Source organism: Protomyctophum bolini (assembly GCF_963924005.1).
Source record: "Protomyctophum bolini genome assembly, chromosome: 8".
In the NCBI taxonomy this organism is placed as follows: Eukaryota; Metazoa; Chordata; class Actinopteri; order Myctophiformes; family Myctophidae; genus Protomyctophum; species Protomyctophum bolini.
In genome coordinates this window covers 6,575,080-6,719,258 of record NC_137869.1, presented here as the reverse complement: position 1 = coordinate 6,719,258, position 144,179 = coordinate 6,575,080, and the positions used below count along the sequence as shown (strand labels likewise).

The following is a 144,179-nucleotide window of genomic DNA, read 5'->3' as shown; positions in this document are numbered from 1 at the left end:
CTACTATTTTTACATGCTTTGTGCGTCAATCCACACATGTATTTCTAGCTTCTCCATAATTACCTTCATTGTTACCGTTAACGCTCGGCTTAACTTCATGGTTCACTACAGTTTTCATTTTTTCTCTTACAATTTCTTACATAAAATGTTATATTAAAATGAGTAAAAAAAGGGGATTTATACATTTTCAGGTATAATCTCGGTTTCCGACTAAAAAGCTTAAAATGGCCTTGCCTGCATGGTCTAAAATGGTCTCTGAAGAATGAATTGTTAGCATACTTTTTTGTACTTTCCTTATATGCACTGTGCTGACTTCTTTGGGAAGCTGTAGTGGCATCAAATGCAGGGCTTATATCTCTCTCCAAAACAAAAACCTGGATATTATCTTTCCTCAAGCTGTGAATGTTCCTTCAGGTAACGTTTCTGTTTTGAAGATGCACTGAGGCTAGTTCAGGAAGTCTCAGCTCTGTGTTCATTTCTATACTTGGAGTTAAAAAAAAACCTGGAGGGAGAATGAGCCATCGAGCCATCCCTGATTTTTTCCCTTTTCATATCACGCCTACGCTTTTAACATTGATGTGTGGGTGAAGGCAACAGAGATTCCCATCAAGAAGACAGGTCTATCTCATCATTTTCTCTTTAACTTTGAAGGTTGTTCTGAAGCATCAAACTACTATAGTGTTAGCTACACAATGTTACTCTTTAACTTTGAAGGTTGTTCTGAAGCATCAAACTACTATAGTGTTAGCTACACAATGTTACTCTTTAAGAAAGAATCCAGGTTATATTTCCATGAGGAAAGACCTTATACTGTATCAGGCATGGATAGGTGTGGGGTGTCACACTAGATTCAGGGGCAACGAAACAGTGGATCTCTTAACCCATTTAGACCTGAAAAATGGCTTCTGAATCCTAATAGTTTTCTGAAAAACGTCTGTTTCTATGTCAGTGGTGCTCAACCTTTTTCATGTCAAGGACCCCCAGAATTGTCTGAATTTGGCTGCGGACCCCCATCTGAAAATATGTTGTTCCAGGGACCCCCCAGAAGCAAAGATTTGAGTTTAAAACGTTCGCTCTGAAAGAATATATTTAAAGATTTGCGCCACACTTTAACGATTTTTCAAAAATAGCAGACCTACAAGCTAGTAGCGTGCCACTTGGTGGCGCGCTATGAGCTTGTAGATCTGCTATTTTTCCAATAGCTAAATTATAACATAATGTTTAAAACACCAAAAGGGGTTCCCACCCAGAATGGGTTAATAAGGTACGGCAGCTACAGACATTGTAAACTTAATATCCCTTCATCTGCCACGTTGTTCTGTCGGGCAGAACACAGTGATTCATCAGCGGGCTAGATTTATATGTCAGCACATTCTCTGACTGAGAAATTGAAAAATAAGCCAGTGCCGGTTCTGAGGACAGTCATTTTCCAGATTGCCAGTGTTCATCACTTCACCACCCACGCCCCTCTTTTTGGTGTCGGGGTGCGCAGTCATCACCATTAGCACATAGCATCATGCAGCATCTGCTCTGGATATTCCCTAAAGTGAACCAGTGCGTGTCATTAAAGTCATAGAACACAGCCCCTGTTTCTATACATGTAACTCTAGCTGTGCTCAACACCAGCGGAAATACAGCACATCGGACGGTAACACGGATACAGTGCCAGGGCATTCAACCTGCTCCATGGAGGGGTGACCCCTGAAATGAACACGGAGACAAAAAGTGACAAAGATGATCCAATCAAACTAAAAGGGACCAACCATGCATTAGAGGACGCTTGTCCGTGAGACAGAGGACATCAAAGTGTCAGTCAGTCAGTCATGCAGGGCAGTGGGTGGAATCAAGAGACAAGACCTCCGTCCATGGTTTGAGGTTTGCAGCAAAATGAGACAAGGACGGCTCAGTGAAGCCAACTAACTGGTGCGGTGGAAATGTGAAAGACTGGAGAGTGATTGCACGTCTCCAGGGAGACTCTTCTCCGCACACTGGCACCTGACTGTGTCAAACTGTCTCATGCGATCCGTGTTGAAATATAGGATGTTGAAATATAATGCCCCTATATGTAACAATTCTCATATATACTGTATACCAGCACAGCAGCGCAATGGAAACTATAGCCTAACCAACGGCATTCTCTCTACTAAGCTACAAACCTATTTCTTCTGGAGCTTTTATGGCTGAATGCTAACTAGCTTGGAGCTGTAATCCTCCTTTTCATATGCTTCCCTGGGAATAACAAGTAAACAGGAATAGAGGCTTCCATCACAATGAGCCGCCCTGAGCTGACGTTATTCATATGCTGTTGCATGGATGTAATGGGGCTGAACCAGTCCATTCAAAATGTCCCTAGTAAAGTGATGCTTCGTCTAATCTAATTGCAGAGCATTTGGATTTGTATTATTTTGTACCTTTTGGTAACGTGCGGCTTATATCGCTGCTGCCAAGAGAAACATAATCTTCTACATCATACAAAACAAGTAATAACTAAGCCATTCATCTTGCCATGCGTGTATTCAAGTGCTAAGTAGACTCAAGGTTACAATTAGGATACTCCTCCTCAGCAAATGAACTCTAACTGACCCTGTGGAGATATAACCTGTTAATTAACGATACTGCTGCACTGTTACCGTTATACCAGAGTGTGCATGTTACATAACCACAAGATGTGTTGATTCTGTGGCATTTGTACAGTGCAGGAAAGACAAGATGCTGCCTTGTTTCATGATGCCAGATTAGCTTTTCCAGATTAGCTTTTCTAATATATACTATATCATATTGTGAATGGAATCGGTTGCACGTCACCAATACTTGCTCACAGTGAGACCGCTATTAAGAGTCAATTCACTTCAGAGATGTAAAATGTGCTCAACTATAAGACATGAGTCAAATCCCTGAAACTGGAAACATCTATTCTGTAATAAGAGGAAAACATCACAGAGATCCATGTCTAAAGTGTGGTGAACCTGGCCTGGCTAACAACCCAGACTCAAATCAACGGCTGATTCGGTCTGGCTTATTAGCCAGGCTATAGTGAACCTGGACATAACCCAGTGAAAGGTATTTTCTCTATTATAGTATGATTGTTTGCAGCAGCATGGCACTCGTTCCCAAAACCTTTTAGCTTGAGACCCAAATGCGATGTCTCCATGGGACCCAAACTAGTTCAAATAAGACGATATAAGCTCTTCTACTTTCACTGCTTCTTAAAAGTATTCTTTTCTCTCTATCCATGAATGGAATTGTTAGTGAAGTGGTCATTTAGGAGAGTACAATAGAACAGTGGAATGCGTGTACAGAGATGAGTGAACACTCCAGACATGTATGCGGACGGTGTTCGATGGAGAGCATTTGCCTCAGTTTCCCTGCCCTTGTCTAAGAATGGAAGGAAAATGACAGAGACAGGCAGAAAGACAAAGAAAGATGGAGTGAATAGGGAGAGCGCAAAGCCAGCCCCGAGTCTAAAATTAGAATGCTAATGACCTCACAGATCACTTGATGTATTCAATGTTGAACATTAACTGTGGCTGACTTATAAATTCCCCTAACATGGTTTGGCTGGACCACAGTGTTGTGTTCCGTTACTGTAGTGTACAGATAGTGAGGTAACTGAGGTTTTGACCAAAAATGCAGGTACGATTTCCATAATAAAGATTATTATTATTATTATTATTAGACATAAACAACCTAGACTAGAGCACAGCCATACGTGTCCTCATTGCGCATGTAAGGCCTCCTGCATGAATACATTTAGAAGCAAACCCATGTTTCCGAAAGCCTTTTAGCCTAGACACATGTCGACCTGTGGTAGTAGTAACACCCATTGCATTCACAGATATGTGTGATGCGAGTGGTGATTTCATCTCAATTAAATATAAAAATGTCTTAATTAAATTAATATTTTTTATCTCGGCACCATCTAGAGAATTTCAGCCATCTTGCCATATTTTTCATTTATATTTTTTAGGATTCTTTGATTACCCGTGACAGCCCATTTAGGAAGATTCGGCTATTAAATTGGACTAACTCCATGCCACACTTCATTTCAGCGCCTTATAAGGGAAGTTGTTGGAAAAGGGACGTGTTATTGAAGACTGCGCCTAAGAACCACACGCCTACTCGCTACGCATGTACGTATGAAGGTCCGTTTGGGAAACCCAGCCATCTGTAAATCCGTAGCCTATTGCATCCATATTATCACACATACACATACATAATGCATGCACATAAATCCTGACGCCAGCTTTAGAGCTAATAAACCAGTTCTGTGTTCCGAGTTAATATTGATTTGCTCCAGTGCGTCATCATCACCTATTTCTAATAATTACTAATGCAGTCTCTCCAACTGCACGTTTACGTCACTGTGCAATCCTAATGCTGATGAGGAAAGACGGAGAAAACAAACCAAACAAAGTGAGTGTGGCCTGATCTTGAACCTGTGAGAACTCTCGCTGCCTCAATAACTTTGCATTACTGTACCTAGTATCACATAATACAGACGATCAGAGATTTCAGCCCAGTACCGATACGTGACATCTACATTGATCAAGGCAGAAAGAGCCTGCTGGTTAGTCAGTCAGAAGTCTGACAAAAGGGTGAATTGGCAGAAATCAGCTACTGAACAAGGCAATGATTAATGCACACAATGATTAATGCATTAATTTCCTTCATTCATTTTAGCTTGTCAAGAACTCTAGGGATATAAATTTGCCCCTTTTATTCAAACAATAGAACAACACTCGACAGACTTTCTGATTTAAATATAGATGGTCTTCACTGCTAAGTGCTCTCCACAGCAAAGTCTGAATAATTAAGATGAATAAATAAACCAGAGTTAATTATTTTTAACCCATTCATGGGCGGGAAACCCTTTTGGTGTTTGAACTAAGCATTATGTTATACTTTGGCTATTGAAAAATAGCAGATCTACAAGCTCATAGCGCGCCACCGAGTGGCGCTCTACGAGCTTGTAGATCTGCTATTTTTTTTTAAATCGTGAAAATATTTAGGATTTAGAATATATTTTCTTTAATTTCGAGGTCAGGCCTAAATGGGTTAAGCTCAACGCTATGGCCTCCCTCACTAACCCAGTACTGGAGTAACAACAACATAAACAGTATATGGTGAGGTAAACATACATCAAGCTCTCTGTAATGCAACAGGAGAGGAGAGAGAGAGGCTGGTCATTTGTCTCTTTCAAAATGTTCAACTCTTATTAGATCACTGACCTCGTTTCAGCCCGTGGCCCTGAGGCATCAGTTTTATGGAAGAACTGAAAGAAGGTTCAGTGCGTCCCTATACTCCCAAGATCTTTTGAATTATTTTCTTACCTTCTATTCTAACATTGTTCAATGATGTCATGAGTTCAGCTCCATTGAATTACAAAAGTTATTTTTGTGAAGAGCGGTAGAAAAGATAAACGTGGTGGCTGCTCCTTTTCTTGGAAACCCACACGCTCTCCTAATAGTGCCGGGCTGGTGATTTGTGGCTGAGTTCTATTATTATTATATTCAATTCTTTCATTCCAGAGAAAGGTGCTCATACTCAAGGGCATATTTGTGGAGACAAGGGTTTGCGTTCCATTCAGGAGTTATGTAATGGATTAAATTTACCATGTTCCTCCCTTTTCTTTTATTTAGAATTTAGGAGGCTCTTCAGGCTAATACAGTTCCATGGTTAAATTCCCCTCGCAACAGATCAATTTCATCCACTTCTGCACAATACTGACGTGCACTCCAGAGTGCTATGGAATGCTATATTGAGGCACCTGTAGGCCTTTATTGGACCAATGTGTGATCTATTCTAACTGATATACTGACCTCCAGAAATCCTGATCACCATTTTACATATAATAACAAACAATATAATTTTAGACATATTTGACAATGAAGAAGCTGTCAAATATGACACCCCCCCCCCCCCTCCCATATTTGAGAACTTGAGCACTTGGAATTGAAGTAGAATTTGTTTCGGTCGACAAGCTCTACAAGCTATTTTCAATTGTTTTGCCCGTTTCTTGTATAATTTGACTCTGTTTCTGTGATTTCTGTTTCTTGGGGCGGCATTGGCTCAGGAGCGGCCAATTCCCCCGGGCTCCACCAGAGTTAGTGCCGAAATACCGTATCCTTGAGCAAGACAGTGAACCCCTTTTGCTACTGATGAGCAGGTTGGTGCCTTGCATGGTTTCCCTCTCCGTCAGCGTATGAATGCGTGTGAATGGGTGAACGTAATAATGCACATTGTAAAGCCTTGGAAGGCTCTATATGTATTATGTATCATGACCATTTACCAGGCAATTAAACGTTTCTGCTCAAGCTGAAAAACTTCCACACTGACTGCATGTTGTTTTCATGACATTTGTATGATTGGATTTATTTTCTATCGCTCATTTGGTCTAGACTGCCATCGAAGCTAGATCCAGCCCTGAAGGATATCGCCTTCAGGACTCTCCTGTGTGTCACTTTGGGTCTCTGTGCGCGTGCGTGCGTGCGTGTGAGAGAGATGAGACAGAGAGAGCGACAGAGAACATGGAAGGGGAAAGGGGTGATGGAGGGACGGTGTTATGAATGGAGAAGCTCTAGTCGTGTAGCGGTCTATAACCCTGCTCGCCTTCACAGTTCACAGTGCTAGAGACTATAATTCCCCCATCACTCTTATTATCCCATCTGGATCAAATAGAATTTGCAAATAAGTCTCACCTGGGACTTCAATCAAGGTGAACATTGGCTGAGGAGACAACCATTCAGATAATGGCAACTATGTCAGTTAGACATTTTATACCTTATTGACTTGCTTGTTAAATAAAATCAGACGCGTCTGAAGTGACTGGTACTGTACTGTACTGTACTGTACAAGCCCAAAAAGAAGAAGAAATTTAACTAGAAACATTTGCTTGGAAAGTTAGCTTATTGTGGGCAATGTTTGTCACAGATGAGGCAGATTTGAAAAAAATCGGCCTCATCTGTGACTTCTGTGACATTTCATCCTTGGCTAAGTGGGAATGTGCGTGCGAAGTGTCATGGCAATCAGCTGCTGCTTTCAGAATGTGAGGCATTTTGTTCCAAACAGGCCACTCCTGCCAACATTGTATGCCAATCTTAGCCGGGATGGAATACGAACAGACCTGACCACATGACTATAGAGATAAGGTGTACAAATTTGCGTGAGGTTGGGACAAATTCTGTATTATAAAAAATACTTTGTTTAGCAAAATGAATTGCATTTTTATAGTGCTTTTCCAAGTGCCAAATTTTGCACACACTCCCTGGATGCCAACGATGAACCACTGCCCCAAATTTTCCAGAACGGCCTGTTATAGCACCATCATAATTGGCTAATCACATTGGCTTTCAAAGTTTGCAGGATTGGCCTCAAATCATGAACGCATACTACTAGGCTGAGGAATATATCCCACCCTTTTCACTTTGGCCTGCTATAGCGCCACCAACAGGTGGATTTTTGCAAAACACATTTTTGGAACAAAATGCCTCAAAGCATCCAATTGCCATCCAACTTGGCGTAAGAAGAAATGGCACCCTTTTCACATTGGCCTATTATAGCGCCACCAGGAGGCCACATCCTGACCTGCCCTGGTGGAGACCTGTGCCCTGAGGGGCACTTTATCTAGTTGGGAGGTGAAGCGGCAAACAGTCGACGCCAGCATCCTCACTTCGGGATTCGAACAGCCTACCCACTACTCTATATAACATTCAGAGATTGTGGAATAGTTGTCTGGCTAAACGAGACTACCTACCCACGGATCATTGGGCGACCTGCTCTACCTCCTGAGCCACAGACCCAGGGATCATTGGACGACCTGCTCTACCTCCTGAGCCAAAGCCGGCCCCAAAAATGGCCTCCTGGTGAATTGATATAACAGGATGATGTGAACAAGGTTCTCAATCTGCTCTGGCCTCCAGGGAGCCTGCACTGAGGTCGAATGATCAGGATTTACTGTGTGAACAAAATATTAACATTGAAAAATACAATTCCCCCCACTCGCCCCGGCATTGTACAGCTAAGTTAGACAATCACAAACATCCCTTATCAGCCCATTCATCTCCTCTTTCCCAGAACATTTTAGGGTTGCATAGCCAAACAATCAATGATGATTCTGAATGAATGAATGCCCCTCTGGGCACAGGTCTCCATCAGGATAATAGCGTTTGTGATGTTTGGACAAAATGTGTAGGAGTAATATAAAAAGTTCTGTGTATACATAATGTTTAGAAGTGCACATACACAAAGTTGTACACAGATCACAGATTGCAGTTATAGGTGAAAACATGAATTGGCCTGTTGTAGCGCCACCATGAGGCTGATTTGAATTGTTTTAAGTGGCACTTCTTCCTCTGCCTAGTGGGAATGTGCATGCATAATCTTATGGAAATTGCATGATGCTGTGTTCAAGATTTGAGGCATTTTGTTCAAAATGGACCAATCCTGCAAACTTGGGATGGAATCAGGATGGAATATGGGGAAAGCGGACAGATCCATGTCGATCACATGACTATAGAGATAGTGTATAAGAAGGATTTGTGTGATGTATGGATAAAATGTGTACGAGTAATGTACAGAAATGTGTTTTGCCCAAATCTGCCTCATGGTGGCGCTAAAACCAGCGGATGTGAAAAATGCAGGGCAAAAGTGCGTCTACAAAGTTGTACACAGATCGTTGCAGTTATAGGTAAGAACATGAATTGGCCTGTTATAGCGCCACCTTGAGGCCGATTTGAAACGGAAGGACGCACACAGACGAACGGACAGACACAAACACACGCAAAGCACACAGTGCAAAACATACTGAATTAATTAATTAATTATTAATTAATTAATTAGCAAAAACTGGATGGAAACAATTTAGAGACCATGCATCACTACAACGACTGGGATATATAGTATAGTATAGTATAATAGTATCAATATTTTTTCAAGAGGACATACAGTAAGTCTGTATACAGTGCTGGTTTCTCCGCCTGTTCTGGGCCATACATTTGAATATTAGATTTCCCCCACATGTACAGTATCAAGAACTCTGATCATGTGGTTATGGTTATACGCACGACAAGAGACCATCCAACACTGGCCCAGTGGGGGGCCGTGTGCGCGAGACCAGCGCGGACACAGCACTTTCCCCGAATAGCTCTGCTCCCTCACCTCTCATTGAAAATGAAACATCTGAATTAATGGAGACGTTAATGCTGAGTAGCCCACCAAGGCCTCCCTTATTAAAAGCAGCAGTATGCTGTTCAGCAAACCTTGGCTGAAGTAACAATCACTGCTTTTCAGTGACCAATGCAAAGCTTAGACTTCCAGCCTGCAGACTTCAAAATTACAGCTCAATATGTAGGTTGATGAAAATATGTGACATTGTCTAATGTAATCCTATTAATAATTTAGCGGACTGTCTGTCTGTCAGTCAGTCAGAGTACTTCCTTAGCAAGACAGCTGCTCGCTTTCTCCGCCATCTCACAACGCCACGACGCACCGACCGCCTCACGGAACCTAGCGCCGCACAGCCCTGTCCTCCAACCTCAATCTGCCCTGCATTACACACAGGCCAAACCTTCTAACAATCATCCTAATTAAATTAATTTGCGTAAAAAAAGAAACATCTCCGGGCCGCAAATCACGTGTCACCAGTGTCACCAGTGAAATGCATGTTGGGATGGACACAGATTAATACTGGGACACACTTTTCCGCACAACAGACCCACACGGGTAAACAATTCCCCCCACACTGAACATCATTTGCTGTTCATATTCAGAACGGGTAAGGACTAGTTAAAACAATGTCATTGTTCTATGATCATAATATTTGATATTTCTTCTATTCCCAGGTGTTGCACTCACAGTCACAGATGGATCATTGCTGAGCAGATACTGTACGTCTCCAGATGAGGGAGAGCTGTGGGTTAAGTTACTTCTTTAGATAACTGATCACATTGACCCGAGTACATTATGGCAGGATGTGACTTCTTCAATATCACTGGATAGCACAAGTTAGTGTGCATGTAGGTGAGTGAGAGCTAAAAATCCTTCCGGATCATATTTAATTCACAGCAGAGAGAAAGAAAGGGCATTGTAGAGATATGGCTGTACTGTGTCAACAACACGTTGTGATATATTATTCCCCCAGGATCTGATTCTGGACCAGTGTTTACCTGTGGCCCCCGAGGCCAGAACCCCATGTGTGTACAGGCTGCATATGCCCTCCCATATCCCAGGAGAACATCTCCCACCAAGACAGCAATGCACGTCCAGCCGCTCCTATGTTACGAATACCAGAACAAGCAGGAACAGATGCAAACTTGTGTATTTGACCTGAGATCAGATTCTAAAAATGTCTTCTACATCCTGACAGTTTTCTGAAAAAGCTATGTTTCTATGTCAGTGGTTCTTCGATTTTTCATTAATAGCAGATCTACAAGCTCGTAGCGCGCCACTCGGTGGCGCGCTATGAGCTTGTAGATCTGCTATTTTTCAATAGCTAAAGCATAACGTAATGCTAACACCAAAAGGGGTTCACCGCCCAAAATGGGTTTAAGGGAGATCTTTTTATTTATTTGATCAATCCTTCACCGATTTGAGTGACCTTTTAAGCACTCAGGGTGTCCATGCCAAATGAATTGACTTGGAATCAGCATGAATTGGATTTCAAGCTGATTAACACCATTTTTTTGGACTAAGAAAGACAACACATGCATAGCTTGTCCACCAAGCAGAAATATATGTCATTATTATGCAATGTTGTCAGATTGTAGCATGACTAATTATCACGAAACACTAGTAGAGGCTGACAGATTGATTAAAGATTACACTTGAGGGGCACGCACGGAATCAATCGGGCCGTCGTTTTGTGATAAGAGCTGCAGGATCAAGTGGGAACATATCAGTGTTGGGCCATTTGTGTAATCATCGGTAAAAAAGCTAATAACACATTAGCCTATAGTTGTTTTGTTTTGAGGGGGAATTGCTGTCACTGTGTTGTGTTCATCATTTGAAGACTATACAGACAATCTACCAGGACATTAAGCAAAGAAATCTATATTAAAAGGGATAGTTCAGATTTTTTTCTTAAGCTGTATGAAATACTTGCCATTCATATAGTGGTTACTTGCAACTGTATTCATTGATTGCCCGAGTCCCATGGTGGGAGTTCTGCTGTTTCACCTGTTTTGGTGAAATATTAAGTAGTTCCGGTCATTTTGTGGGGGGGGCACAGGGGGCCACGCAGTGAAAGTAAAATGAATCCACAAAACTAACGTCATTTGTATTGTTGACCTATTTCTAAAATATTAGTGCAACTTTCGTTCATTTTTGACCCCTCTATCACATAGAACTATGTTTTTGTGTCCATATCACTCTACGCCCAAAGAATTGTTCCATGGAATAGAAGTTGAACGAAAGTTGTGCTAATATTTTAGAAATAGGTCAACAATACAAATGACGTTAGTTTTGTGAATTAATTTACTTTTACTGCGTGGCCCCCTGTGCCCCCCACAAAATGACTACTTAATATTCACCAAAACCAGAGCAGAACTCCACCCATGGGACTCGGGAAATCAATGAATACAGTTGCAACCACTATATGAATGGCAAGTATTTCATACAGCTTAAATTAAAAAGAAATCTGAACTATCCCTTTAAGCATTAGTTCTCATAAAGCGGAAGATTACAGCACATTTACTGTATCTGCTTAAATCACGCCTTGTTGAAGCAGCATTCCGACGGTCTCTTTGACGGAGCCATTCACACACCAATACAATGAATAGCCTAGTTTTATATGTTCAATTTAAAAACTGTAATTTCAAGGCCAACCTTTTTAGAGACCTCTGAATGAGCTTTTGCAAAAAGGAGCTGTCAACTTTGAAAGTTCCAACTTCAATTAAACACTGCCTCGTATTGTTATAAACCTGTTATTTCCACAGCAATCATTCTCTTTAGAGTTTAATGTGGTGGTTTATAGAATTTGTCTGAAAACACACAGAAAAAAAAACGTTCAATATTTTACTCATCGTTGCAATTATGTGGATGCTCTCACAGCTGGGAACCAGTAAAACGTTATTTCTTTCTCTCTACGCAGCATTATAATAGGAATGATAATAAGCATATTAAAATGATGTTCCCAAAACCAAAGCATAGCATCCATTTCCTTTAACCCATTCTGACCTGAGATCAGATTCATACGAGGTTTCCACTGGACACACACTGGTCTGATTAACCCATTCTGACCTGAGATCAGATTCTATCGTTCTTCGATTTTTCAAAAATAGCAGACCTACAAGCTCGTAGCGCGCCACTTGGTGGCGCGCTATGAGCTTGTAGATCTGCTATTTTTCAATAGCTAAAGCATAACATGATGCTAACACTAAAATGTGTTCCCGTTCAGAATGGGTTAAGGGATTTATATTATGGGAGCTTTTCTATTTAGGGCTTTAATTCACCGGTGCACTCAATCACTTTTATAGCACTAATTGAAATACATTAGAGATAGAAATACTTAATTTTTGTCAAAAGAAATATAGGCTATTAAAATGAACAAAAATAAGAGATTGGATCGACTAATGAATGATGACAGTGGAAGTCATTTTTGAAATAGTTCACAGCATGCAACTTCATGTCTTAATGGGTTTTATAATCAGTATTATAACACAAGAACTATAGCTGCACATCTGCAGCTAAAGGCCCTCACAGAAGCCTAGTTACTTGCATATGTCGGTGATTACCTCGGCCAATCAGGGATTGTGAATTGTTGGTGGTCCCCTCGGCCAATCAGGGATTGTGTATTTTACTATTTTTGGTGGCTGATAAACTATACATATATACTATACTATGCTATACATACTGTGTGTACTATGAAGTGCTATGACTACACACAATGCAATTATTGTGCTGTCTACATGACATGCTATAAGTCTGTTTCAAATGCTATCCAAGTCTAAAAAGTGCTATCTAAGGGGGGTAGGGTAAGTGCTATGGCCTATGGGCCATGATGGAGTCTGAAAAGGTGGGTTTTCTGACTACGGCGGAAGATTGGGAGTGATGCTGCAGTTCTGACTGCAACGGGGAAGTGCATTCCACAGTTTTGGGGCCAGAAGGGAGAAGAGTTTGGGACGTGTGGAGCGTTGTCCCGTCGTTTTTAGTGACTTTTTTTGTGACTCTTTCATGTCTGTCTGTCTGTCAGTCATTCTCCCTTTTATGCCCATATATCAAGATCTCTCTGTCAGTCCATGGCCCTATGAACTGGAACTAGAAGAAACAGACTAGTGTGGCCTGGAGTAGCTCTCTACTTGATGATGATGTATTGATCCCTTAGAGTAGACGGCACCGGGTTTCTCCTCCCATCCACTTGCAACCCATTTTGACCTGAGATCAGATTCTTAAAAATGTCTTCCACACTTCCTCACTGGCTATTATTTATCTTTAAATGCATATACTTTAATTACCCGGAATATCTAAAACAATATCTACGTCCCTTCAGCTCACCTTACAACCTGAGGCACACAGACCATCTTTACCTTACAGTCCCCACCAACATCAGAAAAGTAATTGGTCGGCGTGCTTTTAAATTTAAAGCTCCTGTCGACTGGAACAATCTCCCCAGTTCCCTCAGATCCATTAACTCCTTCAATATTTTTAAAGTGTCTATCATTACTCATCTCCAAACACCATGCTCCTGTTTCTAAATGCCTCCCATTGTTCTGATTGTTCTCTCTTTCCTTACATCATGCGGCAAATTTACTATCTACTACCTACTATCTACTATCTACTATCTATTTACTATTTTCAAGTGCAAGTTTGTACTTGGTCATGATGTATTGACAATGTTGCTAATGTCTGTCATGATGCTCGGCCTGTGTTCTTCCGGTGTATGCTCATCATCTTGTATACTTGTATCATTACTATATTGACTTATTTATATTATATTTAGTTGTGGGTGAATAGGTGGGATGGGAGCGGCTAGTTTTGGGAGAGCTTTGAGAGCTTGTATTTGCTGTATGTTGCTGGACCCCCTCGAAAACGAGATGATGCATCTCAAGGGGATATCCTTTCTCAATAAAGGTTCTCATATATATCATGAACGTGCGCAATGATAGTCAACGGACCAGCGCGTTCATGAGTTTGGCCCAGCGATGCAATACCAAATTCGGCCACTATGTCCATTTCGCCTCAGGGTTTCCTCCGGGTGCCGTCTCTATTAATATATACTCTAAGATTGATCCACCTGACCCCCCCCCACACACACACACACACACACACACACACACACACACACACAAAAAAGTGAATAGACAATAGAGTTGCAATTGGTTAGACCTACAACTAATCTCAAACCCTCACCCTAAACCTAACCTCCCACGAGGCAGCACACCTAAACCTAACCTTAACCCATGTCTAACCAATGACTAGTCTAAACTAAGTACCGGTATGCACCCCAGTCCAGTTAAATGTCACATTCCCCCCTCCTTTCTGTCTTCCTATTGGTTGACCCACATAACGTCACAGCCCAGACGTGAAAAAACGGCCCCGGGAATAATCACAACCACCCAGTTATAGTTCACTGAAGGAAAGGATGCATTTAAGTTAAATTATGCTTCAAGTACCTTGACTTTTCCTTTCATCAGCGATAGCTACAAGTACATGGCTCATCAAACGCTCATCTGAAGGAGGTTATGGCAGCTTTTAACATCGTGCCAAGTGGCAATCGAAGAGGATACAGGTTAAAGACTCTGGACAATGGACATAAAATCTGAAGAAGAACCTGTGATATATTGAGGAGGCAGTCCAATCGGCATGAATGCCTCCTTGGCTACCACACTTGCCTGTCACCTTGTGAGCTGAATTGCATAAATAGTAGTAATGCACATTGCAAATGGATGCCAGTATAATGAATCTGATGAATTCTTTAAGAGCTAGCTTCCCCGGGGCAATAGCCAAGCTGGCCCATGATAGTGTGCATTCCTCCTGGAGCTCAGGAGAGCTACCTACAACACTGGTCTAGGAATTGTCTTTGAAAAACAAACTACAACATATTTCAACTATACTTGACATTGTTGTTGTACTTGCATATATTATCTAAATAGGCCAAATGTCCTAATTATTGCGACCATAGGTCGCAGATTACTATGAAAACCTGCAAAACATGTCAGTCGACTGACTGACTGTCCGTGACATGTCTCCCTTTTGACTGATACCTGTCCATTTAAACTCTAGACGGGCCCTCCCCAAAGTTATTAGTGCAGCAATGCCCGGCTGCCGGCGAAATCTGGGCCCAGAAATGAAGGCCCGGTCCTACCTGGGCCCTAACTGGTCTGGTATTATTATATGTATTTTGTTGAAGATATTTTTGGGGCTTTTTCTGCCTTTGTTGATAGTATATCAACAGGAAATGGGGAGAGAGAGAGAGAGAGAGACGGCGAGTGACCAGTGTCCAGGCCAGCAGGAACAAACACTGTTTGACAGGCATCATCACAAATAAACCAAAATATCTGCCCCAGACGACCAGTGATGTGTTCCAAGGACAAGCAGAAACCGACCTCAAAAACTCAATAACAGAAATAACAAAATAAAATATGCTCTTGATCCCGCATGTCATGTTTCAGAATTTTGCAAGGACATTGTGTTGTGCACGAGCACTGTGAAATACAGCGACATTGCTCTCTGACAAGCGACATTGATCGCATTAAACCTGCGTCGGGGATAACACACAAGAGGACGTTGGCGTTTAATCAGCAGTGACAGATTCAGGTGAGTCCCCAGATGTGTCATGCGGGGTGAAAACTGGGTTTTCTCCAAGCAAACACATGAGGCTGCAGATATGTGGCAGCTGTATGACAAATTCATAGCAAACTCATATCCGACACTACTAAGAAATGAGAGCTCTTCCTGGCTTAGTCTTGACTATATTGGCTGTATAGTGTAGCAAAAAGCAACTGTGCTGCTGAATTGCAGGAAATGAATCTTGAGTCTTTCCAGCCACGTCTCTTGTTTATAGTCTGTGTAAAGTAGATAAAGAGCACACTTTGTTACTTTAATCATGTCCCATGGAGTTTCTAGAGTCCCTTAATATTTGCAAACTTCTTGCCTAACCTATACAGTAGCATTTGTGCTGAGGTGTACGTCGAGTACGAGTGCCAATGGAAAATGTCAAGACCTTTTGCAGAGAGTCATAATAACAATACAACATCAAAAAGGTGATACATCACAGCTCCTCTCTGGCCCCGGCTCCGATGGCGAAAACAGCCAACCAAGCGTAATTGTGCTGGAGCAGAAAAGGATTTTCATCAACTGGTGTGTTGTCATGAGGCTAAGGTGTTCCATTTATACGAATTTCTCAGACTTTGAAAATAGTGACAGGTCAATTTTGCACCATTATGGGATATAAGGTCTCTGGTGCGGCCCCTGATATTGCTGCTGAGGGCGAACTGTCAAAGGAAATAACGAAAATACACCTGGATCTTTGTCTTACTCTGAGACATGGCCTTGACACTATTGTCTACTATTTAGTACGAGTGCTGCTTCTATTTTGTACACCCCCCCCCCCCCCTCCGTGTGTGTGTGTGTGTGTGTGTGTGTGTGTGTGTGTGTGTGTGGGTGTAGCCATTTGAGTCAGTAGGCATAATTTTCAGTCGACTAACTCTGCATTGTTGATTAACCCATTTTGACCCGAGATCAGATTCAAAAAATGTCTTCTACATCATGACAGTTTTTCTGAAAAAGCTATGTTTCTATGTCAGTCGTTCTACGATTTTTCAAAGATTAGCAGACCTACAAGCTCGTAACGCGCCACTCGGTGGCGCGCTATGAGCTTATAGATCTGCTATTTTTCAATATCTAAAAAAGCATAACATAATGCTAACAACAAAAGGGGTTACCGCCCAAAATAGGTTAAGGCTGCTTATCCATATGGAAGGGGCTTGCTAGAGATACCTATATATTACCTTGTGTTTCCTGACAGGCCATTCTCAAATGGCACTATTAAATTCATGGCCAGATGAGCCTTTCATTTACTGGGGAAATGTCAAGGATTTCTACCTGGTTGAATGGAGATGACACCACACATCACAGCATAACGTTAGGATAATGAAGGCCCAAGGAACAGTTTGGATGCATTTTTAACACATTTCTCTGCACCTTGTACTAATAACATGCATGGAAAAGATGTGCAGTGTTCACTCATGCAAGGCATTCCAGATAGAAAGCCCCTTGTTAACACCCCAATCGCCCAGGGTTATTTAACCCATTCTGAACGGGAACCCATTGTGGTATTGGCATCATGTTATGCTTTAGCTATTTAAAAATAGCAGATCTACAAGCTCATAGCGCGCCACCGAGTGGCGCGCTACGAGCTTGTAGGTCTGCTATTTTTGAAAACTCGAAGAACGACTGACATTTTTAGAATCTGATATCAGGTCAGAATGGGTTATAATCAGACCAGTGTGTGTCCAGTGGAAACCTCGTATGAATCTGATCTCAGGTCAGAATGGGTTAATACATTAAATCATAGCGCCCGGCGATTTATAGTACTTTTACCGACGGACCGGATGTTATCCCGGATGTGGCTGTAGCAGCTAGATGTAGCCAAAACACTCTAGAGGATGTGGCTGTAGCAGCTAGATGGAGCCAAAACACTCTAGAGGATGTGACTGTAGTAGCTAGATGTATCCAAAACACTCTAGAGGATGTGACTGTAGTAGCTAGATGTAGCCAAAACACTCTAGAGGATGTGACTGTAGTAGCTAGATGTAGCCAAAACACTCTAGAGGATGTGACTGTAGTAGCTAGATGTAGCCAAAACACTCTAGAGGCGATCGACAACAACGGGAGGTATGATTTAAAAAACCGCGGTTGGGCCGTCTAATACATGAGAATTAGACGTTATGATTTAGATCAAGAGTTATTAACGTTTTAAGATTTTCGGTCTCATCGGCTAGGCCTAGGGAACATTTTCTATGACGTCCCACTGTTGCGCAAAACATTGAGTGTTGCGCAACAGGCACTCCCAGGCTGTGGAGCGATGCGATCGGTTTTGATATCAATAACCTCCGTCTTTGTGATCAATCTTCGTCCTGGGCGCTGGGTGTTACTAATTCAAAAGGACGGTGAACTTCGTCCTGGGAGATCGGGGTGTTAATGGCTAAAAATGACCCCCATTGGGAGAATGTCCAAGCTCTTAGGTCATTAAAAAAGATTAAACTAAAGATGATACACACGTGTAAGCCATTCCTCTCTAGCTACAAACGTTCAAGCTGTATGAACAGTATACAGTATGCTATGATAATGATATGGATGGACCCATTGACCAGAATAAATCAAGGCAGCAGGAGGAACACACAGTCACGCAGCCTTAAGAAGGAATTAAGAGGAGGAAGCATATATAATGAACACATGACAGTATAGACGTGGCTCTCAGGACCCGTTCCATAATCCAAAGGCAGTGCCTGCCATGCTAATTGCATGATCCTGGGTTTGTCACCATTTGAGTGTGCTCACATTTTCCGCCCACATACAATCATCTTTTCAGGGCATGGCAGAAAAATTGCTTTCTGATCATCTGCTTCTGCAGCAGTACTGATAATATAGCCTAAGAAATAAAACAAGCACAGACTGCTGTTTTTTGTCTTGCTATATAAAGGAAAGGTTATGAGTCTTAGTTCAAACTAAATGGCCCCTTTTGCTGTGTAAAAACCTGCTACAGTACAGCCCATGATGGACAAACGCATACAATGCAAATTCAAACATCTCGCAAATTACAGTATGGTGACAGCGATGTGCTGCAAATTGATGCAGGGCAGAGAGATGCAAGTGGTGCAGCTTCAGAGCTTTCCAATATGCATCAGGTCAACAGCGGTGAACGTACTGTAGATAACTTCACAGTGGCTGCCTTTCACACGGACTGAACCCATCCAGTTTCAACACAGACAAACTGGCAAATAGCTGTCGCTGAATTGCCTCCTTAATTGGCTTTGAGGACCTGTACTGCAATGAATGAATGAATGAATGCATTTCCCCTCAATTTCCAGTTGCCAGTGTTCACTGAGGCAATGACCCGGTTATCTGGAGAGTGGCGCTCGTTTTGAGAGCACACAGAAGTGTGTGTGTGTGTGTGTGTGTGTGTGTGTGTGTGTGTGTGTGTGTGTGTGTGTGTGTGCGTGCGTGCGTGCGTGCAAGGGGAGGGGATATGTGACGTGTGTACACATGCCTGTGGGTAGGTTGGGGGGGTTACACAGTTGTTTGTTGAACTGCTTCACTGAAGAGGGATAATCTCTGGCCCAATGAACCATCAGGATTCAAGCACTGCTTCTGTCACTGATCACAGCAAACCCAGACTGACGCCAAGGAATTAAGACCGTCTCTCCGGAGAGACCGTCACAAACATAACATACGGCAGTTTGATGGGACAGCCACTGCAGGGCACAGAGGGATTATATTTGCAGTATATGGTGAAATGGTAATCTAAGGTAATTCAGTGATGAGCACCATCACATGAGCGACGTCATGACAAAGCATGTGATACTTTGGTCCTTAGGGTCACAGCAGGATGCCAGACACTATTCTGTGTTCCCACAGTGGTTATACAGTAACAGGACATAAGCCTGTGACAACACACATACATACTGTAACTGTACAAGCCCATATATAGCTGATTCAAAGTTGAGGTATAGCTGCTCTGAATTCAAGTCCACACCCAGTGTTTCCCTGAGTCGACAACCCTGAGGATTCGTATTCAAATGGGGCAGGCATGCCCCCCTCAGCATTTCCTCAGAATTATCAAAGAAGAGGAATATCGTTTTATATAACTGAAGAAAACCTGCCATGCTGACAAAACAAGAATTATACAGTAACCACTCACATACTACAGTAGTACAGTACAGTATAGCCTAGTTTTACAATTATATCATATACTCCCTACTCCCTCCAGAATTCTGCAGGATTCAGATTTGAATAACTAAGGCTACATTTCTGTCTGAAAAATACAGTGAAAACAGAGATGCCTAGAAGTCTGATTATGTTGGCTTTGATACTTAAAACGCACTCTTCTGATTTCAAGAAATAATGAAAACTGTGAGTTGCACGAACTCCTAAAGGAATTGACACAAAGGGGGCCCTTGACAGTTTCATTTCATATCCTAAACAGGTGCCTTGTATGCAAATGAGAGGAACGCAGACTCCGGCTTAAAACACTACTGGATCTGATCCGCAGCTCTGACATTCTTCGATGACATCGCATTTTGAGCCAAGGCGAACTTGTATTATAGCTCGAAATAACGGAATATAGTGTTCTCTGTGAATAGTGGACCCGACTGGTCTTGTTCTGAATGTATACAAGGTTACCAATACTCCCCGTAATCTAAAAGCCAGCGGACGAAACATCGTCCATGAAGCGGACAGCGAGAGAGAGTCAAGTTGGGGAGGAGAAGCCCACTATAGCGGTACACACACCAACCAAAACAGACCCGGCCGGAGATAGAATATCAATACTAAGATGTAAAAACACTTTGCACGTTCTTATGTCGAGAGAAACTACTCTAGAAACTTCGTAATGGTGGTCCTTGGCGAACTACGTATGATCTCATAATGATTACCCAGCGTCCTGCACCTGCTGCCTGCCTGCATGGTGCACCACCGACTATTATACCCCCCTGCAGACGAAAACAACGAGACTGAGTAGGATGGAGGGACAATTATACCCCCCTGCAGACGAAAACAACGAGACTGGGTAGGATGGAGGGACTCGGAAGGAGGGGGGGGGGACAATAGCACCACACACACACACGGTATTGACGGTATCATTAGTACTAGTGTGTGTCTATAATGGTGCCGCCGTTTTTTTACACTGTCTCAAATACGCAAATGATGCGAAACAAAGCATGACACGGTGTTGTATTTGGCCATTTGGGTTGTTTGTGTTTGTGTCGCTTCTCTGTTACTTTTAACTCTCGCCTCCTCCGCGCGGCGCGACGGAGCTGCAAGGATGGAGCTCCATGTATGTATGTGTATGCAGCCAGCCAGGAGCGGAGAGAGAGAGAGAGAGAGGGGAAAGAAAGTGAAGTAGTTTTTGTGCGCGTGTTGTGGTTGTGTTGTATATGTTTCCTACCTCAGTAGAGCCGTGTCGCCTTGCCTGCTGACCACACTTTCAACCGAGGAATAGTCCACAGTTTGTCCGGCGGGCAAGCAGGACGGGAGAAAGCAGCACAGGCTGAGAATGATCGCAGTGAGCCACTGACCAGAGACACACGCATCCTGCACCGCTCTCATGATGTCCATCGCAGCGGTGTTATGTTTCCTTTCCCCCTGGCAAGTCTTCTCCTGGCAAAGAAAGAAAAGAAAAGAAAAATACAAAACCTTAATGTCCCTCCGAAAAGCCAGCCGCTATTTCCAACACTTGGCTCCGCGAGAAATGGCCCACCGCCGCCGTATAGTTTCCCAGGTTTGTTGTCGTTGGATGTGTAGCCCCACTGTGCGAGGGAGTGTGTGTGTGTACCGTGTAGTAGAGTCTCCAGTGGCTCTCTACACCATCTAGTGAGGAGATGTGATGTAAAATGGGAGCGGACGTAGAGGCAGCAGCAGACAACCCCCAGGCTGTGATCCTGTTGCCATGCGGCCGTTTCCCAGGCAACCTGTTCCCAGTGGCTCTCTTGGGTGATGGAGCGGTTAAATCTGGTGCGTATTGATACGACAACAGAAACACCCGCGAAAGAGCAATTAAATATATCGATTGGGAGATGTTCGGAAATGAGCACGCTGGGCTTTTGAGGAGGGAGGCAGTGTGGAAGAAGTTACTATAGTGGTGGTGATGACGCAAGTCCCCATATATATGAGTCAGTGTAGGAAAGTAACTAAAGTAACTTTACTTAAAGTAATATTATTATCATCATGTTTCTGGAAACACTGGAGGCAATGTTTATATGTTTTTAATTGACAAGGTGAAGGACTGCCTGGAGTGAAAATAGCCTGATACATAGGCTATTTCTGTGTTGGTTGTTTTTGTATTTACTGTTGTGTTTTTACATGTTGTTTGTATATGGACCCATTGTGTCTGAAATAAAGTTTTCAATCAATTGGGGCGCCCGCTGGCCTAGCGGTCCAGGACTCCTGGTGCACGCGGCATGCCACATGAGTCATGACAGTGTTCGAGTCCCGTCCACTTGCCTCGCCCTGGTTGACGACGTTAGCATTAGCATCAGTGCTAGTCCCAGCAGCATCACCTGTCTCGTCGGACTCGCTGTCTGCGTCTTCAGAAAGGTTTAAGAAAGAAGTTTGAAATCAATTCAATGGAACCTTTTTCAGTAATTTAGCCGTCTTCGCAAGTTCGCATCCTTAATCTTTTTAGCTTACCTCTTGGAAGAACCGCTCGCCGGCATATTGTCTATGTCTCAAATCTCACAAAACAAACGTAAACCAAATTAAAAAACGCCCGCCTCAATCAGTCACAAATCTGATTGGACAAAACAGCCTGTCAGCCGGATGCAGGGGTCACATGAGGGAGTGTAGACGGTAGTACTATAGGTAGCAGGCAGTTATATCAAAATAAAAGTTAACCGTGACAACCGTCCACACTTTATTTATAATATAAACAGCTTGATTTTGAGCTTCTACTGCATTAATGATAACAAATACATTTCATTTCATTTCACTAAGGCCCAAGGACAATAAGGGTAACAAAATACAATTACAAAATATGTAAATTTCTCACAATTATGACAACATTTATTTAAAGTAATAAGTGATAGCCTATAAAGTTTTTGGTGCTGCACAAAAAAATCACAATATTTAATTATTCATAATATATTTGAGCATTTTGAGGCAACAACATATTAATATTTGCAAATCTGCCTGAAACAAGTAATCAACATAATAATCCATTATATTTCTAGGTGGCTCTATTCAGAAATATATATATATACCTATAACTCCTGGTGGTCAGGGACGGGGTGGGAGTGACTCCCATTAACTTACAGCCTTCAAGGCCCCCGGCGGCCCGAGGCCCCTCCTCAATGGGACCTCCAAAGTGGGCCCCTTGAGGACCACTGCTTCACAGTACGGTGGAGCAGTGGTCCGCAAAGGGCCCACTTTGACGCCCAGCCTGTAGGGCCCCAGCCCCCAGGAGCCTGTGCTGCATTTCAGGCTCAGACCGAGGGAGAATACAGAGCAGAGGAGGGGCCCACACACATTTGAAATTGGTCCTTAAAGGGCCCACTTGCCTGGGGGGTGGTAGAGGCCGGGCTCCAGGGGCCCTTGTCAGGGCCTCAAACCCAGTACTGCACGATGCGGTCCAGTTTCCCGCGAAGGACCCCTGAGAGCCAAGGGCCCCTGTAAAGGTCCTTGCAGACTGGACGTGTTTTTCGGAAAACCAGTGGAAATACGCTGCTAAAAATCCGAAAAACTCAGCAGTGTGCAGGGACATATAGGGATATACCGGTAGGTAATATATTACCGTTTTTGAGTAACTCAGTGCATGAGAGAGAGAGAGAGATGGAGCCCACCCGTCCTTCCTGTTCTGACATTCCATAATGTTGATCTGACCTAATCAAACCCTGTACACTCAAGACACGCTCCATATATGGCCAGTACATAATTCGTTCCATATGTTAATCTGACCCTGCATGCCAAAGCGCCAGCGTTCACACAGCAGTCTGCCGTCTGCCGTCACTCAGCTCTGCTGTCTGCTGTCACTCTGGATAAGCGACCTTCTCGCCCTCAGGGTGTCTTACTGGTACATTTTAAACAGTAGATACAGAAAAACACTGTGACGAAAGCTAAATAAATTCCACACATATAGTTATACTGTAGGTCACACACAATGGTCTTTCGAGGTTTGCTCTACATTGGAACCATGGGAGACTAGCCCCCTCCCTTGCATTGTACCCTGAGCCCCTGACTTACCCTACATAAACATGCTTAGTATAGTCAGTGCATGAGTTGGCACAGCCATCACCATGGAAATGACACACATTGCTCCGAGGTGACATGTTAATATTGGCATCATCCCGTTCAGTTGATGCCGATGATGTGTCTCGGTTACCCTCATTAGCATAATGTCAGGAGTGAATCCCCCAGGGATTTACATACAGTAATAGCTCCGAGAAAAAGACATGAAGTGCAGATTCAAGTTCAACAAGGAGAAAGCGTTCTTAAAGTGGAATAACAGATTTTGACTTTGTTCTTGAACACTTCAGTCAGTATACTGCTGTGAATAATGAGAAACTTACTTACTCAAGCTGCAGGAGAAAAAAAGAACCAAGTCTCTTCTGCAATGAAATCTTAATCATTCTTCTTGGAATCATTCCTTTCGCGCGTAGGCAAGTTTTCATAACTACTGCTAAACATTCTCAGAATATTCAACCATAATAATTGCAATAAACTGAACTGAACTGAACTGAATGTAAAAAAAAAAATGCCACTTAAGCCCTGTACTGTATTATACTTTGTTACAGCCTATGCCAAATAGCCTTTATTTTCTCCTTAGTCTCTCAAGTCAGACAATTCTACTACAATCTTCAAATGCTATACAGGGTCTAAATATGCCCCCTGAAAGTCTTGAACAGAAGCTGTGATCTGTTTGGGGCGGCAGTGGCTCAGGGGTAGAGTGCCTGGATGGGAACCGCAAGGTTGCCAGTTCGAACCCGGGCTCCCCCAGAGTTACTGTCGAAGTGTCCTTGAGCAAGACACTGAACCCCTAATTGCTCCCGATGTGCTAGTTGGTGCCTTGCATGGTTTCCGCTGCCATCGGTGTATGAATGGGTGAATGTAATGCACAATCTATGTAAAGCGCCTTGGATAAAGGCGCTATATAAATGCACCATTTACCATTTACCATTTATTTGTCATATAAAGTCACAAAATATATTTTAAAATATCTTTAAAACATATCGTTATATTTCCATTTAGGCTAAAGTAGCAACCTAGATACGCTTCAACTAATTGTTATTTACATGACTGCAAAGACGAAACCTGCGTAGGCAACGCTCGGCTCGTTGTATTTGACCTCACACATTGACCCGGCACTATGTAACTGTTTAATGAATACATTGTAATTTTGTCCAATCTGTATGGTAGAGTATAGTTGTATTGTGCCTCCCTGCTCTTCTACTGAAACCTTAGATCCTGTGTCTAGATGAGACATGACCTTTGACATGACCCTGTTTCTGGATTGACACGAATGTTGACCTGAAGATAAAGATACAATTCATCCCCCTGAGCAAGCATTAGCTCAATGTGCAACCTGCGTATTCCTCTGTATTTATGTACTCACATTTTCAGCGCTTCCATTGTAGGCTACAGACTGTGGAAGCATTTGAACATTGTGTCAGCCAATCCCTATCAGACAACATCACACTGATGAGAACCAGTATGCATTGGTGTGACATCCAGAGGAGTTGTGACTATAGTTGCATTGGTTTGGGCCTATAGACGCCATGGAAAAGTGGTTACAGCTCTAACGAGTGAAAATGCATTTCGTCAAACCTTCAGACGCTGTTTTCTTTCCAGTGTGGAGGAAAGAAGGCTTACGACTCTCCCTCTTGAGATCTATACTCTGTGTTGTTATGTGTAAACAGTAGCGATTCTCAAAGCAGGTGTCCTCCAAACCCCACCCTCAATAATCTCTGTCATTAGAATGGAAGGAGCTCTCCCTGCGATCACGGCAGCAGAGCCTCTGCTTGGCCCCTCAAGCCTAATTTATCCTCCATCGCCCACAGAGAACGGCCAAGGATAGCACAGACCTTCAAGATCACAACGGTTGCATCTGCAACCCGTTGTGAGCTTGTATGTCAGATATTCTCAGCGCACAACACTGTTACCTGACGATATATTATATATACAGTATGTCTTGCCAGGGAGCATCTCACCAGTTATACACACAGGAAGACGTTGAATGAACTGAAGCTATAGCGCTCCCCGAAACAACAGGTTTGTTTGGGCATCTGTTGGGAATTGATTTCATGAAACCGCCACCTGTGCTTTGAAGTCTCAGACTCAGTGTTTGTGAACTTTGGTCTATGATCTATTTTCACCTATAATGACATGCCCGAAATAGGTATATGCCAGGTTGCAAGTGGTTATACATATTTAAGTGGACCCAATAGCTGAGGGGTTAGGTCGCATACCACATGAGCTCAAACGCCTGGTTTGATTCTGACCGCTGCATGTCATTCCCCATACTGTCCCATGTTTGCTTTCTCGCTCCATTGATATATCAAATAAAGGCTGAGGGCATAGTGGTTAATCTGCTGGCCTCATGAACAATGTGTCCCCCTATACTATAGTCAAGCATCCCACCGGCATCCTAGCCATAAGCTTCCCCCACACTCCCTCCCTCTTCCTCCTGTCTATCTCAAAAAAGCAAACGTAGGAGTCACCCAGACTCAGCATTACAGTATACCCTGTAAAATGCCTCAACTGCAGCATTATTTCCATATCTGAGGCTCCCTCTGCAGTTAATAGCGTAAAAACAACACTCACACCACTGTTCTTTCTGGTATTCTGGTAGAGAGATGTGTTCCATCTCTCTCTAGTCAATCTCTGGGGTTTTTCCCCTCCACTGAGCCCTTCAAATTATAGAGAAAATGTAGTATGTATAGCTATAATTATAATGATTCTATTTAGTGGCACAGGAGGGGTGCGTGTGTGTGTGTGTGTGTGTGTGTGTGTGTGTGTGTGTGTGTGTGTGTGTGTGTGTGTGTGTGTATGCAAGTGCGTGTATGCATGTGTGCATGCGTGTTGGGGAAGAGAAGAGTGACAGGGTTTAATATTCTACTCATAATAACCCTTGGAATTATGAACAAGATGAAAGAGATGAGGCAGTGAACTGTCGTAAAGAGAGTAATGGATGCTTTAGACCTTTCTTGTGAGCTCTCATAACCGGCCATCTTTTAAAATCTAGAGTAGATTTAATGTGAGCTGCCGGGTTCCTTTGATGGCAAGTTAATGAAGTGACACATCTCAAGAGTGACCGTTTTACACTGAGTGACAAGTTCCCCTCATTTAGATACAGTATACGTTCTACTGTGCAATGTCAGACTCATCAACATATATATTTTTAATGGCGTAGCAGTAGCTGGGCTCTGCCTGTCTGTCTGTCTGTCTGTCTGTCTGTCTGTCTGTCTGTCTGTCTGAGAAGCCACGCGATTATTGTGGGCTTGCTACTCAAGCCCACGATGTTATTTCTTGTTATTTCACTATAGTATAAAAGACCACACGTCTACTTAACAGTTTTATTGAAACGTAATGAGATGAATGTGAAACGTAATGAGGAAGGCCTTCGTTGCTCTACTCGTTGTCTCTGCTACTGTACATCATCATCGAGTAGTGGGATTTATTCATTCTTTATTATTATTATTATTACCAAATTATCTATAGATAGATTATATGATATATCTGCACCTATTTGCTATGTGTTGTAGTGTACAACAATGGGCTACCAGGGAGAGTGAACTATAATCACAGAACAATGGACTTTTGTCTACTGGATTAATCAAGGGCTTTAAAAGTAACGGCATGATAATAATGTTGTCCACACTGATCACGCATCAGCAACCCTCTACCATTTTCAATTAAATCATTGAGAACCATCCAAAAACAACCTACACTGTCACTATCATTCCTTCCTGATTCTGCAACCTCACTGTCCTTTAAGTTATGCCTCTTGCACACTTTGCACAGAATTAATACAGCCTTGACCAAATTCTGGCTGCCATGAGAGTGTGGTTTAAATACCCCCTTCACAGCTCCAGTTACAAGTAGAGTGATGCAGCATTTTTGAAAGCTTTTCTTTCCTGTAGTGGTTTAGCACACAGTCATGTTTTTGTGATAGTGATTTGTTCATCCATTATGATAATGGATGGTATTTACGAGGAAAGTGTGACAATCGATCACGGCAAACTCTCAAATGGGGATGCTGCATGAGTATTTGTACTAAATAGACCCCATAGTGCCGTTTCAGGGATTTAAGCTTACAATAACAGAGAAGGGGAAACGGTAATCTCCCTCAGAACATAAAACATGGTGTAAAGGCAATTGATTTCACATTCAAAGATTCTGCACTTTCACAGTATGTAATGGATTCTTCTGAGTGTTAATTTCACTTGACGAGTAGTATTATGGCTTTTCCGTTGCGTGGTTGCTCGTCATCTCAACTCAAATCTATTATTTTTCTGGTAATATTTCCTGGTAAGCCTACCTGGTATTTCTTTGGTATCACCTCCGTTGAGGTTCCAAGCGAGCTGAAACAATACCAAAAGATTACGGGGGGGAAGAAATAATACATAATGATGGTATAGTATGACTGAAACTAAATCAAATATCACAATATTTATGTCCAAAATATCTTGATGTGCATATCGTGAGGATAAAATATATTTTTTGTACAGTGGAATATCTATATAATGAAACTATGTATATTATATAGTGCTATGTCTACATAAAATGCTATCTAAGTTACATAGGCCTTTGCATACGCCTGTAAGGTCGTCGGCAAGTGCTACGGGCTAAGATGGAGTCTGAAGGTGGGGTTTCAGACTACGGTGGTAGATTGGGAGTGAATCTGCAGTTCTGATTGCAATGGGAAGTGCATTCCATATAGTTTTGGAGCCAGAAGGGAGAAGAGTTTGGGACGTGTGGAGCGTTGTCCCAGTGTTTTTAGTGAAGGCACTTCCAGCTTCCCTGTGTTGGCTGAGCGGGAGGCGCGGGAGGGTTTGTAGGGTTCGATCAGACTTGCAACTTTTGCAAGATATGGGGGTGCCATTGTTTGCTTTGAATGCCAGCATCAGAGTTTTGTACTGCCAGCGACCAGGCAGCGACTGGGAGCCAATGGAGGGAGCGGAGAAGAGGGGAGACATGTGAGAATTTTGGCTGGTTGAAGACGAAGCGAGCTGTGGCATTTTGGATCAATTGGAGAGGCTTAAGTGCGCATGCCAATAGTCAAGTTTTGACATGACTGATGTCTGGAATGTCGCTGAATGTTATAGAGTGTAAACCTACAGGATGGAGTGACGGCTGTAATGTGTGCTTTGAACGAGAGCTGACAACACCAAGGTTCTGTTGGGACCGAGGTTACCAAGGCAAGGCGTTGTCTATGGAATTAGTTGGCTCCCGCATGGGGCAGGACTTAGCTGGGAAGAAGAGAAGCGAGCAAGATCTGCGAGTATAGATCTGCTATTGTCGCTATTGAATTGATTGAATGAATAGTTTATTTCAGTCTTAAATCATGCACAGGATTAATTACAGCAAAGTTTACAACCACACCAAAACCTGCATGTCTAACCTCACCATACTAACCTTAACTATATGTGTTAAAACAAAGTCATGTCTCTGCAGGAAATATGTATACTTAGATGTCCTGTGCGGCGTGCACAAACACATGCACACGCGCAGTCGCGCACACGCACGCGCATGCACGTGTGCGTGTGTGTAGATCATAGATCAAATAGATCATAGACCAAAGTTCACAAACACTGAGACTTCAAAAATGTATTCATGTCCACAGCATAGCATACTCTGCCATATATGGCAGTTGCCAATTATATAGCAGAGCCAGCACGCAATACTTTGCCAGTCTTTTCGCCTCCTTTTTGGGCATCCGAAGTAACGTGACACACTCACAATGTGAGGGGGAGTTTGTTTCTATATCAAAGAACAATGGTGCGCTAGCTTCTGTGTGCAAGATAAAGACAACCTTTGCACGGATAAGCTGGAACTGCTGTCCATTTCCCTGTGACCATTTGACCTACGTAGCATGCAGGAAATTCAGGCAGGTGATTGTGACAGCTCTTCATGTGACAGCTCTTTATATTCCAGCTAACAACTAGGGGCTTCTCAGTCTACCATGAAGAGATGCTAGAAACCTCCTCCCCCGGCATCTTCATCCTGGGGGATTTACCTGCAAATTGGACTCTGTGCTGCCGCGGTATGAGCAGTATATGTCCATGTAGAACAAGAGTGGAGAAGCAGATAGACTTGTGTTATGCAACATCAAAGGTACAGCTAGAGCTCTACAGAAATCACCCGTTGGCACCTCAGACCATTTTTCTGTTCAGATGCTGCCCACATACGTACAAAAGCTGATGCAAGGTGTGAAACAGAGCCCAACCTTGGGCATATAGGCCACGAACAAGACCTTTCCAGGCATCCTGGTCCTGGGCCATTTTCTCCAGCTGTCATCATGTATGGCCAGATCTCTTCACATCTGCATCAAAGGTGTTTCTTGGTCTGCCCCTCTTCCTTCTCCCTTGTGGGTTCCATAACAGGGCGTATCTTGTGATACTAGATGCAGGCTTGCGAAGCGTGTGGCCAATCCATCCAAGGTGTCCACTGTATGAAACAGAGAACAGTATTTAAGTGTATTGTCCAGTGAGGCTGTTTCGCCTGCACAGACTGGCAGGTTTTCACCCATGACAACTCCATTGAAGTCTGTCAATGGATTTCAAATGACTGGTCCGTCATAGCGGTCCGTCACAGCGGTGACAGGTGACATCCCCAACATGCTGCTAACACTGAGCTATAGGCTATACTCCTGTGGGGCCGTTCATGTAGCTTTGCAGTTAGGTGCATAAGCTATGGTCAGTGCCTGGGCCGTGTGCAAATTCATATCAATTGCTCCAGGCACTGAGGAGATGCAGGCAGTAAGGACAGGAAATTCATCAGATGACAAAATCTCTAAAGTTATAGTTTGATTAAGAAAGGGGACATTAAACCAACCATCAATGTTATATTGTGCTTCAATATGAACAAATCTGTGCCAAAATCATATTCAATTAAATATTTTCAATTCAAAGGCGATGCATTGGCATGAGTAAACCTACGTTTACATATTGCCAAAGCAAAGTGTCAAAAGTAACAAAGGTTTACATAACATTCCGGTTTTCATTGACGACACGGGCACAGGTTTAAAGACTATAGATTTTCCAGCAGTAGTGATAATCTTGTGTTGATGTTGTGGTCTAGTATGGTTAAAAGCCTACAATAATGTTAAAAGCGGGGGAGTTGGGGAGTAGCGCACACTGCTAATAAGCCAGACCGAATCAGCCGTTATATTGTTTTGGATTCTTTAATAATAACTGGACAACACATTTTTTGTAAACTTAGCAGCTTCACTTTTACGGAAAAGAGGAATCATTTGTTTATTCAGTGATGATATGAATTATTCATCCTTTTCTTTTCTACATTTGTTGGTTCAAAATAACATCATTTGCATGTTTAAGTTGGTCAGGATCAGAGCGATAACAGAATATCAAAGGTTTAACATCAACATATACACTGAAAATAAATACACTGTTTTGTCCTCCGAGCCGACGGCTTATCAGCAGTCGTTGCTGGTCCTTAAGTCACAATGCATGGATTGCTTCTCTGCTCTAATGTCCCAGGAGATAAAGGCTTAAAGACTCCAGTGGGAGACGGTCGTTTCACAGGAAAATTAAAACCAGCACTTGGTGCCATGCTGGTGTAAATAGATCTTACTGATGTCCATTTTATTATTAGCAGCAGAAAATTGCATAAGTGTAAGATAGGCACATCATGATGAGAAGACACAGCCTAGTAGTAAGGATGAAGTGGTTTAATGAGCTATGGTCGCATATTAACGCACATCTCCCATTTAACCTATTGATCACAAACGAAGGTTCTTTCAGTTCTTTGGAAATGGGGAGAGGTCAACATGTTGTGAATGTGACAGTCGTGGTAAGGCCATAAAGGAAGGAGCGTAATTTCATGAACATTGAAAGACAACAGTCTTGATAATGTTCGACTTTCAAAACATTCTGACATGATGACACAACAGGGTACATAAAATAGGATAAACCCCCATGCCCTTATCTTTGTCCTGAATCAAGACCTTCCATTATGGCATAGCTCCAAGACAGTCACTTATCTGAGTGGGGGTGTAATGTAATACACTTTTCACACTGCTACTTACCGTCCAATTGAAATAAATGTAATGGGAAAAACACAATTTGAAGGAACAACAACAAAATGCACATCCCCTCCCAGCAGATATGCATGTTGGGCCGCCCCTTGCCTCTGCACTGCCTGTGTGCTACTGAAGCTATTCATGACTCATGAGTCATAGCTGATCGGTAAATGGTGCATTTATATAGCACCTTTATCCAAGGCGCTTTACATAGATTGTGCATTACATTCACCCATTCAGACACACATTCATACACTGAATCACTGATGACAGCGGAAACCATGCAAGGCACCGACCTGCACATCAGGAGCAATTATGGGGTTCAGTGTCTTGCTCAAGGACACTTCGACACTAACTCTGGGGGAGCCCGGGTTCGAGCTGGCAACATTGAGGTTACCATCCAGCCACTCTACCCCTGAGCCACCATCGCCCCGTCGGTACATCCCAGGAGACTCTACACTTCATAATATATGGTTGCTCAGCAAGAAAGCCATCCTGATTTATAACAAATGAAATAAGACGAAGCAGCACATATCCGAGACATAGTGTGAGAATTCCACATTCCTCTGGATGTGCTATACAGAAATATATGGAAATGAAAGAGCGGTGATCGGAGTGAATAGTTCAGTCTGCATAATTCAGTATGTGGTATGTCAACAGGATATAGAAAGGTTTACTCTAAAGGTTAAAGGTTGAAACTGCAGTTTCAAGTATAGAAGAAAAAACTGAGAAGAAAACACGAAAACGGGTCAGATATGTGAGAGAGCAATGCAAGAATATACATATGGTTAAAAATACTTGCTTGTTCAACAGCCTGAGGTGGAGACTTAGAAAAAGAGCCACACACAGTGCAACACTCTGGCTCCGTCTGTATCTAAGGGCGTTCTGGCCTAATATAGGCCTTCACTATAGGTGTCACATGGACGGACCGCATCAGAAATGTGGACCTCTATGGGGACCTACCACACGTCACGGACAAAGTCAGAGAGAGAAGGATGAGGCTGGCAGGGCACCCAGAACTTGAGGCAAGTAAATTGACCCTATGGGAGCCAACCACAGGGCAAAGCCAGGAGGGGAAAGAAGCGTACCACCTACAGTATGTAGACGTGCTGCAGCGCGACCGCTTGGCTGACAACACTGCAGAGCTCAAGAACCTGATGTTGGAGAGGAATATGTGGAGGGCAGCGATCCAGGAATCCCGAGTTGGTGTTGGCTAGACCTCACTCTCGCAGCAACTACTGTAGCAACTAGGCCTTCTTCATTATCCAAAGCTTTTTTGGCTGTATATAGCAGTGGCATGAGCAGATTGCGGCTGGCATGGTGAGTGTCCTTGGTGGTCTGCTAAAGCTTGTTCTCCTGACACCAAAGTGTCAGTGATCATCTGACCTCGTCCCACTAGGACAGTGGTGTCCAAACAATGGGTTGTGACCCATTTTGGGGTCACAGTAAATAGTAAATAGGCCTATACCCCTTTTTCATTACCTACAATTTGTTTAACCCATTTTGGGGCGGGAACCCCTTTTAGTGTTAGCATTATGTTATGCTTTAGCTATTGAAAAATAGCAGATCTACAAGCTCATAGCGCGCCACTGAGTGGCGCGCTATGAGCTTGTAGGTCTGCTATTTTTGAAAAATCGAAGGACCACTGACATAGAAACATAGCTTTTTCAGAAAACTGTCAGGATGTAGAAGACATTTTTAGAATCTGATCTCAGGTCATGGGTCAGGCGAGGCAGGTAGAACGGAGCAGATGTTCTCTCAGTAACATCCCAAAGCATTTATTGACAACAGAGGTGAGGAGGGCCGGGCAACAGGTGTCCAGCAATTCAGACATGATGCCTTGTGTTGTGGTACTTTGGGCACCAGCACAATGGTGGACATATCCAGGCCTGTGTGTGGGTGGGCCACATCTTGGGAAAGGGAGACGTTGGAAATATCTCAAAACACTGCCGCTATTTGGCCACACATGCTCTGAGGTTGCAGGGTGTGCACACGATATGATTAGTGGCCTGACCTCCTCAGATGGTGTTGAGGCTGGCTGGCTGTGGTAGGTGTTTTTAATTATCAGCACCAGGCATAAAAGATTTTCTGTGTATGTGTGTGTGTCTGTGTGTGATGTGTGTGTGTGTGTGTGTGTGTGTGTGTGTGTGTGTGTGTGTGTGTGTGTGTGCGTGCGTGTGTGCGTGCGTGCGTGCGTGCGTTGCGTGTGCTTTTTTAATTCTCATTACTTAAATGCAGAACATCTGTCCAGAACAGTTGCGTGCCCAATTTGGAATGATGCAGAGCTGTCCATGGTGTACCTACAATGCTTTAGGCACCATAATAACGAGACAGGTCTCTTTTTTTCTCTGTCTCTCCTTACATCTCAAGTGAGCATTTCCGTTGGGTATTTTGAAGTGAATTGAATATTTTTTCACACTTAATGTACAAATTGAGTGGACTGTAGTCCACTCAACAACAAGACAAAATTAAATAAATTAAACGTATTACCGGTAGTTCAATCCGCAGATTGAAGAAGGCTGTTTGCCGAAACGGCGTCAGCGTTCTCAAATAAACATGAGAAATGGCATCTGAGCCAGTCTTGCATGTTTTATTTTGGAGTACCTACGTAGCCATGAGGCTCATATACTGTAGGACAGGAGCCTGTCTTGATGTACAAGTACAGTACACCCCCTGGACATGATGCTAGTACTGTGTGTCGCAGGGATTTATCCCCAATCCAACCCTTGCAATAACAAAATATAATGTGAAAATACTGGAAATATTTAACGGCTGAAATTTTCAGCCGTTAAAAATGCAATTTGAACAGAAAAACGTGTGCCTGCAGACTCTGAATTCTTGCTTACGCACACTTTTATTCTACCTCTGAGGGCAGATTCTGCCAATGCACTTCAATGAGAATGGAGCGGTTTGTGGATTTCTGCAATGCATTCCCATTGGAATAAAAGTTCTGTGTGACCATGCCCTATGTAGTGGCCATTTAAACCTCTTTTGATGAGATCATGTAGGAGTTTGTACTTAAGCAGAGCTCTATACCGTAGGTTGGAAATGCTTAATCTTGTCCTCTGATTCAGTGATTCTTCACTCCTTTTAGCTTAAGTTATTACTGCTTACTATAGTATAAGGGTTTCTCTTAGAAGGCCATCATATCTCAAGTGTAAAAAAGTGTAGGACATAAAAACTGAGATTTACTGTCTATGAATACTGTCTATTAAGACCTTCTCAATCCACAATGTTCACATAAAGTGCTAATTCAATGACATCTTTATGGAGTTGGAACAACAGATGTTCAGGAGGCGGAGAAATGCACATTGACCCTGCCCTTCACGCCACTCTCCGCCCTCCACGTCAATCTACCTGCCCCTATTTATACCTGCCCAGTACCATGACCCAGAATGCTCCATGCTTCGCCTGCCTCGCTGCGTCGCATGCTAGCGAATCGTTACATTCATTGACAACAGGAAAGACACAGCCGTCACAGCCCATACTTGCCCTTTATGCCGGCTGGCATCATGTACATGTAGGGCAGCAACAAAGGATCTCCACTTCAGTCTGTCCTGGGCCTGCAGCGTCTTTATAGAACCCCAGGTGTGATGCAGGGTCTTCAACTCTCCCTCCACTGTCCTACGCCAGGTGTTCTTGGGTCGGCCTCTTTTGCGTTTGCCCTCTGGTGTCCAGTGAAGTGCAGTTTTGGTGATGTTGTCCTGTTCTCTACGTATTACATGCCCAATCCATTTCCACCGCCTACCATGGATGGTATCCATGTTTTCTTGTTTACACAGATCAATAAGATTTTGGTTGGAGATGGTTTTGGGCCAGAATATTCGTTGGATCACAGCCCACAGTCCATATCCGCCCCCCACAGCTAAATACTCTATCCATTTCTCCCATCTTTTTTCACCCAGCTCTTTTTGCAGTCTTAAAGAATACTAGAATAGGTCATCTGTTCTAGGAGATGCAGTTGTTTCACAATGTTGAGAAATAGTAGGACAATTATTTTGTAACCTGCAGTGTCTTGTAATAGCTTTTTTGCTTTTGCTACAAGTACAATCTTAAGTAAGTAGGAATCATCCTGATTTAGCGCATCTGGGAGTTGTCCTATACGTAGGTACAAAGATGTAAATGTATCATCTATTCCAAAACCCAGAATGTTTGAGATAAGTGTTGTCACTTTATTCCTTCCAAAATGGTTGAATTACAGGACAAGACCAAAACATGTGCATGATCAATCACTGTATCTCCTCATTCTCTCCAACAATATGGGTAATGTTCATGTCACGGGGCAACCCGTGCCCTATAGACACTATAAAGACTCCACAATATAAGACTGATCATGACAAACACACACTGCACAGCTACTTGCTTCCATTAATTGACGGTCATCAAGCTCCTTGGAGGTGTGGCTATGTGTATCATCATATACTGTAGTACGCTTATCTATGTTGCCTAATTCTATTGTAATTGTTTTGTGATTTATTTGATGCCTTGAAATACATTCAGAGTCTGTTAAGGAAATGTGTGATTGTATAGTTGGTCTATCTCATGGCTTATGTTTTACCTTGTTTGAGTAGATGGTCCAATTACTAATCATTGTGGGTGGGTCTCACCTGGTATATAAGGGAGGCTGGAAATGTTGAGGAGAGATTGCTCAGTTGGCTTGAGACAGAAAAGAGACAACACCAAGGGAGAGCTGCCAGGGTCTTCAGGGAAGGCATAGCCTGATTTCAGTGTCCACAGTTTGTTTGTACCTGGTCAGCAGTATACATATGAACTATTGAAGTGATCAAGAGCATGATATTTATATTATGCAGTAACATAGTATATGATGTGTTACGTACAGTACAGTACAGCATACAATAAAGTCAGACTAAAGAGGTCCTTTGTCCACCATTCGACCTCGAGGCTTAATCAGGAGTTGTAGTAGCCACAGGATAATCTAAGCGGTGGATATTGCTCTTGTCTTCATGTCTTTATGTATGTAAATTGTCTTGTTCTTTGTGTTTATGTCAAATGTGTGTATATGTGTTCTGCATACTTGGCTGCTGTGTCGCAAGACACATTTCAGTGTGAACTGACAAAGTACTATATCATGTGCTTAAGTGATGTGTTAAGTACAGCATTACAGAACCTCAAACTCCCATCTTCCAAAATGCCATCAAGCACCAGCAGTTTTATTTGTTTAAGAAACTGTGAGTTATGGTCATGGCTATACACTCAAATCTTGTGTGGTTTAGGATAGGGTACATTTCATCAGATTTTATTAGGGATGCGCCAGGATACAAATGATCTATATCATGAATCATGATCTAGATCAAGGTGCCGCCGCTACGCGGTGTCGCTGCCTAATCAACGTGTCGGGTGTTATTTATCAACGATGACGACTGGCCGACGGCCGTCAGGCGTCAATTATCCCTCGCATAACGTTTAGAAGGTCAAAAAGCAGATTGGACACTTTGATGCACCACCATCTTTATTGTATTTTTGACATCGTTGCAATTACCTCTCTCGTTCAGGAGAGGTAGACAAAGGTCATATAATGTTTTGGATTGATTCTTATACTGCTACAATTATGGTGGAGCCACACACCATTTCATAATGGATGCAATGTCAACATGTACAATCACTGCCATGACCAACCCGTGTCACCGTGGCCTACAAATGAAATGCCTCTATTAGGCATGTCTTGTCCTTTAATATTGAAAGAATTCTTTGCTACTGCATATTTAATAATTTGCATGCAAGTGTGCCCATTATTTATCCAGGGAAGGTTCAATACAAGAGTGCTTTTGTGTGCTATTTTCAACAATTTCCCTGCTATAAACGCATGCAGCTATTCCAAATTTCCAATGTTTACTTTGGAATTGCAACAACAACAACATCTCAACCATAGTTGTTGAGACAAAAAGGAAAATGTCTTATTCATACAGATTTTCTTGTGTGCGTGTGCAGCATTTGAACGGGTAACCTAACCTTCTAATACACTGGCTCGTATTGAAACCTTTGGAGAAAATACATAATATTAGTTGTACCCGACTGTATCTCTCAGAGGAAGCGGTAACTTTCAGTATGTTTTTGAAGGACAGCGCTGCCTGACAGCACATTAACAAAGACCATTAGTGGACGGGCCCACTGTGCCTCCCCTTCCATCCTGAAGGACACAGGCCTGTCTCCTATTTTTCCCCCACTAAATGGGTGGCATTTGAACTGAAAATTGTATGCTGAATTTAAGAGGCACTTTGGAATATAAATTGAGGTTGCTCTCAGTGACTGACAGCCTTGCTCTTCAAGTAGACTATATATTATACAAAAACATTTTTTAAGTTTAGTCTTTGTTTTCAGTAAAGCACTAAAAGCCTGGAATCTGGATAGTGTTAGTATAAGTGACAGTAAAAGGTGCATTTTATTTAACACAAATAGAAAGTGCAACAGTGAAGTGAGATCTCTGTGTATAGGCCCAATTATGCAAGAGCTTCTGACATTATGGATTTAATTGGAACCATCAGCCATTAGATTGGTTCCTACTAGAACTAGATAGTCACTTCTAATGCCATGAAAAGGCAAATTTAATGGATTTGGCATCAACTTGCTATTTATATTTATGGTAAGATTCATCCAGTTTGGCTTTAAATGCAAGTTTTTCTATCCACAATTAATCTTAACAAGACAGCTGACCTTTTAAAGTGGGCTATTCCAAATGACGACATTTAAGGTCTTAACATAGCCTAATCTTCAGTGCAATCCTAAAAATGAAAGAAAAAAGGCATCCAATTTAAAATGACTGACCTGCTGCTACCTCTGTGATATCTGTAATGTTGTTGCAAACTAGATACAGCTTTCTTTATTATATGCAAGCCTGTAGTCGTAGGTCAAAACATAAACTATTAAATAAAACTGACAGCTTGAAGTGGTCCAGCATACCGGTATCATTTCTAAAAATCAAGAGTCCATAGAGAGCTAGCGAAGAAGCCAGGATAGTTTCTGCATGTAGGAAGGAAAACATACTTTGCTGTTAGTGTTTATACATTGTTGATAGACCATGTCATGTGACAATATTATATATTATTGTGTTGCTGCGCAGCAAAACACTCATTCTGTCCAACAAATTATAAATCAGTTCATTTAAGAAGGAACAACCTCTGGTGTCTAATTCATGACCTTCACACCGGTACACAGTAATAAGTTAATTTTACATCTCATTGAGAGTTCTCTTTTAGAGCTGCTCAGCTCCCCCACAGACAGCTGTCATGGAAAGCTGGGATCTTCATAGCAGGGTTTAATCTGTCTGACCTTCTGGCATATGAGGAAATAGATTACCTAGCGCACCTCTGGAGCCGGTGCTTCTAACTACCTGCACCACCTTATGCATATCAAGAAGGGACATCGGAATATGCTGCTCATTAGCAGATTCATGTCAGTTCTGTTACAGGTGTTTTGTATTTCATTGACATGCATGACATACAACTGCTGCAGAGATTTTTTTTGCATCTGGTTTTGAGAGGAGTTTTGATGCTAATAGGCTCTCCAATTAATTTAACTAATACCTGTTACCTGACACATCTCTAAGGAATGTTTGACTAATTAGTATTCCCCGCTGGGTTACATAGACAGCTTCCACAAACACGTATGAATAAATAAAACTCGTGATAGCTTCCCAATCGATCTATTGTGTGATGATCATTATAACTAGAGGTTCGGGCAGCTTCGATGCCCTCACATGTAGAGATGGTGCCGCGTTGCGGCCCTCACTGATTGTGACAGTGTGACCCCACCCTGTCACTGTCTGTTTGCTCAATTACGTCCCTTTCAGTAGCGCACACTGTTTAGGTAGGGTATGGACAAACTATAAGCAAGCAGCAAACAGATCACACAGCGCTCTCATCATATTTCTGCAATATGGGTCCTGTCACTTTAAATAGGGACAGCTCAGCTGAACACTAATCGGGCCAATTCGGGCCAAACCAACTCCTGTCTAGGGATGGGGAGGATTACTTGTCGCCGAGGGACATTGGTTTCTAAAAGGACTTTGGAAAACTAAAGACTTTGTGAAAGAAAAGAGCTACAAGCTCAAAGGAACTGAAATATATATATATATAACTGTGTTTTGAGTAACTGTAACATGTTGTGGATCATGTTGACCCCTTTTTCATTTGGTCCTGTGTTGTGGGAGGAGCCAGGGGGTATATAGCTCTGAGAAAGGACATTGTCAGTCAGCACTCAGCACTCAGTCTGCTGTCTGATGCTGCCTGGAGCTGGTCAAGGAAGTGGCTGTCGCTGAGGAGAAGTATATGGTCTCCTTTGTTTTTGTCACATAAGCTGCACTTGGGGGTTAAACTCTGCCCAACTGTGTTGCCTCGCCATCGTTGTGTTCATATTGCCCTCGTCTGAGAGGGGTGTGACACTGATCCAACTGATATGGCCATATCTGGAGATGTCTATCTGTCCCTTATATGGGCATATACTGTACGTATGGAGATGGCTGTATCTGTCGGTCCTTGTCCATTTTATGGCCATACTGTACATACAAACACAGTCCATATTTGGCCGTGCCCACATGTCCCTAGTGCCCAGTTGGTTTTGGTGCCCAGTTGTCTCTAGTGCCCCCTTGATTTAGGGATGAACTCCCCTCTCGCGATTCGCTGTGTGCGTGTGAGTGCGTGCGTGTGCATTTGAATATGGAAATTGATGTATTTTGCATCACAGCACTCCTGGTGAAATGTTGCGCTGTTGTTGTTACATAATATCAGACAAATGAAAACTGTACGGTAAATATGAAATTTGAAAGCATGAAATGCAAGAAATGTATTGCGTTGGATTTAATATGCAATGCATTGTGCATACTAGTGAGGAAGCCGTTCCAGACACACGGATAAACGGCAGACTCTTTCTCTATTAGTGTGGCTCAATAGGGGTGGGGGCCGGGGGGGGGGCATATTATACACTTTCAGATAGCAAGACATAATATTAATGCTCATTAAAAGATGAAAGAAAAGGAAGGCAAATTATGAGAATAAATACCTGGTAATGTCTTGACTTTCTCCTTCAGGCCAAGTGTATGCTTCCACATCAACCTCAGCAGAGCTGTGGATGGATGTGGTATTCCTCCGTGGATTGAATTGCTAGATTGGAAGATTCAGTGTAGAATAATGAGAAGTGATGCCTTTGGTGGGGAACGAGGGGCCCGTGGGCACGGTGATCGCTCTAAAAAGTTCAGGGCAGCCTCCAGATTGGACGAGGCAAGCATACAAATCTAATTTGTCTGGCCCTTCCCTTCGACCAGGCCTTGCAATGCTGACTCCTCGGCATGGCTGAAGAAACACAAAGTGACTCTGCTATATCTCATTCACCCCATGATTTCGAATACCGAGGGGATTTACTGTTAATTACTGCAGTTTCCATTCCTCTTAAAATTCTGCGCTGGTCCTTTTTCTCGAGGGGGTGATGTTATACTCCTCTGGCTATTTTATTTTTACCATGAAACTGAGAGAAAGAAAAAAACACAGGGAAAAACAACATGAAATTTCCCTGACCTGTGGAGAGCTGTGGTGTTTTGTTACAAGCCTTTCTCTGTGGTCACAAATGTACTTTTCACTTTATTTTGACTGCGGGGAAGCTCGCATTCCTCTTTCATTTCCACACACGGTTGACAACCCCCTCGGAGGGACTGTGAGGACAGAGGTGAACATGTCCATGCAAAATGAAATGCTTTTCTATCTCCCGAGGGAGGTCCCCTGCTCTACGCGACCCGCCACTCAAGGACAGAATAACACTGGGGAGAACATGGATTTGGGATGCACTCGTATTTAAAAAATGGGAGCGTTTGACTGCAAAGTGATAAGTCTGCACACCAGGACCCACTGAGACCTGTTAACAATACATGTTGTCACTATAGTAACCAATCTATCCATCTGTCTTTGTTTGTAATGGGGTGACAGATTAGATCGCTAATCTGCGATCATTGATAGCGGGGATGAGGCCTAATCCGGGGGAGAAAGTGATTGGTGCATCCTATGCACACATTTGCCTGGCACGGCGCCCGGATGGCGTCTGACAATCAGTGTCAGACTGCACAAAAAGAAGACACCGTAGAACTTAATGAGGTTCCTAAGTGACTGAGATCATTGCTCCTGGTGAGGCACACGGTAATAGGTTTTCTCCGGAACACATCAGGCACATTCATAGAGAGACTTTGATCCTCTTCTTTCCTCAAAGAGGCTGGAGGTTGTTTTTGAGTTAAGTAATAATCATTATGGCGTGCAGATGTCAGCGTAGGGCCTACAGATGTTGATGATGGAGCGAAGGATGCCATTTTGTGCACATCACAGTGATGATGTAATCACATTATATTGTTATGTAATGACATCAGTGTTTGTTGCCCATCTTTATTTCAAAATGCAGTATATTGTTGCGAACGCAGTGTATTATATGCCTGTAGGTCTATCATTTGGCCACCATCCTTTAAAGAAGCATATCTTGTACTAGTACTGCAAGAACAGGCATAACCTTCAACTAAAAGTAACCTTCAACTTGTCAAAATGCTCCCCATTTGCATCTTACAGTATAACACTGAAGCAATTAACTCAATCAGACATTCTGGGTAGAAATGCGCTAGTGCAGTTGGACAAGTACAGCACACATTACTAGCAGCTCTCTAAACGCATGCTGTGATTCTTGATACCACTATTTGAGGGCTTTTTTCTTATTAGCGTCAGCCCTTCTTCATTGCCTGAGGCCAATCTATCTTTAATTGAACCTGTGCAATGTTTAATAGGACACCTTTTCCTCATCATATAACGTAATTCACAATTTAATAGATATTTTTTGAACTCTTTCAGGTGCATGAAGGCACTTTAAAAAATATCTTGTCTGTCTGGCTGACACGTACTGTCTGGCTGTGTGTGCACGTGAGGGCATATAATCACACTCTGGTAAAGGGTATACAATTACAAAAAAACGTGTTATGGAAGTGTTTCTTATGGTTTAATGAGGACAAATTCTAAGGCCATGGTATTTCATCGACCTCGTTTGTAGCTATGAATCTTTGAGAGAAAGTAATAGGAGTTTAGCTTTTAAACAATTCTTTTCAGTACTACAAAGAGAACAATTCACCATTCCAGTCCAAGAAATGACATGCACAATCCAACACATTTCAACAGATGCTGGACAAACCTGCATTTTAATCATTATTGGTATAGTTTACTTACCAGTAAGACGCCTGAGGGCGGCACTGGCCATATATGGAGCGTGTCTTGAGTGTACAGGGTGCGATGAGGTCAGATCAACATACGGAATGTCAGAACAGGTCAGCTCCATATATGGAGATCTAAGAGTGGCAGTCTTGAGTTTAAGCAAGTGATGTTATACTTACACTTCGCCCATGCCCTCATTCCAGAGATAAAGGTTCATGGTTATTTTATTAGTGTCTCCGAAGGGCAAATGGTTTTACAGCAGGTCATAAGGCATTGAAACATGTGAATACATCAGTCAAACCAAAATTATTGCTGCTGGTCGCAAGCATGAGCTGCGCCCGGCCTACTTGCATCTTCAGAAGAGCGACCGCCTTCTTCAGATAGCAAGTAGAATATCCAACCTACTAACTATACACACCTGCTCCTCATTAGTCCACACCTATTTATAATCACCCCCTCTGCCACTCCACTTCAGTCAGTATTGTTTGCCTGCACTAGACACTAGCCACTCTACACGGCCCCATCCGTTTATAAAGTTTACGGTATGTCAGTGTCTGTTGCTTTCTAACTTTGCCTTTCACTACGAGTTTTGCCTATTCCCTTGTACCTTTGCCTGGATATATTAAACATCCTTGAAACCTGCGCCTGCATCCAAGAATGTCATTACACACTTTTAATGTGAAAATAGTACTTATGTTATCATTTGGCATTCTCATAAACAATAAATGTTTGAACGAAAGTGTTTGAATGGCTAAAAATGCCCCGTTCCTAACATTTAATCACAAATTGAGCAGTATATATTAAGAGGTGGAAATGATGCTTATGATCAGCAAATTAGTTTTTTACTTGAAAAGGCACATGCACTCGAATCGAATGGAATGGCTGGAATCAGTTCTGCCTGCAGTCTATTCTTCAGACACAAAAGCAATTTGACCTAAGCAAGCAGCTAATGAATAATTGCATTGTGGCCTCTTCGGAGGCTATATCCCAACAACGCGAGTGCAATTTATATACTGGTGGATTTCAGGACTGGGGGGGCGGGGGGGGCAGAGCAAATCGATGAGAAGGGAAAGTGTAATGATAGAAGTCTGATAAACTGTAACATTGGGCACCGCCTGGCTCAATCCATCTAGACTGCACGTGACCCTGGCACGTTAATTGAAAAGGTCCGTCTCCATTTTGTCAAAGGGCCACAGTGCTTTGTCCTCTCACGGTCTCACCTTAGCTCCAATCACTTTGGACTGTACCCGTTATTAATGGTGCCACAGTGGAAGAGTAGGCCCATACATTACATGCCACTGTTCCTGATTGTGGAGTGTGTGCGTGCGTGCGTGCATGCGTGCGTGCGTGCGTGCGTGCGTGCGTGCGTGCGTGCGTGCGTGCGTGCGTGCGTGTCCATATGTTTATATCTGTGTTATGTATCCAGGGCAACTCTGACCGATGATTTCTTCGCAGGCAGAGAGCAGGTTCAATTCATCCACTAACATCACCAGAGCTGTCGACTGCAGTGCGAGGCGATATGACAGCAGGAGGAACAATTTAAGATAGATCAGAAACCAGAGTATATATATATCATGCATGCCTGCAGAAGACATATCAATACTTGTGTATACAGTAGAGGCTATGCTGCATGTATATGTAAACGTATACTATATGTATGTATACTTACAACACACACAAAAATATACAGTGCTGATGGATCACTGCAATTGTACAGTTTGACACCACTGCTTCTCCTTTTTCCGGGACGACCCCCGCACTGCACGAGAGAATCTCCAGTGGTGAAGTCATGCGTGCCCCTGATGAAGTGTGCTCATATACGGCAGTTCAGAGCCCCTCACCGGGGGGGGGGAGGTGGGTGGGTGGAGGAGGGAGGGAGGGAGGGAGCTCCCTGCACTGAACATGCGCCCATGCAGAGACACACACGGAGGCGATGGCTGATAGGAGAGAGGCCGCGGGTAGGAGGACATGGAGAGTATGGGACCCTCCCTTTGCAGTTTCAGGGTGACAAGGCTCTTCTCCACACCGTCACATCTTCTCTAATGAGGTGATAAAGTGAATGAATGAGGCATGAAAGGAAAGGGAACATGCTGCCGAAGCCAGCGTGTTCCCATGACGCCGCGTCCTCCATTACTATAGCCATCCTCCTCGCCATCCCCAGGCCTATAACACCCTCCCCCCCCCCCCCCCCCTCCCCCCACACACCCCTCCCTTTCTGGTTCTGGCCAGTCCGAGGACAGTGGGAGAAAAGCGCACATAGGAGAGAATGAGGCAATTTCGGCAATGTGTCTGCAACACATTTATCAACTGTTTGTGACATCCACGCGGCCCACATTGTGATGTGTGCCTGTTCTGGGACGCCTCTGGATGAAACGGCGGGAGGACGAAACGTGCTGTTGATCTGAGTCATGATGAGTGATTACAAGTCGCAGTAACCCTGAATAGCTCACTATGATAATGGATGTGGTTTGGTTGAAAACCAACTGGCTATATAAAGCATCGCATTGTGTTCATCCCTGCAGCCCACTCTAATACCAGTTAGCTCTAATACCAGTTTATACAATGTAAGAAAATGAATTCACTTCTCTTTTTGTCTGCGAGGAAACAAAAGACACCCATTCACGTTAACTATTCAGCCATGTGAATGTTTCCATATCGGCCTGTTCTTTGTCATGCAAAGGAACATAATCAAGGTCTCTCCTCAGAGTTGCATGTGCAATCATTCTCAGAGATACCGGCTGAGCTGCGCACCTGGCAGGTGGATTTATTAGATGAAGTTTCATTCAGACAGGTTATTTTATTTCATATAAATTTCATTCAGACAGGTTATTTTATTTAATATAAATTTCATTCAGACAGGTTATTTTAGGAAACACACTGAGACAAGATTTAGTTCTCTCAAAGGAGCAGAAAAAGGAAATGTAACTTAATGTTTTGAAAGTATTTGTAACGCATTTGCGATACTATTGTTAATCTGCGTTGAGATCTGACGATAGTCAATTAATCTTTAAAACTCAAGCGTATACCATTATTGTCAATGCAAAACAAATGTGTTTTTGCCTCCCATCCCAGTGGGGAAGGAGTGCCCTTCTGGGCACAGGTCTCCACCAGGGGGATAGGAGTGTGTGTGTGTGTGTGTGTGTGTGTGTGTGTGTGTGTGTGTGTGTGTGTGTGTGTGTGTGTGTGTGTGTGTGTGTGTGTGTGTGTGTGTGCGTGTGTGTGTGTGTGTGTGTGTGTGTGATGTTTGACAAAATGTTTTTTTGCAACAATTGTCTTCATTTTGTTGAGGAAATGCAGTGCCAGATAGCATCTCTGAGGATATAATTCTGGGTGAGCAGGACATTGCAGCCTGCCTTCATCTGGTGGTTGTATAACAGGGTGCCATTTCTTCATAAGCCTTAATTTGATGGCAATTTGTTCCAAAAATGTGTTTTGCGAAAATCCACCCGTTGGTGGCGCTATAACAGGCCAATGTGAAAAGGGTGGGATATATTCCTAGTAGGAAACGCTGCGTTCATGATTTGAGGCTTTTTGTTCTAAACGGGTCACTCCTGCAAACTTTGAAAGCCATTTATAGCCAATTAGCATGGAATATGAAATATGAGACAAATCCGTCTTGAGCACATGACTATAGAGATACTGTGTAACAATTTGCGAGATTTTTGGACGGAATCTGGAGGAGTAATATAAAAAAATGTGTTTTACAAAAGTCTGCCTCCTGGTGGCGCTATAAGAGGCAAATGTGAAAAATGCAGGTCAAAGGTTTGTCCTTGGCCTCGAGGGAGTGTGCATGCAACGTTTCACGCAGATTGGTGCAGTTATAGGTAAATTCTTTTGAAAAGCTGCCTCATGGTGGCGCTATAACAGGCCGTTCTGGAAAATGTGGGGCAGAGGTTCATCGTTGTCATCGAGGGAGTGTGTGTGCAAAGTTTGGCATTGACTGGGGAGATTAGCTGGTAATGGACGGATGGACGGATGGACACAGACGGACACACACACGGACGGAGTACAAAACACACTCTCTCCCCATGCCTTCGGCCTGGTGGAGACAATAATGGAAGCAGGAACAGTTGTCGCTTATTTACTAGTACAATGTAACGAAATAAGTTAAGGGATTTGCGCTTTAGTAGATAATGCCGGATAGGCTTCTGATTTAGTTTCAATTTGTCATTAATAATGTCTGAGGTTTCCGTTTTATTGGACAGTCAGATTAGTTTGCTCTCCAGAAATAATGAGTCTATGACTCTCCACTAACATGCTAATCTGCCAAAATAAACAAGCAGCGAAGCGCAGTATTCCACATCCCAGAGAGCAGATCGGTGGATTGTCTGTAGACCACGAACCGTATCCTTGTGCTGCCGCAGGGGGACTGCAGCAGGGGCTTAGACGTATTAGCTAAATCCTCCAACTCATGCAAACAAACCACAGAATTGTCAGACCTGAGACACTCTCAAACACAAACATCAAGTTTATGGTTTGTTTCCCTTCTGAGTTTACAAAACATGGGGCTTTCGAAAGACAAATGGGCACCTGCGGTGTGTGCGGAATGGCTATTTACATGGTTTGTAATGATACGAAACAAAACGTTACGTTCAGGCTAGAGATAACAGGGAATACAAGCACTTAGCCCAGAAGGCAGGCCTGTCTGGAAGCTATAGGACAGCAGGAGAGAGCTCAATTGGCATTCTTGCTTGAGTTGCATCTGAGAAGGCTGGCCCTCATAAATAATATGATAACAGTGTGTTTCCACAGCGCTGCTGAGGTTAGCAGCGTGGCAAGGCAGGAATAAAAGTGCCACACTATGAGTGTGACCCGAGGTGAGTGGTGAGGGGTCACCAGCCGTGGGTGCATCCAGAGGTGATTGCATTTTCCCCAGCAGTCGGACAGACGCCTGGGAGGACGGAGAGCGTTGACAAGTTTAATCAAGCTGTGTCAAGGCTGACAAGTGCAAGAAGGGGGTGTACAAAATGGCTAGCAAGTGCCCGTATCTATGCAGAAAGCACAGGGCCGGAACACAGTGATCATTTACCTGGGGATAGGGGCTCTGTGTGAGGCGTGGGCCTACTTTAAAGAGAGGGATCTTAAACCTCTTGTTCTGGCCATATTCTTAAAGGAACATTTTCAATCCGCTCCTACCGAGGCAATGAACGAGAGCAGAAACATTACATTTAACACTGACAAAACGAGAAAGTACATTAATGGCTGAAGAATATTCTTGCTGTCACGTCTTTGGAAATGGAGCAATCTCGAGTACAAATGAAGACGGAGGCATTTGGAGATACGTGACGTGTTGGTGTTATCTGCCTGTTTTCTCAGGGAACAACCTGTACTGAACAGCATATTTTGTTGTTTATGCACAAGTCAAACCTCTGCTGTTTGCCATTTTATCTCCAAAATCCTCGTGAGGATGACATGTACCGCTATGTCAAAAATTATCATCCCAGAGACATCTGGGATGCTGTCTGTCTCTCTCTCCCCCTCTCCTCTTTCTGCCTATCAATGTCAGTCTCTCTCCCCTCTTTTCTTCTCTTCTCGTTCTGATTCCCATGCTCTCGTTGTGTCTGCCTTTCCCCCTCTCTCTCCCTCCCATATGTTTATATGAACGTCACATGAAGTACTGTTTCATTCATGCAGTATATAATTAGCACTGCACATTTCAATCAAAGGATTGAGGTCCATATGTTTGGGTCCATATGGCCTAATATGGCAGACCTTTATTAATCCTGCATGGGAATTTCAGTTTCAGCTTCATCATCCAGTTGATGGCTGTTCTGATGGTCATGGTGAGCACTCGGGTGGAGCTGTTACCAGACAACCTCTCTACCCACTAAGCTATACGGTGGAGCTGTTACCAGACAACCTCTCTACCCACTAAGCTACGGTGGAGCTGTTACCAGACAACCTCTCTATACCCACTAAGCTACGGTGGAGCTGTTACCAGACAACCTCGATCTCTACCCACTAAGCTATACGGTGGAGCTGTTACCAGACAACCTCGATCTCTACCCACTAAGCTATACGGTGGAGCTGTTACCAGACAACCTCTCTACCCACTAAGCTATACGGTGGAGCTGTTACCAGACAACCTCTCTACCCACTAAGCTATACGGTGGAGCTGTTACCAGACAACCTCTCTACCCACTAAGCTACGGTGGAGCTGTTACCAGACAACCTCTCTACCCACTAAGCTATACGGTGGAGCTGTTACCAGACAACCTCTCTACCCACTAAGCTATACGGTGGAGCTGTTACCAGACAACCTCTCTACCCACTAAGCTATACGGTGGAGCTGTTACCAGACAACCTCTCTACCCACTAAGCTACGGTGGAGCTGTTACCAGACAACCTCTCTACCCACTAAGCTATACGGTGGAGCTGTTACCAGACAACCTCTCTACCCACTAAGCTATACGGTGGAGCTGTTACCAGACAACCTCTCTACCCACTAAGCTACGGTGGAGCTGTTACCAGACAACCTCTCTACCCACTAAGCTATACGGTGGAGCTGTTACCAGACAACCTCTCTACCCACTAAGCTATACGGTGGAGCTGTTACCAGACAACCTCTCTACCCACTAAGCTACGGTGGAGCTGTTACCAGACAACCTCTCTACCCACTAAGCTACGGTGGAGCTGTTACCAGACAACCTCTCTACCCACTAAGCTATACGGTGGAGCTGTTACCAGACAACCTCTCTACCCACTAAGCTACGGTGGAGCTGTTACCAGACAACCTCTCTACCCACTAAGCTACGGTGGAGCTGTTACCAGACAACCTCTCTACCCACTAAGCTACGGTGGAGCTGTTACCAGACAACCTCTCTACCCACTAAGCTATACGGTGGAGCTGTTACCAGACAACCTCTCTACCCACTAAGCTATACGGTGGAGCTGTTACCAGACAACCTCTCTACCCACTATACGGTGGAGCTGTTACCAGACAACCTCTCTACCCACTAAGCTACGGTGGAGCTGTTACCAGACAACCTCTCTACCCACTATACGGTGGAGCTGTTACCAGACAACCTCTCTACCCACTAAGCTACGGTGGAGCTGTTACCAGACAACCTCTCTACCCACTAAGCTACGGCCGCCAAATGATAATGCATATTAAACCAGGGGTCCTTTATTTCCAAAAGGTTAAGAATGGTCTACTCAGTAGACCATTATTAACCTTTTGGAATTCAAGGACCCCCCGGGAGACTCTACTCTACTGTATCTGTTCATTTGCAGTTCAAGTGCAGTATCACCTTTAGATAATTTACCATATAACGGCTGAACTTCTATTACGTATATTAAAAAGTGAGTCATGTACTAACCTACTGTACACATTATATTGTAATGTATAATGTATATGCTCTATTCAGTGGTTTAGCTCAAGACCCAAAAGAGAAATGAGACGTTTGCCCGGTACTCAAACTAGTGAAAATAGCTACAATATCTTGTATCTACAATACAATATCTACAAGCTCACATCGCGACGCTTCACACCACGTTGTGAGCTTGTAGATCGGCTATTTTAACTACTTCTTATACATTTGTTTTCTAATTTATGGCTTTGATTTTTCTTTCTTTCTCTTTCTTCATGAGATTACTGAAATAATCTTTGAATTTGTTTTTAATTCATGAATGTTTTTTGCTTTTTTGGGGGCGTTTGTTGAAAATGTTTTGAAACAATAATTAAAAACCAAAATGTAAAAAAAAAAGAAGAAGAAAAGGAACGCATAAAAGTGTCTGCGACCCACAAATGGATCCCGACTCCCGACCCAGTGTTTGACAAACAGTGCTCTATGTCTACCTGTCCACAAGAGCTTACACACAGTATGTGTCTGAGGTGCATCTGTTATCTGCACAGTACTGTATCATGTATGTATGCTATTGTCCAACCCTGCCATGAGCTCGCATAGAGAACGGAGGCAGCCTGTTGTGCAAGTAAGAGTGTCACAGTTGATTTCTGCCTGCTGTGGAGGACTGACTGCCTCATGCAGGCTCCATTTTGAGACTTTAATAGAGGGCATTTTGTCTCACAGAAAGTGAACATGATGGAGAGATTTATCGGTGGTGTAGTAAAAGTAAAAAGGCCAGCACATTATTGTTCACCTCCAGACAGTGTCCATATTCTGGGGCGAGCAGATCTACAAGTTCACAACACGTCGCATCATGACATGTTACTTGTGAGCTTGTAGAACACTCATTTAGAGGAAATAACAAGTCAACCAAGCAAGTATAGAGCTCTGGGGTCCTGGTTTATATAGGACTTAAGGGGTTTTAATATTGATCTGGGTGAAAGCATACTTCTTGTGTATTCCAAAGAAAACAAGAGCGCAGCACTGCCTGGATACACTGTGTACTTCTTGGTGGGGTGATCAAAAGGTGACTGGTACGTATAGGTGTTCTTTCTTAGGAGAAAACTACTCAAAGGATTTGACCATAGCAGTCTTCCAGGGTTAGGTAAAATGAGGGGTTTCTGTCGTAGAACAGAAACTCTGACGTAGGACAGTCGGGAAACAGTGCTGCAACTATGCATTTATTGTTATACTGTAGTTACTGTTCTGTACTGTGCTGTGTACTGCATTGTAGTTTACTGTGCTCTGTACTTTACTTTGATTATTTTTGGAAAGTCTTTGAGAAATCACAGAGTTACTGTGTTGGGGTCCCCGGAACATCCAGAGTCCAGACCCCCATGAACGTGCCCAGGGGGGACGGCCTGGTTCCGGCGAGCCTTCCCGCGTCCGAAACGGTCAAGAAATGACAGAGTTACCGTGTTGCATGCAGCTTTCCGTGCTCGGACTGTCACGATATCTGTCTGTTGTATACTTTTATTATGTAGTCATGTCCTAGTGTTTCCTGTTTTCCCTATAGTTACTGTTTCCTGTGTTGTCTCACCTCCCTGTGATTACTAGTTTTCTCCACCTGTGTCCTGTTAGTCTCCCAGCCTATCCCAGTGTCGATTGTTAGTTCTGTTCACCTGTGTATTGTGATCCCTGTGTCTACTTAAACCCTCAGTTCCTTGTGTTCCCTGTTAGTGTATAGTTTATGTTATGGTGTGTCCTGTGTTGGTAAATACATCTTCATTTAAACTTCATCTGCCATGCCTTCCTGTCTGGATCTGCACTTCGGTCGTGACAGTATACACTAGCCAACATGGCCCCAGCAGAACTCCAGGGGATTGATGAGGATCTGCAAGGCATTGACAGCTACGTCAATGCAGTTAAAGCAACGACTTGTGTTAAGCAGCAAGAGATGGCTCTCAGGGTTGGCCTTGAAAGTGACTTTTCAGTTTATGAAAATAATCCACAGTTGGCACAACTGGCCTCCAGTTGGCTTGTGACCAGCCTGCTCCTGCTGTAATGAGCCTGCCTGCCCGGTGCTTTCTGAACCTCGCCATCGCCCCCGCCAGAGCAACCGGCTGCCCAGAGTCCAGGAGCCCAGCGATGCCGAGACGCGGCCACCGCGCCACCCAGCGACGCCGAGTCGCGGCCATGTTATGGTGAGTCCAGCCCATGTATGTCCTGTGTTGGTAAATATATCTTCATTTAAACTTCATCTGCCTGCCTTCCTGTGTGGTTCTGCACTTGGGTCCAACACCTGTCTCATACCGTGACACGGACACAGAGACATGCATACAGTACACGGGGACAGACATAGGGACACACATACAGTAGCTGCATATTTGTGTGGCCGTTCACCCTGCTACATGACACTGTAGACTAGCCTATAACAGAAATGATATCACACAAATGTGGTTAAAATGTGTAAATTGTATTATATTATATTTGTTTGATATGTTTTGATATAGATTGTTTGATTGTTGATTGTTTGATTGTTGACTCCAGTGTAGGGAGCATACCATCTGTGGGTTTGTGTAAAGTGGAAAATTGGGTTTATTATTATGTGGGTATAATTCTTTGAGTAAATGTGACACTTTAAAATATGAATTGTAATGTCTTTGGACATTGGGAATAATTAATTCAGGTTTGGTACGGTCCAGTGGGACCTTAAGCTATGGAGGCAGTATGCTGGCAGTAAAGGAAGGACTGTTGAGGATAGACCTGAGGCCAATCTGTCTAGTACTTTTGTTACTTCATTTTTGATCACTGGTCTCCTCCGCTCTCTCCTTTGGCTCCCTGTTACTACCTGGTACTGGACCCTCGTCTGGTTTGACAGACAGGTAGTGTGTGCCGGCAGGGTGGTGTGTGATAATCCGGTTGAAGTATACCTTTGGTACAGCGGCGGCGGGCCCGGGAGAACAATAACGCGACACGAGACAGTATCACGCTAAAGGTTCACAAAGTTTATTACACAAACAGGAACATATATAGAGCTGGATCCCAAATGACGTGACAACAAGATATCAGACATAATAACCTCTAACTGCAGCAAGGCTGACCTTGCTGTCTGAGATGTCTCTCGTAGCCTAACTATAAACTATGCTACAGTTCAGGCAGTACACAATACATATCAAGTACACTGTGATCTCACGTACAAGTACACACACAGCCATGGGCGATCAGATTATAACACTACCCGCACAGTAACAAACCACTGATGTTGGCCTACAAAGCAACCAACCCCCATATCTTCAAAGTCTGATCCAACCCTACAAACCACCCCCCCGCTCGCTCAGATCAGCCGACACAGGGAGGCTGGCAGAACCTTCATTAAAACAGCTGGGACAGCGCAACACGTCCCAAACTCTTCTCCCTTCTGGATCCAAAACTAAAGGAATGAACTGCAATAAACTGCAGACTCACTCCAAATCTTTCACCGGAGTCTGAAAACATAAAATAGTGGCATGTCGTCCTCGGCCTAGTGGAAATGTGTGTGTATAATTTCATGGAAATTGGACAAATTGTGATTTGTGGCATTTTGTTCGAAACGGACCAATCATGTGATCTTTGGAAGCCAATCTTAGCCAATCTGGATGGAAGATGGGAAACTGTGCAGATCCGTGTTGATCACGTGACTATGGAGATAGTGTATTCCGAATTGTGTGATGTATGGATAAAATGTGTACGAGTTATCTACAGAAATGTGTCTTGCCTAAATCGGCCTCATGGTGGCGCTATAACAGGCCGTTGAGGAATATTTGGGGCAGAGTTTCGTCATTGGCATCCAGGGAGTGTGTGTGTGCGCACAGTTTCACTTCCTGTGAATAAAACAAACTGAATAGAGCTCTGAACCAGAGCTACTATTTTACTATGGTTTTCAAAAGGTCCTTTTGGTAAATGTTATCCACACTGGAGGAAGGAATGCACTGGAGCAACTAAGACAGTTTAAGCCCTTTTAATCAACAGGGTGCAAGTAAAAAATTGACAACGTTGATGAAACGCAATTTGTACTCTAATTTGTACTACAAAAATTTACGTAATTATATTAGCCTAGTAAGCCCATAATCCTACCACACAGGCTTGAGGCGCGGTGTACACTGTACAGTATGTACTATGTACTGTATGCAACATTTTATGCTGATTGGGTTCTCTTGATATTTGGCTCAAGCTGATGAGGCTGCGTTGAGCCAACAGCATATACCGCATAATATGCTCTCAAATCGGGGCGACGCCAGCGAGCGGCGAATGCTGGAGAAGTCTCAAACACTCAAAGGCCGTCCATCAAAACACTTCACTCACTCAAAACATGGCGAAAGCCCCTGTAGGACCAGAAGAGGCGGGGGTGACAGAAGTATGTCATCACACAAGACTGAGAGAAAAAGTGCATCAGAAAAAAGACGAGGGTGGAAAAAACGGGCTGTCTGTGCATGACAGGCGTCTGAGGGAAAAAAATGGGACATTTCATTGCCACTCTGACATTGACTCTTGAGGGAGGGCTTGGGGGGAGGGGGAGGACGCCAAGGATGTGGCAGAGACCCGTGGCATTTTCACAGGGGAGAGAAGCATGTCTGTGGGCTTTGACACTGCTGTCAGAGGATTTTAACCTCACCCTCCCTCTGTCTGAGCCTATAGCCCTGCTGGACCAGCACCATTGTTTTTGTCCCCAGAGTATGCTGTGCCAGCCAGGCCAGGTATTCTTAACCCATTCTGAACGGGAACCCATTTTGGTGGTGCTTTAGCTATTGAAAAATAGCAGATCTACAAGCTCATAGCGCGCCACCGAGTGGCGCGTTACGAGCTTGTAGGTCTGCTATTTTTGAAAAATCGAAGAACGACTGACATTTTCAGAATCTGATCTCAGGTCAAAATGGGTTAATCAGACCAGTGTGTGTCCAGTGGAAACCTCGTATGAATCTGATCTCAGGTCAGAATGGGTTAATAGGGCCCTGTGGCCCCTTTAGGCTCAAGGAGATGCACCGGTTGAACCATGGGTGTTACCAACAGATGGAGGACGCAGTGGGGTGCGGGCAAGCCTCTCAGTCCTGCAGTGCAGTCCCCTGGGCAGCGAGCGGAATGTGACCGAGGTAATTAATCCACCTTCACTGCTTCTTTATCGTCCAAATATTGAGCCTCCCGGGCAGACGGTGTACACTGAAGGGCACATGTAGCACGCCCAAAATTAATTTCAGGCTTTTCTTCTTCTTGAGGCGCTGGGTGATGGAGAGAGAGAGAGAGAGTGAGCGAGGAAAGTGGTGTGTGTGTGTGTATGTGTGTTTGTGTGTGTGCGTGCGTGCATGTGTGCTTGCGTGTGCACATGTTGACTGTGATGTGGCCAAAGTTAAATGGAGGTCATGGTATTGATGTTTTGGTGAAGGATAGAGATGTTTAATGTGAGGGGTCAATTTGAGGTCTTTTCTACGTATCAATCAAGTTACACTGGCAACTAGTCTGGCATGCATAAAATATCCATGGGATTCAGAGGCCAGACGCAAAAGGCTAATCTTCTTATAGATAGTGTTTGATTGGATGTCTTTGATGATGGATGCGCTATAATATATCACTCTTCTACTGAGAGTTTACTTTTTCTTATTTTTCTTGCATTCATTGAGATGAGATGTGATGTAATGTGCCATACAGCTCGCTTTTAGAAATCCTTGTCTTTCCCCCAAGCACATTCTATGTTCCATCACAGAGAACCTTATAAATTGGTTGAAATAATCAAAAATGTCCCAATTTCCTGCATGGCTATTTCTGTTATGGAATCGACAGATCTGAGAAGTTGCACAAAAACGTCCATGTTGCATCATGAAAACACTGATCAAATGAAACTTCTTTCCTGCCCTAATCTTTCTCAATCGATTAGCTTTGTACCAGAGAGCTATTATTTAAGAACAGAGGGGTTTTGCTATAGCTATGCAGTACCAAACCTCATAGGTGAGGCAAGACTTACTCAGAGGGAAAGTTATCTTTAAATGGTTTTAATTTGGAGCACTATATTATATTACTAGTATTATATGGAAATAAATGTGTTTCAGCGCTTGGCATTCCTCTGCAGTTCCATAACCCCCGAAGGGAAGTGACCCATGGTCATTAAGAAGTGGTGTGAAGGTACAGCGTGAAGTGAGAACTGATACTCAAAGCCTCAAGGCTTCCAGTGAGATAAACTTATACAGTCAATGAGTCCCCTTGGAATTTCTGTTTCAACTTAACACTGTTCTTTCTGTGCCTCAGACAGAAGTTGACCCTAAAGTTATAGAGAGCTGATTGAATTCTCTCTTCTGAAGTGAAACTGACTTAGTCAAGGACACCATTTTGCATGAGTAAGGCAAAGTGGGGGTTATTGTAGATTTAATGGAAAAACTCTAATTAAAAACAATTAGGCTTTAGTATTGCAGTGAACCTGTTCAAGGATCTACAATCTGAACTGTGACTCCTGCTAAATACTGCCTTCATTGACATTTTGGCACAGCATCAGATCAGACAACGTGAAGGCGTATTCCCTTACTCCCGTATCTGCATGGAGTAGGTGGCCGCCTTTTATAGGAGGAAGCAGGTTGGCCGGCGTCCATTAATTAAAAACTTGAACACAGCTTTTGAACGATTCTTTAGCCCCCATGGTCACAGAAGTAAATATTGGACCCAATCGTCAAGTCAAGCCACACAATATTCCCAAGATTTTCATACTAAAACTTTATTATCGACCGGTCCCAGGCAGCAACACACTCTCGCGGGATCTACCACCCACCAGTAAACAATGGACGTTTGTGAGAATTTCCGCCAGACGCCGACACCCAAATGAGAAAACTATTTGTTGGATTTGTGTACTATTTCGTCTCTATAGTGGCTCCAATTGTGATGGCGGATCTTCATAAATTAATCATTAATTGTCAGATGATATATGCTCCCTGTGATCTATATTAGTATTTTTTAAATTCATTCGAGTTCTAGAAAGAGTTGGAGTTGAAAAGACCTTTATACTCATGATGCCTATACAGCAGCGTACAGAAGCTGTCCCCTAGTTCATTGATTCCCATATCAAGTGTGGGAATCAATCAATAGCCATACCAAGTCATATTGTTACATTCTCATATAGGGATACAGAACATCTCTGGTTTCCTGAAAACATTGTGATGTATTGATGTGATCTGACATCTCATACATGATGGATATGTAACTGTAAGCTTCAGCAAGCCTTTGCATTAATGTGCCCCTAGGAAGCCTATAAGCTATAATTTAGACCTGGTTTCCTGATCCTTTAATTTCTGAAAAACCCACGTTTCTATATGTCAGTGATTTCTCAAACTATATCATGTCAAAGACCTCGGAAATTATATGTACTTGACTGCGGACCCCCATCTGAAAATATGTTGTTCCAGGGACCCCACAGAAGCCCCTAATGGGTTAATTCGGCTTGCTATCCACTGCTGCAATTGTTCTCGACTCCCTTTTCTGCGAACCCAGAATTTCAGGGACTATAATGTAAGTCAGACATGACACCACGGCGAACGCAATTATACCTACCAGAGATGAGTCTATGCTGGATCCCTTTCAGTCCCTCCACCTCCAGCCATCCACCCTCAGGGAATCTCTATCCAAATCGGATGCTGCTTTTATCATACTTCACAAAGTGTTGTTGGCCCAATCCAACAAATGATGTATATGTTCAGTATCACAGTATAAGTACACCCTCAGAGCAAGTAATCAAATCAGTACGTAATAGTAAAGTTTTCCCAGAAGTTTAAGTTGTTAATAATATCCTAGTTAGTTAATTATTCATAGTGGAGTGGTGGTTTTAATATTTATATAGATCTCTCTCTAAATATTTAAATATAACTTTTTATGTATATAAATTAGTAGTAGCCAATTATTTTTTTTACACACTTTTTCTCCCCAATGTAGTCGTAATGCCAATTAATTCCTCGCCACACACGTTCCATCTGCCAGTGAGAAGCCCCCCCCCCCCCCCAGCACCAGGATCTGACAGGTGCCGCCGCGTCCCGTAGGAATACATGTAGTGACAATTATCACCCTCCACTTGAACCCACAACATCCACCGTGGTGCTGGGCAGTGACTTTACATACCACTGCGCCACCCAAGCGCCCTATCACCTAGTTCTATGACGTGAAACTCGTTGTTTTGGGTCCGGTAGATTTAGTTTTTACATAATGGGGTGAGAGTATGCATTTTATTTGATTATACAGCAGTACAGTCCAAAGCACTTGACAATTTGCATTACCCATTCGCATGCACACACACACACACACACACACACACACACACACACACACACACACACACACACACACACACACAATGTACAACAAATGGCAGGGGAAATACTGCCTTGCCTTACTTTCTCTGACTTTGGCCCAATCCACAAATTATGTAGTCATGTTCAATACATTACATTACAGTACTGAACTGGAACTGCATGCTCCACTGTTCCATACTTCTTTTGTTCTACTTGAGTGCAGCATTTGACCCTTCCATTCCTCTATAATTATATACTGTATTATATTATTACACTCTACAGTGTGTGTCAATATTTGTGCTCCTGAACCAGTAAGTGTTTTGTACAATTTGTAGCAGAGACAAAAGCATGATGTTATGTACAGTATATGGGCCAACACTCCACACATCCCACAGACTAATCTTCTCCCTTCTTGCCCCCAAAATATGGAATTAACTCCACATTGCAATTAGAAGTGCAGATTCACTCCCAATCTTCAATTAGAAGTGCAGATTCACTCCCAATCTTCAATTAGAAGTGCAGATTCACTCCCGATCTTCAATTAGAAGTGCAGATTCACTCCCAATCTTCAATTAGAAGTGCAGATTCACTCCCAATCTTCCGCCATATAGTCTGAAAACTGGTAAAAACCGATCAGGTCATTATTGATCTGGGATTCTATAGTGTTTAGTTTAGGTTAGTTTATGTACGGATATACTATTGTTATACGGTTTACTTATGATTCTAGATGACCATTTCTATGCATTTGATGCATTACCTTGTGGTGTTGTTAACTTGTTGGTTACCGTAAATCGCTCTGGATTAAGAGGTCTGCTAAATGCCTACATTTCAAATTGTGTGTATGATAGGCTCCATTTTGCTCCGTTTTGACTGGCAAGAAGTGGCATGAAAGAACTCTTTAGGCAGTCTGGGTTCAGTTTGTTGCAGCAACCCGTCCGTACTCCCTATAGCACAAAGTGACCCTCATAACAACATAATCTGGAGGATCGGAAGAAGTCTGCCCAGCTGCTTATCCGAGCCTCAGTCATCTCCAGGCTTGACTACTGCAACTCCCTTCTTGCTGGTCTGATGCTCACTCAACTGATCTAGAATGCCATGGCATTTTCCGCCACAGTCTGACTATACTATATACTATAGTATACCTGTACCTCATCTCCTAGCATGCTTTAGTACTTCTTTCACTACTTATTGCCTATTTTGTGAGATATACGCGTGTTATACTATGATGTATGTTGGTTACTTGTTCACAGCGGTAGTGGCTCAGGGGTAGAGTGGCTGGATGGTAACTGCAAGGTTGCCAGTTCGAACCCTGGCTCTATAGTATCGAAGTGTCCTCGAGCAAGACACTGAACCCCATAATTGCTCCTGATGTGCTGGTTGGTGCCTTGCATGGTTTCCGCTGCCATTGGTGAATGTAATGCACAATCTATGTAAAGCGCCTTGGATAAAGGCGCTATATAAATGCACCATTTACAGCTAATAATATTGTCCGGGTAGCTCAGGCTTGTGCCTTTAATTGACCCACAAGGTCATGCAGTGCTCGACCCCGGGCACTGCAAACTCAGCGTATATGAGAGTAGCACGGCTTCGGTGCTTAATTTAAGTTGTGTGGTAAGTACTGGAGCTGATGGTATAGGTGTGGTGCTGATGGTAGGTGTGGTGCTGATGGTAGGTGTGGTGCTGATGGTAGGTGTGGTGCTGATGGTAGGTGTGGATTGATGAGGTGCATCAATCCATCTCCCAGGGGTCTAGCACACTGTAACCGAGACAGATCAGCTGATGCCGATTAATAAGGGTTCTTGAAAGTTCTGGGTTCTGGAAAGTTCTGGTTCTCGTTCCACTCTAGAGTGGAAATGTGGCTGAGGTCATACGCCCTCCAGTTCTCATATCCTTGCTTCCATTTCTCAATAAAAAAATAATGAAAAAGAATGACAAAAACTGAAGAATTTGAAAGAAATGCTGAAAAGGCTATTGCTGAAGATTGCCTATTCTCTGACAGACTTGACTACTGTGCCATCTCTTTTCAAATAAAGTCATTCTTAACAAGTCGGCGACAAATTGGTTTTACATAGGTTCCAATAATGGCTTCAGCACAGTGAATAGAATGCCCTCGTGCTATTTCAAATGCCTGGCAGTGCTCCTGACTATGCCAAGTCATGCAACTATTCAAAATAACATAACTTCAATTTTCTCTCTTTGTACAGAGTTGATCTGCAGGAGGCTAGACATTTATAGGTCTTTTTGTTTGCTTGTTATTGTTATTGCATATGCCATGGAACCAATAAGTGTAATTTCTTGTGCACACTGCCAGTAGGGCCGACAGTATGTCATGGTTATGTCAAGGCAGACTGATGTCATGGGCTGAGATTCAAATTGGAGCCACACCGTCATTATAGACTCTGTCTTTCTTATGTTTTTGTGCACTGACCTGTACCCTGTCCCTGCCAACCCACAACCACTGTTGGGCCTAGAGAGGGTGACAACCACATGTCTTTCTCCAATACACATGGAGTCACCATGCAGCCGCTGCTCTTCTCCCGACCGTGATGAGGCTTTTCACTGGAGGACCGTAGCAGCGTGCACAGACGTTGGTGCTTTTGCTCCCAGCTCTGTGCACTGACTCCCCGCTGAACAGATGCCAATCGACCATAGTATAGGAGTCACTGGTGCATTGTCAAGGACACAATGCCCTGCTGGCTTCTCCCACCCATGAACAATAGCCAATTGTGTTCACTGCCTTTCTCTTTTGATGATTGTGGTACTATAAACAAGAGTAGACAGTCGACACAATACCCAGATATATATAGAGGGCCAGAGGAGAGAGAGAGAGGGCCGGAGGAGAGAGAGAGAGAGAGAGAGGGCAGTCACGAGCCTGTTAAATGTCTCTTGTGACCAATCTTGAAGATACAGTTGAGTCATTCTATTAGCCTCACCTTTGTCAGTAGAGTGTTTTTTTTATTTTTTATCATTTCAACTCACCTTGAAAACATGCAGTCTGCTCGTCTTTGTTGCCCTTGTCCAGGGAACTGGAACCAGAGTCTATTAGCGGAGCAAAGTAGCTCTTTGGACGGTGGCTATCTCTGGCTAATAATGAACAATGCAGGTTTTGTCCATTTAGTGTGATAAATTCACACAGGCAGTGGCAGCCTGAATTGGCTCACTTTGCGTGAGCGACAAAAAAAGCTTGTCAAAGCAATAATGACTGATTATGATATTTATCGCCTACACATACGTGTGTGTGTGTCTGTGTGTGTGTGTGTCTGTGTGTGTGTGTGTGTGTGTGTGTGTGTTCAATCAATTGCGTTCAGCTTGGATCAATGGAACTAATACAATTAGTAAAGCTACTATTTATCAGTATCACAATGAAAACACATTTTTCATAGTTTGACCTTTGCTTTACATTTTTTTTTTAATTTTTATATTAATGTTATTTTATCATTAAAAGCTTGGCTGGCTGGCTTAAGTGGTTAAATCACAACTACTTTGCCATAGCAATACCAATAAATTTAAAGTATCTTAATTCGGACAGATGACACTGTCGTACAGTATTTGCTTATATCACAATTAAAATGTTCTCATTAATTTTAAATGATGGCATAATAATGAATGATGCTACCTTTCACTGACGGTGTATGAAGTTGACTGGTTACACATGTTTGTGTCTTCCTAACATCACAATATTGGATCCAGCTTGAGTCACATTTTGTAAGTTGCAAGGTATTGCATCATTTGCATTCCGAACAGTTTGTCAAGAAAATTGAGTCATTATGTTGAGGAGCCAAGCTATATTAACGCCTGTCATGCCACTGTGTGTCACGCACTGAAAACGTTACGTTGTCGACTTGTCGTGAGGTGTTAACATCAGCATGATCTTTCCCGTGACAACAACAAAGCATTAACCCATTTTGACCTGAGATCAGATTCTAAAAATGTCTTCTACATCCTGACAGTTTTCTGAAAAAGCTATGTTTCTATGTCAGTGGCGCGCTACGAGCTTGTAGATCTGCTATTTTTCAATAGCTAAAGCATAACATGGTCCAAAATGGGTAGGGATACTTCACTTCACACATGTCTGAGTTCATTTGAACTACTCTGGCTTTTGTGAATGACTAGTGTTTAAGTTGCTTGGTTCAGTATTTATTTAGATATTTGATCAGACATGCCCCGGCCTTCCTCCTATACAAACCCAATGTAAGTTCAAACTCAATTTTAACCATGGTAGATTAATATAAAACACCCGTATTTGGTTCTGGTGACTGATATTGTCCTTAAAAAATGCACGAGGGTGCCGTGTTTTTTATGGAAAAGAAGAATTTTGACAAAAAATAGGACCAAGGACGGGTGTTTTAAATGTTATTGTGGTTAAAGTTTGAGTTTGTTTCTATCTGTCTAGGATGCTCACAAGAACCAGAGTACTGTAGACGTAAACATGTTTCAAAGTGAAATATCCTTTTAAAGCATTTTGGTGGGGCTGAAAGCACTGCACTGTAGCACTATACCATTTGGGCCACTATGTGAAAGTGAACAACACGGACATTGCTGTTCCTTGGAGTGGTTGCACCACTCAAAAATATACTTTTAGAAATCATTAGGGCAGACTGCAGGAGTGTGTTTTGGGGGAACTAAACGACTACTGAGATTAAGGAGGACGACTGGAGTTTCTTTAGTTACTGTTTAATTTGACCCGAATGTGATGAAAGGTGCACCAGTTTTGTTCCCTCTGTGTGCCTTTAAGAAATTGCCTCATAATCAGCATGAATGTCAGTATTTTATTTTGACACTTGAGTTTAAGTACCCACGGTTATGGGCGAGGTAGGAGTGGCCAGGTTAGTTGGAGGTGGGTGAGTGGTTTGCATGGTTGGCAAGGGTGGAGTTTGGTTGGCAAGGGTGGAGATGGCAGGCAGGTGGGTTGTCTTCTGCTTGGCCAAACCTCCCGAACCTTAGTTGTTCCAACTCCATATACTGAAGTGTGTGTGCATGTGAGTGAATGAGTGAGTGTGTATTTGTGTGGAGGTGGGGGGGGGGAGAGTGTGAGAGACACAAACATTTTTATTAGAGATGTCCCGATACTGTCCGGGAAAAGTATCGGATCGGCCCTTATTTGTCATATCGGGTCATATCGGTATCGGCGAATATGCCAGTCCAACCAGCGATCCCACACAGGGGTAAGGGGTCGACACTATGGCAGGTAAATAAAATGTTGGGACATGTGGACTTGTGGAGTTTGTTTTGGAGTTGCCCAAACTGCAAGTGCAGGAGTCTGCTATAAACACAACACGAGATTATAGCTAAAAACACTACATGAGATCACGACACTGGTATCAGTATCGGCTAACACAGAAATTGAGGTATCTGGATCGGATCGGAAGTGAAAAATGTGTATGGGGGCATCCCTCATATTTATACACAAGAGTGCTCAGCACTATATGGTCTTCCTTCGCTTGAGTGCAGATTCCTATGAATATTTGACTGAATGTTGTCACAGGAAATGGTGGATCTGGCAGAACTACACAGCATATCACTGAACAAAATAGTGACTTTGAATTTTCCACTCAATTACCTTTCCCTCAAAATCCCTTTAGGTATAGTCTGCATCCATTCATTCATTCATTCAGAATCTGGTTCACAACTCACCATGTGGCACATGGAGAAATTGCAGTTCTATTTTCAGCTGGCCTCATGTCTCTGAGATCCGCACGCATGCCCAAAGCGTGGCCCACCTGTCTGTACTGTACTGTGCTGTGCTGTATGTGGAGGAGAAGGGGTCAGGGCACAGAGGGAGTGTTCCCCCCCCTATAGCAGGTACAGTGGGGGCCTCAGCGTCCTCCTCAAGGACGTGTCAAACAGGATGGATTTCCTTGACCTTTGCAGGAATCAAACCTGTGACCTTCCACTCACACACTATCTATCGCTCTAATCGGCCACATCATGCTGCCTGTCACACCCGCTGCTGCTTACAACTCTGCGTGGATGTTTATTTCCTTGTAATGGGCTATACGCCTGACGGGGGGGGGGTTTACTTATATACGACGAAACATAGGCTACGGAGGTCTGAATCATTTCCCCTTGACACCATAGCAAATCTGATGGCATTTACAGATGATGATTGGAGACCCGGGAGCAAAAACTCATCGCACCTTATAATCTCTTCCGCCGCCCACGTGTATAAATAATTATCTGTACGTTCTTGTTATATGTGCTTGCTTGCACGTGTACAGAGTGTGAGTGTGTGTGTGTGTGTGTGTGTGTGTGTGTGTGTGTGTGCGTGCGACTGTGCGTGCGCATGCATGTACACACACTATACAGTGGAGAGACTCCAGTCCCCTTTATTGTTAGAATCAATGATGAACAGTGCGGTTGCCTTAGCAACGGTTCTTTACAAGCAGAAGGATCACCCCTCGCCCCTCCCTTTTTTATCTTTTTGAAGCGACAGGGAGCCTGTATTAAAGACTGTATAGACTGTAAGGACTGCACACGAAGAAGACGCATCATCACAGCATCGTATGGAGGCTGTTTCTTTATGGCTGAACCACTGAGGTTCAGCCCAGAGCCGTGTGCAGCCTCTCCACTGCTTCATTATCACCTCTCCCCTGGCACTTTGGGAAGAAAAAATATAAACCTAGTTATACCATGTATGGCCGTACCATCCAGTGCTTGCCAGACCCTTTTTAAGTAATTTTTCTTTTCATCCTCTTACTTCATTTTTGTGTTTCTTCTTTTCTTTTTTCTTTTGTCTTTTTTCTGTTGCCAATAGCCCGGGCCCATCTGGAATGAGGTCGTTTGAACAGATGCGACCGACGGAATTGCCTTTTGCAAAAACCTGACAGAAATTGGTGTAATGAAATGAACCAGTGTGCTGGAGACCATGATCACTCATAAGACACATGACATTTGGATTCACATTTTAGATGTAGAGTAAGTTGTATGTATGTCGTACACGATGTCAGTGATGCTACAGTACGTTGTAGGTTGCATATCTAAATATCTAGGTCAAGTGGGAACACCAGATCATGGCACTGATCCATACAGTAGCCCTACTACATGCAATATTCACAAGGAGTAAATCTGGAGTGCACAGAAGCATTATAATACACCCATTATCAAAATGGTAAGAGCAACATTGCCCCCTCTTGACAATTTAGCATACTGCATCATCTTCTTTTCCTTCAGAGCAAAATTTGGTGGGATATATTCTGGGTGGATGGGTAAGGGTAACATTGGATTTATAGCACTAAAAAGGTTTATTTATTGTTCTTTTAAGCAATTAGAGAATAATTTGCAGTAGGTTTTGAATAATTATAACTATATGTGCTGAGCTTGCTCACCTTGCTGTGCTGTCAGCCTGAAAGACTTGGTTTTCAGTAATGGTCATTAATTTCAGCTGGTGTTTGTCCAATCAGCCAAATGTGAAGGAAACTCAGCTGTTTATGTTTGCAGACATCATGGTCCAACAAGCGTGAAAATCGACAGTGTGACTTACTGTAAATGTGTTCTATTAAGACTATAGGGCCTTTCATTATAATAAGTAGGCCTATCACCAGTAGTGTGCATATAAACAGGGACGAAAAAATAGAAAGGTCACCTCCCTGGGCAGAGGCAGACTGGGGAAAGACTGACTGACAGGGTATGTATTCATGAAAATCTGTCACAAGTGTCTTGCTTTATGTCTCTGTTTTTTTTTTCTTTTACAAAATGATATTGTTTAGGCCGGTTATGCCTCAGTCAGCCTGATAAAAGAAACAGGCATCGAGTGAGGAGAAAAGAAAACACATTGAGTTGACGTTTTAAAAGGGCACATTGGCACCCATGCCACAAATTATCACCATCATTAGTATAGTCGTTACTCAGAATTGTGCTTGCAGAGCACATCTTTATACCTCACTGCAATGAATGTCATGCGTCCTCACTAAACTAAACCTCTGCTGGTGTTCTAAGATAGGCTAGTGCTAGTGTGTGCCTGTCCTGTCCTGCCTCCTACTGGTGAAATCACTTTATGACTCCAGCCCAAGTTGATCCCTGCTGGCTTTACACTTAATCTTCCAAGGACAAGGCGTTTTCACACATTGTATTTTCAACTCGGGTTGAACCAGACATGGACGTGTTCTTTACGATTTAAAATAAACTCAAATGGACACAGGGTGAAGGGATACCCGACTGTGGACTCCGTAGCCAGGCGACCGACGTACATCACATCAGATTCACTGGCCCTCCGACGCCTCAACATGGGAGCCCCTCGAGACTGGGCCCTGGTGCCCAGACTTGACTATGTGACTACACACTACAGCTCCAACCAGGGGCGGCTAACTAACGTTTTGATCCAGCGCCGTGCCGTGCTTTAGACGTCCCCCAAGTGCCTGCTGAGCCTGTAGTCCTCAAGGAGGACATGTTGTGCGTATGAGCAGATCATTAAAGACACTCACCACCCCAACCACAATCCGTTCATACTGATACTATCCACCAGGCAGGCAAACATCAAGAACCAACAACAGAATAACACTTTTCACAGCCAGGCCTGTCACAGACTGCTGAGCCTCGCCAGTGTACTCGCCACCATGTCAGTCTTGTAGACACAAGCCATCAAATTGGCATTATCACTTCGTTACTGTGATTACTGACTGCACATCATTGCTGCCACACTGGCATGCTTTACTCTTTGACTGTGAATATACTATATCTATGTGACCTTCTCCATTCTTCATTCCCACACATTTACAGTAATACATACTTGCTGCTACAGTAAGTGGTGTATCTTAGTTACTTGCACAAGAGAGTGGGTACTGCTCTTACGTATATTTTATATTATTTGTGAAGTAAAGATTAGAACCTTGAAAGTAATAGTTATGGTTCTCTCACACTGCATCTCTCAACCTATAATCCTGAAATGTAAAATTGCAATTACAACAATGTTTTTTTTTTTGTGGCTTTCACCTTTATTTTATATAGACAGTATAGGCTGACAGGAAATGGGGAGAGAGATGGGGTTGAAGACATGCAGTAAAGGCCGTTGGGATCGGGAGTCGAACCCGCGGCACTCTGCCAGACTGTATTACCAGCCAAGGTGCCTGGACCGCTGAGCTATGGCCCAGGGCAGGCCCAATTACAACAATTGAACTCAGAATGCTGCCTATATGCAGATTATTGGTTAATTCTACAAAATGGATGATAAATGGATTAGGATTATGAGAGCAGCTACAGGTGAAGTGAATTAGGTGGATAAAAGGGTATACTCCCTTTTTAATCAAACCATCCATATCTTGGCTGTTGCTTAATTGGGTCGAGCATATATAGTTCAGTTCAGATCTCGCAGGACAGGCCCCTGGATGAACCACAACATTTTCACAACAGCAATATTTACATAAATAGTATATGGTAATTTACAGGACATTACTAATTCATTACGGTATACTAACACTCAAGGTATGCTGCTGGAAACGACCATTCAGAAAGGCTCTGCTACACATACAGTACAATTAAAAAAAAAAAACATCGTATAAACTGTTAGAAATGAAAATAAATAATGCAGTCAAGCGGTTTTATTAGGAGGTTATGCATCACTTAATTTCACTTGTCATTAGGATGTGCCTGAGGGTTTGTTGAGGGCCCCGTTGGTTCTATATAGAGCGTTGCAGGAAATGATTCCCAATGCATTTTTCCCATAGACATTTCAAAAGGTATTTATTTAAAGACGGTTGCGCCGCGCAAAGCCAACTCGAGTCCTGACAACTCATGACAACAAACACAATATTTTGGACCAAATTACCAATAATTACAAAGAAGAAAAACAACAAAAAAAGTGTTGTAACCTGCCGTTTTTTTTCTTCTTTCTAATTATTTGTTCGGCCCAAAAAATTGTGTTTGTTGTCATGATTTGTCACGACAAGAGTTGGCTTTGTCCGCGGCGTAAACGTCTTTAAATAAATACTTTTTGAAATGTCTATGAGGAAAATTAATGGAGAATCATTTCCTGGGCCATGGTAGGAGGCGGGACTGCGACGCTCTATAGCAGTGGTTCCCAAACCTTTTCATTTAATGCCATCTCTGGGACCCCAATTTATATTGTAAAATAAAAGTTAATTTAACTCTCAGAGTGTTCCATTTATTTGTACACTGTCTGAGTTACTTACTGACCCATAATAAGGGTCCATTTGGTTCCTAACTATCATTTAACCGTCCTAAAGTCGGCTCTTCGGTGCTACTAAAACATTCTGACGAGCCGAAATCATTTCGGCACTACAGCGCCGAAACAGCGGTAAAATAGGAGTATGAATCGGCCCTGAGCCTTCTAGAAGTGCTACCGCTCACCCACATTTCTTATGTCCCAATTAGGTTTCTACATCAGAGCTTGTGGCTTGGTAAAATAAATCCATCCATATACCTATACCTCCAACAAGGTCTTCTTCTACATTATAACTCCAACAATCTCCAAAATGTGTATCAAATGTTAAGAAGCATTACATTTCCCAAGTTAGTGTGCACACTTCCACAAACTTCACCTAAAACATTTGTTGCCTTCCGATCAGCAATGTGCGCCAGCTGAGATTTGACACAAATAACAGCTCCCATGCTGGGCATAGTTCCCAGAGGAGCCTTGTTCTTGTGTACACAAATTTGCATATCCTCTGAATGTGACTATTTTGGACATAAAACCATAATTGAACTCCAGTGGTATTAGTTAGACAAGGTTATTTCCATCCCTTGCACACTGTAATCACATAAGGATTAATATAGATGTTGCGCTGTGCCATCTCTGCCCAGCTGTTCTTATAATAAAGCACATCAACATTGTGATACATTTTCCTATCCTATGAATTGTCAAAAACTGATATGTGGATCAAATGTATGCCCTTCAGTTTACAAGCCAGTCACCCAGACAGTCCACTACTTGGCCAAGCTGCAGTCCAGTGGTTCATGTTTTCCTCCAAAGTGTGATATTTACTTCCCTTGTAAACATCAATATCCCCTGCATGGCCCTGTGAACTAAATAAACAATGAATAAATGAGAAGCTGTCGTTTTTTTTCTTTGTGCCAGACAGTGTTCTGGTAAACACTGTCCTCTAGTGCTCAAACTGCAATACATACAACGACCAAGGACAATGAGTATTAGGTATTCTTTATGACTTGTTCCAACAACAGTATATATTTGTACCGTTTGCTATTAGACAAAAACCTAAAGTTTAATGTGTAGTGACTCCTATCCCAATTGTAATTACATTTCGGCAGCAGAGAGTTACAAATTATTTTGTGCAACAACACAACAATCACCAACTGTCCTTGCTTTACCTTTCATCACCATCATACATTGTTTTGGTTTCCAACATTTTGGTGTGTTTGTATGCCACTTTATTTCAAATTATAATTAGATATATTCCTCATTCTGGAATAAAGCTTTTCATTCATGATGACCCTTCTTTGTTCCAGTGAAATAAGTGGCTTCCAGTCATAGTGTGCTGTGCAGAAAAATATAGCATAATAGCTCCAATTAGACATAAATGTCTGCATCCATGCTTTAATTAGCGGCAATCTTCTGATGGTTTTTAGCTCGGCTGACAGTCTCCCTTAACGAGGCTGCAGCTATCAGACAAAATGCAACAATGAAGAGAGGAGGGCAATCTATAAAATGACCTGATCCCTCTAATCTCCCCTCCTCTCTTGCATTAGTCTAATGCTTCTCTCAGCAGTTGGTTTCACCTGACCACGTCACGTTGTTGGCACGAGGTCAGGGTGATCCTGAATCCACATTCTCCTCTGTTGTTCTTGGCATTGAACTGTATAGCAGACTGGTATTCAAGTTCACCAAGTGGCAGTGGAGGAAAGGAAAGGCCGCGGGATACTTGAGATGTAAATAGAACATAATGGTGCCATTATAATTGTGCCCATCATGTTCTGAGAATGCCTCTTCACTCCATCTGGCTAAATCAGCATTGGCAGGATAGCGAGTACTTCAGTGGGCTATAACAGTTTCAGTTGGGGTGCAGTCATTATGTTGTGGCCAGTGAGTGACCCAATGCATTTGCTTTGACACAAACGTCTAATATGGTTTGGCATGGTTTGGCTTTTGAGTGCCAAATTATTTGAGTCAAATCACAGTTAGATCATTTGTATGCAGCACACAGTAAATCAAATGGACTTATATGGGTTCATTTTGCAAAAAATACCTCTCATAGTTAAATTGACACTCAGGGTTTTACTGTGTAGAGTCTGTGTAGGTTTTACTGTGTAGACTATAGCAAGATGAGATATGCATAAAACTTACATAAACTACAGTTAAAACATTGCCCTCTCATCCCATAAACATCAGACACTTTTATTGAAGGCTATAGGCTATGTGTGGCGACAGCAGTTAACGTTGTGACATTTCCACCTTCCTGCTACTTGGCAATCTCTCTTGTTAAATCAGTTTAACAAACAAACAAACAGAGGTCATCCAGACTTTGTACACATGAGCCTGTTCGGTCAGTGTTGCCATGTCCGCTTATTAGAAGCGACTTTGGGCTTGTTTTTCTGTAAAGTTGCTTGTAAATATTGGTAGTCTTTTGGGCATGTGTCAAAAGTGTAGTTGCTTATTTCAGCTTGCTTCCTTGTGCTGTTAATATGTCCACGGACCCCCCCCCCCCCCCATCTGAAAATAGCAGATGGGTTATTTTCAAATATCCAATGTACAGTAGTATATAGGATTAACGTTTGTGTCCTAATATATACTCGCTTCTTTTGGGCTTGTTTTCATATACATACCTGGTTGCTTATTTTTCTCGCAAAATCTGACAACACAACTGGTTTTGGTACACACATTCAACCACATGACAGGATACATGTCGTTTGGTACACACATTCAACCACATGACAGGATACATGTCGTTTGGTACACACATTCAACCACATGACAGGATACATGTCGTTTGGTACACACATTCAACCACATGACAGGATACATGTCGGTTGGTATGGTTTTGGTACACACATTCAACCACATGACAGGATACATGTCGGTTGGTATGGTTTTGGTACACACATTCAACCACATGACAGGATACATGTCGGTCACATTCAACCACATGACAGGATACATGTCGGTCACATTCAACCACATGACAGGATACATGTCGGTCACATTCAACCACATGACAGGATACATGTCGGTCACATTCAACCACATGACAGGATACATGTCGGTCACATTCAACCACATGACAGGATACATGTCGGTCACATTCAACCACATGACAGGATACATGTCGGTCACATTCAACCACATGACAGGATACATGTCGGTCACATTCAACCACATGACAGGATACATGTCGGTCACATTCAACCACATGACAGGATACATGTCGGTCACATTCAACCACATGACAGGATACATGTCGGTCACATTCAACCACATGACAGGATACATGTCGGTTGGTATGGTTTTGGTACACACATTCAACCACATGACAGGATACATGTCGGTTGGTGACAGATGGCATTTGTCATGTCATCAATGACTTTGACAATCTTACCATTCGAAGTGTATACTTTCAACAAAGCAAGGCAAAGCAACTCAAGTCAATTTGTATTTGTATAGCTGAGCACATTTCAACCACAAGGCAATTCAATGTGCTTTAAATAAAACATTAAGCAAAGGAAATTAATAATATACTACTTTTGAATTGAAAATGGGGAGGAAAGAATACATTAAAACGCCTATCTTCTTGATAGGAAATACCTATTCTGGACACAGAGCAAAAGGACATTTGAATACAAAAAAAAGTTAATTAAAACAAAAAAATACAAAATCTAACTAATGCATTAGAATAATTAAAGAAACCTCAAAAGGCAGCAGAAAAGGGTTATAGCAAGCAGTGACTTTAAAGAACGGAGAGCCAAAAGTTCCCAAAAGTATAGTTGGTGTGTTATTCTGGAGATAATCTAATGTTAATTAACTTAAATTGTCATAGATATGTTATAAACTTCCTCTGCACCATACTGTACATCAAAAAAGTGAATCTGTGTTATGTTGTAATAGTAACACATTTATTGAATAAGATTATTGTTATTTGAAACAAGCCTCTGATGATTTCCAGGAATTTCATCATTCACAACTGTGCTGTATGGAGATACTGAAGTATTCAGCAAATAGACTGAACAGTTATAAAGTATTTAATTAAGAACTCAGAAAGAACCAAGCTACCTGACTTGAGGTCATTATTAACAGAAAACCTGAGGGAGTAGTAAAGAACAAGAACAAGAGACAAATGCATCCGTGCTAAACTCATACTTTATATTTCAATGTCAAAGTTTTCAATGTCAACTAGGTACATTAACCTTAAAATATTAAAATAAAAGTCATCTCCATCACCCGCTGCTGTGGTAGTGGGGTACTGCTCATCATCCTGGAAGTTGGCCACTACCAATGGCATGGGCAGGGCGTGGCGCAGCAGCGTATACTAATGACAAGACACATGCAAATGACAGGGGTGAAAATGTAAATACCGCTGTCGCTATCAATTCGATTGCCAAGCAAGGATTTATGCATAAACATTGAGATAGAGAATATACTGTATACTCCGACCCGCACCTCTGGTAATGTGATCTCCATATCTATGCGGTCTGCCGAGGTAGCCACAATGCGTGCAGAGACCTCCTGCTTGGGGCTTAAGACGTCTTGCTCGTAGAAGCCAAGGAGGAATGCCATGCCTGGGATGTATCGCTCAATCCTGGAGAAAGACATGAAAGCTCATTTAGCCATAAAATGCATGTGCATTAATTTTTCTGTCAGGAATGTTAACTCTGAGTGCGTGCGTGTGTAAGTGTGTGTGTGCATGTGTGTGTGTACTAACTATACTGGGGCCATGCAAGAGTATGGTAGAATTTGAGAAATGGGCATTGTGAGGACAAGATTCCTGGAGAAATTGTTGTTTTATGGTTAAAAACTATTTGGGAAGTTAGGCTTATACAATTTGGAAAAGATTCAGGTTGGTTTAGGAATAGGATGAGACATTTTGAGGTTTCGTTTCAGGGTTCGAATTACGCAGCTTCCCTCCCAATAACGAGTTACATGAGTTACATTTTCATTGTTTAACTTTTAAGACAGGGTTTCTATCGGACAGAGTGGGATAGGTGACAGTGGGACAGGTCACAACACAATCATCCAGAAGGACGTGTGCGTATACGTTCCACATCCGTCCTCCTCCTCACCAGCCGCAATTCCCTTAACCCTATTTACTCTTCACCTCCGTAGCATGTCGACCATGGCGTCTGGGATCCTGGCCCAGTGGACAGTGGCCTGGACCGTTGGCTTGGAGCCTGGCCGCGATGCAGCCCGGCCTGCTTGCATAGTCAGGTTGTAGGTCTGGCATTCGGCTCCCCATCTCATGTGGGCCTGTTGGACACAAGAGAACATCATGGATGAGAGCCTGCGGTTAGAGTTTGTGAATTAACCCTGCATGGTGATCCTGTTTTGGGCATAAGGTGAATCAAAAATTGCATATAAAACAGAAATAATTGTAGCTTGAGCTAATAGATCGCCATTTGTTGCCATTGTATACCGTTTATGGTGTTGGTTAAATGAAATTAATTTCATTAGATTTCTTTCTTATTGTTAGCATAGCCTATAACACTTCCAAGACCCTATGGGCTCCATTTTCCTCACCGCTAAACCCCTTATCCCTAAACTTCTTTGCCTTTTTTTTACTATTTTGCTAAACATTTTTGAATAGTTAAAATGGCCAGTTTACAAGCTCACAACGTGTCAATGTAGATTGGCTAGTTGAACAATTCAAGAATGTTTTTCAAAATAGCCAAAGTAGTTTAGGGATAAGGGGTTTAGCGGTGACGAAAATGGAGCCCTATATGTTATATCCCAAAGCAACAGTATGGCTCTGGGACATGTTTTAACATACTGTACAGTATATTTGAATGATATATTTAATTTGATATGAACTATATTAGTTTTGGCAATGGCAAGACTCTTATTATCCTTATCCTTTCAGAAGGACCCTCATGGGTTTGTGGTCAGCTGTTAGGGTTTACAGATAAAATAGAGCAAGAGCAATGTTGAATATATATATAATCTAAGCTACGGTAAGTGTTGTCAAAAAGACATAACTATTACCTATACCCATTATTTCTAAATAACTCACTGTCCTGTATTATTTACCGTTACTTTGGCCCGGGATGTATCCACTGTTGCATCTGTGCACATCTTCCAGTTGGCCTCATCTGCCACCTGGGAGACGATCAGCTGAACCACCGGAGCCTCGGGCATGACGTAGACCACTGCGTGGTAGCCATCAGGCTTGGCGTTGCCACTGAAAGCCATGGCTTTGATGTCGACCACAGCTTCAGACGTTGACTCCATACCGTCCATACCCTTTGATGGAGTATTAAATATCAAACAGGTCACTGAGTTGTTCTGGCCTAGTGTTAATGTTTTGGTTATTTGTCATAACTTTGCTTCGGAACTGGAGTAAATTGACTGGAGTGACATCTGGCATAATACTTAAATATTTCTACAGCAATGATCCGGTATAATTGGAATATATGTGTCCGGATTAGGGATGTGGATTATTAATAGGCCTAGTTAATTGATACGTTTTTATAAGGTTATCGATCCATTATTAACCGGTTAGTTGATAAGCTGCGTTGTTGTAAAACATCTGAGAATCTTAATTTCCCTCAATGTCTAACATACACATATTGATATTTTGCTGATATACACCAATAATACAAAAGGCATATAATATTCCTTCCATAAGGATTCAATAATTTTCGCTTAATTTACGATTAGTTATAAATAAACGACTACCGACAAATTTCTTGACCGCGATTAATCCATTAACGATTAACTATTAACATCCCTAGTCCGGATAATTAAGCTGCTCGGTTGAAACTACTTTAGTCTCAGTAAAATAAGTCTCCCCTTGTAATATTGTTGATAAAGCATTTTCTGGGTGAATAAACTACTGATACTTATTGCCAGACATAACATCTTAAGTAAAACCACAGCCGACAGGTTAATATTCTTTGCCAAGCATTTTAAAGGAATAATTTACTTCGTGTCGTGTGTCGTGTTGGCTTTGATGAGACGTGATCCTGCTTGGTCCTGTGTGGTTCATGCTAGATGAGACACTTATCTTCCTCATGGCTTCCTGCGGAACCAGTGGTGGTAAAAGTACACAGATTGATTAGTTGTGGTTGAAGAGGTGTGCTGGTGATAATAGTGATTAGTTGTGGTTGAAGAGGTGTGCTGGTGATAATAGTGATTAGTTGTGGTTGAAGAGGTGTGCTGGTGATAATAGTGATTAGTTGTGGTTGAAGAGGTGTGCTGGTGATAATAGTGATTAGTTGTGGTTGAAGAGGTGTGCTGGTGATAATAGTGATTAGTTGTGGTTGAAGAGGTGTGCTGGTGATAATAGTGATTAGTTGTGGTTGAAGAGGTGTGCTGGTGATAATAGCCATGCGAGTGCAGCCATGAATACCTCGGAAAGCCTCCGCAGTGTGTTCAGCAGTTGGTGCGTAGACTGCTTAGATTGCGTACTCACTGGATGTGATGTGTTGTTCGGTCTAGCGTTTGCCTCGATGTGGATCAGGCTAACAGGTTTGATTGCACGGACTGATGTTTGAAAGAGGATATATGGAACAAGTTAAAAAATTAAATCACATAATTGTGATAGTATTCGAGTGCTGCTGCTGGCTGGGTCACAGTGAATATAAAATGTATGTACAGTTTGTTTCATTGGGTTTCATGTACTGCAGCTCTCTTGTCTCTCACATTGTGCATTAGGTCAATGGACTGCATTTATATATCCATTCATACACACAGCAACAGCTGAACACCGTTACACATTGTGTGCTACAATGAGCCGGTGAACTTCAGATTCCAAGACGGCCGCTATTTTACTGAACGACTGCCGCCAACATTGTATCTGTTATTTGACTTTGCTGTGTGTATATTGTCTTGATACCAACCTTGACACCAAGATTGCTCACACTGTTCACTGTTCATTCTATTCCTACCTGGAGAAAGTCTAAACACAATGTCCGTGTATCCCAGGATGTAGCACAGGGGCCACCATGCATCTTCATAGTCTCGCACGAGCAAAGACGCCACACAGACGCTTGCACCGTAGATGTGACTCTCAGCACACGTCACCTTATTATGGATCCAGGGATGTGATGTAACAATCTGATAAAGGACAAGCACCAGAGCATACTGTATGTTCTTATCACATTCCTCACATTTCCCTATACAGTATACCTATACACCTTGATGAGATTTGTATTTCTATTATTTTTTATGGATAAGCTGATAAGTATAATGGTACCGTTTCTGACTTTGATGTTACAACTGCAGGCGGTGCTTGAGCAACCTTAGTGCCATTGTACATCATTGGGGTCATTTTGGCCATAGCAGTATCTTCAATGTTCCTATACACTGCAAACACATTGGAGCTGAGGGGTGGAAAGAGAACGCATCAAGTCAACATGGCTGTATTTTAGTTTGTTTGCTTATCACTGCACCATAATGAACCATACTGTACCATAAGTAAACAATTTAAATCATGTCTGTCTGTCTGTCTGTCCTGCCTAGTCCACAGGGGAGACCAAATTTAGGTCACACTTTCCATTTTTTAAGCCATTTCACAGCCAGGGGCTATGGCTTAGTTTAAAGAGTTATAGTTTCAATTTTGCATTTAAGGAAACTATATGATATAGCATAAAAATATAAAACCTGTCAATTGCACATCATACCTGAGTGAGATGATCTCATGTGTTTCTTTGACAGGGGGAAAGTCAAGTACAAAGGACTTTTCTCTAATGTTGATCTTGGTTACAAACTTCCATGGAACAGCGACTGTCAATTCACTCTTCATCTCTGTGCCACACTGGAAGAGCTCTGTGTTGATTCCATGGAAGCCCCAAAAGTCCAGTGTGGAACTGTAAAGAAAATGGATGCATGTTAAACAGAACATTAATGAGAGACATACTGTACGACGTGAGGTCAGATAAGACAGAAGAAAGCACAGGGTCAGGTCCTCAGGAATACATCCATAGCAGGATGTTACAGCTATATGGCATATTCCTCAGGCATAAATCCATACCACCGCACAACAGGAAAGGGCCCTGGATGGAGTCTACACAACAAGAATGCTACGAAGGGCACTATACAGTAGGTGACAAATGGGTGGACCACATCAGAAATGTGGATCTCTACGGCCTGGGACCTCAAAGGGAGAAGGATGTGGTTAGCCGGGCACTACATCAGGCACGAAATAATTACCCTACAAGTACAGTAATTAGCTGCTACACAAAACATGGTTTAAGAGCACTGCTTTCACATAATATGACACAATACAAATAATGCCACACAACACAGTGACAGAACATTGAATATAATTACCCAATGAAACCTTCCGTCTCCAAACGAATTTCTGAATCCATAAGCTGACCCAGATTCTCTTTCACCGGAGGATTGATTGTGGCCTTGGCTATACAGAAACAGAAGAAATAGTCAAGATTGGTCCAGGTCAGATTTTCCCACATCAGTTAATATTTTTTCTACAATATCTTTGGGGATTTTTTTCTTGTCTTGGAATTTGAAGCATTACCTTTGACTGTGATGGCACTGACAGACTGCAAGTATTTACTGATCTCCAGTGGGAAACCCAGGGTGGTGGCTTGGATATATCGAGTCTCCAGGATCAGCAATGCCTTGGTCTTGTGCCATGAAATGCCCCTCTGTAGGTCTTCGATCAGACCCCACACTGGGGGTACCCCATTCTGCAGTCCTTTGACTGCAGAATAATTTGTATTGTAAGCCTGCAAACAGTTGATCAATGACATGTCAGGATCAATAAAACATGTGACCTTACAGACATGTGGCTCAATCTTTTTTGGCTGTGACCCACCAAAATAATATTTGAAATTGTGATACTGTGTTCACTGTCATCTGGGGGGGATCCCCCAAAAATCATGTGAGGAGTGAGGACCCCCCTGGGGTCCGAATCACAGGTTGAAACCACTGGCCATAGACTTCATATTCACATGAATGTGTATTCATGTTCTGTTCCTAAAATTGTAATTGTCTTAATGTTTTGATTGTCAACATTGTGGGTTGTTTGAGCAGCGTGAACTTACTGAAGGCCGAATTTAAACATTTTAAACACTTAAGCATAATACATAATATTGACCTTTCAGAACTGACCTCACTGTAGAAACTGACCATTATTAGTAACTGGCCTGTTTTCTAATACACGATATAGCCTACTTATCATCTTCCGTTCCTATCGGAGCTGCTCGATTTCAGCAGAGAATCAAGCAAAATTATAATAATAACACAACGCAACTTGTAACTACAGTACCAATATTTGTGTCCATCCAGAAGAAATCCCAAAGTCACTTATAACAAGTGGACTGGAAGTATGGATCCTATTGCTGCAGTAGCCTCGGTACCCAATATTATATTTTCTTTTGCATTCGGCGAGCTGCAGCTGCTATTGACCAAATTAATACCTCCAATATTTACGACAATTAGTCATGCGGATTGGATATGATGACCAAACATGTAGAGGCATTCATTGTTCATTTCACTCATCATGAACAATTATGTCTTTACTGTATGCAGCCTTTTAATTAAGGCCTTTAGAAAAAATATTTAGGCTATTTTACAACATTATCTCCTAAAGTCGGGTCACGATATTGATACCACCCAGCCTTAGTGCCTATACAGACAGCAGGTTATAGCTAACCACATTGGAAAGTTAGTATGTGTCATAGGGGTTACGTTTTGTTCAATTAGTTCCAAGTCTCAATACAACAAAATAACTGGGATGAGTACGGTCTCAGATCCATTGTGAGAGCAAACCTTTGTCTCACCTTAATGACATTGTCAATGGACTTTTTGTTCAAATCAGCAAATAATATCTCTTGTCCAAAGGCCCGTACAAAGACAGACAGGAGATGCTTGTCTTCCGGAAACTGCTCCCATGCTTGTAGCTGAAAATGGCACAACGTTATCAGTCACCCAAACAAAAAATGATCAACTCTGCAATCAAATAGTTCTATAAAGCAAATACTTTCTGATAGATTTATTTTCTTGCTTTGAAAATGTGTTATAGCACTTATAAAATAGCACTTTTATAATTATAAAAATGTTTTGTGTAGAATTGCATACCAGATGGAGAAGATCTTGCAAACCACTGAAGCTGAGATCTCCTTTGACTCCAGCCATGAGGCCATCAAACAGTTCTTTGATTCCTTCAGCACGGATACCAACCTTTAAAATGAATTGTAAATTGATAAGTCATACTGTATGTCACAGATGGTAGACACATTCACTTAGACATAACTTACATAATGTTACTGTATATTATGGTTACTGAGCTCTACTGTACCTCCAAAAGCTGCAAAATTCTTCCAATGAAATGTAATTTTCCTTTCATCATGATCTCTGTTGGTAAGTTGCTTGTGACACTCCTCAACATGAAGATCTCTGTGGCTGTGCCAACTAAGAAGTTGTCTTGATTGAAAAATAAATTTAAAATGGTCATAAAATGATATTGATCATAAAATCCTGAAACTGACTTGAACTAGTATAGCATTATTATGCTCCACTCTATGGTTCATTCATTTGAACAGACCGTTAAACCAATCCAGATGAACAGCTTTGCTGAACCGATAGCTGAGACGGCCAAATTTATGGGACAGGATCTTCACAGCTACATTGCAGGCTGTTGAGCTGAGGGCAAAAAAGAAAAGTTAATGACAAAGATTTGTAGCCAGACTCATACAGTAACTGTCATCGTCTGCTCTTCTTCCTGCTCCAGCCCTCCTTCTCCGTGATCTCCTGACAATTCTGGCCATGTGCTCCAGCCAGTGGAAACGTATTCCTAGAAATCTCTGCCTCTGCGCTATCTCTCTTTCAGCCACTTGCACATTCCTGTCCACCTCAGCTCATTCTCTCTAACCTAGTGGTTCTCAAAACTTTTAATTTCAAGGATCCCCATAATTCTGAGAGTAAATGGACCCGCATGCATGGACCGTTTACTGTTTGGTTCCATGTCTACACACTCACACTGTCAAGCCTTCATGGGACTTTAGAGTGACTTTATGTCCAGTGTTGGCCCTGCCTCCTCTGCTTCTCGTTTAATGTTTTGGGTCCAGTTCTCCTGATTAGCACTGTGATAGTATTAAATCACTCATGAAAAGAATGTAAAATATCAGTTGCATTTTCAAGCTTACAGGAAGTGATTGTCAGGAGTGCTTGATTGTGCAATGCCCCTCATGAGAGAATACGCAAAACTAGCAACTTGGAGGTCTTTCTCCTCCTGTAAGAGTGCAGTCACGGTGGACACCAGGGCCAGCGGGGGCTTGGTCTCAAACATGATCATGAACGCAAGCGTGCGTATCTCAGCAGGAAGCTGGGACTGCACAAACAGTCTCAAGGTGATATCCTGGACCTGGAAACAAGAGCACAGTAATGAGAAGAAATCCAGCACAACTAGATGGTCATTGTGTGGTGCATGGGCCTTTTGGTCTTCACATTATAAGTAGCCTAAATCTAATTCTAACTTTACACTAACCTAACATTTTTCAGACTATAGACCAAATCATCATGACACATTATATATGGAAGAACAGGACTATGGCATTATTATTGACTATAGAAATGTATTATTTCTAATTATCCAACAGGTTGACATACATGAGTACTAGTCAACTAAACCGCTATATTAAACAAACAGCACTTTCTCTTATCTTTGTGTATCTTTCACACATTCGAATCAATTCATTATTGGGACAGTTGATTCTCCAGTAGTGATCTTGCACCATGCACATTGAAATGAAAAGTGATGGCATAATAAAGTTGATGATTACAGTTTTACAGTGTTTTTTGATTGATTGATTGATTGAAATATTTATTAACAGTATGCAGAATTACAGTACATTTCCAGCACAAACTCAATACAAAGACTGTTAACTGTGAGTGGACGACCCAATTAAGCATTACACTTGTTTACAAGAGGGTCCACCATGTTCAATTCATCAAAACATTTAGAGACGTAGGTGCCCTTTGAGAGTCAAGGGATTCACATGTCTTAATTAATGACCGTTGGTAGGGCGTTCCACACTTTGGTGGCATAGGAGCGAAATTAATTTAGTGCCTTGTTTGTGCCGAATCTGGGTTGTACATGGTTTGTTGCACTCCCTCTGGTGTTGTGGGTGTGGACTTACATTGTGAGGGTCTCTGGTAGCTACGAGCCTCATAGACTGCACAGCGGCACTCAGCACACGAGGAGGGAGTTCCACGGGGTTGGCAGCCACTCCGGGGAGGAAGAGCATGATGGTCTTAAGGCTGGCTGGGTGACCTGCGTTCCCTATGGCCTTGAGAGCAAGGACCATGACGTCCTCTGAGTGGGCCTTCAGGCCAGCCAGGGCCATGTCCAACAGAGGCTATACATCACAATAGCATATGCATGGACAGTAAGCAGATATTAATAACAATTTGTCACTGTCATTTAATTCCAATTTGCTTTAGGAACCACATGGCGCCACTTCTCCATTGAACTCAATGGACGCAGCAACCAGGCCCATATTTTGTAATACTACCGGTAATTATATTATTATATATTTTTTACTTTTGATAGGATTTACATTTATTTTAGGACTTATTTTACATATATGTGTAGATTTCCCAGAACATCCCACATGCTTTTGAGTTTGAGATAAACTGTTCTCTTGTATGGTAGCCTCTATGGGTAGTGTAATGTATTGGCTTTAATACTTGATACATTTAATACATGATTGTATTGCTGTATTGTTGTATTGTTCTTTCTGCTTTGGCAATGTAAACGTATGTTTTCTCATGCCAATAAAGCCCTTTGAATTTAATTGAATTAATACCTATTATGCTATACTAGGGCTCCCCCTGTTGACAACTGTTGATGGTGCATTCCAGCACAACTGCGCATGTGCACCAACCCATGTATGCTCCCGCCGCTTATTCGTTCAGTAAATAACCCGGCATCTAAACAGAAGCACTGTGTCCGTGTCCATTCATAAATACTACAGAACCCGATATATTACAGGTAGCCTACTCAAAAATAAATGCAATGCAATCATAATGTTAAAATTCCAAATAAAACTGCTGCAGATAGTACAGAAACTGTGCTGTGAAAAGACTATTTCCTCCAGTGGAGGTTTTTTTTTGAAAACCTGAGAACTACCTGAGGCTAATGGCTATGCCTACGGCGGAGTAATATGGGACAGCTCACAGCTGTGTGGACCAGAGAACTCGTCGATCAGAATCGCGCCACTTTAAAATACACATTTCCTGAATAATGCAGGACCGCCGGGATAGTAGTGGTGAGTAACGTGAGTTTAATTAATATTTGTATTGTCTTCAAGACTGTTGAAGTATATTTCCATTTTGGCGTAGAAGACAAGTTAGACAACAGAGCACATTATTACTAGGCCTACACTTGTTTTCCGCTGCCACCTTCCTAAGTTCCTCCCACTGAAAAGGTCTGGCCAGGTGGCAGCCATTAACTATAATAAGTCAGGTTGCTTAATTTGCTCGAGCAGTTAGGAACGTTGATAAAGTATTTTATGACAATAAATGAAATAATTATAATTATATCAAATGCTGGCCTGCTATGCTTGCTATGTCAGTCAGAGACACCGTGTGTTTGTGTGTGTGCGCGCGAGTTCAGTTACAATTGTTTTGATTTGTTGCCACTAAAGATTAGAGCTGGTGTCATATTGTCATTCATTCAAGATACAGTAACAATTGCTCACAATTCGTGATACTGAGCTTAATTAGATATTAGCTATTTTCAATTGGCAGAAATATAGGCCGAAGTGGTGTGTTTTAAGTGTGTTTTTCATATAATTGTTGTCAAAGAGTCAAAATACAACATTTTCTCTGAGATGTAGTGGTCTACTGAGATGTAGGCCTACTTATAATATCTCAAAGCGTACACTTGAGTACATTACACCACTGCCAAAGGGGAGGCCAAACCTAGTCCAGTTACTAGTGTAGTTAGTAGTTCACCAGTACAGTAGAGTTTAAGCTTATATACTCGACCTCTACAGTGAGTATAACCTTCCAACCCAATCCAAAAAACATGTTTATTATAACTTCATCACGGTTCATCATTCATGAACAGTATTTCAGACAGCCTGATTGAAAGAAATGTATTTGCTTAACCCATTTTGGACTGAAAGGCTTCAAAATCCTAAAAAGATTCGGAAAAACCCATGTTTCTATGTCAGTGGTGCTCAACCTTTTTCATGTCAAGGACCCCCAGAATTATCTCTATTGGGCCACGGACCCTCATCTCAAAATATGTAGTTCCATTGACCCCCCAGAAGCCAATATTTTAGTTAAAAATGTTCGCTCTGAAATATATATTCAAAGATTTGTGACACATTTTCACGACTTTAAAAAAATAGCAGACCTACAAGCTCGTAGCGCGCCACTCAGGCTATGAGCTTGTAGATGGGTTAAAATGGGTTTTAATTACCATGATGGCGTTGGTTCGGCATGGTGCAGAAACGGCACAGAGTTTGTTCACCAGAGAACCGTATGAAAGCACCGCCGTCTGCCACAAAGGCCAGTCATGCCAGTCATGCCACGGGTGGGCCTTGTTGAAGGGGACGCGCCAAAGGAGGTTCTAAAAGAAAGACAAAGATATATCTGTATCAAACCATTTTCTCACTTCTTTCTATCTGGGGAAGAAAATTAAAACTATGGCATATATAATATGGTAACATGTTTCTTATACTGTGCAAAATGTCTTCTTTATAGTCAAGAGCTCACCTGGGCCTTCTTAACCAAGCTGGGGGTTGCCTGCAGATGGTTGAACGCTACCAGGATGGTCTGTCCGGCTTCAGCGGGGGTCAAGTCTCCAGCCTTGAACCGCAGCTCCAGGAACGCCACGATTCTGTCGTCGTTGACCTCAGCGACCATGTCCAGAAACCAGCGCCTAAAACCAACCACAGGGAAAAGGTACAGTAATGCCATTGGATTGTATTAGAAATGCTTGCACAGATTTAAATCTTGACTCGGGATATACATACAAACCCCCAAAAAGAGCAAGCGATCTAAAAAAACGAAACAAAAACAAAAAACAAGTCAAACACTTTTTTTCCCGTACAGTATATTACTCCTGTACTGTGTGAAATACATGGGTAATTAATTAATTGGTCCATTACTCTTCTACATTGTGAAATAGCCTAGTGTAGTGGTTAACTCATTGATTGGTTCAACATTGTGCACAGTTGCACACCATGAGCAATGAAAGCATTAGTATATATACCCTTAGTATTCACACAATTGGCATTATGATTTAAATGCTAAGAGGACATTAATTAACTGTAATGTAGTCACTAATGTAGTCACTGTAATGTAGTCACTGTAATGTAGTCACTACATTACAGTTACAGTTGGCATTGTAGTGAGCTGAAGATAAGGCCCGATTCATACTCCTATTTTAGAGCCGAATAAAAGTCGGTTCGAGCCTACAATGTGACGTCATTTGAGGTTCGGGGGGGCGTCTTCGGGGCGGGTACCCTCTTCGGTGCTACTGAAAATTTCTGACGAGCCGAAATCATTTCGGCACTACAGCGCCGAAATAGCGGTAAAATACGAGTATGAATCGTTAGACCCTTAGACTGACCAATTGCACAGTCGAATGGCTCATTATGTGCTCAAAGCCAAGCCAACAATGCAATATACTATACAGTAGTGTATAATTCAGGCCTGGCAGAGCCAGGCTTGCGTGCTTCCTACTAGCCTCCTTCGACCACAGTGATTTTCCAGAGCTTCTGTCTGCCAGTAACGTAGCTGTGGCGTGTACGGAGGTTTCTGTGCACTGTGGCAACATTTGGCAGACAGGAGCTCCAACAAAATGTCATTTCCAGCAGCACCAAGTTATTTTTAGAGTTAGAACCACAGGTCTGTGACATCATCTTTACATTCTACAAAATATACAAAGTATGCCTGCCCTCTTGTCTCAAACTACTGGATGAAATGAAGGATAACCTTCAGCTGGACATGTATCTGGCTCCTCATGTCAAACACTGTACACAGTACACACAGATCAGGACCAATTCGACGCCCTGATTGTTGTTTTTTCATCAAGGGTAGTGTACAACTCAGGCTGGGACGACCCCAAAAAATTATTTTGTTTCACTTGTAAAATCAAAATTGTTGCTGGGCATATGCGGCATTAAGGTCTTTACACACCGGTGAATTAGTGACACAATGTCTTCGCACATGTTGGTGCACTTGCACTTGTATGCCAGCAGGAGCCACCAACGGGCTCCGCCAAACTTTGGTCAACTCAACTGCATTGCATCTCTGCATGTATACTTCTATTTTAGATGCCATGGGGGGGGCGGCCGTGGACCACAAATGACCCATTTATAAAGAAGCAGGAGGAGGAGAGGAGTGGCGAATAATCGCATATACACATCGCATTTAGATGTGTATTAGGCAGACGTGTCAAAATTCGCCGGTCAAATCTTTCACATTTTCAGGGTTGTTTATTCGCATCGCCAATTCGCTGGTGTGTAAAAACATTTGGAGTGGCACGTTGTCTAGGAGGTATGAGTGATCTTAAATTGAGGATGAATTGAGCTCACCTGTGTTCATCATGTCCTTTCAGCTGCTGCCACATGCCCTCCAGGCCTTCGATGGGGACCATGCGTAGGAGCTGAATCAGTCTAACGGCGTCCTCTGTTGCCATACCGTCAACCTGGTAAATATTATCCTCAGCCAGATGCTTGATCATTTCTACAGCCTGTGGGAAGAAATATGACACATTTTTATTAGTTTTAATCTCACAATACCATGTGTGAGTGACGGGGGGGTTCAATAAAATAAAGTAAAAAACATCAACCAGAAATGCACTCTGTCGAGGTGCCAACTTGTGACTTGCACACAAATAGAGCGCGCAAGTACTGCTACTAACTAATGTCTATTACAACTGCACAACACACACACACACACACACACACACACACACACACACACACACACACACACACACACACACACACACACACATAACATACATACCCATTACAGTACTTGCATGCACGTAATAACATTGGCATTATACAATCTAGCTAACATAATATTTATTAGTAACGAGTTATCCATTACAATATGGAGAAAACAAAACAGTTCGACTCGCATGGCTACTTGGCTAGAAGGCACAGCAGCTGTAAAGAAAATATATATTTTTTGATTAATCAAAAGCGTGATTATGTTCACAATTTCAGTACACATCTTAGTTTGACTAAAATAAAAACTATTCTCTAGGGCCATGACGAGATGTAGACAAATCTGCACCCGAAATCTGCACCCGAAATCTGCACCCGAAATCTGCACCCGAAGAAAATCAAGGTAAGAACCATAGCCTTTCACACTGAAGCAATTCTCTAGGGCCATGACGAGATGTAGACAAATCTGCACCCGAAATCTGCACCCGAAATCTGCACCCGAAGAAAATCAAGGTAAGAACTATAGCCTTTCACACTGAAGCAACAACGTGGATAAAACCCTCTGTGTTTTCTGTTGGTACTGTAAACTGATCAACACTGGTTATGTATTGACCATGAGTCAGCTGTGTTGATTCATAATGTCTGTCACTGTATGTCACAGACAATATTAACAAGCAAGTATTCATAAACGCGTAATTGTGTGGATTTCTCCCTGGCTTTCAAACTGCCATAAGAACACGATGGCGTTAGTTTCATTTGCAGTTTGATAGGTGGTCAGTAGTTTGTTGTCAGTTTTGGAGCCAGGTGAAATGGACCATTTCGATTTGTGCTCACAGACAGTGGCTGTTCTTGGGTCAACCAACGTATGAAATAGAAACGTCTGTGTTTCTGAGGTTAACGTACTGTACGTGGGATAGTTGTGCTGTGAATGATACTTGAACCTGAAAAGCTTAAAGGGTAATTAGCATCATGGTGCTCTTAATGACTGATTGTAGAATAGGATAGAGGCTTAAGGCCTATTCTCGGGAAAGAGGTGACCACCGAAACAGTGGTTAGTGAAAACAGAGATGTGTTGCGGCGTGACGTCATGTTGTAGTTTTTTATATATATTTACAGTTTACACAGCATTCTCTTCTTGCATTATGTCCTGCTTCATTGAAAGTATTTTTTATTTTTGGCACTCTGCACTCAAGATTATTCAACGTGCTACCACTTTATTATAATGTTGAGCTGACGGAGGACTTGAGCCTTTACTCAATTCCTAATTACTACGCCATTACTATTGTAAACAAAGCCAAAATATCATGCGTACCTTCAGAGCAGGGTCAGGTATATTCTGCATCACAATGGGGATATTGGCATCACTGATGCTGAACTTGTAAACCAGGTTGCCCCTGTTCACCAGGGCTGCACCATCGGGGAAGTGACCAACGGTGTCGTTCACACCAAGCAGCTCTAGTTCCTTCCTGTGAGACAAGCACATGAACCACACACAGTTGCCATTTTGTAGAAAACTATATAGAGCAATAGAAACAATACTGTATGCAGACATTTAGTTTGTCCTATACGTACGTTGCTTGCATCTTGAAGGTGCCACCCTTCACGTTGAAGGGGGTGAAGTGCTGTTGCTCCAGGGCGTTGGCCTTGGTGATAAGTCCTCCATCCGCCGTTGGTTTGACTGTGTAGATATATCTTACAGTGGAAATGATTGATTCACCTCTCTGTTATGGGAGACATAAGCAACTAGGACTATTGGCCCTTTCTCCCTTTTGCCTCATTCACAGAATCATGCCTGATATGTATACTTTGTGCATGACGACTCACAAGCTTGTAGATCTGTATAACCGTATAAATCATGCCTCACAGGCGTATTACATTATAACTATAATGGGGTGAAATAGACTGACCTCACTGGATAGTTTGTCAACTTCTGCATAGGCCATTCCTCTGTAGACCGCTGCCTTCTCGTGGCAGTTACTGACATCGACAACTTGAGTGACGGTCATGTCCTTTGGTGTTTTCTTGTCTTTTGTTGCCATGTTGTCCTCCTCCTCCTCAACTATGTAGTTACTATGGCATATTCCATGGATGCTAATCTGCAGACACAGACATATCCTACAAGGGTTAGGATTATACAGTACACTGATTACATACAGTATAATAGAATTGCATCTTTTGTTATATTGTATTTGGTACTATTTTCTGTAATATCTGTAAAAAAAAGTATTTAATTGTGTGACCAGATTTGACTGAGGGCCTGCCATCGCGCAAATTCCAGCTTTTCACCAGAGCTGGAGAAAAACTTTTTTTAATGAGTTAATAGCACAGGCAGACTCTTCACATACTAGAGCATGTCTGAAATAAGTGTCAGAGCTGAAATCGACATGTAAATATGAAATAAATGCCTAAACATGTAGCTAGGTGTAATGTTGGAGACCACAGAAGTGAACCTTTCAAGCCTGTTTTCTCAACTCCGCAAGACATTACTCTATAAGCCATATCTCCAAAACTGGTGGGTCAAACTGAACAACCAATATGCCACATTTGAGGCTATGATTCCCTGCTTTCATATGACATGAAAAACAAAACTAGAATTCAAAAAAATACAATGGCAGTCCCTCAGTCAACTTTGGTCACATGTCTAATATAGGAACTTTATCATATGCTGTACTTGTACTGTACCTCCTCCAACTCATAGACTCTTTGGGTGGTCTTGACAGTGACTTGGAAGAAGCCAAGTATGCCTCTCACAATGTTGACAATGGTGTCAGAGACATCAGCAGGAGCGCGGATGTTGTCGACATGTCCGTGGTCATACTCGAACACGAAGGGGTTGTTGAGCTGTGCAGCCAGGCGTTTTGTGAGCTTCGGAGAGGCCACAAAGGCCTTCTGCTTAGGGAAGTAGCCATTGAACTCCTCGAAGGCGACATCTGAAACCTTTTAAACAGGGGACATGATATTCCACATTATATACATAACTGACGTGTTTAAAAGATGATCTATACTGTAGTTGAAAATCATTTAGATATGCAGTAACTGGCATTTTATTTCTTAGTTAGATATGTTGACTAGAAGTTTTAGTACTAAATCAAATCTCCAGACCAAATTGTACTGTATGTTGCCCATACCCAAACTAACTGTAAATAGAATACGCACATCACTTGGTTGGTACATAAGAAAAAGAAAAAACCCTCACACTCCAGGGTCATTTATTGACATTGAAATTACGAGTTACGGGTTTATTATTTTGCCCATGTAAATTCAATATGAACCCCCCCCCCCCCGAGCAGTTCTTAAGTTGCTTGATTCAGTAATTAGATATTCGATATTCATTTTAGCTGCCCCCTATCTATACAAACCCATTATAACTTAAAACTCCATTTTAACCATGATAGATTCATCGAAAACACACAACCTTTTTTCTGTTGACTGATATTGTCCTAATACATGAGGGCGCTGTGTTTTTTCATTTACTGTTTTCATTTATTTTTAATAATAAAAGAACCTCCTCCAGTGCCGCTCACAAAATCTAAAATCGTATTAAAAGGACAATATCAGTCACCAGAAAATAGGTTGGGTGTTTAATCTATCATGGTTAAAAGGGAGTTTTAAGTTATAATGGGTTTGTATAGGAACGGAACGGGGCGGGGCAGCTAAAATTAATATCAAATATTTAAATACTGACTGGAGCAACTTAACCCATTCTGACCTGAGATCAGATTCATACGAGGTTTCCACTGGGACACACACTGGTCTGATGAACCCATTCTGACCTGAGATCAGATTCTAAAAATGTCAGTCGTTCTTCGATTTTTCAAAAATAGCAGACCTACAAGCTCGTATCGCGCCACTCGGTGGCGCGATATGAGCTTGTAGATCTGCTATTTTTCAATAGGTAAAGCATAACATGATGCTAACACCAAAATGGGTGCCCGGTCAGAATGGGTTAAAAACTTTCTGGGGTGTTCACATAAGCCTGAGTAGACGATAAAAAAAGTGACCAAAAAGTTGAAAGTGAAATATCCCTTTAACTTTATTACTTTGAAAGCTATTGCTTTAGTACAGGGGTGGGCAACTTTGACGATGGAGAGGGCCACTATATTTCCACACTCACTCCCTACTCCCTAGGGCAAAAATAGCTGATCTACAAGCTCAAAAAGCGTCGCTGTGTTGAAGCAATGAGCTACTAGGTTAGACTGAAGTAATACAAGCGGGTCATGTTTGCATGTTGTGGAATAGTAACCGCTGAAACCAATATTATATCAGTATTCTGACATTAACCTGAGGGCCACATTAAGTGAAGGTGGGGGCCGCATGTGGCCCCCGGGCCACCAACTGCCCACCCCTGCTTTAGTATGAATCATGAGGAAGCTCCTACCTGAAGTAGAAAGGTCTGTGCGTTGTCGGAGACACCAATGATCTTGACCTTACACATCAGTCTCACTCCTGTCGAAGCGTGGTTCGGCCTGCCTCGTCCAAAATTCACGAATCCCTCATATTTGTACTCGTAGGTTTTCTGATGGTTCAGGCCTAGGTATGAAACTGAAATGCATTCGCACAGTATTGAATCATTATTTATCCGTTGAATTCATAGCGGCTATAAATGTTTTCCACAAGAGAAATCTAGTTTGCAATCAAATTTTAAAATGACAAAAATAGAAATGCCACTCATCACATTATAAACATGTAACATGTGAATTATAGTGCGCTAGCCTTTTCACATAAGACGGCCAATGTCATAATACAAAAATATTGAAAAATGTAAATACTCAGCTATGACATCATCCAAGTTTTATTAGTGTTGTTCACAATCTGTTTTTTCCTTTTTTTTATATATATAAAACATGTGATCAGTCCTAAGCCCAGACAGACTCACAGACGGACTTACAGAAAATATACTTTTCTTTGTATATTCTATGTACAGCAAATTAATTAAGCAACCACACTGCAGTGACTTACTGTAGTTCAGGAATTATGATTTTATGAAAGCAAACTCACCATAACGGATGCTCTCACATGCTTCAATTGTCCAAAAGGAAAAAAGAAAAAGAAAAAAATACATTGGTTATTTTAGAATGTTGGTTATCTGCGAGTGAACTAAATCATGGTCAGAGTACAATAGTGCACTAAAAAGCTATTTTTGGATCCTGACTTGGTTTTCTTTAACCCGGTCCCCTCATAAACTCGGTACCCATAAATGATCATCTAACGCTGAAATTACAATACCTATACTCATAGCTCTAGGATGAAACATACCGTAGAAATACTTTAATAAAAGGTCAGATATAATAGGAATAGGAAGGGAGGTGAAAACTAGTGGGATTACTTATTATTGACATGTTACATAAATAATACCAAATAAAAAGCATATAGTATTAATGCATTATAGCAGTACAGACTTACTAGCCAGGGCCACAAGGCAACACAGTAGTAACCCCCGCATGGTCAAATCCAGGAGTGGACTGGAGGCGTGTAATTCAAAAGGTTCCTTTTTATATACAGTACCACCATTGTAACCGGCGTGTAAACCTTGTATGTCCAAAACAAAAAAAAAACATTACTTTTCAGGAAACAAGAACCTGTGTTCCAATGGATCCAAATCCAATGTAGTTATTTACTCACAAGGTCTTGTTAATAATTACATTTCATTGGTGCAATATTAATAATAGCCATAGACACCTTTTCCCTATTTCTGCTACTTTTGTGCGGAACTGTTGTATGAAGAAGTAGGGCAAATTTATGAAACAACATAAAAAGTTGAAATATGGAGATGCGAGGTTTCTACCTGACGGCAATGATTTGTTAACAATGGGGAAATAGAGCTGCAATGGGGCCTTGCGGGCAGAGAAGACAGCTTTGGCTTTAGACATAAAGTAAACACGACGGGGACAAAGGTATGCAGGAAAGTATCCCCGTCAAGGCCATTCTGACCAGTGACATTGTCGGTACGACATCAGTGACATGTGCTGGATGTGGTGAAAATGTGGTCACTTTTCACAAAATGGAAAAAATAGCTTGTGTTAAAGCTCATGTTAATACGTTGCATTCGTACTTATTTATACAATCCACAAACGGATATAACCACTTTCAACCTGGCATCCCTATTTTGGGCATGGCATTATTAAAAGCAAGATATTTTTACATTACATTTTTCAAAAATAGAGAAACGCTAATTTTACAAGCTCACAACATGACACGTCACAATGCATGCATTGTTATTTGTTAGTTTGTAGAAAGTTATTTTTTTTAAGGATTTTCTGCTTAGTTTTTCTAGGCAAATGAAACTAAATTAGATTTTCCTGGAACTAAACCACGGGGGGATATACAGCTTGATTGACTTCAGTCACTATAGATAAAGCAAAGCAAAGGAAAACTTTTTTTGTATTTTTTTTTAATTGGCCACAAAACCGAGTAAACAGATTTTTCACGGTTTAACGGACCGTTGCACACGGTGGGCTGTCTCTCCGCGCCGATCGTTTCCCCATGCGAGGCTCAGTCAGGTGGAGTGAAGGAACGTAATGTGCTAGAAAGCTGTGCCTGCCTGTGTGTGTCCCCTGGCAGTGCCGCTAAAGCTCTGCTTCCAGGCCACACGACACAGTCAAAAAAGTGAGGTGAATTGTCCCTCTTTAGTGCCAGCCTTTTTTTTTCTCCAGCCTCCAGTGCCCACTAAAGATAAAGAACCCGGAGGGCCAGAGAGAGAGCAATTTTTTGAAACACATTGGGGGCAGAAGGGTGATGACATCAGGAAGCAATCAGCCATGTACGAGAGAGAGAGAGAGAGCCTATTCTTACTGCTTACTGTCTTTATGGGTTACTTACTGATTGCATGAGGCAGCAGTCCCTGGTGTGATTATCCCATTCTGACCTGAGATCAGATTCATACGAGGTTTCCACTGGACACACACTGGGTCTGATTAACCCATTCTGACCTGAGATCAGATTCTAAAAATGTCAGTCGTCCTTCGATTTTTCAAAAATAGCAGACCTACAAGCTCGTAGCGCGCCACTCGGTGGCGCGCTACGAGCTTGTAGATCTGCTATTTTTCAATAGCTAAAGCATGACATGATGCTGAACACCAAAATGGGTTCCCGATCAGAATGGGTTAATACATCTTTCTTTTCTAGGCCTCATTTTACTTAATTATCCTCAATGCTCATTTTTTGTTTCAGCCTCAACCGATAATAGGGTGTTCTATTCTTCTTCTCACACTTTCAGCTTCACTTGTGTGTCAATGTTTTATTTTTTGTAGTGATGCAACGAATATTCTGCCGCAGAAAATATTCGGCAGAAAATGGCTAAAAATGCATTTTCGGCCTATTCTGTTTCCTATAGTCAACTGTTTCCTATAGTCTGTATTCGGTTTCCCTTTCGGTGCATCTCAATTTTTTTGCAATAACCACATGCAGACATCATATTATGTGAAATTATGGACAGATGGGAGTAATATTTAATAGGCTTTATTTTAAGTATAGGCTATATGTGTGGAGGGATTACAAATTTTGTATTTTTATATATATATACCAGTAGTCCAGTAGCCTACATAATATTTTAATGTTTAATATTATGTATATTAACATGACACAATAATGTTTCGTTTTCTATCTGGACAGAGGTATTGATGTAATCCAATTACAAAATGTACCTATTATTATTTTTACTGTGGCTCAAACTTCAAAGCTAGTGCCTCATATTTGAGCAGTTGAGATGAATAACCATACTAGTCCATACTAATTATCCATAATGTATAAATTATGGTTAAGGGTTCAGGACAGTCATGTTAGTAAATATATGAATTATGGTTCTAGAGGCATGTATTCGTAGTCGAAACGTGGATATGAAATCAAGTTCTTTTAGTGCTTAAATCCAATTTCTCTGTTCCTGGGATCAAGCTGCAATGTAGCCATGGTGTTCCTCTCTGTGTCCACTAGATGGGGCTGTTTGCCTTGTAAACAGTTTGTGATTGTAATCCAATGAGCTCATGTATTTCATAATGGTGAATTACTGTAGAGGAGAGGTGATCAAGGAAGTTAAAAAGATGCACCATAAAATAACACATTTTCCACATTTGTTTTTTAATAATTTAGAATAAAATTTCACAAACAAAAGAATCAACAAGTAGAAATTAAATGGGCTGGATGCAAAAACTGAAATGCAATGCAGATAATTGCAATGTAATTTTACAACCCAGAAATATACAAGACCTTCTTTCGCAAAGTTAGATAATAATATCTTGAATCACGAAGCAACGGAAAAAATAGTTAAACATTAAACATTTTGATGAAATTGTGTATAGAAAGGCAGCTTTTGTCAACAAAAATAACATTTAATATTACCAGTGCTACATAAAATTGCTCAGAGTAGAATCTGTACTTTTATTAATCTCTTCAGCTGTATGATGTGTTGAGATGCAGGAGATAAAAAAAACTTATTGCAAAGCTATGTTGACTATTGTGCAGTGGAGGGTGAAGGGGCTTTGATTGCTTCGGTTCATCTCAGGCATTCAAAACAACACGGCACGTTTTTGAAAAGCCTGTAATACTCCTCTTGAATCTGTAAAGACACAGGGGAGAAGAAAGATAAATGCAGAGTTTTTATCCCAATTCCAATTTATGCACAGAAGTGTCCCACCCGCCGCTCTCAAAGCAAGCGGTAATCAGCCTGTTCCCCCAAACTGTGGCTGCCCTGCTCAACAATGATTAGAATGGAATTACTAGTACGGTATGTTTCCCCTTAAAGTTAGGGCTACAGATAAGGGACCATTTAAAAATGGAAATTACTTAAAATGAGAAAAGTTCTCAGCAACTGATGAATAATAATCATGATGTCATGAGTGGAGAACGTTTCTACATAGTGTATTGTACTTTATATAATATTGTCCTTTGAGTGTAATGTATAGCATTCAAAACAGCTATGCTCTGGAAACCTCTTTCTGCATGGCATAATGAGTGTCAGTAGAATTTAAACGGGTGCCATGTTGTTATTATCAAGTTGTAGTGTTTTTTTTGATTGATTGAAATATTTATTAACAGTTTGCAGAATTACAGTACATTTCAAGCACAAACTCAATACAAAGACTGTTAACTGTGAGTGGACGACCCAATTAAGCATTAATTGGGTCGTTGTGTGTAATGGTGCATCAGAATAGTGTGTGTGTCTGTGCGACTCGCGAGCGGCCTATTATTTTAGTTTCCTTCCAAATTGTATACACTGTAGTGTATGCACAGGCTTGGGGTTGGCAGTGGCACTGACAGTGGCTGTACAGAGTCTGATAGTGTGTGTGTGTGTGTGTGTGTCATAGTCTAACGAAAAAATGGCCGTGCCCTGGCCCCTACATATGTCTACAGTCCCTCAGTGCCATCAGACGCCATACACAGTATATGGGGGCCATTGGCATAATGACTAAATTGGGGAGAAAGATTCCAATGAATTCCATGTCGATAATGCATTGATAATCGTCTAGTTGCATCCCTATAGTTCAGGTCAATGTAGAAACAAAAAGTGTTTAGAGAGTAGTCTTGTTTACCTTTCTGGACAAGACACAGAGGAAGATGAAGATGAACATTCCCTGGAAGGCGTTGGTGATGGTGAACAGATAGGCGGTGAGGGTGGTCTCATGGAGGATGTGCAGCACGCCAAACGTCCAGGTGGCGCCCAGCACGAACAGAAGGGCCAGGGCGCCGCGGGCACAGGACCTGGTGGTCAGCAGGGGCTACAGGTCAAACACTTTGGCTCGCATGATGAAAGTGTCTTTCTTCTAAAAGCAACAAATGACTCAACGACTGATTTGGTAGTCATGCTACTAGCAAGATGATGCCATAATAATCTAGCAGATCATCAACTTGATCGGTCTTTATTTGCATCGCTGCGTAAAATGCGATATTTTGTGCTTGATTAGACTTAGTTATAAAAAATACGATGATCGCTTAGCATCCCGGACATCTAATAGTGCTCCACAGGGTGAAACTACTGCCGGATGTTTTGGATCTGAGTGAGTGTCTAATACTATAGGATCGCCGTGTCAGAATGAAGTATAGTGTGTATATCACGGATGTTTCTATTGGCATTAAAATAATTAAAAATATGAATATATGTCACTGAAAAGCTGCTATTGGGAGGGGCAGTCCAAGCAGTTAATATAATGCCCTAATAATAATAATACAACAACACATTGATCTGGACAGTGGACACTGATCTCCTTTCATACAGCGAACCCTCCTCAGGCCTACCTGATGTTCTCATAGTGGCTGATCTCTGGTTTCTTCACAGCGGTGTGACGGTACACTTTGTAAATAATTACTCCAAAAGCCAATAGATTAACCTGAGGATGAACCAAGAAACAAATCATAACGCTACACATTCAAATGACTCATTCCCTTTGAAGCAATCCGTTCCTGATTCATTCTATAAATGTTTTAGTATTCAAACCGAGGGGCTTCTGATCTTACCAGAATAATCAAACACGCAGGTCCAATGAAACTCCATATGAAGTTGTTTTCTGTGCTCAGCCAACATCTGCAAAAACAAACGAAAAGAAGCACGTTGATTGACAAGAGGATGTGGCAACAAGTTTAAAAATATCATAGGGATTGGATTGGATTTCCATAGACTAAAATACAATATGCTGTTTTAGATTTTACACCAGTGTACCTGGAATGGATCCAGAGACAATAAGGTTTTTTTTAGAGAAATAACCACTGATATGGAACAACTGGACAGAACCATCTTTAATAACTCAAACGTATTATTTGTACCTACACTTTATTGGTACCATAATACTTGGAGCCCAGTGTGGCGGAGATGGCCACCACCACAGCCGGGCTCCCATAGCCGAAGATGTAGAAGTTACGATGCAGGAAGCCTTTATTATAGATGACGCCGACCACTATCAAGTACAGATGGATCCCCTCGATGCACATCCAGGCAAAGGCCGACAGGAAGAAATAATGGAGCAGCCCCGCAATTATGGAGCAGAAGAGCTGGAGAGAGAGAGGGAGAGAGAGAGAGATAATGAAGGCGAGAGTGGATCAGTGAGCCAAGTCCATAAGTCACAATAATTTTCCCTTTACAGTTTATATAAGCCCACATCTGTATTTTGTGTTTGTTAATTTGTGCAATCTATGTTGATATTGGATGTGCATTTTGCAATTACTGTACGGTTTGAAATGATATCATAGTCTGAGAGAGAGAGAGAGAGAGAGAGAGAGAGAGAGAGGGGAAAAAAGGTCTTTATCTCGCCATGCTGCCAGGAGACAGTCCGACCACTATGAAATATTACAACAAGGCAAGGATGACTGACCGCATAAGTAATCAAATGCAGAGGAGATGGAACCATACAGTACAGCATGCACAACACTTTTTACACACACACACACACACGCACACACACACACGCGCACACATACACACACGCACGCGAGCACAATCACACTCTTACTTTCCCCACAGTCACGACCTGTGTTCTCGTCGTAGCGCCCGGCTGAACTTACTTTATGGGTGTTCCAGTTGATGCCGACCAGGAAGATGAACTCGGCCATGAAGAGGCTGCAGCACAGGTTCTTGTGGATGGTGGTCCTGGTGCTCTGGATCTCACTGAAGAACCAGAAGGTGAAGATGCACATCGACAGGCAGATGATGGAGATGATCATCCCCAGCTGGGTGATCTTTGTCAGGACGTTGGTGTCGGCCACAAACTGAGATACACAAGCAGTGGAGGAAAAAGTACTCAGAAATAATTTGTTACTGGTTCCGCACCGGCCCCGAGAAAACGAGATGAATTCACCTTTGCAATGGATGCCACGTTTACCTAAAAACACGTGCAGGCGTGGTCTTTATGTGCATTATGGATCATAATATGCTCAAAATGCGATATTCGGGGCTTGATTAGAGCTTAATTTGACTTAGATGTGACAAAAACAGTTATTCCCCCATCGGATCACCTCCCGAGCTGACCTTTCAAATAACTAGTGGATGTTGTTTAGTGTTTGAAAGGCCATTTTTGTAGTTTTTTCAAAAACATCTGGCACTGGCGCTGAAACAGTTAACTGAACTGAACCGATTTATAAAAAATAGTCAAATAAAAGGCCTGTATTTCAAAATGACTTAATTAAAAATCCAAAAGTATTGGCATCAAAATATTAATTAGGTCTACCAAATGTGAAAGCATTGTCCCAATTTGTTTTCCAAACCCTTTAAAAAATTGCAGTTCTTCAAGCTAGGAATGCATAGCATTGTGAAGTTATTACTTGGCTTAGGAACCCTTGTGACTTTTATGTGACTTTGGTGGTTTTATTAGTTTATTTTACACAATTATCACATGTAAACAACGTGATAAAACACCAATAAGACGAAGGGAAAAAAAAGGCTTCTAATCTAACGCCTGATTTACACTTAGTTGCGTGCCGGTGTCGGGGTGCACAACCCAAAGTATAAATTATGCATTAACCCATTCTGACCTGAGATCAGATTCATACGAGGTTTGCACTGGACACACACTGGTCTGATCAACCCATTCTGACCTGAGATCAGATTCTAAAAATGTCAGTCGTTCTTCGATTTTTCAAAAAATAGCAGACCTACAAGCTCGTAGCACGCCACTCGGTGGCGCGCTATGAGCTTGTAGATCTGCTATTTTTCAATAGCTAAAGCACAACATGATGTTAACCCCCAAAATGGGTTCCCGTTCAGAATGGGTTAAACAAGCCAACCTTTTTAAACAAATAAAACCCCCAAGAAACAAACAAGACAAATCAAGATGATAGGCAACGCCGCCCGCCACTACTGTTATAGCCTCAGTGAAAACAGAGCAACTGTAATAATATTTCTAAAACATGGCCACTTACGTTGGCCCGCCCCGAGGACATTAGGATGACAAAGTGTGTGAGGTGATTGCAGGAGCATGTGGTGGCGGTGCTGTTGGCCTGGACTCGCTCACAGCCCTGCGTGGCCCACTGGCCCTGCAGGCTGCTGCTGTCGTACTTCCAGAAGGCACACGTCGTCAGGTCCGCCGTGGCGTCTATAGCCTTTGTATAGGGATAGAGAATGAATGAAAAAGGCCTTCATTATTTTGTGCAAATTTTAACAGTGCTAAATATATTAGTAGTAGTAGTAGTTGCTGCGAGAGTGAGGTCTAGCCAACACCAACTCGGGATTCCTGGATCGCTGCCCTCCACAATGTCCTATCCAACATCAGGTTCTTGAGCTCTGCAAGTGTTGTCAGCCAAGCTGTCGCGCCGCAGCACGTCTACATAGGTGGTACGCTTTGCCCTGGGTTGGCTCCCATAGGGTCAATTTACTTTCCTCAAGTTCTGGGTGCCTGACGCAGTGCCCTGCCATTAATATATTAAAGCTGTTGTTGGACATAGTTCTAAATAAAGTCTAGATTGTTTAAGAAGGATCTCGATAAAGAGATGTCTGCTTTGTTTTAGTTGAGATGTTTGTACTGGAGACATGGCCCTTGATCCTCTGGTATTGTTGCAGTTGTACTAGTTAAAGAGAGAATATACAGTTTGCACACTGCAGATCACCCCAAAGCACATTTAATGCACAATAGAAATGTCACTTTTTTTCTATGGTGCATAAATTACATAATATGATACTGGAGCCCTGCAGTTTGTTTGGGGATTTGTGCGCCCACTCTTATACACTACTAGAATTTCGTGGCCGCTACGCGGCCACTCAATCCCAGAGTTACTTCGCCACGCACTATGGGAAGAAGGAAATGGCGGGAGTTGACTCCACATCGGATGGGTTATTAGTTATTATTATAGCACAATGAGAATGATAACGTTGTGTTGTAGATTGTGAGAAAGGGATTTGAAAGTAGCTCTCAAGTCCATAAAACAAACTAACATAGGCTACTTCTCTATAAGCAGAATCATGAATAGGCCTATTTAATTTATAGAAAAGGAGAAGAGAGAGAGAGAGCAATGTGTTTGTGGCTCAAACTTTGTCCAATATTGTTGAAACAGAACACAAAGATGAGTAGTAGCCTATTTTTTTTTAACACGCAGCACCTCTCTCTCTCTACGTCTCTCTCTCTCTCTCTATCTCTCTCTCTCGTGTGTGTGCACTGCTGCGCAATGTCACAGACAGACACAGACGCGATCAATAATATATAGCAGAAATAATAGGCAAAATATAACACTTTTCCTCTCTATCTGTGACTGTGATCAGCTCCTCACACATATAACTCCTCTCTCGTTCATGTACGCCTGCTCAAATGAGCAGCAACTGTTAGCATAAATTATTTTGTCCCCGTTTGGGGGGAGGGGGGGGGGGGGGGACGCTGTTGGGAGTCAGGTTCGTTGAGGCCCGGTCGTGCTGTCTCACCCCCCGGCCCGGCCCAATGTTGTTCCGCCACTGTAGTAACGGATGGGTTATTGGAAAAGCGAGTTGTAGTGTGTGTAGTTGTGTTGGTCCAAAGCAAACTTCAATTGAAATAAAATAAATGGTTTTTCATTGTCAGGTCATTAACGCTTTTCATGAGTCAAAAATAAATGTGAAATGCAATGTATAGCCTATTATAAAATCCCAGGTTGATAGAATACACAATCCTCTGTGATCACCAACTCACCAGAACATCTCTCATTAAAAACGTTTGGATTGTCATGTTTGAAAGTATTCTACATGCAACACTGAGCCTGTAAGCTGTGTGATGCTAACGAACTTAAATTGAAATAAAATAAATGGTTTTTCACTTCAATTGAAATAAGATAATTGTTTTGTCATTGTCAGGTCATTAACGCTTTTCATGAGACAAAAATAAATGTAAAATGCAATTTATAGCCGATTATAAAATCCCAGGTTGATATAATACACAATCCTCTGTGATCAGCAACTCACCAGAACATCTCACATTAAAAACGTTTGGATTGTCATAAGCTGTGTGATGCTAACGCGCTAACACCGTTAGCATGGTGTGTCTTAAAAAACGGGCAATGAAGACACGCAAGGTTAGGTTACATGAGTTTATAAAGTTACATCGTGTGTTTTTGTGGTAAACAACTGACGTTAGGTCTGCGCACACTGTACGCTGCTATGGCAACCTGTCATCAAATGCTGCTAACGTTGTGTTCACCACTGTTAGCATGTGCTATCATCAAGCCAAAGCTGAGACAGATATGAAAGTACTACTGGCCAAAATGTCATAGAAAGCACAACACCTAATTTCGGAATGTTATTGTGACCTATTGAGCACAAACAGACCATGATTTGCTTGCTGGACCTATAATTAATTTATTTGCATTAAAATCCTCTGTGATCACCAACTCACCAGAACATCTCACATTAAAAACGTTTGGATTGTCATAAGCTGTGTGATGCTAACGCGCTAACACCGTTAGCATGGTCTGTCTTGGTCAAATAAAAAACGGGCAATCAAGACACGCAAGGTTACATGAGTTTATAATGTTACATTGTGTGTTTCTGTGGTAAACAACTGACGTTAGGTCTGCGCACACTGTACGCTGCTATGGCAACCTGTCATCAAATGCTGCTAACGTTGTGTTCACCACTGTTAGCATGTGTGCTATCAAGCCAAAGCTGAGATAGATATGCAACTACTACTGGGGAAAATGTCATAGAAAACACAACACCTAATTTCGGAATGTTATTGTGACCTATTGAGCACAAACAGACCATCATGATTTGCTTGCTGGACCTATAATTAATTTATTTGCATTAAATGTCCACTCGCCCATCAAAAAGAAAAGCAAGATGTGTGAGCTCGACGGACAGAACAGAGCTGGTGACGTATGAGGCAGGGTGTTGCCAGGTTTGCGAATGGTAAGCGAGTTGTAGTGTATGTATGTAGCGTGGTTTAAAGGGCTTGTTTGTGGGCTGGTTGGGCTTGTTTCTGACCGTGTTGGGGCAGCAGTGATTCCGTGTTCCGTGTAGGAATGTTTCATAAAAGTAATATTTCCAGAGTAAATAAGACACTTGAACGGCTAAAAAATAGGCTATGTCAGTGCGGGGAGCGTGCCGATTTTATTTTGCATATAGAGATGTGTGGTAAAAGTGTGGTTCGGTCGGAGATAGAGCACAAAGAATGAGTATGGGTACCACTTCTCACTTGTATATATGATAGAGCTATTTGAATAGAATAGCAGTTTAATTTCAGACGTTCCCGTTTTTAACCTTCCTCTTCTTTGTGTCTAACTTAGCTGAGCCTGCCGTAATTAACCCATTTCGACCTGAGATTCTCAGATTCTAAACTGTCTTCTACATCCTGACAGTTTTCAGAAAAAGCTATGTTTCTAAGTCAGTCGTTCTTTGATTAAAAAAAAAATAGCAGACCTACAGTACAAGCTCGTAGCGCGCCACTCGGTGGTGCGCTATGAGCTTGTAGATCTGCTGTTTTTCAATAGCTAAAGCATAACATAATGCTAACACCAAAAGGAATTCCCAGTCCCAAAATGGATTAAAGGAATACTGGTCCAGCTTTGGCCCATTAGATCAGCCATGATGACTCAGCTTAACAATGGGGAATGTTTAAGTTATTCAATTAGCAACAATATCCCTGCAAAGCTTAATTAGACCCCCACGGGTCCAATCAGGAATAGATTTTAATTTGACCAGAACAGTTCATTACTGTATTATTATGATCTCTAATTAAAATAGCAGTACTTTGTTGTGCAAAAATATTCCTCTTTTGTTAAACTTTTACACTGTATTGACAGAAATGGAGTTTTCATGGAGTTCTAAACTTGGTAGCAGTTCTAAACTTGGTAGCAGCATGAGCAGTACAAGATAAAATGTTTTACAAATTACATCATACAGCCACTGCTTTAGCCCAATCCTAATATTATATGTGACCGGGGACAGTGGTTTGATATACAAGGGGGACATTCAGTTCTTTACATATTATGAAACTGCACACTGTAACCTTTCATATGATGTATTGCTGTAACAGGCAGCACATAATATAATATTATAATATTACTAGGATTGGGCTAAAGCAGCGGAGAAGATACAAGGAATGCTCCTTTGCTTTTAGTTTACATAAAATGTTAACGTACAGAGAAGTTACAAAAGTCCCATGAAAGTTACTGCAGACTTTGTAGACCTAGAATGTCTTTGATCATTCATATACTTCGTGAATTCTGTATCACGGGCATAGATCCTTAATTTGCACCCGCTCCTGGTAGAAATGAAAGATGCGCGGCATAAATGTGATAAATGCTCCGTTTGTACTCGCCCATTAAATAATTCCAAAGACCTGGAGTGAAATAGTGTCCTCTAGTTTCATAACCATGTGAAAGTTCTGGCACAAAACGTGTATTTTGTCAATTATCTCCACTTTTTCACCAGCTGCACCCAGACTCTATCTCTCCGGGCAAAGGGGCCCGGAATGACAGCTGGACAACTTCCTCAATCATGATCACCACAAACATCATCACCAATTGACCAGGGAAGCACAAATGTTTGGGACACACAATTGGCAGGTGCATTGAGATAGGTGCTGGGTAATTAATCACACCAACTGCCAATTGTGTGACTCAAACATTTGTGCTTCCCTGGTCAATTGGTGATGATGTTTGTGGTGAACAGAGGAAGTTTTGATAGTCCAGCTGTCATTCCGGGCCCCTTTGCCCGGAGAGATGGAGTCCGGGTGCAGCTCGTGAAAAAGTGGAGATAATTGACTAAATACACGTTTTGTGCCAGAACTTTCACATAGATATGAATCTACTAGAGGACACTATTTCACTCCACGTCTTTGGAGTTATTTAATGGAGCATTTATCACATTTATGCCGCGCATATTTCATTTCTACCAGGAGCGGTCGCAAGGGATCCATGGCTCCTGTATGTGGAATACTGTGCCAACTGTATGTAACAACAACGGAGACATTCTAGGGCTATACAGACTTTGTTGATTGTTACAAGGTAGGCGCAAATAAAGTGCATTGTAAGAGAAAACCCTAATGTCTCTCAATGGACTAGTCAAGAGACCATCCCCTTCTAATTGATGGCAGCCGAAAAACAGGAGAGCAAAACTTGATTTCTTTCCTACCCCGTACAATTTCTCCTGGGGTGGAAGGAAAAGAAGTAGTGTTGGCTCAGCAAGCATGTGGCAAAAAAAGTGGACTCTTGCAGTAACTTATGTACAGCGCTGCTCGCTGTACAGGGAGCGTGGGGATACAAAAAAAAAATCGATGTAGTCAGCCAGCCCTGAGTGCTATGTTTAACCCATTCTGACCTGAGATCAGATTCATACGAGGTTTCCACTGGACACACTGGTCTGATTATAACCCTTTCTGACCTGAGATCAGATTCTAAAAATGTCAGTCGTTCTTCGATTTTTCAAAAATAGCAGACCTACAAGCTCGTAGCGCGCCACTCGGTGGCGCGCTATGAGCTTGTAGATCTGCTATTTTTCAATAGCTAAAGCATAAAATGATGCTAACACCAGCATGGGTTCCCGTTCAGAATGGGATAAAACCTCACCTCATTGTGTCTCAGAGTGAAGGTAATGTGGTCAAGCTGGTACACGTCAGTGGGTTTGATGGCTGCTGCAATGACCTGGGAGTTGACAGTGATTTCCCCCGTCGAGGCAGAGGGAGAGTAGTCAGTCACACCTGGGTCAGTGCCTGGAGTCAGGATGTCACCCACGCTGTCATATCTCACAAACACCACTGTCACGCGCCCTGATGGACAGGAGGAGGAGGAGGAGGGGGGGGAGAACATATTATGGGCACAGGGGATATGTAACTTTTTGGACTTTTGTCAAACTTTGTATTTATTTGTCAGACATTGTGTGAGCTTAAGAGTAATTGAGCTTCATCGATCTATCTATCTATCTATCTATCTATCTATCTATCTATCTATCTATCTATCTATCTATCTATCTATCTATCTATCTATCTAATCTACAGATTATATTGTGTCTTTGTCTACAGTGTCCATATTAATAGATTAAGTTTAGTACAGCGTCTGTCTGTCTGTCTGTCTAGCCACCCAAGCTATGTTCTAATTATTACCATTTCCAACTTCCTCCGTCGTAGACTTTGGAGTTATATTTATGTGATCTCCTCCCATGGAGACGGACAGCGTAGGCTTCGTCTGCACGACATCAAAGGTGAAGAGCTTCAGTTCTGTGGGTGGGGGTGAGGGGGGGATGGGGGGGGGGGGGGGGGGGTTGATACGATGACAGGATATGAAAAACGACAATCAACCAAAACGCACATAACGCCACAATCAGACAGGGCAACATCAGAAATGGCAATTTAATCCTTTTTGGGCGGGAACCCCTTTTGGTGTTTTAAACATTGTGTTATAATTTAGCTATTGAAAAATAGCAGATCTACAAGCTCATAGCGCGCCACCGAGTGGCGCGCTACGAGCTTGTAGGTCTGCTATTTTAGAAAAATCGTTAAAATGTGGGCGCAAATCATTGAATATATATTTCAGAGCGAACATTTCTAACTAAAATATTTGCTTCTGGGGGGTCCCTGGAAGTGGAACTACATATTTTGAGATGGGGGTCCGTGGCCCAATAGAGATAAATCTGGGGGTCCTTGACATGAAATAGGTTGAGCACCAACTGACATAGAAACATGGGTTTTTCAGAAAAATGTTAGGATTTAGAAGCCTCAGTCCAAAATGGGTTAATAATATCGCCCCCGTACGGCAGTGAGAAGTGTCCGAACTGACCCATTTGGCTGGCTCTGATCTCCAGCTGGGCAGGCGTGTTGTAGCTGCTGGCCAGAACCAGAGCACTCTCCTCCACGGTGTGCAGGAGCTTGGTGGCGGTGTGAGCCCGTTGCTCCGCCTTCATCCTGTTCCACGACACCAGCTCGTCCTTCTCCACCAGGTTGTTCACGGCGTTCACAAGTTGCTGTCGGAAAAAACAAGGAGATAAGAATAAGATAACATGCCCTCCTGGAAAAGTGTGAGTTTAAGTATAGCATGCGCACGCACGCATGCGTGCGTTTGTGGCAGTATTATATCAATCTGAGAATCCCATCCTCAAATATATATATATATACACACGTGTGTGTGTGTGCAGGCCAAAGAGAACTTCCCCAGTGAAAGGAAGGGACCTGAGTGTGCAGTCCCTTCCTTTCACTGGTATATATATCAGTAGTTGGCATATTAACTATATATATATATATTGCAGTATATATAATGTTCTTTGAGTGAATAAAGGAAAACATAGCATTTAGGCCTACCATTACCATCTCAGTCAATTGCATAGAGCAGTAAACCACAAGGGTATTAGTTCATACAATCTTAAGCTAGTGTATGCAGTACTACCGATTGAAAAACAAACTAAAAGTATTGCCAACAAAATGTTCTAAACAAAGTTTTGAAGATATTTTAAAATGTGTGGAAAAGTTGTGTAAAAAGTTCCTCAAAGTTGTACTTTAGTAATACATTACGGGAGTTAAATGTCCTCCACTAATTAAAATGGTATGCGTATAGCAATGAATGGAACAAATTGCTTTATGGAAATGATCAGCACACTTCGGAACACATCTTTGACCAATCAGGGAGCTAGGCTGAAACTTCTCAATGTGTATAATCATATTTGATGCATGGTAATCCTAAACCTTAACCCATTCTGACCTGAGATCAGATTCATAAGAGGTTTCCACTGGACACACACTGGTCTGATTAACCCATTCTGACCTGAGATCAGATTCTAAAAATGTCAGTCGTTCTTCTATTTTTCAAAAATAGCAGACCTACAAGCTCGTAGCGCGCCACTCGGTGGCGCGCTATGAGCTTGTAGATCTGCTATTTTTCAATAGCTAAAGCACGACATGATGCTAACACCAAAATGAGTTCCCGCCCAGAATGGGTTAAATCAATGTGTAATCACGGGCGAGGCAGCATTCCAAAACATCGCCGTACAGTATGTGACCAAAGAACAGTAAACACAAAAAGAAGATTACAGTCAGGGTGGAGTTGAGGATGAATGGATCCTTCTTCCCTCCTGGCCTCCTCAGCAGGCCCGTGGACAGAGACAAGGCCTCCACGTATGAGATCACCTCCACCGAGGTCAGCGCGCCGGACGTCTGCTTGGCAATCTCCCCCAACAGACGCTGGGGCTCCGTCATGTTGCTCATCTTCACAAATCAAACACAGGCAGTCAGTTTTGTTTTATAACCCATTCTGACCTGAGATCAGATTCTAAAAAAAAAATGTCTTCTACATCCTGACAGTTTTCCATTCTGACCTGAGATCAGATTCTAAAAAAATGTCTTCTACATCCTGATAGTTTTCCATTCTGACCTGAGATCAGATTCTAAAAAATGTCTGCTTGAAAATGACAGTTTTCTGAAAAAGCTATGTTTCTATGTCAGTCGTTCTTCGATTTTTCGCTACGAGCTTGTAGGTCTGCTATTTTTCAATAGCTAAAGCATAGCATAATGCCAACACCAAAAGGGGTCCCCCGCGCAAAATGGGTTAATCAGCGTCTTACATTCTTCTAGCCGCGACTCGAGTTGTTCTTGTTCAGACCTCATTAAACTGGGCAGGTCATGAACTGCGAGAGCATGTCCTTTTTTTCTACCCATAATGGCTTTGGAAAAAAGGGCTACTTTTGCCCAGGGGACAAACATAAGACTGAATTAAATCTGAATAATTCAACAGACATTGCAGACCTCCCCAAAGAGGGAGATGTGTATCGGCGTGTAGGGCAGGCACATGCTGGAATAAAACTCTACAGATGTTGATGCGTCCACAAAAAAAGGCAGAATTACTACAATGGCATTGAACTTCTTTATAGTTTCCATCTGCGTGGCCATACATTATAGTACATACATCTTTTTCTGGGATCCGCAAAGTGAAAGGAATCATTGTCAGTGTTAAGGCCCAACATAATTCCTGCCAGTAGAGGGCAGTGTCGGAACGTATTTTCTTTTGTTTGGTTCTACCATGCTGCTCAAAGACTGCTTGTGTGAATACTGGTTCACAAACATGTTCATGTCAATGGCTCCCAAATCGATAGGTATTAAGATCTTGACCCCCCATTTAAAAAATATATTTTTTATAGTTAGATTATATGTAGTGCACATTTCAATTCTACAACAGTCCTATACTCAACTGTAGTAAAGGTACTGGGCAGATACCAGATCTGAATAGGGAAATTAAACCGTTTTTCCACCCTCCTGGGGACCCCCTGGAAGTCCGTCTAGGACTCCAGGGGGTCCCTGCACTTCCAAACTGCTACAACAGAAGAGAGGTTCTCACATATTCAAGGGTTCTGTTCACAGTCTGTGCGACGCATCTGGTGCTGTCGTGGCAGTTCTTCTGGGGATGTTCTGGGAATAATGAAAACAAAAACAATTAATCACAACTGATTCTTTGATATTTAAGCAACTAGATTGTTCGGAACAAAGGGCATGGCAATGCTGTCACTGCTGCCATTTATGGATTCCACTGATAAGCATATATGTCAGATTTAGAATTTCACTGTTTACCTGACACATTGCGTCATGTGTGTGTGTGTGTGTGTGTGTGTGTGTGTGTGTGTGTGTGAATGTCAGTGATTACGTAAGCATCTACAGATGCATGTGTGAGTGCTGGATACAGAATGGAAAGAGAAATAGAGCCCTACAGTATGTTGACTAAATGATACACAAAGCGTGTGTGTGTGTGTGTGTGTGTGTGTGTGTGTGAGAGAGATTTACTGTAGTGTGTTTTAGTGTACATTTGTATGTGCAGGTCATTATGTGTCCAATCTGTCCATATGTGTGTTTATGTTGCTGTGTGTGTGTGTGTGTGTGAGAGAGAGATTTACTGTAGTGTGTTTTAGTGTACATTTGTATGTGCAGGTCATTATGTGTCCAATCTGTCCGTGTGTGTGTGTGTGTGTGTGTGTGTGTGTGCGTAATGTTATGCATACATGTACTGTACAGTACAGTATGTGCAGCCACCTTTACACCGTGCACCACTGTCGGGATGAAAGTACTTGGCGCCTGAGTCGGGGACGTAATCTCGTTGGCAGGTGCAGTAGAAAGATGCCTTTGTGTTGTGGCACTGAGAGAAAGGCCCACACACCTGTTCGTCTGTACATTCATCAATATCTGAAAGACACAGGTGAAGAGTGCCATTTCAAAATGAGAACACTGTTAGAAGAAAGAGATATTCCAAAGCATATTAACTGGGATAGTAGGTAATATGGTAACCTTGATCCTCTACTGGAGATCATGCTACCATCATGGTGAGCATGGGGATTCTCAAATTTTATTCAGGGGGACCGCCAAATCTTTGATAGGAACTTTTTTCAGTATCTCTAACCTTCTGAAAGTATACATTAACATGAATCCAACACAACACTACACAATGATAGAGCTGTCAAACAAGTTTATGAAGCTCTCTCTGAAATCTAATCTGCAACACACTTTTATACAATATAGAAAGGAGGGTAAACTGCTTCATCTCTCTCAGCTAAGGGGTCATTGGCCTAAAGAAGACCTAGCCATGTGTCCAGGGGGCACAGTGGTTACATTCCTCCACAGTGCTTCCAGCTTGGCCTGGTGTGCCAAGTTGACTCAGTTGGCCATTTGTGGGAAGGGAGCAGGGGGTCAGTGAAGCCAATAGTGTCTGAAGCCAGTAGGAAATCCTGACTTCCTGAAAGTTCATATAATGGCCTGTTGTGGCGCTGTCATTGGGCCCCAAAAACCCCATAGCTCCATAGAAGTCCATGTATTTGGGCCCAACTTCACCTAGACTGTATTACCTTAATAAACATGGTCATGAATACTTTCTGCTTCCAGTCACTAGTTTAAAGTCTCATTTCTCATGTCATAATATTCTTTTTGGAAAACTGCGGCCCCATTTATAAAAAAAAATGACCATAAAGTCGCGTATGTTCTGAGGGGCGTGGCTACCGTTACAGTCTATGATCGGGAGCCATCCCCCTTTCGAGTCAAAATAAAAACCAACGAAGAAGAAGGGGGGGGGGAAGTCCCGCCTCGTTGTCTGGGCCAGCCAATGGCTCAGCTGGGCCCAAACCGATCTTGAAAGATGGCGAATTACAATTCAAGGACTGACAGGCTTCATCTTACGTCCATATCAGACCCGCAGATATTGTCCATATTTTTTTTACAGTCTATGGTAGGGAGTCAGCAGGGGAATTAAGGAAATGTCTGTTGATGCACTAGTGCCCCCTACAGGTTGTCTAGCAGGGTGTGGAACTAGGAGGTGGAACTGGGAGGAATCGCATGTTACGCAAACGCTATGCCCTCCCAGTGAAGCTCCTAGTATCTCACACCCTGGTGAAAATAATTCAGCTCCTAGTATCACACACCCAGGTGAAAATAATTCAGCTCCTAGTATCTCACACCCAGGTGAAAATAATTCAGCTCCTAGTATCTCACACCCAGGTGAAAATAATTCAGCTCCTAGTATCTCACACCCAGGTGAAAATAATTCAGCTCCTAGTATCTCACACCCAGGTGAAAATAATTCATCTCCTAGTATCTCACACCCAGGTGAAAATAATTCAGCTCCTAGTATCTCACACCCAGGTGAAAATAATTCAGCTCCTAGTATCTCACACCCAGGTGAAAATAATTCAGCTCCTATAGTATCTCACACCCAGGTGAAAATAATTCAGCTCCTAGTATCTCACACCCAGGTGAAAATAATTCAGCTCCTAGTATCTCACACCCAGGTGAAAATAATTCAGCTCCTAGTATCTCACACCCAGGTGAAGATACTTCAGCTCCTAGTATCTCACACCCAGGTGAAAAGATTCAGCTCCTAGTATCTCACACCCAGGTGAAAAGATTCAGCTCCTAGTATCTCACACCCAGGTGAAAAGAATTCAGCTCCTAGTATCTCACACCCAGGTGAAAAGATTCAGCTCCTAGTATCTCACACCCAGGTGAAAGTAATTCAGCTCCTAGTATCTCACACCCAGGTGAAAATAATTCAGCTCCTAGTATCTCACACCCAGGTGAAAATAATTCAGCTCCTAGTATCTCACACCCAGGTGAAAAGAATTCAGCTCCTAGTATCTCACACCCAGGTGAAAATAATTCAGCTCCTAGTATCTCACACCCAGGTGAAAATAATTCAGCTCCTAGTATCTCACACCCAGGTGAAAATAATTCAGCTCCAGTAGTATCTCACACCCAGGTGAAAATAATTCAGCTCCAGTAGTATCTCACACCCAGGTGAAAATAATTCAGCTCCTAGTATCTCACACCCAGGTGAAAAGAATTCAGCTCCTAGTATCTCACACCCAGGTGAAAATAATTCAGCTCCTAGTATCTCACACCCAGGTGAAAATAATTCATCTCCTAGTATCTCACACCCAGGTGAAAACAATTCAGCTCCTAGTATCTCACACCCAGGTGAAAACAATTCAGCTCCTATAGTATCTCACACCCAGGTGAAAACAATTCAGCTCCTATAGTATCTCACACCCAGGTGAAAACAATTCAGCTCCTAGTATCTCACACCCAGGTGATTAGAATTCAGCTCCTATAGTATCTCACACCCAGGTGAAAATAATTCAGCTCCTATAGTATCTCACACCCAGGTAAAGATAATTCAGCTCCTAGTATCTCACACCCAGGTGAAAATAATTCAGCTCCTAGTATCTCACACCCAGGTAAAGATAATTCAGCTCCTATAGTATCTCACACCCAGGTGAAAATAATTCAGCTCCTATTATCTCACACCCAGGTGAAAAGAATTCAGCTAACAGTATCTCACACCCAGGTGAAAATAATTCAGCTCCTAGTATCTCACACCCAGGTGAAAATAATTCAGCTCCTAGTATCTCACACCCAGGTGAAAAGAATTCAGCAGCTTGTGACTCCATGTGTTCGGAGGAGACATGTGGTCTCCGTCAAGCGGGGCTCGGCAGAGACAGGGACTATACACACTTTGGGTGAATTGGCAACGATTAACCCATTCTGACCTGAGATCAGATTCTAAAAATGTCTTCTACACCCTGACAGTTTTCCATTCTGACCTGAGATCAGATTCTAAAAATGTCAGTCGTTCTTCGATTTTTCAAAAATAGCAGACCTACAAGCTCGTAGCGCGCCACTCGGTGGCGCGCTATGAGCTTGTAGATCTGCTATTTTTCAATAGCTAAAGCATAACATGATGCTAACACCGAAATAGGTTCCCGTTCAGAATGGGTTAACTGGGCCGAAAAGGAAATAAAAAAAACACTAAAAAAGAATGGGTCTGCTATATTTTAGAATTATTCAATAGTGAATGAATTTTGAGTTACTTATTATTGTTTTACACATTGTTTCTACTTGGAATTGTTCTTCCAAGTAGAAACGTTTAAATCGACCACACAGATTTATACCATTACTGTTCGGGTACTGTGCAGTGAATATGATTCGGTATGCTGCTCTGTCCAGTAAAAATATGTTAACTTAATGATGCAGAAACAAGCCCCACATTTCTTCAAACATGTATGGGTGTCCAGTATTGAGTATATTGAGAGGATCGCCTACAGTAGGTCACCTAAACCTATATACAGTAGTTGAGCTCATAGGACCTGATAGTACAATCCCTTACATGAATCAGCATTTGTATTGAGTGGGGTAGGGAGGGGTAAACGTTTCAGGTTGAAGACCCATGCAGACTTATACACGGTTCACAAGGAAAAGATTGTGCCATAATTGCATATGCGCTGTAACTAAAGACAGATGTCTAAATGCATATAATGATATATATACTGTATGGTCTGCTGTCTACTGTACTGTGTGTCTCTCTTGGACCTCTACTGTACATCTGATGTGTTGCTATGCCAGTACCATGTGTGTCGTGACTCACTACTGTTACTATGCCACTGGCACTTGTCAAAATGTCTCTGCACCTTTGCCAACAAGTCAAAACCATACGAGTATACTGCCCACGCACTCCTGCAGGTCATTGTAATGGACTTTAGTGTTATTAACATGAATATGCAACAATATGAATATATAGTAATACATGTATATGCTAATAATCGTCTTGAAATGGAATCAAACATTCGTAAATATTCCCATGCTCCTGTACGGTACATGGTTTAACTCATTTTAGGTGGGAACCCCTTTTGGTGTTAGCATTATGTTATGCTTTAGCTATTGAAAAATAGCAGATCTACAAGCTCATAGCGCGCCACCGAGTGGCGCGCTACGAGCTTGTAGGTCTGCTATTTTTGAAGAATCGTGGAAAGTGACATGAAAGTGTTTGAGAAAGACTGACATAGAAAAAAACAGCTTTTTCAAGAAAACAGTCAGGATTTAGAAGACATTTGCAGAATCGTTCCCAGGTCAAAATGGGTTAAATGACAAGTGGCGAGTCTTGGTAAAAGCTGTCATCATCCAATGTCCTTAACGCTGTAAGGGCCTCTGGCAGAGCCAGATACTTCTAGGCTGCATGGCAGCAGCACGGGGCATCGTTATCCAACAAATCAAGTGGTTCTGATGGTTCTGAGTGTGACATTACCAATGCATTCGGTGCCATCGTTGGTCTGGAACATGTCGGGTCCAGTTGATTGGTAGCCAGGAACACAGGTACAGTGGTAGCTGCCAACCGTGTTGGTGCAGTTGGCCTTGTCCCCACAGATATTGGTCACATTCTGGCACTCATTGTCATCTGTAGTAGTAAGACGGGGCAGTTGTACAGGAGATAAACTGGGTTAGTTGTTAGGAGGCCTTGTAGAAACAGCCTTCACATTAATAGTTCTCATTCCAGAATGATATAACCCCAATTTGGAAATAAAATCATAACTATATATATTTTTCTTTTGCCTTCGCTTTCTTGCTTTGCTTTATTACGACAGGAAAGTAAGAGCAGAGAGGGGGTGTGATATGCATTGCAACAGCATACAGGGTTGTAGTCTTTTGTACCAACAACTTGAGAGATGGCGACTCCTGTTTAGTTTCGGTTTTTGAGTGACAGAGAGACAGAGAGAGAGAGTATTAGTGCTGCACTGTTGCCTGCTAATGAGAGAGAGGGGAGGGGAGGGGAGGGGGGGCAGAGAGGGGAGTTGCACCACTCAGTTCACACGGGTGTGATTTTTTTTTAGCAATGGGTTTGGCACTCTGGCACCACAACTGTTTTGTACACATACTGTACAGTACCACATAGTATTTCTGATATCCAGGCTTTGAGTTTGATTCCAGACCAACATCTCTTCTGTGTCCCATACGGTCACTTGCTTTCAGTTTTTCAACTGTCTCAACAACATAAAACATTACATTACAGAATCTATACAGGCTTACAGTCAGAGTCAGGTGTAAAGAAGTGGGTGATTTTTTTTCTCCCATGTGTAGCTTTCATAAGAAAATCTGATTATTGCCATATGGAAACCATAGTTACACGCTAACTATAGTTGACTCCCAGGGTCAAGTCCTTTCTTCCCACACCCAAAATAGCCAATCTGAACGATTGACTATAACCATTTTCGACAATGGTTAGCCTATTTTCACCAAAAACAAATGCCCAGTTGATTTATATTAAAATGTAGAACTGTAATCAGCAATCTGTAACGAATTACTTTTCTAAAGTAAACTTGCCATCTGTGTACATTGATCTTTCTTCAGTACATACTACATTGATTCTACTAAAAGCTCACTGTGAAGTGTTGTTTGACAAAATACTAAATACAAATACAATTCAGCTGTGTTATTCTGGTAATGGTCTCAAGTAACACTTACTGTAACTTCCTTCAGTGACAGATTTTAGAAGCCCTTTGATCTTGACTTGCATTTGGACTTGTGTTCTTTTCTCTGGCCTTGACTATTATGGTGTTCTGGCTCATGTGAATAATTTAACATTTTGGGGATTGTTCAGTTGTTTTTCATTGTTTGATTTATAGGAATTAACCCATTTTGACCTGAGATCAGATTCTAAAAATGTCTTCTACATGACAGTTTTTCTCTGTCAGTCGTTCTTCGATTTTTCGAAAATAGCAGACCTATACAAGCTCGTAGCGCGCCACTCCAAAAGGGGTTCCTAAAATGGGTTAATTTAACATTAATTTGGGGATTGTTCAGTTGTTTGTCATTGTTTGATTTATAAGGAATTAAAAGCTAGTATAAATCACTAAGCCTCAAGTGAAAAAACATAACAAAAACAAAACAAAAACAATGTTTGTTGCAGATGCTTGCCTTTTTTTTCTCTCCAATCAGCGTTTGGGAGGTTTAATAGTCATTTGGGAACTGTGCTGCTCTAGTTTCGTTTCCAATGCACCTTCATTTCTCCTAGTTTACTGGAAGTTGACCTGCTAAATAAAACTTTCCACTGTTGTGTTCCCTCGTCCTGATGGACACCGCGGTGCTCTTCCTCCATCCCGGGAAGGGGTTTCCTTCCTCTGCCCTGTCCCGGAATGGGAACGTGACAACAATATACCATCAGGGGAAGTTAGTAGCGTCTCTGACATTCCTAGACCTTTGAACCCGTCGTTGTTGCACACACAAACATTCAACACCTGCAGGAATTTCATAATGGAATGGATTGATGTTGTCGTTTTCTTTTTTTTTTTGTGTAGACCGACTTCACTGCTTTTGTAGTTCATAGTTTGGGGAAATGAAATGGATTTTAACCCATTTTGGGCGTGAACCCCTTTTGGTGTTTTAAGCCTTATGTTATGCTTTAGCTATTTCTGAAAAATCGTGAATGTGGTGCAAATCTTTGAATATATATTCTTTCAGAGCGAACGTTTTTAAGTCAAATCTTTGCTTCTGGGGAGGTCCCTGGAACAACATATTTTGAGATGCAGTTCGGCGGCCAAATACATATAGTTATGGGGCTCCTTGACATGAAACAGTTTGAGAATCACTGACATTAGAAACATAGGTTTTTCAGAAAACTTTTGTAGAATTGGTCTCGGTCGAAATGGGTTAAGAGCGAGTGTTGACCGAGTGTTGATCTTCTGCAGACATAGCCTGGCTAATAAGCCAGACTAATATCACACAGGCATTGGGCAATGATTCGGTCTGGGTTATTAGCCAGGCTACTGCAGACAGCCATGAAGCTTCTGTCTTGGAGAAGGATATCAGAGTTACAGTATACCGTTTCCTGCACTGGTTCTCAACGTCAGGTCCGAGGACCACCTGCGCTCCAAATGGTCTGGAACTCCCAAAGGCACCCAAGCTATACTGTAAAATAATCTGTTTATTTAACTCTTAAGAGTGCACAAATGGAAACAAATGGACCCACAAGAGTCCATTTGGTTCCATTTGTACACTCCGTTATAGACTGCCAAGGGTCCATTTGGACTCCCTGGTGGTGCCATTGAGAACCAGTGGCTTATTTAATTCTTTCAATAGCAACCTTTTAATAGTTGCTGCTTCATGACCTGAACAATTGGTAACTCAATTAACATCAAATAACACAAGGTACAATATTTAAATTTAAAGTGTAATTGCTTAATTTGAAGGTCTTGCACATCACATGTACTTAATTATTGTAAAAAATAATTCATTTTATTTGAGAAACTTGGGGAGGAAATGACGACTATGGGAAGGTCATTCATCTCTACCAGTACCTTAATAACACCACGGCTATGCTGTTTATATTACTGACAGTTTAATTTACATTTGGGCCCTTGAAATATGTCAACCCCATGATTGTGATCAGGGTCAGGAAATTTGAAGAAAAAAAAAAAAGTTCCAGGAATTATAAGCCAAAACAGGACAGAAAACATAACAAAGGGTAACAATGCTGGCCGAAAGACAAAGTGAAATATAGTTGACCCACCGCTGTGAGGAAGGGTTATTCTACACTGTACACACAACGCTTTCTCTCTTTGATTAACCCATTCTGACCTGAGATCAGATTCATACGAGGTTTCCACTGGACACACACTGGTCTGATTAACTCATTCTGACCTGAGATCAGATTCTAAAAATGTCAGTCGTTCTTCGACTTTTCAAAAAAGTAGCAGACCTTCAAGCTCGTAGCGCGCCACTCGGTGGCGCGCTATGAGCTTGTAGATCTGCTGTTTTTCAATAGCTAAAGCATAACATGATGCTAACACCAGAATGGGTTCCCGTTCAGAATGGGTTAACGCACGTTGAGCTTTTTGGAGCCAACATCTTGTCATCGAATAGAAACAAAGTGTGAGTCTGGATAGTTTTGTGGTTATAATTAATGATATACACAGTACCACCACAGAACAAAGAACATGTCCCCAAGAAACTATGTACACAATATGACATGAAGGAGGAAAGAAATAGAGTTGGAAGAAAGATTTTGTCTAAAGTTACATTAAAACGTACATGGACAGGATAGTTTAAAGCAGAACGAGAAATGTGAAATTAATCAAGTTTTGCTACACATAAAATTATATTATAGCCAACAACAAAAAAAAGAAAGAGATCTCTGGCTCCATTTTCGTCACCACTAAACCCCTTCTTTGCCTTTTTTACTATTTTGCTAAACATTTTAGAATAGTTAAAATGGCCAGTCTACAAGCTCACAACGTGTCAATGTAGAGTCTAGCTGAACTATTAAAAAATATTTTTCAAAATAGTAAAAAAAAAGGCAAAGAAATGTAGGGATAAGGGGTTTATCGGTGACAAAAATGGAGCCCCTCTAGTCCTTGTTTTGTTCATTCCTTTTGCCATCAAATTGCTTAATCCAGTTATAATTCTGCGTGTATAGGGAGATGTTGGATTAACCACAGTTTGCACAGTGTACACACACACAGTACACACCAGTGTTCAAAGCAACATCTCAGTACCTCACTAGCTCTTATCCAATTAACACTGTAAAAAGGTTTCGTGGCAAACTCACACAGAGGAAGGATAGATTTGTGTTGCCACAACAACCATAGCACATTGGTTTATCTTCAAGTGTCCTGATGTGGCCTAGCTATAAAACATCTTCTGCTTATTATTGTTGAGTCTTTGTACTGCACAATACAAGAAGCTTGTTAACCCATTTAGGCCTGAAAAATGTCCTGTAAATCCTGACAGTTTTCTGAAATACCTATGTTTTTAGGCCTATATCACTCAATATTTCATGTCAAGGACCCCAGAAATTATGACTTGGCCACCGACCCCCATCTGAAAATATGTTGTTCCAGGGACCCTCCAGAAGCAAAGATTTGAGTTAAAAACGTTCATTCTGAAAAAATATATTCCAAATTTGAAGCACATTTTCACGATTAAGAAAAAATAGCAGACCTACAAGCTCGTAGCGCGCCACTCGGTGGCGCGCTATGAGCTTGTAGATCTGCTATTTTTAAATAGATAAAGCATAACATAATGCTTACCAAAAAGGGTTCCCGACCAAAATGGCTTAACAATCCTTCATGTTATAAGAGCCTAGTTGTTTACCAACCGTTATTTCATTACAGAAAGCATTTTTAGCCTTCCAGGTTCCTACTCACCATAAAACAGACAATAATAACTAATTCAAACGAACTCATTATAATATATCTGGTAACACTTTGTTTTTACAGCATAGCCTTATATCACTGTGTGGTGTTAAGTTAACCAAGAACATTTATTTTTGGGAAACACAGCTCTGGAGTACTCAGAACTCGCAATTAACAATACTTAATGCATAACAATAGATGTCGTATTTTGTTATGCCTTTGAGGGTAAAGCTTTATTATTCTGGAGCACCTTATCAAGTATTCATGCATTAAAGTTGCTTACTGGAATAAGGCCATTCTAAAATGTAACCTATTATTACCCTTATGGCAATCATCAGGTTCATTTTTCATTTTCCTGTGTATGAGCAACCCTGCCAAAAAAAAAAAGTGTGCATAGCCAAATATACGTATAGAAAACAGCATTAACACATTAATTCAAAAAAAGTATATTAATATTTATGCCCACCGTTGCAGAAGGTGGTTCCGTCCCCGGTGTATCCATGGTTACAGAGGCAGGCATCGTTTGATCCGTTCAGGGTTTTGCATGTCGCCAGCGGATGGCAGGAGTCACAGATGTCATAGAAGCTGCATGGGTCCAGCAGACTGGAGAGCCATGCTTATGGTGGACAAAAAGGCATTCGTCATAAAACTGTTCTGGGAACTCAGATTAGTCATTACATGACATTAACAACCGCTGTCTGGTGGGCCGTCTTATGCAACATGACTAGCGATGTCGATGGTCAGGTGGATGTATTTATTTTACATTTTGATCTTTTAACGGTTACAATTTTACCTATATTGAGAATCCAATACTGGGAATGTTACTGACATGCTCTGACATGCTCTGTACATTAATAATTAAAAATAATAAAAAAAGAAAAAACAGATCTACAAACTCGTAGCGCGCCACCGAGTGGCGCGCTACGAGCTTGTAGGTCTGCTATTTTTTTTTTATCGAAGAACGACTGACATAGAAACATAGCTTTTTCAGAAAACTGTCAGGATGTAAAAGACATTTTTAGAATCTGATCTCAGGTCAAAATGGGTTAAGCTGTAGGCATGTAGACATTTTTTTAATAAGTCTCGATCACAATAAAAAGCTAATTTTCGATCATCCATAGCACAGAGGCACATCGGTTACGTTCACAAAGAATAAAAGCCATTACAGTTAAAGCGAGAAATGCTAAAGCAACGACATGCACTTGTTACACTATAGGAGGCCTGGCATGCTACAAGCATAGCTGTTGTACGGTACTAGAGACTTGACTTACCTGTTAATAATACAAGTTTCATCGAGGACTTGAGTAAAGACTCCATACTTTCGCTGGGACAGGATTTTACTTTTAGCTGAAGGCTGTGGGGGCTGGCTGGTGACGTGGTGCCGTTTCCTTGCATCAGGTTTCCTGTTTCCCTAAACCTGGCCCTTCCTGTCCTGATCTTTAATCAGCTTTCACAAACAAAAAGCCCAGTGCACACGCCACCAACCATCCCACCACAATGGATACAGAAAGAAAAAAAAAGGAGAAAGTTTGCTGTATGGAGGTTTCTTCGTATTTTGCTCACGCAAGACATAAGTGGAGACATGAGTTCATGTGGAGCTCTTTTACACTGTTGACATAGTGACTCCAGCAGCCATTTTGCGTTGCCCCTGCTATATTGTTCTCAGCTGAACGTGTACAGTAGGCCAAGTAAACATGGGCCAAATCAGTCCTCGGTGACTCCATAGTCCAGTTCCCTATGGTCAGCCATATGAGTTTGTAGGCTTTTTAGACGAAGATTTTTAAAACTATATATTTTTGAAAACCTTATAGCCTAACGAATCAGAAAATGTTTGTTGCCATTTTTTCCGAGGTCGGTAAAGCGGCCATCTTGGAGCTTTAAAAATGGCTACTTTCAAAAACGAATTTCTCAATATCTCGCCTACTAAATGACCTAAAATCAAGATTGCAGTGGTTAAATCTACATTTTTGGGGGCAAGGAATCCAATGGAGCCGACTACATTGTAAATGAGGCATGTATGGGTGGGTATTTTGCATTTTTACATCAAATCAAATGGTATTATTCTGGTAATCTGGATATGTATATCTTCCAAACAATGGAATATTTCACAAACACTTTATCACATCTCTCAAAAGACAGGAGACAACTTGAATCAAGACAAAGGGAACTTAACAAAATAAATCACACCTGTGTGAAGTGAGGGGCGCTCTTATCATCGTACATCATGATGACGTAGTACACTATGACATCATCAGACACTATGACGTAAAATTCTCGATTCAGGACAAAGTTTGTGAACATACACTAAAGGCTGGACATAGGAGGGGATAGCGCCCCTCAAAAATCCAACATATCCCATAATCTCTGTACATTGAACGTTCAATGAACTCTAACAAACATGTCTAACATAATATCCATCAGAATTGTTTAACATAATATGTACAACTTTTTTTTACTTTGTTGTTGAAAAACACAGGCTGTTGAGTCTACATATAAGCATAATCTCCATCATTGTCATCACTGTCACTTGCATACGTGATATCACGACAGTCTTCCTCATTCTGGCAGTCAGAGCTACAATGGAATATTTCACAAACACTTTATCACATCTCTCAAAAGACAGGAGACAACTTTAATCAAGATAAAGAGACCTTCAATCAAGAACTTAACAAAAAATCACACCCGTGTGAAGTGAGGGGCGCTCTTATCATCGTACATCATCTGTGCACTTCTGTGCAGGTGAGCCCCACTGAATTGCACGAACATCTGTTTGAAGAGCAGTCTGCTTTACACTGACATCTGACCATCTCAATGATAGATTCTGGTGCAGGGAGGAGCTCAGTTGTGACTGGTTTCAGCTGGCCGTCCTTGTCCTTGTGGTAGCCGTTCTGTAGTGGGTCAAGGAACTCTTGCTGAGGGATGTCAGCCTGACCCCACACACTGGCCTGGATATGGGCCCTTAGGACATGCTGCTTCAGGGCAACAAGTGTGGGTGGAAGCTTCTCACTTTCTGCCATTTGTTTGCAGAAAAGATGCACACCTCAGTTCAGGGATTTTGATCCCTTTCCGAGAGTATACAGTGCAATCAAACGTCGCTAATGCAGAATGAAGATCCTCTGTCACTTTCCTAGTCTGAGAAAGCATTTGAAGAGCCTTAACGGCATGGTCATCTGCTTTTAGGTAGATGCTCAGCCAGGTAGCTTTGCCTATTCTAGAAAAGCGCCCTGTGTTGTCTGCTCCTGTAAATGCGTGAAACGCTGGCAAAGCTTTTGCTCGATTGATGGAGTCTGTGTTTTAGTCATAGCGTGTGGAGAATGGAGTCTGAATCGTTTGCACTGCAACACGTTCTGAGGTTCAGTTAGCTCAATAGGCAGAGCGCTGAAACACGTTAGGTTCAGTTAGCTCAATAGGCAGAGCGCTGCAACACGTTAGGTTCAGTTAGCTCAATAGGCAGAGCGCTGCAAAACAGTTGTGAGGTTCAGTTAGCTCAATAGGCAGAGCGCTGCAACACGTGAGGTTCAGTTAGCTCAATAGGCAGAGCGCTGCAACACGTGAGGTTCAGTTAGCTCAATAGGCAGTGCGCTGCAACACGTTAGGTTCAGTTAGCTCAATAGGCAGAGCGCTGCAACACGTTGTGAGGTTCAGTTAGCTCAATAGGCAGAGCGCTACAACACGTTGTGAGGTTCAGTTAGCTCAATAGGCAGAGCGCTACAACACGTGAGGTTCAGTTGGCTCAATAGGCAGAGCGCTGCAACACGTGAGGTTCAGTTAGCTCAATAGGCAGAGCACTACAACACGTGAGGTTCAGTTAGCTCAATAGGCAGAGCGCTGCAACACGTTAGGTTCAGTTAGCTCAATAGGCAGAGCGCTGCAACACGTTAGGTTCAGTTAGCTCAATAGGCAGAGCGCTGCAACACGTGAGGTTCAGTTAGCTCAATAGGCAGAGCGCTGCAACACGTTGTGAGGTTCAGTTAGCTCAATAGGCAGAGCGCTGAAACAAGTGAGGTTCAGTTAGCTCAATAGGCAGAGCGCTGCAACACGTTGTTTGGTTCAGTTAGCTCAATAGGCAGAGCGCTGCAACACGTGAGGTTCAGTTAGCTCAATAGGTCAGTGCGCTGCAACACGTTGTGATATCTCTGTATATATATATATAGCAGCAAAAGTTTTTCCAGCGTTTCACGCATTTACAGGAGCAGACAACACAGGGCGCTTTTCTAGAATAGGCAAAGCTACCTGGCTGAGCATCTACCTAAAAGCAGATGACCATGCCGTTAAGGCTCTTCAAATGCTTTCTCAGACTAGGGAAGTGACAGAGGATCTTCATTCTGCATTAGCGACGTTTGTTTGCACTGTATACTCTCTGAAAGGGATCAAAATCCCTTAACTGAGGTGGCATCTTTTCTGCAAACACATGGCAGAAAGTGAGAAGCTTCCACCCACACTTGGTGCCCTCACAGCAGCATGTCCTAAGGGCCCATATCCAGGCCAGCGTGTGGGGTCAGGCTGACATCGCTCAGCATGAGTTCCTTGACCCACTACAGAACGGCTACCACAAGGACAAGGACGGCCAGCTGAAACCAGTCACAACTGAGCTCCTCCCTGCACCAGAATCTATCATTGAGATGGTCAGATGTCAGTGTAAAGCAGACTGCTCTTCACACAGATGTTCGTGCAATTCAGTGGGGCTCCCCTGCACAGAACTGCACAGATGATGTACGATGATAAGAGCGCCCCTCACTTCACACAGGTGTGATTTTTTTTGTAAAGTTCTTGATTAAAGGTCCCTTTGTCTTGATTAAAGTTGTCTCCTGTCTTTTGAGAGATGTGATAAAGTGTTTGTGAAATATTCCATTGTAGCTCTGACTACCAGAATGAGGAAGACTGTCGTGATATCACGTATGCAAGTGACAGTGATGACAATGATGGAGATTATGCTTATATGTAGACTCAACAGCCTGTGTTTTTCAACAACAAAGACAATGAGAGATTGTACATATTGTTATGTTAAACAATTTTGATGGATATTATGTTGGACATGTTTGTTAGAGTTCATTGAACGTTCAATGTACAGAGATTATGGGATATGTTGGATTTTTGAGGGGCGCTATCCCCTCCTATGTCCAGCCTTTAGTGTATGTTCACAAACTTTGTCCTGAATCGAGAATTTTACGTCATGGTGTCTGATGATGTCATAGTGTACTACGTCATCATGATGTACGATGATAAGAGCGCCCCTCACTTCACACAGGTGTGATTTATTTTGTTAAGTTCCCTTTGTCTTGATTCAAGTTGTCTCCTGTCTTTTGAGAGATGTGATAAAGTGTTTGTGAAATATTCCATTGTTTGGAAGATATACATATCCAGATTACCAGAATAATACCATGATTTGATTTGATGTAAAAATGCAAAATACCCACCCATACATGTCTCATTTACAATGTAGTTGTAAATTGGATTCCGTTGGATTCATTGGATTCCTTGCCCCCAAAAATGTAGATTTAACCACTGCAATCTTGATTTTAGGTCATTTAGTAGGCGAGATATTGAGAAATTCGTTTTTGAAAGTAGCCATTTTTAAAGCTCCAAGATGGCCGCTTTACCGACCTCGGAAAAAATGGCAACAAACATTTTCTGATTAGTTAGGCTATAAGGTTTCCAAAAATATATAGTTTTAAAAATCTTCGTCTACTCTAAAGCCTACAAAATTACATGAGGAACCGGCTCCCTCCCTTCCTCAAGGACTGTACGTAACTGTACACAAAGCTGCACATATTCCTGTGTGCGTGCGTGCGTCTCTCTCAGTGGCCATCTTAAACTCTCTTCAAAGGAGATGTGTCCGCCGTTTGTCTTTTTAATCCTTCCAGGAATCTTTTCAGCACCTTCATCAGGCTGATAATGATGGTGATTTGCGGTCTAACCAGTTAATTAAAGGCCTAATGTGGTCTCTAATATGTACTGTATTGGAGCATTTGATAGATGTGGGCTCTCTTGGGATTTGCATCATGTACGTAATGCTTTTGATAAGCTGTTGTCAGGAAGGCAGCCACAAATGAGTGTCATAGTGAAGGTGTGAACTTGTTTTAAAGATATCTTTTGTGGTTTGTCTGCTTGTATTGATAGTATACACAGCATATAGAGTCTAGACATTAAATGGGGAGAAAGATACGGGGATGCAGCAAAGGGTAACCAGGGGGAACGGGACTCGAACCCGCGACACGCTGTCAGGATGCATTGGAGCCTAAGTGCCCGGGCCACGTAGACAGTGTTCTAGGCTAGGTGTGACCACATAGACAGTGTTCTAGGCTAGGTGTGACCACGTAGACAGTGTTCTAGGCTAGGTGTGACCTGACCACATAGACAGTGTTCTAGGCTAGGTGTGACCACATAGACAGTGTTCCAGGCTAGGTGTGACCACGTAGACAGTGTTCTAGGCTAGGTGTGACCACATAGACAGTGTTCTAGGCTAGGTGTGACCACGTAGACAGTGTTCCAGGCTAGGTGTGACCACGTAGACAGTGTTATAGGCTAGGTGTGACCACGTAGACAGTGTTCCAGGCTAGGTGTGACCACGTAGACGGTGTTCCAGGCTAGGTGTGACCACGTAGACGGTGTTCCAGGCTAGGTGTGACCACGTAGACAGTGTTCTAGGCTAGGTGTGACCACGTAGACAGTGTTCTAGGCTAGGTGTGACCACGTAGACAGTGTTCCAGGCTAGGTGTGACCACATAGACAGTGTTCCAGGCTAGGTGTGACCACATAGACAGTGTTCCAGGCTAGGTGTTACCACATAGACAGTGTTCCAGGCTAGGTGTGAACACATAGACAGTGTTCCAGGCTAGGTGTGACCACATAGACAGTGTTCCAGGCTAGGTGTGACCACATAGACAGTGTTCTAGGCTAGGTGTGACCACATAGACAGTGTTCTAGGCTAGGTGTGACCACGTAGACAGTGTTCTAGGCTAGGTGTGACCACATAGACAGTGTTCCAGGCTAGGTGTGACCACATAGACAGTGTTCCAGGCTAGGTGTGACCACATAGACAGTGTTCCAGGCTAGGTGTGACCACGTAGACAGTGTTCCAGGCTAGGTGTGACCACATAGACAGTGTTCCAGGCTAGGTGTGACCACATAGACAGTGTTCCAGGCTAGGTGTGACCACATAGACAGTGTTCCAGGCTAGGTGTGACCACATAGACAGTGTTCCAGGCTAGGTGTGACCACGTAGACAGTGTTCCAGGCTAGGTGTGACCACATAGACAGTGTTCCAGGCTAGGTGTGACCACATAGACAGTGTTCCAGGCTAGGTGTGACCACGTAGACAGTGTTCCAGGCTAGGTGTGACCACGTAGACAGTGTTCCAGGCTAGGTGTGACCACGTAGACAGTGTTCCAGGCTAGGTGTGACCACGTAGACTGTGTTCCAGGCTAGGTGTGACCACGTAGACAGTGTTCCAGGCTAGGTGTGACCACATAGACAGTGTTCCAGGCTAGGTGTGAACTTGTTTTGACTCATATGGTTATCATCACACTAGCAGAACACTTAACTATAAAAACCACTTCAACCCTATATACTTTATTGTACTTGAAATTACAAGAAAACGCTGCACTTTATGAGTGTGTAGATCGCCATTATTTTAGCCTATTATTTCACCTCTTCATGCTACGTAATACGCTGTGTTCACTCCTAACTGAATTCTTCACATCGCCTCACAACCAATAATATACTGACTACAGTACAACCCTGAATAGATCATGTGCAAATGTTTCAAAGCTGTTGAAATATTGTTCACGTGCTCTGCCAGCACAATGCACCCAGAGGTAGTGTCTTTCTCTCAGCATGACTGTGGCAATAGATCGATGTTTAAATAATAACGTAAACCTTAGGATATGGCCCTTTGTGCTGCGGGTCCATACTGTGTGTGTCTTTGAAGATAAGCTGTATAACAACATGGGCCACGGCCGGGTTTTATTTCTGAGTCCTTTGATACCAGACTATGTAGAAATGAGTTTTCTGTGGAGGAAATGAGCGTGGGGGGGAGGGAAGGGAGGGGGGGCATCGTAGCAACACTCATGGTGGAAAACTGACTCACCAACACAACCAAACCATGTGATAAGAACAATGAACCAGCAATTTAGAAGGCAGTATAAGTCTTAAGCCCCGTTCACATTGAAGAAGCAGAAGCTAGCTTCTGCTTCGTGGTCCCATGTTATCCCTATGCAGAACAGCTTCTGCGTTTAAAAGCTGGAAGAATAGCTTTTTTTTGTTTTTGCGTTTTTTTTCTCTCACCGAACCTGAACTTTAAAGCAGCTTTTAAAAGCTGGAGCTTTAAAAATCTGCGTGTAGCCAATCAGAGCACAGCGTGGTTTGAGGAGGCGGAGTTGAGCTCCTTTTACGAAACCAAAAAGCTCTGGAAAAGCTGTCCGACCCAATTGTCCGCATTAAAAAATAAACTTTTTAAATATGGGCTGTATATGAAATATGAATGGATATTTGGCAAGACCATAGCATATTTAGCGATAGAAATTAAAGTTTATATGAGAAACAAGTTGTCGAAGCGGTGAAAACAGGTTGTGTTCCGTGTGCCGTCGCGAGTGTCACGTTTCTGGGGACAAGTGATCGTGCATTCACCCCCCCCCCTCCGGTTCTCATCGAAGCTATGGATGGACTACGGAACTGAACTCTCCAGAACGCTATCCGTCGCTTGTGGACTGTGTGTGGACTAAACAGTGCACACACACACGGTTGATAAATTAGCAGATATAGATAGATAGACAAACAACTAAACAATATAGTTGTGTCGGAGTTTTCCCCAAAACCTTCCCCGAGAAGAGGGGAGGAGCAGCCGCTCTCAGCACGTTTCTGTGCCGGTCCTCGTGTGTTTTGCTGGACGTTTCCTCGCACTAAAATTAATTGCCCTTGTCGCGGGACCTCGCCCTGAGCACAGGGAGTTGACCACTGGTGTACGCTCCTCGACACCCAGTCTCAATTTAGGGGGTCCTCCGCGGGCCGGGCCACAGGGTCCAGAAGTCGGTCCACTTTCGCTCGAGGTTTCTCCTCGACGACGGGGTCTGGCCGCAGGTCACCCGAGGCACTATCACCGTGGTACAGTGGCGCTAGTAATGTACGTACTACAGGAGTGGGGCCTTGATCATACCTTATATCAGTTGTATGTACCCCCTCTATTTATGCAATATGTTGCCCATGTTTTGTGATTGGTTTGCTGCGTTCTGAATCGATAAACCAATCGCATATAAGATTTATTTGAGGGAATCATTTAAATTGGTCTATTGCGTTCATGTAGGCCTATCGATGAACCTCATACCAAAAGTTGAAAGATAGTAGATAGCCTATATTTATAGATAGATAGAACACGTGTGTGTGTGTGTGTGTGTGTGTGTGTGTGTGTGTGTGTGTGAGATATTGAGCACCGTGGAGGAGCCGACACGGGGCTCACTTGCGAGCCAGTTCTCTCTCAGTGCCCCTGCAGTAATTACCCCCTCCCGGTTCCCACCGAGGTGAACAACTGAACCCCGTAGCTGTCTCTGACCGTGGACTAAACACACACACGGTTTATAAATGAGCATATATATATATAGTCTATAGACAAAGAACTAAAGTCCAGAGTCCCCAGCGCGTCGTATGCACCGCGTGTGTGTGTGTGTGTGTGTGTGCGCGAGAGAGATCAATAATTAATAGCCTTTATTATAAAGGCTATTAATTATTGATCTCTCTATGCACATGCATATCATACAACTGATATAAAGTTTATATCAGTTGTATGATATGCATGTGCACAGGTCCGTTGCACTGAAGACGGGGAGGATTGAGATCCGGTCCGTTCGGTTATTTACTAACAAGTTTACCAAGATTATATTATTTATTCATCGATGAATAGGTTATGATGTAACTAAATATATAATTATTTCTCCTCTACAGTCGCTATTTTACATTTTAGACTTTCAAATGCGCATCTGCTCAAACTGCCCGTCTCTCGTCTCAAAGCCAGACAGCCAGTCCAGGCAGCTTGAGTGACAGGTACCTTGTACACGCCCACTTTCTCAAAAAAAAGCTGCGTCTTTTAGATTTCTGCTTCTGCTTTTTAAAGCAGCTTCTTCAATGTGAATGGGGCTTTAGGCAGTTTTTTCCATCCTAACTTCCACTGCTGGTTTAATTCAGTCTACTTGCAAGTATAATCCCAGTTAAATTAAATTAGACTAAAATCTATTACTAAGTCTATGTAATGTGATATTATCATTTTATTTTAACTAGCCCTCCTTGCCCGTTGTGAGATATTGCCCCCCCCCCCCCCATTTTTTATTCACTAATAAATTCATTATTCATTTATAATTTGTTTAATTGGAAAAAGGGCTTCGTTAAGACCTCCATATTATTATGGTCAATGCCTGTGTGAAAAGTGGGAGTGATTGGTGCGGTGAGGAGATACGGCGGTGTTTCTGACAGACAGACAGACACTGACTGAATTATAGTATGATGATGAACTGTATCCTGGGTTGTGAATTCACTGAATTTCACCAGTGGTACTTTGCCACTGTGCAGACTGCAGACATTTTCCTCATCACATGTCTGTATTGCTTGTGAATCATGATAAATGTTGTCACTTCAATCCAACACCCACCAAAGCTTAATTGCTGATCATTTGCCTGTATTCATGAACAACTATGAACTTTAACATGGCATTAGCAACATACAATAACATTATCACAAGTTCTTGAATTGAGGGGTTTGTTTACTGCCAGTTAAATAACCTCTTACACCCAGAATTCTACTTGATATTCTCAATGATTGATATTCACGATTTCACGTAAAACCTTTTTCAACACTATCTGCACCCAGAATTGTTGCTTTTGAGATTGAATTGAATTGGTCGAGGCAGTTGGCAAATAGACGAATTCAAGAAGTAGAAAGAGTCATAGAAGAGTAAGTAAGTATTCAGGTGTGACAGAGGTCTATTCATGCCGTGTCCCACCGTTTGGCACACTGACACAAACGCATTCATCGATGAATGGTTCCACTTGGAAGATATACGTTCTTTGTTGTCTTGTATCACAATCTGTGGAGGCAGGTTGAATTGCTTAGGCAAGGCATTCAGTGTTTGTGGCTCAGGGAAAAGTCCTGGCTGTCCTGGGAAAGTGTTTGTTGGTGGAAAAGCTAAGCGACACGTCTGAATGTCTCGCGTTGACACTCTGCTACAGTGAGGAAGGAAGAGATGTTTGTCTAGCCCATTCTGGGCGGGAACCCCCGTTGGTGTTTCAAGCATTATGTTATACTTTAGCTATTGAAAAATAGCAAATCTACAAGCTCATAGCGCGGCACCGAGTGCCGCGTTATGAACTTGTAGGTCTACTATTTTTTTAAAATCGTGAAAATGTGGTCCAAATGTTTGAATATATTCTTTCAGAGCGAGCGTTTTTAACTCAAATCTTTGCTTCTGGGGGGGTCCCTGGAACAACATATTTTCAGATGGGGGGTCGGCGGCCAATTACATATATTGTTGGGAGTACTTCACAAGAAAATGTTTGAGAACAACTCACATACTGTAGAAACATAGGTTTTTCAGAAAACTGTCAAGATTTAGAAGACATTTGTGGAATCGTCCTCAGGTCAAAATGGTCTAGAACAAACCTGGGCTGATTGCACCCTTCCTCCTCCCTCCAATGCTTTTTGGACTCAGGAAATCAGAAATGTATTTAGGAATTCTTAAAGCTCTTACAGGAGGAGCCTTGCTTTGCTACACAATGACACTGTAAAAAAAAAACACACACACCTAGGAAAAAGAGGTCTCAACTATGTCTCTTGTGTAAATGTTTCCTCGTTTCCTATACACTCCCACATGGATATGGAAATTTCGGCAGTCTGTGCAGCAGCAGCAGCTTAGCATGGGCTTGTTGTGCGCGAGCTAACTGAAGGTGATGTTTATACTATTCAGCTGGATATTGAGATTTTGTGGTGTGTACAGCACACTGCAGAAAACTATTTTGACACCTCACACATTTCTGCTTTAAGATGCTGGCCTTATGTTGAGCCCATAACGAGAGGGCTAGAACAGCGTGGCACAGATGGCAGCGATTGTCTCATGAACTTCTTAAATATTTCAGTGCAAGCTCTGGATTTAACAGACAAAGCAAAGCACAGCGCTCAGGTTCGGATGAGCCAGCTGGCATATAACTGGGGGGGGGGATGCTGCATGCAACATCATTATATACCCAAAATAGTGCCACCCGTCTTCTTTGACACTGCTGCGACACCCCCTGCTCCAGTCCTAACTCAAAGGGGGGAGAAGTCGCCCTAAAACAGAAATACACACGCCTGTCATTCCTGTGATCTTCAGCAGTTTAGAATTATATTTATGCACATGTATGAACGGCTGTCTTCCACTCAAAAAAATTGCTTTATTACTTTTTTCCCCAACCAAAATCTATTCAAGTTTATTAATTCCATGCAAGGGATACTTTGCTACGTAATTTGTTTGTTTGTCATATTATTAACCCATTCTGGCCGGGAACCCATTTTGGTGTTGGCATCATGTTATTCTTTACCTATTGAAAAATAGCAGATCTACAAGCTCATAGCGCGCCACCGAGTGGCGCGCTACGAGCTTGTAGGTCTGCTATTTTTTGAAAAATCGAAGAACGACTGACATTTCTAGAATCTGATCTCAGGTCAGAATGGGTTGATCAGACCAGTGTGTTGTCCAGTGGAAACCTCGTATGAATCTGATCTCAGGTCAGAATGGGTTAAAAGAAGCCTGATGCACACCAAAGGTTAGTGGCAGGTGCATACAGTAGGTAATGTGTTTGTTATCCCCAGGCAGCATTTTCTAGTTCCACACTTCGCAAAAATCGCAGTTTTTCTTTGTTCTTTTATTGGTACATTTTTCAAAGAATATTGAATGAATTCTAACTCAAGACGTGTCATTTCAGGGAGAAAAATAACCTAGAGGGTGGCAACAACGCGTCGATTACCTAGTTTAGTGGTACCATATACAGTATACTGTAGTCCAGTGGTTAAGGTGTGTACACTACAGTACCATATACAGTATACTGTAGTCCAGTGGTTAAGGTGTGTACCATATACAGTATACTGTAGGCTCGGATGCAGCCTGACGGTGAATCCAGAGCCCTATACAGACCTTTGCTCCATGTCACTCCATGACTCCACGTTTACTGTCAATCTGTCTGTACAATCTGTACCATCAATAAAGGCAAAAAAAGCTCAACATTTTAAATAATTCTTCTAAATCCTCCAGTTTTCTGAAATAAATATTTTCACGATTTTTCAAAAAATAGCAGACCTACAAGCTCATGGCGCGCTATGAGCTTGTAGATCACAAGAAAACATGTACGTGTCCATAACATGTCTATAACATGTCACATAGATGGGCAATTTTTGGGCATGGATGGATGGACACATGGATAGACACTCAGAAACGGAGCAGATATCCATAAAAGGATGGACTTTGAGGTTAAATGCCAACGCTAGAGGGTGGTGGTTGCCGTCCTCTCAGTGGGAGCCCAAATGACTGCTCATGTACTGCATTACAGTAGATATTCCAGAACCCTGACCCGGGCAGTCCGTTGAGTGATACTGTACATGCTGGTCAATTCCAGCACGACCCCATGATGTACAGTATAATTCCTGCTGGCTATAAGTTTTTGGAAAGTAACTAAGTACATTTACTCAAGTATTGTGCTTAATTAAAATTTTGAGATAGTTGTACTTTACTTGAGTAAATACAAAGTTTCTCAAGTAAATTCCTCAAGTATATATATTTTTAATTCAGGCCTTTTCTTGTTACTTTTATATTGTTGTATTAACATTACTTACTGTAAGTAAAATATTGGAGTTCTTCTAATAATAATCGATGTATGGTAAATAAAATGTGCGTATTGGCATCAAATTATAGGCTACTTAAAGTACCAAAACTAAAAGTACTCATTCATTTCACAAGTTTGAAAATAAAGTATAAAGACCGTTTGAAAATAGCAGATCTACAAGCTCACAGCGTGCCGCAAAGAGACGCATTGTGAGCTTGTAGATATTCTATTTTCAAATAGCCAATGTTTAAAACGGTGGCTGAAGTGGTGTAGTCTAGAGCCAGGGGGAACGAGGCCGCAACTGGCCAGTGGTTATGTTTTGTAATGATAATGAAAATATACAAAGTATAACCAACTAAAAGTTTTCAAATAATTGTAGTGGAGTAAAAATACAACATTTGTCTCTGAGAAGATGTATTGAGAATTGGAAGTATTGGGGGAAAAGAAATCCTCAAAAGTGTACTTTAACCCATTTTGGGGCGGGAACCCCTTTTGGTGTTTTAAAGCATTATGTTTTATTTTAGCTATTGAAAAATTGCAGATCTACAAGCTCATAGAGCTGCACTATGAGCTTGTAGGTCTGCTATTTTTGAAAAATGGAAGAACGACTGAAAATGTTTTAGAATCTAATCTCAGGTCAAAATGGGTTAAGTACAGTGCTTGAGTAAATGTACTGTAAAAGTTACCTTTTCCCACCACTGCATAATAATAGGCCTACACATCTGCCGACCCGGGCAGTCTGTTGAGTGATACATCACATGCTGGTCAATTCCAGCACGACTCCAGCATGATGTATGCTCTGGCTATAAGTCTGTCTTCACCACCCACGTCCTGCTCTGTCCCCCTGCCCAAAGGCTTCTCACCGATGCTGTGAAAAAAGGTTTCATGACCTGTTAACAGCGCTCAGGAGTCAGGGCAGGGCCCACTTCCTGTCACGTCCAACACAATGGGAGCGCAGCCTCGGGGCCACGCTTCACTTTGTAGAAGTGCGCGATGACGCAGCGGCCATTTTTTATGTCGCCGTATCAAAGCCGAATCGTTCTGTGAAATTAAGGCTTTTCCGATCCAAGGTTATCCTCTTGTCTGTGTCCGTGATGGACTGTTGCTGCACATTCTTCAGTAGTTGTCTAGCCAGACAACTGTCCCACAATCTCCCAATGCTATAATTATATAGTCTGGAACTACACCTCCCAATATAGTCTGGAACTACACCTCCCAAAATCTGAGTAAGGAAGCTGCCATTTTCCGTTCACGAAAAAAAAATATTTTAAAATATCTTTACATTTTATTTATTTTTTCCATTTCTGCTAAGCAGCAACAGCAAGCTATATATATGCTTAGGTGTTTTCTATTCATATTAGGATAAATTTGCGTGACCTAAAGATGAAATGGAAGTGGGGAGGAGGCTCCACTTCCACTTTATCGCTTACTCATGATAGAGCTTTTTCTGTTGCTCCAGACTGTAATGATGGAAGCATTTGAAAATTGCAAAAGGCAAACAGTCTGGCAACGCGAGACATGGGGAGTCGGGACTGGGAGACCCAATGCCACCAACGTTAGCATCTGTAGGTGATAGGAGGGGTGTTACAATGTTACAATCTTCAACCGCTTATCCGTAGTCGGGGCAACAGCTCCACCAGAGCGCTCCAGATGTCCCTCTCCAGAACATTAGTAACTTCCTCCTGGGGGATCCCGAGGCATTCCAAGGCAATGCCTCCATCTCAGTTATTATTCTTTCTCTTATTATTTTTGTACGACACCGCTGTGCAATATAATAATAGAGCTTAATGGTTCATCAATTAATTGATATATACATTTTTGTTATATATAACAAACACTGCTTTTGATTAATCAAAAAACTATCAATAGAATACTTGCTAAGGAAATAATAAGATAGTTGCAGCCCTAGTAGATGATTTGGACAGACCCCTATTTTTTTGTTTAGTTTTTTTGAATTGTTAGTATCAGTTTTATTTATTGCAATAGCCTATGGGGTATAGTAGTGAGGGGCGAGATCTGAAAAGCTCTGATTTACAAGCTCAAAAACACGTCAATTCACGATGTGCTGTGAGTTTGTACACTTGTTTTAGTGCTACATTATTAGAAACCAGGTCGATATGATATGTTGTCATATGCCCCGTTATTTTAATTAGTTTCCCAGTGTATTGACATTGAATGCATGTCAGTGGAAACATACAACAGACACATGTCCGTTTGGCAGGATCCTGAGAAAGGGAGTGAGTCCACACATTGCCACCCTGTGGTTATATTAAGACACTGAACTAAAGCAGAGATTGAGCCAACTCATTAATGTGCTCAACAGTGCACGGTTATTATACTAAAGCATGCAGAAGTAATTACATAATATGGTGTGAATCGACCATGAAATCATATACATAATGCAGCCAGACACATTAAACAAAGATATATTCTATAGTTTTATACTGTACTTTTTGCCTCACAGCAAAGGCTAGATTAATGACTCTTGCTCACGCTTATGACTCAGGTGACTTTATTGCTTTGCCACTTTTCTTTTGCTCTTGGCCTCTAAGGCAACTGCCATTAAAATATTTTGTACTTTGGTTTGACTATATATTGTAGGCAACTGTAACTCAGTCATATAACTGTCATCTATCTATCTACTGCCATCCGGCCGTGTGTCTGTCTATCTAGCTATCACACTATCTTATCTACCTATAGCCTACTGTACGTACTGTACTATACACTCTAAGAATGGCAGTGTGGGTCCGTTCGCCTCTCCAACAAACAAGTTCTCAAACAAGATCTCACCATGACTTTACCTGTAGCGCCACTCAGGATAGAACATCCACTTGTTAACTTAACTTAACTTTGTGTTACTTTCATTTCACTTTAAAGCTTGTGCTATTCTTTAGAATGTGTGTTAACCATTCTGTGAATATATATATAGCATACAGCAGTGGTTGCCCCAGCAAAATGAGTTCACTATTTTTTGATCTACAAGCTCACAGTCCTCTGTGATGCAACATGTTGCTCGTACTGTAGATACCGATATCCTATTTTCAAAATCTCTTGAAAATATATTTTTGAAACATTTTAACCCCAAAAAAAAACACTATTTTCTGTTTGAAAACCACACTGGCATACATACAGTATACATTGGCATACAGTAGGCTATACTCCCACAATTCTGACACTAAAACAATTATACATGTTCCATTTTGTAGCCCCTCTAACTGAGAGGATGTCGATCGGTCTCAAAACCACTCTGGTCTGGTTGGGGTGAGCAGCAGCAGCAGCAGCACTAGGGTCCTCTGGGGTCCGCTAACAGGGCTTTTAGACTCTCATATCAGGGCCGTATTTTGGGGGCACGCCGTTGGTGTGAGTGTGAGGCACGCAGCGGATCTGGGCAAACTGACAAGGCGTGATACAGTAGCTTACAGTATATATTTCCTTGACTGCGTGTGTGTGCAAACTGTGCACTGTGTGGTATTTGGGGACTCGCCGTGATGTGATGTGAGAGGTGCTGCCGGGAGTGTGTCGTTTGCTAAATCAGCAGCACACTACAATTTTAGAAATGAGGATCTCCGGCATATACAGTAGCATATACAGTAGCATATACAGTAGCATGCCATATACAGTAGCAATGCACTCGTCTATTGTGCTATTTCCGTCAATTCAGCCGGCGGAGTTTACTTTATATACACTTGTCAGTTTCACTTTGATATGAATTCCTCAAGCTGGTAAAAAAATATTTGGGTACATGTTTATGCATTCTAACCCACGTGTACATTACCAGTATATGCACTAGAGTGCTGCACGCTTTTCTTAACCACTTAAAAACCATATTTATTGATCAGTGTGTCCCCTAGGGTCTATTAGTCCCTCTACTTTTTTTTCTCTGCACCAAATCTCTTTGCAGAAAATGGCTGATCTACATGTTCACGTGACGTGTTGCGACGTGTTTTGCGAACTTGTAGATCGGCAATTTTTTGGCAATAGTTTCTACCTCGAATAGGTATGCTAGGGTTCATCTGGCTAATCTAGTAATGAAAGGTGGTCATCGATTGGCCAATGCACTGAATCACATATACACATCTTGCGTGTTACTCAACTTCCTATCAATTGTCCTGTCCTGAAAATGCCAAAGGTCTGTCGCCATTCCACACGCCACGCCGTTGACGGTGCTTTGATCTGCCTCACCCGTTCCCCCGAAAGCCCTTTGTCTTGTTTTATTGTACACAATTCTACATGAGATGTCATAATATTTGCATCGTTTGTGTAGCTGAGGAACGACAAACCCAAATGAATGGGATCCAATGCGAGGGGTGCGACAATTTGAGAGTGTCTGCCCTGGAACTGGGAGGTCATAACAAAGACTGTAAATATGGGACCCAGTGCCTCCCTGCTTGGCACGAGGCATCAATGGGTTGGATTGGGGGGTCAAATCAACTAATCAAATGCTTAGTGGAGCGCGGCACGGCTGCAGCTCACCGCTCCTTGGCTGCGGCTCACCGCTCCAAGAGATGGGTCAAATGCGGAGAACAAATTTCACTGTGGTAAATAGCCAATCTACAAGCCCACAACGCGTCGCACTGCGACGTGTTGTGGGCTTGTAGATCGGCTATTTTCAGCATACAACTAATTGTAAAATGACTTATACTGGATCTCTTGTCCACTTGTCCCTTCCTAACATTTTAGTCTAGTTTTTATTTGTCGACGAAATTGTCAGTATATTTACTCTTAGTTTTAGTCATCATAGCTTAGTTTTCATTTAGTTTCCATTTAGTTTTCGTCAGTGAAAAAAGGTAGTCGACGAACATTTTTCGTCTTGGCAAACTCAAATCTGTAGCAAAAAAAGAAAAAAAGACCTGTGTGCAATTTACAAATGAATTTCCTATCACGCTTCACTGCCTCATAAAAAGCGTTTGTCCTGCGTGAGATTTATCACAGCTGAGTGATCTTATCCATATTCCACACATCTTTACATGACAATGTTTTCCCCTTATTCTCAAACGCAGCGCGCTCTCTCTCTCCCACACATCTCCATGTTCTCAGGGCTCTCTCTCTCACACATCTCCATGTTCTCAGGTGCAACAAGTGTTACTGATTGGTTCTCTCTTTGTCCCCTCGCTGTCAACCTCTTGTTAACCCATTCTGACCTGAGATCAGATTCTAAAAGTGTCTTCTACATCCTGACAGTTTTCCATTCTGACCTGAGATCAGATTAAAAAAATGTCTTCTACGTCAGTCGCTCTTCGATTTTTCAAAGATAGCAGATCTACAAGCTTGTAGATCTGCTATTTTTTCAATAGCTAAAGCATAACATAATGCTAACATCAAAAGGGGTTCCCGCCCAACATGGCTTAAGGTCACCGACTGGAACTGAGTGGCGGCGGAAGCCGGCTGCGTCTAGTTCCGACGGGAAAATGAGAACAAAAGGTTCCGTGCGGCTTTTTTTAGGGCCTGATTTCGATCTAGTCGTACGACGGTGTCGCGGCGCGCCGAAAATGGCAGACCTATACAAGAGCACCACGATTTGTCGCGCGCGCTGTGATGTGTTTGTGAGCTTGTAGGTCTGCTGGTTTCAGCATGTGACGGTGGATATATTGCGTTACATTCCATTGCCAGGCGTTTTACAGCTTTGTGAAATATAAACATCGATATAAATGTAGACGTTTTGCATCCAAACTTGCCAAATAATAACTTGCCAAACATTTTTTATATTTATTCAATATTAGTAGCATAGTACGGAGGCCATGCATTCAAAATATATTTTATCTTGTCCGTATACGAGATATTATCTTTTACGTACAAGATAATTATTATCTTGTACGGACAAGGTAATATCTTGTTCGGACGAGATATTATCTTGTACGGACAAGATGAAATATATTTTGAATGCATGGCCATTCAGGGGCTAAATATATAATATAATAAATATAATTGTATAATAATACACAAAATGTTAACAACCAGTATGTTATTATTTTGCACACACAGACAGACACACTTGTACATGCGCAGTTGCACGCGCACGCACACACACACACAGACCACAAAGCAAACAACGAACGATGACTTCATGCACCTGCCATTCACACTTCCCAACATTAACGTTTAGATGTTTTAAAACAGCGGCGCTATGCCTCGGCATGACGTGTTCCAACCTTTGGCTCTGGTTTATGATTTATGCAAAAGCTAAAGGTGAAACCATTAGTTCGTCATACGAGGCCCTCCAGCTGCGAGGCCAATTCTGAATTTATAAGATTTCAAGGAGAGCCGATAATTCCATTTGGAACGCCCTTTTATAGGTTAGGTCACCTGCTGGGCGCTCGGCAAATTGAATAAAAGCTTAGTAATAGAAAACAGGATGTCAGGTGGACTCCCTGCTTATGAAATCATTAACCCGTTCTGACCTGAGATCAGATTCTAAAAATTGTCTTCTAAATCCTGACAGTTTTCTGAAAAAGCTATGTTTTTATGTCAGTCGTTCTTCGATTTTTCAAAAATAGCAGGCCTACAAGCTCGTAGCGCGCCACTCGGTGGCGCGCTATGAGCTTGTAGATCTGCTATTTTTCAATAGCTAAAGCATATAGCATAATGCTAACACCAAAAGGGGTTCCCGCTGAAAATGGGTTAACAACAGTGTGTCCTCTCTCATAACGCGGCCCATTCATTCTGCCAGGCAAAATGTTATGAAAGTGTTGGGGAGGAACTCAATTTATTTTTCATTAGGAAATAGGAATTAACTCAGAACTGTGAAGGGAGACAACCAAAGAGAGGTGGGTGTGTGTGTGTGTGTGTGTGTGTGTGTGTGTGTGTGTGGTGCAAACTAATAACTAAGGCCTGTGTGGCCTCTTGGGAGGAGTAGGATTTTAATTTTATTTTTTAGGTCTATTGGGCATGACAATATTGGTGGAAATATTCAAACATGTTGTTTCCTTTCTTTTTTTTATTCCCCCAAATTTCCAATAATGTAAAAAAAATTGCCAGACATTTTCCAAAAATGTGTTTGAGCTGTGACACATACAGCTTGCAGATCCGCAAATTTCGCTATGAAATTGAAAGTGGTTAAAAGGATATGCACATTGCTAGTATCACATACAGTATGGGATTAGTAATGGATGCAGAAAAGTATGCAAATTCAGTTTGGGAAACATATTCTGTTGTCCTTGACATTGTTGTTCATTATCTGTTTTCCCCCGTAGATTCCAGATTAATCTGCTCCCTTGTTAGACTGTGTAAATGGAGAGGGAGGGAGAGAAAAATACAGTACAGCGGAGCCTGAATCAACCACTGTACCCCCTACACCGGTCCCATGCTGATGGCTTTGTTTGGGTCTTATCAAAATGATGCCGCTACGGGCCCAAATCCTCTCCATCCTTAACCCATTTTGGACTGAAAAACCCCATGTTTTTATGTCGGTTGTGCTCAACCTTTTTCATTTCAAGGACCCCCAGAATTATCTCTATTGGGCCACAGAGACCCCCATCTCAAAATATGTAGTTCCAGGGACCCCCCCCCCCCCCAGAAGCAAATATCTTATAGTTAAAAATGTTTGCTCTGAAATATATATTCAAAGATTTGCACCACATTTTCACAACTTTAAAAAAAATAGCAGAACCTACAAGCTCATAGCGCTATGAGCTTGTAGATCTGCTATTTTTCAATAGCTAAAGCATAACGTAATGCTTTTTAAACACTAAAAGGGGATCCCGTTCAGAATGGGTTAACCCATTCTGAACGGGAACCCATTTGGGTGTCGGCATCATGTTATGCTTTCCCCCTATTGAAAAACAGCAGATCTACAAGCTCATAGCGCGCCACCGAGTGGCGCGCTACGAGCTTGTAGGTCTGCTATTTTTGAAAAATCGAAGAACAACTGACATTTGTAGAATCTGATCTCAGGTCAGAATGGGTTCATCAGACCAGTGTGTTGTCCAGTGGAAACCTCGTATGAATCTGATCTCAGGTCAGAATGGGTTAACGGGCTTCCATGGGGCCCCTGGTGCTACGTGTGTGCGCGCTCGCAGCATGACACAGGCCCCGTACCCCCAGGAGGTACAGAAACCCTGCCTAATCCCCTCATGTTGCTTTCACACAAATATCTGTATTTCCTCACGGGTTTTTAGATTGAAAGATTACTTCCACTGCTCAGGATGTCTCCGGACAATGAGTTATTATTGTGGTGATGGTGGTGGTTTTTCATAAGGCCCAGCCAGGCTCCATCCAGTCAGCGGATCCCCCGTCAGGGGTCCTGGGATTAAATGCAGTACAGTACATGATGTCCCTGCAGCGCGACACCGTTCCCCTTCTCGCTGTCAGTTATAGAGTATAGCGTCGCTGTGTTGGCTGGAAAACTTCGTACGTTCAAAACTTTTACTTTTTGAGTATTGGGGGGAAAAAATAACCTGTCTTCCAATGGAGTTATTATTTTTTAGCCACAAGCCTCTTGTTAATACTTTTCGATTGGTTCAATATTTTGTAAAACCCACAAACAGTCCACTTAGTTTTGAAATCTTTTCAAAATAGTAAAAAAATAATAGCTTCACCCTGACCCTGGTGGGAGCTTGTAGATACTTTCACTATTTTTGTGCGACATATAAAAAGGCAGTTGTTGCAGACAAATGGGGGCAGGCCACGGTTCAGGTGCTACAGCAGCCTGACAGTTTTCTGAAAAAGCTGTTTCTGTGTCAGTCGTTCTTTGATTTAAAAAAAAGGAGACCTACAAGCTCATAGCGAACGCTATGAGCTTGTAGATTTGCTTTTTTCAATAGCTAAAGCATAACATAATGCAATAACACCAAAAGGGGTTCCCGCCCAGAATGGGTTAGACTTAGAAAGCACATTTAAAAAGAAGAAAACGGGGAAAAAAAATCCACATAAAATATAACAGACTGTCAAAAGAAGGATATAATATTAAATTATATAACCAATATAAAATAACACAAAGAACAGAAAATAAAGAGATGACATGGTATAAAAAAGGCTCATTATCCATGGGAGAAATGGTGTGATTTGTTTCTTGGTTTAAGTGTCCAGAGAACGCACAATCACCATTTAGTGTCAACCAAATGTACGGGACAGTCCCCTCAGAGGGAGGACTAGTTGAGCAGTGTTGTTTTTGGTAGCACATTTAGATTTTTAGTTTTAGTCCTAGTCTCTTGAATACATTTCATTTAGTTTTAGTCACATTTTATTCACCTGAGATTGTTTTAGTGTAGTGTAGTTTTAGTCGACTAAATGTCTTAAGATTTTAGTCGACTAATTCTACAGTTGATTTAGTCGACTAAAATGTATTTTGGCGGGCCTTGATGCCGTCGTAATGGCTGTTTTTACACTTTCTGAAAATAGCCGATCTACAAGCTCACAACGCGTCACGCTGCGGTGCGTTGTGAGCTTGTAGATCTGCTATTTTTTAGCATTAAAAAAATTGTGTAAAATGGATCTCTTGTCTACTAGTCCCTTCCTAACATTTTAGTCTAGTTTTTATTAATTTAGTTTTAACTTTAGTCACCATAGCTTAGTTTTAATTTAGTTTCCATTTAGTTTTCCTCCGTGAAAAAAGGTAATCGACGAACATTTTTCGTCTTAGTTTTAGTCGACGAAAACAACACTGCCCATGGGTAACAAATCTGGTCCCTAAGAATTTCAGCCAATAATAAATAAATCGATGGATAGATAGAAAGAAAATAGATATGTCAATATGAATATAAAAAACTATTACAAATACAGATTCATAAATTATATAAATATATAATTGTATTTATCTATGTTTCCCCCCCTAAAAATGTAAGGGCAATTTTGGATGCTAAAATATGGAGAAAGCACTAGTATCTCCAAATAACAATTCAGCAGGAATTATGGGTATAGTCTTACTTTTTGATTGACCAGTGTACCTCTTTCTATTACATAATGGCGTTCATGCGAAGGCTTTCACAAAAGCCTGCGGATGTTATAATTTACTCCATAAAATATGTTTGCTGTCCTTCATTAGAATCATGAGGTTTTCACCTTACAACAGTGATGAGGGGTTGCTGAAGTCCCACTGGTGACATTATCCCATTTTGGGCAGGAACCCCCTTTGGTGTTTTAAACATTATGTTATAATTTAGCTATTGAAAAATATCAGATCTACAAGCTCATAGCGGGCCACAGAGTGGCGCGCTACGAGCTTTCAATGTGAATGTTTTTAAATCAGGTCTAAATGGGTTATTTACTCCTTTAGCGCACTCAGAATGAAAGGCTCATACATAATGTCAGTGCTTTTATTTCCCCAGCCTCCACAGATGTAGCCTTCGTTTGCACAGTGTTTTGTTCACTATCATCTGCATACAGCATGAGCCTGATCGATATTCAACCCATTATTCCCACAAGCATGTATCAGCCTCAGCTCTACGTATAGAATGTTGAGATATCATAATTATTTTTTTTGCCAGATTGAACATATTGAGCATACGCAATACGCATATGGGTTATTCATGCAGGTTGTGTATCTATTAACCCATTTTGGCCGGGAACCCCTTTTGGTGCATTATGTTATGCTTTAGCTATTGAAAAATAGCAGATCTACAAGCTCATAGCGCTGCACCGAGTGGCGCGCTACGAGCTTGTAGGTCTGCTATTTTTTTTTAATCGTTATAATGTGGCGCAAATCATTGAATATATATTTCAGAGCGAACATTTTTAACTAAAATATTGGCTTCTGGGTGGTCCCTGGAACTACATATTTTGAGATGGGGGGTCCGTGGCCCAATAGAGATAATTCTGGGGGTCCTTGACATGAAAAAGGTTGAGCACCACTGACATAGAAACATGGGTTTTTCAGAAAAATGATTTAGAAGCCTTTTTTTTTAATCGACCTCAGTCCAAAATGTATTAATTAGTGTAGTGTGCCACTGGTGGGTTTCATTAGAGGCCTGGCTGTTTGAAGTGTTGCTTTACCACCAGAGGATGCTCATGGCACTGCAGCCTAGCAGCCCAGCTCTGTAGAGCAACAGACTCCCCTCTCCTCTCTCCTCCTCTATTCCCTGACAGTAAAACCAACAGGGAGGCTCTGCTAATAAGATCCCTGGGCTAAATAACCCCCAACCTGCTTTCATCCACCGCCATGGAATGAACTAAAGGATGTAATTGCATTTTGTAGACATAACCCAAAATAAGCTCTGTGGCACGACGGTATTCACGTTGCATTGTTTGTGGTTCTTAATTAACCTATATCATCCCTAATCTAGGGAGAACTTTCGGGGAAAAATAGCAGATCTACAATGCCACGACGCGTCACGTTGCAACGTTGTTGTGAGCTTGTAGATGGCAAGTAGATTTATGGGGAAATAAAGAGTGTCCCAAGTATAGAGCCCTGTGGGACCCTAGTATACAGTATTTAAGGGTTTAAGGGTTT

At 42.2% G+C, this 144,179-nt stretch overlaps 3 protein-coding genes across 7 annotated transcripts in view; all 3 read right to left on the bottom strand.

The window, feature by feature from the left end:
• negr1 (neuronal growth regulator 1) overlaps positions 1-21,512 on the bottom strand; it is a 217,819-nt gene extending 196,307 nt beyond the window's left edge. For all 5 annotated transcript variants that reach the window (XM_080770965.1, XM_080770967.1, XM_080770964.1 and 2 more), the window contains exon 1: positions 21,101-21,512. In XM_080770965.1, coding sequence (XP_080627091.1) covers positions 21,101-21,270 — 170 coding nt within the window. In that variant the 5' untranslated portion in view covers positions 21,271-21,512. The remainder of the gene's footprint in view (positions 1-21,100) is intronic.
• Positions 21,513-72,383: 50,871 nt separating this feature from the next.
• vtg3 (vitellogenin 3, phosvitinless) lies at positions 72,384-92,111 on the bottom strand (the record flags this gene model as incomplete). Its single annotated transcript, XM_080769684.1, has 23 exons — positions 72,384-72,388; positions 73,017-73,104; positions 73,230-73,374; positions 73,891-74,039; positions 74,823-75,029; positions 76,984-77,110; positions 77,411-77,596; positions 78,060-78,147; positions 78,268-78,478; positions 79,833-79,934; positions 80,053-80,177; positions 80,299-80,396; positions 80,900-81,117; positions 81,893-82,111; positions 84,184-84,333; positions 84,480-84,645; positions 86,306-86,463; positions 87,981-88,134; positions 88,241-88,389; positions 88,576-88,764; positions 89,351-89,605; positions 91,047-91,210; positions 92,072-92,111. The coding sequence occupies 23 exons, from the start codon at positions 92,109-92,111 to the stop codon at positions 72,384-72,386; spliced, it is 3,393 nt and encodes a 1,130-aa protein (XP_080625810.1).
• Positions 92,112-94,735: 2,624 nt separating this feature from the next.
• On the bottom strand, positions 94,736-120,296 carry adgrl4 (adhesion G protein-coupled receptor L4). Its single transcript, XM_080770088.1, has 16 exons — positions 120,233-120,296; positions 119,428-119,577; positions 114,080-114,229; positions 109,549-109,698; positions 108,863-108,933; positions 107,563-107,736; positions 106,319-106,502; positions 105,646-105,759; positions 105,113-105,312; positions 99,509-99,688; positions 98,156-98,359; positions 97,425-97,645; positions 97,115-97,181; positions 96,896-96,987; positions 96,193-96,361; positions 94,736-95,219 (listed from the first exon to the last, which is right to left on the bottom strand). The coding sequence occupies exons 1-16, from the start codon at positions 120,276-120,278 to the stop codon at positions 95,157-95,159; spliced, it is 2,235 nt and encodes a 744-aa protein (XP_080626214.1). The 5' UTR covers positions 120,279-120,296; the 3' UTR covers positions 94,736-95,156.
• Between the last annotated feature and the right edge of the window lie 23,883 nt (positions 120,297-144,179).

What these genes read in the sequence shown, in the direction of transcription:
- adgrl4 (XM_080770088.1), bottom strand. Translation starts at nt 120,278, where the DNA reads ATGGAGTCTTTACTCAAGTCCTCGATGAAACTTGTATTATTAACAG. An exon ending in GAAACTTGTATTATTAACAG is followed by an intron (nt 119,578 to 120,232) that starts GTAAGTCAAGTC and finishes GTCCACCATAAG; the next exon opens with CATGGCTCTCCAGTCTGCTG. An exon ending in TCAACTGGAACACCCATAAA is followed by an intron (nt 97,646 to 98,155) that starts GTAAGTTCAGCC and finishes CTCTCTCTCCAG; the next exon opens with CTCTTCTGCTCCATAATTGC.